Source organism: Lineus longissimus, chromosome 4 (genome assembly GCF_910592395.1).
Source record: "Lineus longissimus chromosome 4, tnLinLong1.2, whole genome shotgun sequence".
Taxonomy (NCBI): Eukaryota; Metazoa; Nemertea; class Pilidiophora; order Heteronemertea; family Lineidae; genus Lineus; species Lineus longissimus.
The window spans coordinates 14838093-14967246 of record NC_088311.1 but is presented as its reverse complement, the minus strand read 5'-3'; the positions used below and the strand labels follow the sequence as shown (position 1 = coordinate 14967246).

The window sequence follows — 129154 nt, the reverse complement described above, 5'->3', positions numbered from 1 at the left end:
CTCCAGGTTCCAACTAAATCAAAGCGCGATAGATACTTTATATTCTTTATTTCCTCTTGCTTCCTTTGCTCACCAGCACCAAGGCTAATCTCCCTCTCCACAGCAAGTACCCCTTGGTTCACCTGGTAGCAATACATAACAGAGCCTGGCATGAGATGGCACAGTATGTTCCTATTGGCTGCTACCAGTGATCCTAATTAGGCTCATACATATGCATATTTTTCAACCCCCCCCCCCCCCCAATATGATGGAAATTTTGCAAAAAATTTAAAACTCAAAAATATGCAAAGCAAAGGGTTTAATCACGAAAGCAAAATCAAAACTAACCTCACCAAAACTAATTATTTTCCCATACCTGAAATCTGCTAAAATAATTCCTTAACAGATGCACACTCAACCACACTCAAATAACAATGCTTATAATCGGATAAAGCTATAATCTCCTGCATCCTGTTATCAAGTTGTCTGGAAGAGACCCTGACAGATGTTATGTCGACAGGAATAACATAGTCATTTCAGACATCCAGGCCACCTGGAAACACAAGACTAAAGCTTATGTACTTATACCACCATCAAAGAGCTTTACAGTATCCAGTTATGATATATAAACATTTTAATCTAAAGCACACAACAACTTTGGTGGCAATCAACACATTAGATCAAACAACTTACCCAATCATCCATCTACTCATCAATCAAATCCATCAATCTACTAATCCTCTAGCATCCTCTAAATACACAAATGACATAAGCCATTACGAAATGTTCTTATGCTAAGTACGACACAAATAAAGCTTTGTAATCAAATTATTCCAACTCTGGTTTCAATCACTTTAGTTCTGCTTCCCATTTCAAACTCAAAAAGCATCTTTTTCTCACAATCCTCATTCAATACACTGACTTTCAAAAACAATCCATCACACATTCTTATTGTCTCGTTAACTAAGAAAAATCCGTCCTTGTAAAGTAAAGACGGTAGAGTTAAGTCCAGATTTGGCATTTGCTTCTCTCTGCAACTTAAAATATAACGTTGCCATCGGATGGTCAGATTGCGGGCGGGCATAAACTTGGCTCCGGTGAAAACAAAAAATACAGTGTTCCTATTCGCGTAACGGTTTCCATATTCGTTTCACATCGTCCCTTCAACCAAAGCATTGTCTTTTTTCATTTCGTTTCGTTATCATAACATCAATCCAGTTCAACTGTTGTATGATGCAAAATATACAGCAAATCAGGGCCGTAAAATAAAATGTCGCAGTCCCAATGCATCTTTCCTTCTTTCTTTTCTCCAACAATCCATAGGGAGTCTTGTGAAAATTGTGGCCATTTCATTTCATTCATTATCGGTATACAGCATGCTGTTTTTCTGTACAAAATCAAGTGTTAGGCTTGGCCGACACATCAAACACAAGATTTCTACCATAGCACACAATTCGATTGCTCTCTGACTCTGAGCATTCTAAAACAGATTCATCGGGGTTTACGCAAAATCGTGAAATTAAAGCTGAACTGCATGAACCAAAAACAGAAGCGTCCATGTTTTTAAAAAGACTTCCGCCCCCTAGAAATATGGTATTTTTTTGTGCTGGTCAAGCCAATTGAAGACTGGCTTTGTTATGGCTTGCACGAGTACGCACCGCTTCCTGGTGCGAAGTGGGCAATTAATTTGAAGTTAATGTTTAAGTTAAAATAGGATTTTATGACCTTTTTTACGCCTGAAATGTTGTTTTACTGCATCAAAATTGCTTTTTAAAAAAGCATTGTACCCCCTTTTCATTCAATCCTTGCGGAAAGACTGCCTATGGGTCTACACTTCACGTCCATGTTAGTCAATACGCAAAGTGAAAGAGGGTCTAGTAGTGAGAAATCCGAACCTCCGCATGGCCAGCAAACTACGCACCTGGCAAGTAGTATACCGGCTACTTGGGTTCGCAATTGACCTATTTAGTATGCTAATTAGCGGTCTAATTAGCTAATTAGGGGTATCCTTGAGTTCCAAGGACTTTGACCTTGAAGTGAGGGAAAGATAGGTCCATAACCTTGACTTAGAATGTGTCAGAACGTGATTTTGGGTTTTGTCCTTGAAATGAAGCATCCCTATACCCCTCAGTTTGACCTAATTACATGGTAATGACATGTGGCCTTGATGTCCAATGCCCTTGACTTAAAAAGGTTTGAAAATAAACGTGAGTTTGAGTGTAAGATTGATTTTTAGAGTTTGTCCTTGAAAAGCGAGGTTATTTTTGACCCGAACTGTGGTTTTTGTGTCATTTCAGGGGTGACACTGCGCCTCAGGCCTCGTAAACTTGGTAGTTAGCAGAAAGAAACTAACTCACTAAATGTCAAGCATGCAGCATGTGCTATATTTTGTCCAGACTTTTTAACATACTTCAAAGGAGTGATTCATACTACAGACAGGCGGCAGCACCGTACCGCCAGGAGAATAGGGGCCCTCTCAGAGGTACAATACATCACCCCCTCCCCAAGCGTATCAAAGCTCCTGCTATACTTAAACAAAAGATCTTACAGAATTAAACTTAACTAGGTCTATATATAAAGAAATATTAAAAGTATGTACGCTACAGTGCATGAAACAGGCATATATGTCGAAGGAGTTCTAACAAGACGAGTGTGAGGAAGTCGCTCAACCAACTGAGTCGCTCCTATCAAATTCGAAATAATGATAAACAGCATACTTAGACCTACCTGGATGATGAAGAGCACAGGTGAATACAAATGCAATCGTAAAGAAACAAAATTATCAAATTACCCGTGTACCCTGGTACAAAAGTCAAAATTTGGCCCATACATTTATATCAAAAATGCAGAAGATATAACCGGTAATATAACATACCGTAAATGCAAGTTAAAATGCCAGTTGAAAATACAGTTCAACGTTCAGATTCTACACAGTCGAAAAACAAAGTCCAATAAATTCACGGCCGGCAAAGCAATCCGGTCGACCCCGAAATGTGCTTGAATAAAGAGTCATTGCTCAAGAGGTCCATAATGAGCCTCGAAATATCCACACTCAGAATTGCACCATGGATAAAACCTGACACCGAACTGGCATGAAGAGAGGAAATACAGTTGTTAAGTACAAAACCAGAGGTACAAATATACAAAGTCTCTAATGGCATAAAGTGATGGCACAAAAAGGTGATAACATTTGACAGAAAGATCAAAAATTCTCCAAAAATATAAACCGAGTTAGGCCTACACTGTCCAACCACCCATGCCTTATCATAACACTATCCCGTACTAGTGAATGCACATTGACCTGCCACTAATAATATAAAGATTCAAAATGGATGAGGCTTCCGGATTACCTCAACCTGATTCACACACCATTCACACTCGCATGCAATCAAATGCGCAGTCAGTAAGCAAACACAAGCACAATGTTAAAAGCCAAACAGAGCACTCATAATTTGACCGCTATAGCTAGCTAATATTGGGCTCCAAGCATCAGCTAGCGTGCAGAATCCATCTCTAACTGGCCAGGGCAAAAGAGCTTTCAGCCTCCTGTCTATTTGCTATTCGCCAATTGTCCAGAGTTACACCATGGGCTAAACGAAGTTTGTCAGCGCGAGTGCGATATGTTCCACCTTCTCGATCCAACTGGATAGTGACAGTGAAATCCGAAGCTACCTCTTGCACCAAGTACGGTCCACGCCATGGTAGATGACGATCCCCTTTAAATGTCTTTCTGGGATTAAAGTACCAAACGAAGTCACCCAGTTTGATAGACTTATAGATAAAATCAGATGGCTCAAATTGTTTCTTTTGGACTCTTTGAGCTAACTTGAGATGGTTGCGAGCAAGAGCATAGGCTTTGTGAAAGCGTTCCTCCAACTGCCTGATGTAAGCTGGCACAGAGGCCTCGGACTCGGATGGTTTGGAGTACAGGAGATCCAGTGGAACTTTCATTTCCCTCGCCGTCAACATATAATGTGGCGTTTTTCCAGTGCTATTATGTACAGAGGATCTATAGGCCATTATAAATAAAGGCAGCATCGCAATCCATATACACATGTACTATAATGCATGCTTGATCTTTCTCACGCAATGTACATGATGTACTCACAGTCACGCACGGTGCATGCTACTGGCTACTGCCATGCACTCTCGCTGGATTTGCCGGTGCCGATTCCCGAGAGACACCTGATGTCCTCCAAAATCATGAAATAAAGTTTATAACTGTTGGTTCATGTCCTGCCAGGGTAAGCCAGATGTGTCATTTAAGGGGTGACACTGCGCCCCAGGCCTCGTAAACTTGGTAGTTAGCAGAAAGAAACTAACTCACTAAATGTCAAGCATGTAGCATGTGCTATATTTTGTCCAGACTTTTTAACATACTTCAAAGTAGTGATTCATACTACAGACAGGCGGCAGCACCGTACCGCCAGGGGAATAGGGGCCCTCTCAGAGGTACAATACAGTTTTGTCCTTGTGCTACATGAGCATGACCTTGAAGTGTGGCCATGACATGGGAATAGCCTCGCCCTTGAGATTTAGAGATGTGTGTCGAAGGTTATTTTCAAATAATAGTGGCCCTCGCAGTGAAATAAGGATTCTAGGGTCAATTCAGCCAGGGCCCGGTTTCTCAAAGAATCTTAAGTCTGTTTTGGTGACTTAAGTATGAGAATTTCTTAAGTTTTGTCTTAAGTTGATTCACAAAGAATCCTAACTCGCCTAGCCGACTTAAGTACCCAAAAAACTTAAGCCCAAGGCCCTGAAAAACGCCTCGTAGACCATCAAAACCCCTTGGAGAAGTACTCTGCCAAGCGGGTGAAAGACAGATTTCGTTTCCTGCCCGACACAATAATGGTCTTCGTTGAAGTATTCGGCCCAAAGTTGACGCGTCCGACCGACCGAAGCCATGCACTGCCTGTCATACTTCAAATTTGCGTGTGTCTCCGTTTCCTTGCTTGCGGGTCCTTCCAAATAATGGTCGGGGATGGAGATGGACTGTCGAAAAGTTCCGTGTGTCATATCGTGAGGGCCACCATGAATGAAATTATCAAATATATGAGTGAAATCATAAAATTTCCGAGGGGCGACGAAGCCACAGAAACTAAGAAGCGCTTCTTCGCAGTTGCAGGTATTGTAATATGTAAAGAGCAATCTCTAGTGAACTCACACAACTGTCCTTCTGACATATTGAGCCAGTACATTGGGGGATGAGTCCCCCAAACCCCCTCCCCCGTTCTCTGAAAGTGACAGGTTTTAGTCAGTACATTGGGGGGAAGGCCTCCCCAACCCCCCCCCCCATTTGACTCTAAAAATATAATTCCTTGGAGACGCTGAACAATAAGGCCCCATAAAGAAATAGTCCCCGCCCCGGTAGCTGTCTCATATCTGCTGAAAGAAGCAGCTCTTTGTGGTGAAAAAATAATTGAATGCATGTCATGACACCCAGGAGCTTTTTCTCATTTCTGAAACAGTTGCATGGTTGGAATGAATTTCCAAATCAGTCCGTCAAATCTCTATCCAAATGGAACTTTAAGACCACTCTATATTTGTGCAGTAGTGTTAAAACTGACTTTTTGAAGTAAAGTACGTAAATCGAGAAGAAGAGGACGTTTACTTCGTCTGCAATGAAATGTCACAACTGTCTCCGCCGACGTTGTTGTCCTGTATGTTCTAGCAGACGATTTTTAGATACACTTCAAGACAGTGGCGCCGGTGTGAATAAATCTACTTGCGTGATTGGTCAATGGCTCATGACGTCATGAAATAATTGCGTCAACAATGGGAATCATGGTAACTGTGGTTGCGGTGCGTCGTGAAAGCAGGATCGGCAAGCGCGGCCCGTATGGAATGCAACAAATTGTACCGGAACCGGAACTGTCATGGGTCTGCACAAATTTTTTCAGATTCGATGGACATGATGGATATATGAATTTTGTTTACACTTTATACATACACGTAACCATTACACTCACTACGTTGTGTGAGTTATCAGTTCCCATCCCATGTGCTCCTAGCCCACTACTATTTAAAGTGCTCCATACAGCAAAATGAATGACAAAAATCGATAGGTGAACATGCATATTAAGCAGATCAAACCTCTCCAATCAGCAAACGGTGAATGAAGAAATCGCTGTTGGTAACGGTGAATATTTTAACAGGTCAAGGACAGGTCAAACTTCATCAGCTGTTTTTTTTCATCACACACATGTGTCGTGTGTCATCATGGAAGCGAAACTGCGTGGTTCAATGCTGTTGTTTGTCTCTTGATAACCGGCTGTTAGATTGTTGGAAACTTTATAATCATGTGAAGGTATCTATGCGGCCATCTATTCTAATGAATACTCGCATCCGCGCCACTGTGACTGTGCAGTTGAGTCGATCGAGTGTAGACTGTAGTTAGTTGTCGACTGTCACTGTTCTTGTGTGCTTGTGTATCATGTATGTCCACCCATGACCATCATCCATGGCATGTACAGCCTACACTACTGCTGTATGGATTTTTGGTCAGTCAGGTCTGGCCTGTACTCGATATCATGAGTATGTAGTATGTTCTATAGTTTTCTTATACCAATATCATCCCTCCATGCATTGCATTGCATCCATAAAAATGCCCTCAACTCACTGAACAACAGAATGAACACTGAATGACTGATGGACCTAAATCGGAGAGGGAGCCGGAGGTGGATGTCGACCAGGGCGGGGCGCGGTCGGGGAATGATGAAGTTAGTTAATACAGGTCAGTTTGTGTGTTGCCTAATGGTTCTTCCACTTTGATTTTAGGTTTCCCTAACGTAATCGGTGCTTTGGACTGCACACAGATAAAGATACAAGCCCCATCTCAATTTGAGGATGTTTATAGTTCGCGCTTAAAATATGAATTGACTGACTCTAGTTAGAAAAGTAGTTAAGCTTATAGTGAATGGCTAGTGAATTGTTACCTTGATTCTTTATGTGTATAGGAATGAAACTGAATTCTTTTGCTGGATTTGGGTGTAACCCGTTTGTGTATACCGTCTTTTCATCGATGTAAGACCGGTTCATTAGGCTTTATGCATACGCCTACCCCGAGCACAGGGCACAATACCATTTCAATCATTGGTCGAAAGTTGAATGAAGTAGGTGTGTTACTAGTAGAAGGACAGATTGGCCTAACGAGACACATAGGATATGCAAAGCGCTCGCGTTTATTGTGGTTTGCGGTCTGAGTTTGCGGTTTCAGTGCGGTTTTGCGGTTTGGGTCTGTTTGATAGATCAACGTTAACCCTTTCTCACATAAAATGCGTTGGAGTGGGCATCACAGGCCTTTTGGGGGCTCTACCAGCATCGCTTCAAGACAGCGACGCTTCATGCATTCAGGTTTATTCAGATTGGCTTTCAGCCAATCTTTATTCATCTTTTTTTGCCTTTATTCATTGTTTTTATTTTTTATTTCTCATTTCTGTTTTTTCTAATTTTTTTATTCATTATTTTTTATTTTTATTCTGGTTCAGTTGCCGATTGTCTCTGTTGACCCGATTGCTAATACTGCCCTGCTATCTCAGGCTCAAACTCATCAGGCAGATTGAGGAATTCTACCCCCTGTTTGTCATCATCGTCGTCATCTGGAACTGGGTGTGGACCTGCGTCTATGTTCTGTGGGCGTAACGCTTTCTCAAATCCATGCTCGACGACCTCTGGGCTGATCGCTTCCAAGGCACGGCTGACGATGTTGACAACATCTCTGAGTCCAATTGGATCACACTGGCCTGCTTCGTTGGTGTTTTCGGTCTTCCATGACTTCCATGCTTGTCTGGCGTGACATTTGAATGATCTCATGACAGCCACATCCAGGGGTTGAGCCAAAGATGTGCATCCGGCCGGTACAAAGTTGAGTCTGCCCCCTTCTGCAGTGAGACGATTCCTGAAGTTCTCCGTTCGATGTACTCTGAACTGATCCACCAAAAGTATGAAATGTTCAGCATGGGCCTCATGGACGTATGGGATGAAGATTTCGTCAAGCCAATGGTGACTCGTCTCCTGTCTGACCCATCCCGTGGTGGACGATGTGACCAGAACGTTTTCGGGCAACTCGGCCTCTTCCAGAGCTCGAAGCGCGCGAACAAATCCTCTTCTCGGAAAGGTGATGTGGGCTCGCATCTTATCGCCATTCGCCGCCACGCAAAGTGTAACAGAACATCCCAGCTTTGCATTCTTCCTGGAGGTTCGTGCATCAACAGCCTTGCCGCCTTTCTCATTGAGGGTGTACATTAGGCGGAGGTCAAAAAGGAGGAAAGTCTGGTCCATGTTGAAAAACAGGCGCATTGGTATACCAACATTTTCGATGGTGTTGGTTATTTCATCGCGAAAGTTTCGAACCAGGACAACGGCGTTTTCTGGAATGGTGGTAGTGTTCTTCGTGACTTTTCGCAGGCTGATGTCCTTCCTCTTCATAAAACGTTCCACCCAGCCGTTGGATGCATGGAAATCATGCATTAGTGGTTTTGCTTCTGTGGCGAGTTGTCAGCGCTCTTCTGGGAGGGCATCCCACCAGGTGTGGAATAGTTGCACGGCCTTCTCCTGGACATCCTGGATCACAACAGGTAGACGTCTTCGCCGAACATCCCGGAACCAAATTTCTAGTTGGTCTTCGACCTCAGGCCAGTAACCAATCAACCTCTGCTTCACCTTTCGGTCTTTGCCCTGGTTCTGCTCCTCCTTCAATTCCAGGTCATGACGGTTCCACCTGCGAAACGTCTCAAAAGGTATGTTGTGGTGGTTGGCAAATTCTGTCATCGTTCGCACAGTGCCATTTCCAATGGCAATCTCAAAGTCTTGCAGGTATCGCAGCTTCTCCGACACAGAATAACTACGCTTTCTTTTAGGCAGTGGCTCATCCATATTTCTACAAGTTGTAGGCTAGGCAAGAAGAGGTTTCCATCAGTACCCAAACTTTATATACGCCTGAAACCGCACTGATTACTCAATAGTTTTTGCCCTTTTAAGCCTACGTGGTGTCCCAACTAAAATGCTAAGGTAATTCTCCAAACTATGGACCAGACATTGTTGTTCAAAGTTCCTTTCTTTCAATCATCCATTACACTTAGCAAACAAGCCTTGATATGCCTTTTTACGCTTTTTAAGGTACTCAAATTTTGAAATTAAACACCCCGTAAAAACCGGTGGAGTATTTTGTGGGACACCCCGTATTATTCCGCCGCGGCACTCGTCCATACAAATGACGCAACCCTATTAGGTCACCTGTGAAACATACAGCAGCCCCTCTAAAACCTAGGCCTGCCTTCCAAGTTGACAGTCTACTGATATTGGTCGTTACCATGCGTGTATTGTGATCCTCTACCACGTACCATCATAAGGTTGGTTTGGCCTGAATATTAGGAACCGGTGGTTTATCGATGAAAAGACAGTATGTTAGTTAGTTGGGTTTAGAATTTGTTAGTCTAGTTCCAGCTGTGCCATAGTGTAGAATGTTTTTTTGTGCAGTTGCAATATATATGATTTTATCTCGAAGAATATACATTCCTCTTATGTGAACCATCGTTAGTTATCAACTATTTCGAAAACGAGCCCATTCATGGTCTCTCCAACCGGGTACAGCGAATAGTGCAGAGTGCCGACTTTTGATACGTGGATAGTGCAAAACGAACGAACCTTGGATAGCATGAACCTTTGGATAGTTTGTGAATGAAACTTTGTGACTTGTGACTGAAACGACTCGACCCTTTGTGGTACTTGTGGAAACCCGATATAGATGGTGAATTCAGCCTTGTTCCAAACGAAACGATTCGAGCCTTGAAAAGGTACTAGTGGTATTTCGATTTGGGTTTTGAATGACTCTCAGTGAAATTCGACAAAATGGATAAACAGGCGAAAAAAAGAATGGCACTAGAGCAGCACGTGACCTTGATTTACGACCAAGTGAATGCTCTCTACTATTTAGACAAGGTGAATCCAAAGAGGGTCTCATTGAGAATATTAGAGAAGAAATCGGAAACACTAAAGACCTATGAGGATCGGTACGAAAAACTGTATGAGGAATTAGTTGAAGAAGCCAAGGAAAAGGACTAGGAGGTCATTTATAAGTCATACGGAGCGTTTCAAGATACGTGTTCCGAAATTACGAATATGATCGAGAAAATAAGGACTACTTTGTTTCCTCCTGACGTGAAATTGGTGCCCGAAACCGCAGATCCGACAGTGATGGCATTGGTTAAACAGCTGGTTGAGTCGCAAAAGGAGCTGGTTGAATCACAAAAGGAGAGCACACAAGAACTGGTTGAATCGCAAAGTAAGTTACTTGCAACATTCAAAGACATAGTAAGCAAACCAAAATCGGCTGATAATGGTGACAGTTGTGCTAGAGTGCCAAAACTGGACTTGAGAACTTTTAGTGGAGGTTACACTGAGTGGACAGAATTCTTTGACATTTTCGTCTGTGCGGTGCATGATCGTTAGAACTTGAAACCAGTGCAAAAACTGCAGTATCTGAAGTCTTGTCTCAAGGGCGAGGCTTTCAATTTGGTCAAGAGTTTGACCTTGAAGGATGAGAATTATGGAATCGCAATTGATCAGTTGAAAATGAGGTATGACAATGTGCGCAAAATCAGAGATGCTCATTTTCACAATTTATTCAATCTCTTTCCGATGCAATCGCAAAACGTACATGGTATTCGAAACTTATGCGCAAAACTCTACGAAAATGTTCAAGCGTTACGTAATCTGAAGGAGCCTACGGAATCGTGGGATTCGTGGTTGGTGTACGTGCTGAAAGTCAAGTTGGACCGGGAGACGAGGATGGAATGGGAACGGCATGTTTCGACGGCTAAAAATCCGAGATTCGAGGATATGGTAAAATTCTTGAACGAGTTTGCTAGGGCGATGGAATTGACGGAGCAGAAAGGAGCAAAGGGCAAACGGCCCTCATCAGATACGTGGCATTCGAATGGGAGTAGTCGGTCGCAGAATGTGATGCACTCGGCATCAAACCGGGATCAGTGCTTTCTCTGTTATGGTGACCATAGATTACCGCAATGTAACGAGTTTCTGGCATTATCTCAGGAGGAGCGCAAGAACAAAGTGCGCGATTTACGCTTGTGCCTGAATTGTTTCTCTCGAAAGCATTATATCGTAAATTGTCCGAAACCCGCAAGTTGTAGCCATTGTAATAGAAAACACCATCCAGTGTTACATTTCGGTAACCCTGAGGTGCAGAAAAGTGCGGCTTCCGGTTCCGGTACTTCTCATGTGTACGTTGCGAGTTCTGAGGACAGCAGTGAAACTCTCTACTACCAACAGCTTTGGTTCAGATTCGCGCTGCTAATGGTCAGTTACCATGCCGTGCCTTGATTGATTCAGGTTCGCAGATAAGTTTGGTTATTATTATTATTATTACTATTATTATTATTATTATTATTATTATTCCCCCCCCCCCCCCCCTAAAGTGGGGGCATTATGTTCTTAGGTGGTTTCCGGACGAGGCGGACGATTTCCGGCCGCCGCGTCGTCCGCCTCGTCCGCCGCACTGAATTCCAGACTATAACTCAAGAACCCCTTGCTCGGCTGACTTGAAATTTTTAGGGGGTGTAGGCCTAGTGTGTCAAAGGGTCCCTATTGTTTTTTGGCGCGTTCCAAAATCCAATATGGCTGCCAGCCGCCATCTTAGATTTTTGCATTCCGCTCGTTTACTAGAGAACCGGAGGTCCGACAGTCTTCAAACTTTTGTGGTGTGATGGTCTATGGTAGGGGAGGTTCCCTATCGATTTTGGGCCCGACCCGAAATCAAAGATGGCCGCCAGCCACCATCTTAGATTTTCGCATTCCGCTCGTTAACTGGAGAACCGGAGGTCCAACAGTCTTCAAACTTTTGTGGCGTGATAGTCTATGGTAGGGGAGGTTCCCTATCGATTTTGGGCCCGACCCGAAATCAAAGATGGCCGCCAGCCACCATCTTAGATTTTGGCATACCGCTCGTTAACTGGAGAACCAGAGGTCCAACAGTCTTCAAACTTTTGTGGTGTAATGGTCTATGGTAGTGGAGGTTTCCTATCGATTTTGGGCCAGACCCGAAATCAAAGATGGCCACCAGGTCCCCGACTTGGTGATTTGTATTCCGCCCCGTAAATTAAGAACCGAGTGAGTGACAGACCTGAAACTTATGTGGTGTTATTACCTAAAGTAGGGGAGGTTCCCTATCCATTTTGGGCCCGATCTGAAATCAAAGATGGCTGCCAGGCCCGACTTGGTTTTTCGCATTCCGACCTGTAACTCAAGAACCAAGTGAGTGACAGACCTGAAACTTATGTGGTGTGATGAGGTTGTGTAGGGGAGGTTCCCTGTTGATTTTGGGCCTGACCCAAAATTCAATATGGCTGCCAGCAGTCAACTTAGATTTTGGTATTCCGATTGTCAACTGAAGAACTAGAGGTTTGACACACTTCAAACTTTTGTGGTGTAATGGTCTTCAGTAGGGGAGTTATTCTATCGATTTCGGGCGCATTCCAGAATCCAAAATGGCCTCCAGCCGCCATCTTAGATTTTTGCTGAGATGAGATAAGATAAGAGATGAGATAAATAGCCACGCATGTCTAAACGCAATTCCTATTCATTGATATCCGAGCATTGGATATTCTGGGACTGACACCAGGAGAAGGGATAAATAGCCTGACAGTTGTTATTCATTAGCATGTAAGCAATGGATATTCTGTGACTGATTCTAGCAGATTGCACCAGCTACCAGCTAACTTCCTGAGTACCAGATATTCTGTCACTGATTCCAGGCGATCGCATAATTGATGCTGTTCCAGTAACAGGGACAACACCTTGCCCACTGATCTTCTGTGTAAATTGCTAGCAGGCAATCGCCTTGGAAACGGCAAAAACTTAAAAGATCAAGGAGATGACAACGGCGAAAATAGTATAGACCACGCTTCACCTCTGTAGTGAGTAAATGGGAAAACCAACCTCTGCTGTTCACGTGCATGTCTATTGTCAGACCAACTAGCCCAGTCAACAGCCATATTATTGTGGATGTTATTTGAGAGCCTCCACAAAATTTCATAAACAGCCACAGAGAAGATATTATCGTATTTATGCGCTTATAATCGCACTGCGCTTATATTCGAGGTGCGCTTATAGCCACAGTTTCATATTTATAGGCTAAATAACGCGCGCAATGAACATATTAACACACCGAACACACCAGAGCGGGGGCATACATTCGCAATTTGCCCCAATTGCGTTCTATATTTCTAGTTATTATTATTATCATTATTATTATCATTATACAATATTTATATAGCGCCCTATTCAGAAAACTGCTCTAGGGCGCTTTACAAAGATAAAAATATTAATAAAACATTGATTACATAATTAAAACATTTACATAAGATTAAAAACCATAATGTTCAACAAAAAGAAACGTCTTAAGGGAACGTTTAAAAATGGAGACGGTGCTGCTCATCTTAATCTCGAGCGGCAGTGCGTTCCACAGGACCGGGGCCACCTGTTTGAAGGACCGCGTGCCATAGGTTTTAGTCCTTGTTCTTGGTACCAACAGGAGGCACCGGTCCGTGGAACGAAACCGTCGCCCGGGCAGATGTCTTGAAATGAGGTTGGCCATGTACACCGGCGCTGTATTGTTTAGTGCTTTATACGTGTAGAGGAGTATCTTGTACTTGATTCTGCTCTCTACAGGCAACCAATGCAGTTGGTACAGCACCGGCGTAATGTGCTCTCTCTTTCTTGTGCCAGTGATCAAGCGAGCAGCTGCATTCTGAGTTCTTTGAAGTTTGGAAGCTTGATGCTTGGTTATCCCATGTAAAAGTCCATTTGCGTAATCCAATCTTGAGATGACTGTTGCTTGAACCAAGGATTTCAAAGCGTTTTGGTTAAGATAAGGTTTGATCCTGCCAATATTTCGCAAATGAAAATTGCATATTCTTGATACATGGTTCACATGGTTCTCCATGGATAGCGTCGAATCCATCAGTGCTCCAATGTTTCGCACCGAAGAAACAGGAATGATTGTACAGCCACCAATTCTCAGTGATAACTCGTGGCAGAAATGCTTGAGTTGATTTGGGTAAAATGCCATGAACTCAGTTTTCTCATCATTTTGCTGAAGACCATTGACTTTAAGCCATGGCTTTAAGTCACTAACACAGGTTTCTATCGACACTGTGGCCTCATTGATGTTAGCTGGATGGTTTTATGGCCAAGTAGTTCTGTGAGTCATCAGCGTATAGGTGATATGGTAAGTCATGACTTCTGAAAATGGAACCAATTGGTTTCGTGTACAAGCAGTATAACTTCGGGCCAAGTACAGACCCTTGAGGTACGCCATATCTAAGATTCATGTTCTCTGACACACTATCCCCTATCACAACAGACTGAGTCCTCTCCGAAAGATATGATCCTATCCAGGCAAGAGCTTTCCCATCGATACCAAATGAATGCTCAAGCCGCTCCAACAAAACTGAATGGTCAATTGTGTCGAAAGCGGCTGACATATCTAACATGAGAAGGAGCACAATCTCACCTTTATCCAAGGCATCAGCAATGTCCGATTGAACTTTAAGTAGAGCGGTTTCGGTGGAATGGAACACTTTATAGGCGGACTGGTTATGATCATAGAGATCATTAAACTGGAGATGCTCATCAAGTTGAGATGCAACTACCTTTTCCAAAATCTTTGAGACAAAGGGGAGATTTGAAACAGGCCTATAGTTCTTTAGCTCTTCCTTATCCAACCCTGCTTTTTTCAACAATGGGCGTATATGCGCGGTCTTTAACTGGTACATCCGCATTGTCCAAAGATGCATTTATCATGGAAGTAATAATGGGAGATAGTTCCGAAACACACTGTTTCATAAGCCAATTTGGGACTGGATCCAGATTACATGATTTGGTGGCAGACTTAAGAATGACAGTGCGAACATCCTCTTCAGATACTTGTCTGAAGGAGGACAAACAATTGCCCTGGACAGCACTGTCCCTGTCTAAGGCACCTAACGAAGTTGTTTGATCGTCCAACCCTACTCTGATACGCTCAATCTTTTCTAGGTAAAACCGATTGAAATCATTTGCAAGTGACTTGGCACAGTGATGGTTCGGGAGAATAACTTCCTTTGATTTGCCCATCAAGTGGTTTGTTAGTTTGAAAATTGCTTTTTTTATTCCTGCCACATTCTTCGATTTTGTTCGAATAGTATTCCTGTTTTGATGTTCGCAGGAGATCATTCACTATTACGTACTGCTGTCTGTATGCGTTGTGATCCACGGCCAGTTTGGTGCGCCGCCATTTTCTCTCGAGCTGACGGCGCCTATGCTTGGCCACCCTTAGTCCATCGTTATACCAGGCCGCGTGAGGACGTAAGGTGATGATCTTCGTCTGCGCCGGCGCATGCGTATCGATGAGATTGTTCAGCGTTTTGTTGTAAGCTTGGCTGATGGCACATGCTGAATGGTTCAGGTCGCTGATGTCCTTGGCAACAATGTCAGCCCTGAAAGCTGACACATCAATCGATTTGAGCTTACGAAAGGTCAAAGATTTCTGCATCGGAAGATAAGCGTTAAAGTTTGTAGTGAACACCACTGCAAAATGGCCTTTCAACGGTTTCCCTTGTGATGTGCAGAAACCTGGGTCGAACACGTCCGGCTTTGATCGAACTAACTGGCTTTCCTGTCGTGTTATCACAACGTCCAGTAGGTTACCAAGGTAACGGGTTGGGTCCTTGACATGCTGGACCAGGCCGACTGCCTCCAAAGTAGATTTGAATCGGTTGGCCTCTGCATTAGTAGGATCGTTCAGATGAAAATTCAAATTGCCCGTGATAAGAATCTCTTCCTGTATATCTGTATACCGATCCAGGAATGATACCCATTCCTCGAAGAACACTGGTGTCTTGAGTCCGTTGGTATTGGACGGTGGCGGTCGGTAAACCACAGTGACATAGAATGAAACATTGTCGGACTTTATCTTACAATCCATGAATTCGAAATGTGTAAATGCCGGAGACTTTGCAGATGAATCGACAACATTGACACTGAGAGCGGACTTGTAGACAAAGCGCAACTCCCCCATAGCCACCACGGGTTGATCTTGGCACATGGACGGCTGAAAAACCCGGCGGTGCGAGTTCCTGAAGGACAGCATCATCAATATCAGTACCGAGCCAGGTCTCTGTGATTGCTACGATCTCCAACGCATGTGTTGTAATAAAGTCTGACACAGAAAGTGCTTTGTTTTTGATTGAGCGGGGGTTTACAGTACACATTTTCATCAGGTCACGACATTCCGCTAACTTTCTCTTGACACTAGAAGGGTTAACAGTGGTATGTGAGCACCGAATATTGACCACATTTTGAGGATTAGCTCCTTGCGGTTTCCATTCACAATGTCCGTTCACGTGGTTCCCTCCTCTGGCCTTTCTCCTTGATTTGTGTCGTGTCGTAATCCAAGAAGAATTGCTGTCACGTAGTAAGTCGTAGACCTGCAATGTCCTGAATACACTCTTCGAAATTGACGACTGATCGTTAGTCACAGAAGCAATGTCAAAAAGCTCACTTGGGGAGGAACGCCTGACTGGTTTCTGACACATTGTTGGTGCAAAGGAGAAGTACTTAGTTGTTGGTAGTTGCATATGTCCATGCACATGCCTTGTGCATCGATGTACAGGGTCAATGGCTGCCCTTTTTTTTGAGCTAGCACTAGAAATGTGAAAGTTGTTGCTACCAAAAGCACACTTGAGAGCATGATATCCTAATGTTCTTAAACTGGGCAATATATCCTTATGAACAGAATGTGGTGTTTTAAATCCTGATGTCTAGCATGATTCCCACGTAAAAAGCTGTACTTTGTAGACACCAAGGAGCAGCTCATTCAGCGCATGCTTGATGTCATGATACCATATCACGTAGTAAGTCGGCCTTTGTGCAACGCGCTCGCTTGAAAAGGGTTAAAGCAAAATGTAAAGTTCTGGTGCGTGGTATTGGTGGTTGTACTGAAGGTGCTGTTTCGGACATTGTTGAGTGTGAATTGACACCAGCTGGTACCATCTCGGAGCGTGGCTTATGCCCAAGCCACACTATCAAATTATTTGGTCAAACTTTTTCATCAAACTTTTTGGTCAAATTTTTCCATTCTGCCCACTCATGCCACACGGTGGATTTATTTGGTCAACCTTTTCGAATATGGCACCCGTCCAGTCAAGACTTCTATTTGCTCTGGCAGCTGGTTCAGCTGTTGCTGCAATGGCTGCAGCTGTGGCATACCACAAGATGAAGCGTCGCCGTACTAAAAGAACTGTATGGGTCAGAAAATGGATCCAGAGGAGAAAAACAAGGGGATCGTATGCCATGCTAGTAGATGAGTTGCGACTAGAGGATCCAGGATCATACAAGAATTATTTGAGGATGGATGAGGAGACGTTTGAGCACCTAGTTCAACTGGTGACGCCTTACGTGGCAAGGGAAGACACCAACATGCGCGAGGCAATTACTCCAGCAGAACGTCTGGCGGTTACTCTAAGGTTCCTAGCCACTGGGGAAACTTTCCAGAGTCTTCAGTTTTCAACACGGCTGAGTCGCTCAACAATCGGTGCAATAATACCAGAAACGTGCTGTGCAATCTACGAAACCTTAAAGATGGATTATATCAAGGTACGTCCAAACTATCTCTTTCGAGATAATCAGATTTTCATTTGTCACATTTTCTGGAATTGAAATACAAACGAAGGAAATTGTAGGAAGATGATGTATTATTTTCTTATGTATGTTGTTGACTACAAGTGTACAACATTCTAATGATTCGAGAATGCTTCATACATTGCCTGACTTACAATATCACTTGTACCTGAACCTGTATTTTGGCCGAGTGGAACTGTGGAAAACCGGGGAGTGACCATTTCATTACGAAATTGACAGGAAGGTCGAACTGCATTCTCAACAGACAGTGGAAAGAAAGTTTCAGACGGAGGCTGTGCCTGATAGCTGCGATTTTTCACATTAACATAATTCCTCTTGGTGTTCAAATCAGCCTCCTGTCCGTCAAGCAAAGCTAAGCTGATCTTTCTTTTTACATTCTGTCGTACATCTGGAGATTCGATTGCACGAATCTCTGAGGCTACATACTTCCCAAACACATCATATACATCATTCGCTTCTGTTGGCGGAGGCCTATTTGATGCGAGTGCAGCATCTTTTAATTCCGCCAGAGTGTTGGTGGCCGTCTGAAACATTGACACTTCCGCTGAAACCGATTTTGATGATTTCCTTTTCGGATTCCATGAAGACACCTTAGCAGCGATCTTGGAGGTCGATGGTTGCGTATCTACATGTATCACTTTGTCCGATTCATCCTCGGATACTTCGTCGTCATCAGACAGATCCTGAAAAAACAAAGATATCATGTGGTCACTCATTCGTGAAATAAATGTCTATCTTTTCAGGTGCCGTCGAACGAACAAGAATGGCTCAAGGTTGCAGAGGAATTTGAAACAAAGTGGAACCTTCCCCACTGTTTGGGTGCAATGGACGGAAAACACGTTGTTTTCCGCCCACCATTGCGCTATGGCTCCTATTTCTACAACTATAAAGGCACCCATAGTATTGTTCTGTTTGCATTGGTTGATGCCGACTACAAGTTCTTGATGATTGATGCTGGAACCAGTAGTACAATAGTGGGGATTCTAACCCAGAGTCTAATCTCAGTCAAATTTATTCAGTCAAATCTCAGTATAAATTTATCTGAGTTAATTCCAGTCATTTCTCAGTCAAATTTAATTCCTAGTCTAATTTCAGTCAAGTAACTAATTTGTCCAAATTTCCTAATTTTTCTAAATTGTCTAATTTTTCTAAGTTTCCAAAATTTCCAAAAAATAAAAAAGTGAAAAACTTTTTATATAATAAATGAACACCTTTCCATCAAATGCTGAACTTGAAGCACGAGTGACAGATTATACAAAATTTAAAGATCTTCCAGAAAATACGTGGTATAAAATTAAATCATTTCGAACCATCACCACAAAGATAGGAGAATCAACCATCCTTGAACTAGTAGACGCAGAAGCGAAAGCATACACAGTCTGGGCCACGTCGATCATCAAACAAAAGTTAAATCTGAACCACAATTACATAAGATTCACAGGAGTGAAAGAAACCAAACAAGGGAAGAAATTCTATGGGTTCAACTTATTGGACTAAAATAAATTGTAAATAAAATGAAAGAAGAATGTATCAATTGGAGACATCTTCCTGATAATACTTGGTATAAAATTGAAAAGATAGAATATTCATCATCAGATAAATATGGGTTTTCAATCTTTTTAATTCCTAAATATTCAACTCTAATATATATTGTAAAATTGACAAAACGAATTAAGGATAAAATTCTCCAACTGGATGAAAAATTAGATTTGAATGATGTCTTCATTTTTAAAAAAGACAATGATATCTCTCAACATTGGGTTTAAAACTTATACTCATCCTATATCTAATACAAATTATTTTAGTGTAAATAAAATGGAAGAAGTATATGCTAAGTGGAAAAATATTCCTGATCATACCTGGTATAAAATTGATAGATTGGACCATTTATCAATCACAGATAAATATGATTTTTTACTATTTGTATATCCAAGAGATGATAAAAAAACATTGTATATTGTAAGATGTCCAAAACGAATCAAGGATAAACTTATAGATCTAGGTGATATAAGCTCTATTCTACACGATGATGTCTTCATTTTTAAAAAAGACAATGATATCTCTCAACATTGGATATTTTAAACAAATTATTTTAGTGTAAATAAATGAACAAATCGGTGAAAGCTCTTATAGGTGTCCTAATCTTGTCATTGACAGGAAATGTTATTTTAACAGGAATTAATTTTATACCTAGACATACTCCGATGATAAACATCACAGACTTGCCAATCAATGTCACGTGTCTAATGTCTCAAAAAAGAGTGTTAATTAAAAATCATATCTATGGTCATGTATGTTATAACCCATGGCTTGATATGTCTATCATAGACCTAAGGTATTATAAAGATGGCATTGTAAATCTGACTGATATAATTTTATAAGCTCTTAAGCTTATTAAATTACTCATCCGCATTACTTTTGTCTAACCTTGCTTTACAGCCCAAACTGATTATCTCAGATGAAGGTTAAGTCATTTCAGATTCTAAGATGAGCTCAAATTCACTCGCAGATATCGTACCATTGTCCAAATATCTGGACAGTAAATTATCAATGCCTCGTAAGCATGCTTTTTTCTCAGTTAAAATTGCTAAATGTTTTTTCTCCTTCTTCCTTAACTTAGGAACAACAATTTTTCCAACTAAGCCTAACACTGTACAAATCGCAGAAATTGGAATGCTAATGACATTACCAATCACAGATGCCGCTCCAATGGAGGCGACAGTGACACTAGTAATATACATACCAATTTCACAACCGTGTAAGATTTGACTCGCTTTTTTATAATGTTTATGACATTTTTTTCTTTTATCAATAGCTAGCTCTAATTCATTAATTTTTTCTTTAATTTTTTCAAGTCTAAATTGTTCAGCATCACAATCCATTTATTCTAATCGTAAATCAATGGAAACAGGTGTTAAAAAGTCAATAGTCTCATCATTCTGATCTTTAACCTGTAGTTCAATACTAGTATGATCGTGCTTTGCGATCTTTACTTTTTGAAGGGAGGTATATTCATGAATATCACCATAATATTTACCTTTGGGAACAAATGATGTAATAAGATCACTGCGTTGTCCATTTCTTAAATTTTTATGACCATCCACAATGGAACAAGAAATTCTGTACTCATGATAAGGCAAAAGTTTACAAGGTGTATTCCCAGTAATTTCTGAGCTGATGAAGGTAACTTCATCACGCGTCATGCCTAATATGTCACCTAGTTCTTGATGAACAATAACTCCAAAGGGTGGTTTCACTTTAATGGTTATTTTCCCTAATTCAGGACTATAGGTTAAGTCAAAGTCATCAGCATGTCCTTTTTCTTTCAATGCTTCCTTAATCGCTTTATTATAAGTCGCTGGTGTATAAAATCCATCAGGAATAACAATGATATCCTGTGCTGTATATTCATCATTAACCACTGTCGCTAAGCGTAGATGACTATTTCCTTTCTTCCTTGAAAAATTATAGTATGTCATAGGAATAATAGCTCTTTCAACCTGTTCAGTGTTATATAATTGAATACTACTTGGAAGTAAAACCCTTAATACATTATGAAATCTAACGTTCATTTATTTTAGTAGAAATTTTATGTGCTTTTTGTTTAATGGTGCCTATATTGGTTGATAATACTTGAATAATCACTAAAATAGTGACTGCGACCATAATAATCAGATGCTCTGCTAAAAATCCTACAACATTAGCGACTGCTTTCAAGAGAGTAGACACAATAGTGCCTAAAATGCCAGGCAAAGCGAGTAAAGCTTTCTTGCCTAAAGAAAGTAACCACTGTTTAAATTTGATCAAACCTTGTGTAATTTTACTAGGCTTAGAAGGAATACTGGGTCTTATAGGTTGGCTGGGTCTATTAGGTCTTCCAGGTGTATCAGGTTTAACTGACTTAGAAGGAACACTTGTTTTGAATAAAGAACCTATAGTGCTGCCAATGGCAGACAATGATATAATCACTGCAGTTACAATAGTAGCAAGTTTAAAGCCTTTCAATCTGAATAATGCTTCAAGTCTGTTTCTTAAAAAAAGTCTTGTATCATTGACTGTATCACGAAAATTGTTAGCTAATTGTCTAAAAGTAGGTCTTGACCGCTCTTTAAGTAAATTTAAATCATCAGATTCTGCTTCATCAGCCTCTCTTAAATTTTGTTCTTCATGATCAATCAAATTTTCCATTTCAATATCATCGCTTTGCCTCAATCTGGTTATCTTATCTTTTATCCTGTCACGTGCTTGCCTATATTTTTCTTTAATCGCTCTCCATTTACGTCTGAAGTAGTCAATGATTTCATCTAACTTAGAATTCTTTGTTTTTATAGGCTTGCCTGTTTCATCAAACACGTGTGTTTGAAGATTGTCTACATCTGCATTAAGATCAACATCAACAAACGTTGATTCACCTGTGTCAAGATTTGTTTCTTGTTCAATATCTTCAGGTGCATCCTCTGCAACATTTGATTCATTTTCAACAATAACGGGAGGTTTATCTGAATATATGTTTGATGATCGAGATCGACCATCTGGACCCAATCTTTCACCTAAATCACCATCTGGGTTCATGTCATCATCAACATATTTAGCATTGCTTAAAATAAATTCTTTTAATTTCACATCATTCTTAATATTTTCACTATAAAAAAAATCACCAGCTACATTTACAATAAAGAATATGTATCCTTTTTTACTTCTAATCACCCATTCTCTACCGGATCTTTCCAGGACTTTCTTTAGTAATTCTCGATCACGAGGTTTAAATCCATATTCCTTTACCATTTGGTCACTAATCCTTTCTTTTTCCATCTCTTCTTGTTCCTCTACTTGATTCCAGATGTTTTCTTTGTAAGTCAATGTCCTTCTACCTTTGTTTTCTTCTCTAACATTTTCACGTATTGGAGTTTCTCCCACATCATCTTTCATAAAAAATTTATGAAATTCTCCACTTCCTTTTCCACTTATAGAGCTCGCAGCATAAGGCTCATAATTATTTTTTAGATATTTTAATTCGATCCCCATTAACTAATTTATACCACATAATACCTCGGTCATCAATTATCATATTCTGTTTCACAGTGTCAATATTGACTTTTGGTTTTAATTTTAATTTATTTTTTTCCATATAGTCAATTAAAAATAAATCTTTTTTATCATAAACTATATCAACGTTTCCTAAATTTTCTTTTGGAACATCTTGTTTTCCAGGTCTTTCCTTTCTTCCTTGATCTTCCTCTCTTCGTTGCTCTTCCTTATTCTCTAGATAATCCTCTGCCTGTTGATTTTCCGTAAATCCATCCCATTCACCATCTTCACCCGGTTCATATCCTTGATTTTTAAAATCCATATCAAAGTCTTCACCACCTTCAGCCATTTATTTTAAATAAATTTTGATAAAACAGCTGATCCAATCACACTCCCTGCAATATAGGCTTGTTCATAATTTTTCTGAGAAGCACTAGGTTTATAGTTTAAAGTTGGCTTAGGATTCAAACTGTCATAATAGCGAATAGAATCTTTCATGTCCATCATGTCAGACTGTGCCTGATGTTTTTTCTGTCGTTGTTCAGCTAGGAAGTCCAGATGTTTAATTCTATTGTGAGACCACGTTGCTGATTCCTTTTGTAATTTTTCATTTGCTAAATCATGTCTTTTACGCTCCTCTGCAGCATTTTTTGCATCAAAGGCGTGAAACATGGCATTACCTCCAACAAAAGCAGTCGCATTAGCTACTGCTCCAAAAATCGTTGTTAAAATCATACCAGCCATTTATTTTTAAAAAATAATGTCAATATTTAACTATGCCAAAAATGGCATAGTTAAAATTAATCAAGAGCTACCAAATTGGTAGCTCTGTTGCCATTAAGGGGTCGCTCCCTTGCTAATTAGTAATATTCTTTGGCAGTCCTTGCTTTTCCAAATAGCCTTTGGTTATGATAGCAAGTGACACCGCTCCAGTGAGCTTTACTGCTTCCATCATATCAGGTTTACTAGGGTCGCCAATATTTGACTTGAGTAGCTTTTTAGCAGCCATGCCATAGCCCACAACAAGTGCGGCTAAAACTGCAGAATGGTAAATGGTGTTTCCAATATTTTTAGTGTCGATCACAGTGCTCATTTATTTATAGTAAAAATTTTTGAAAAATGATGTGCCATTTTTGACACATCATGATATTGACCAAGAAGAAAATTTTTTGAAAATTTATAAGCTTAAATCAGATTTTTGTTTAGGTTTAACATCATGTAATTTTTTTTCAATATTGACAGAAGGTGGTGACTTGGAATAGAACCAAACAAAACCTGCTAAAGTGATGCCACCTATCACTAGTAAAGGATAAGGTATAGAATAATGTTGCTTAATGTCATCCTCTGTTTTACTTTTTTTCTTCCCTTTATTCAATTGACCTAATTTTTTACCCCATTCAACTCTCTTAGGATTCTTTGGCTTTTCAGTTGTTGTAATGTCAGTTGTTGTGTCTTCACTCATTTATTTTATGAAAAATATTATGACTATTAGCGACTATTAAAGTGACTATTATTATGACTATTAAAGTGACTATTAGCGACTATTATTATGACTATTAGCGACTATTATTATGACTATTATTATGATTTAAAATGTGGTGATAGTTAATAAAAATTATGTTGTCATAAATAAAACATGTTTGTAACATTAAAACCAAATGTTAGATTTGACCACTTTGAAGAAATTTATGACAAAGTGGTTGATGTATTAGAAGATGCAAGACATTATCAACATGACATGTCATGTGTGCCCTATAATTTGCGAGAGCATCTTAAAATAGCTAGAAAATATGTCATGTTATATTGTAATCATTGGATATGTCAAGGTTGTTATTCAACCGATTGTACACTATTAGAGAATGAAGTCGTGTGTAATGATTGTGGTGATATAGACAATGCTTTTGTTGGGCCATATAATGAGACTCCATATTTGTGGACCAATTCTATTCAAAGATCCTATATATCTGGCTCACACTATGGTATGGAAAAAACGCATACCTACGTGATATCTAAATTTCAAAAATTTAAAGAATTTGCACAAGATGAACCATTGTTTAAGAAAGTGGACAATCATATCATTGCTAAAGATGTGAAAAGGTTAGAAGATCTATTTGAAAAGAATAAAGACAAGTTGAATAGAAAGTCCTTCTTTTTTAACAAACATATTTTGAGAAAATTAAATGAACACTATCTTTTAGCACCAGCAAGTATCACTATAAAGATGAGAAAAGAGTTGAAAAAAGTGGACAAGCAAGCAGCTGCAGCTGCGAGTGTCCTCACATCTTCTTTAGAAAAGGTGTATGACGATTTTAAAACATTACAATGGCCTTAGATTTTATACAGTCTAGACTCTATAAAATTTTTAGGCCTCCTTTGCTTCACTTTTTTCAATGGCAGTTTCTGCTGTATTGACTATTAGAGTACCTGCTGCTAAAAGTGTGGGGTTCATATAGTGACCCAGTTGTTTTTTAATTTCATGGTTGACGATGACATTGTCATTTAATTTTTCATGTAATTTTTTTTGGTCCAACTTTGGAAATACCATTTTTACCGCTTGAGTATAACCGAAGAGTAAGTTAGACACTAAATCATCAGCAATCTGAGTATTATATTTAATCTTATACTCATTATATAATTTTTCTAAATTTTTTTGTGAGGCTTTTTTAATCGTAGCCTCAGATGATTTTATGCCTAGTTTACTGAGTAAGCCTGATTGATAGTGTGACAGTAATTCACTTCGCATTGTGTCTACAGAATCTTCTTCCACACTAGTTTCCATTTATTTACAATAAAAAATAATCAAAAGGCATCGTTCTGCGCAGTATAAGCTTCTTTCCTGCATCAATCTGTGCCATTAAAATGTCTTTTTCGCTTTGTGGAATACAGCGATTTTCTTTAAAAATCTGATCCATAGAGAGTTGATCATTCATGGTGTGAATCACCATATGTTTACAATTTTCTCTAAAATCTTTTACAACTGCATTATATTTTTGAGTCAAAAGCCAAACAGAAATGCCATAATGTCTTCCTGAGAAAGCTAGTTCAGTCAATTTTGTACACTTATTCTTTGATTCCCAGAGGTTCGCACAATCATCAATGATAAATAATGTGTGATGATCTTGACTTTTTAAATTGTCAATCGCATCTTCTAAACAACTGTTTAAATCTGTCAGTACTAATTTTGGAGGATAAACAATGACACCTTTATCTTGTGTCATCCATGCTCTATCTTGGTAAGTTTTATTCATGTCAGTCGTAGGACAAAATAGCACAATATCATCAAATTTTTTACGAAATTCTTTTTCGAGTAAATCCAGTATAAAGTAGGTCTTGCCACAGTCAGTCATGCCTACGATTAACATATTGAATGGTGGATCACAATAAAATTCACTCATTTATTTTAGTGCACAATACCCTTTACGCGTTTATTCTCAAGCCCTACTAGTCCATCAGCGACAATATAGACAAGCATGTCATATTCTGTTTCAGTACTTCTGGTAATTTCAAGCTGTAAACCATGTTTAATATTGCTCATGGCAGTGCCAGATCCATGTAAATAGTTATCCTCTGTACTTCTTAGATAAATCCACAGAGCATATTTATGATTTTCATAGAATTTCTCAACATCCATCATGCAGTCTTCAGTTTGCTTAAGATCTTCTGACATATAAAGTCGTTTGACTTCATCAAATTGATTATAAGCTTTCATGCCTGACTTGTATATACAGTGAGAAATTCCTTCTGAAATAATGGTCACATTAGTGATCTCTGGATTTTGAAAACTTGTATTTTCGGCATCATACTCAGCGTAATTTTTCTGGAAAAATATCAAAATACCCTTTGTTGATGCACGATTGACATCTACATTGACATTCATGCGCTTATTCTTCCCAATGGAGTCTGTCCTCAAAAGATGCACGTCTTCATATCTAAATTTAGTATCAGCATAAATTGCTTCGATTTCCTCACTAAGTTCTGTGGAAAAGACTGTTTCATACTCAAGTTGAATATCTTTCACAGCATATGTTTTTGATGATGCAGTGCCTGTCACCACATATTTTGCATCATTGAATTTGATGTTATATTCAATGGATTCTAAAATAGCTGATGGGTAAAAAGGTAGATGATCATCAAACAGTTCTGACTCAATAGGAATACAATATCTGTCACCAAATGCTGTTTTAAGTGCATCTTTTCGTTGCTCCTTGTCAATACCTTGCTGAACACGATTTTTCCTCTGCTTGTCTGTCAACCAAAAGTCCTTGAACGTAGTATAGATGTAAGATTTGTCCACTTCACTCATTGTTTTTCCACCCAATTTAGTAGTAATTCTTTCTACAATATTTCGACCTACATTCGCCACAAATCCAGCTGCTGCAGCATTGGCTGCATTACTTGCTTTTGATGAAGTCGAAAGTTTAAATGTAAGTTTCAAACTTTTAGGAACAATCACTTGTCCTTTTTCAAGCTGAGGAATTTTCACATAAAGTGTTTCTCCAGGATTCACAGAATTAGGATTATTGGTAATGACTTCATAATTTCTTTTAGCTTTGAGCCCCTTGGCTACTTTGTTTGATCTATAAGGATCAAGATATTTACCAAACGATGTGTCCATTTATTTATAGTAAAATTTTTTAATTAAAATAAATGAGTAATTTATATTATAACTTTGATCAAATTCAAGATGTGGAAGACAAGTTCAATGCAGACATCCTCAAGGTTAAAGATAGATTTAATTTGTGGGATTATGAGATTGACAAAGTACTAGTTGAAATTAAAGAAGAGATCCTCAAGGTTAAAAACAGTTCGTGGGGTGCAGACGTTATAACAGCGAGTAAAGTCAACACTAAAGTGGATCAACTTGAGATATCAGTGAATGACAGTTTCACCAAATTAGAAACATGATGGGCTATCGTTGGAACTTATTTAGACTATATGGTCACTCGTAGAAGATGGAAAAATGTGCCAAAAGAGCTGAAAGAACTTCCTTCATTGCAAATTGAGTAAGCTGTTTATAGTGTGATTTTACATTATAAACATGTTACTTCTTTCTCAACCGTGAGTCAACACTGTTTTCTTGATCAAGTCCTTCTTTGTGTTTAATTGTTGACTCAATTTTAGCTTCTTTATCTGCTTTCTCAACCTCAGAAGAATCAGCTTCTTCATCAATTGTAGCTAGCACTTGCTGCAAAGCATCAAGTCTAATTCTTTCGTCATTATTTAAGATAGCATGAACACCTTCAATATGTTTGATAGTGTACGTTCTATTGCTCCAAATCTGTTTGTAACCCTTTGTAAATAGTGGTCTCTTCAATTTTTTTCTAACTAATTCTCCAATGTTAAACTTGTGTACAACAGGCATATATTTTTCTGCATTTAATTTAACTAATTCAGTAGCATGAAGGTTAGCTTCATTTGGACTATAATCTAAAATGCCAGAATGAGGTCTTTCATTGTATGCACTAATGTAATCTTGCAAAGGATCAACCCATTTGACTGTATTTTTCTCTGTGAAATCTTTGAAAACCATTTCTTTAATAGTTCTACTCAATCTATCAATTAAGCCTAATGCATGATGATCACCAATATCCACTGTTCCATGTCTAATGTTTAATTCTTTAAATAAATCTTGTAGTGGTTTGTTTAAAAATTCATTGCCTGAATCTGTAATAATAAGTGAAATACTAGAAGTATCATTATAAATTTTTTCAAAGCCATTTTTCACTTCAAACTTAGTTTTATTTTTTAATGCTTCAGCATAAGCTTTTCTTGTAAATGTATCAATAGCAAGTAAAATCCATTTATACCCTTTATTTTGTCTTGAATAATTACTCATGTCCAACAAATCCATGAACCAAAGAGCATTTTCACGATAAGCTATAATGTGACCTTGGATTTTATTGAACTGCTTTTTGTGAAGCTGATAGCTTTTCTGAGATTTTACAAATTGATCAATGTCATCAAATTTTATACTAGGATCCTTCTTTTTCATGATTTTATAAAATTTTAAAGCAGAAGGATATTTGTACCTTGCATATGCTTCTTGCACACTCTCACCGTTCATGGTGTGTTTATTTTAGAGAATAGTTTGAACTAAAAAACCTACAACAATTAATCCTATTGTAAAAGGTAGATGACTCGCTTCATTCATCTCATGTGATGTTTGCGGTTGTTCGTCCATCAAATTTGATGAATTAGTTTGCGGTTGTTCTGTCTTCAAATTTGAAGACAGAGTCACTTGTCGCTTTTTTCTGACATTGATATGTGAATTAATGCCAAATGTTGTATTGTCTGTAGCGGTTAACAGAGAGTTATTATAACCCTCAATGGTGCCAATATGTAATCGCATATGACTAGGCACAAGTTGTAATCCTAAGCCTACGGCAAAATCTAATCGTGAACCTGCTTTTTCTAAAGCATAGGCATACGCTTGTTTTGAGTGAATGAGTATACTCGCTGACTGAAATGTTTTGATAGAATCGACTAATGTTTGACCTTGAATCGCATCTTCCACTAAGATACTAAATTGTTTCTGTGTGTCCAATGAATCAAGAATATCCTGACGAATCATGGTTTGTGAACCTAAAATACAATACACATAGGTTCGAATGGATTCATTGATGCGACTCATGCCCGCTTTAGTCAATCCTTGACTGTCTAGGACGATAAAATTTGTCCAATCGTCTGAGTAAATGAACAATAAAGTGTCAATATAGAGTCTATGATGGTCTGCATAGACATATCCTTTTTTATCAGCATTAAATGGAAACTTACTAGGATCATTCAAATAATAGTTACCATTGTCCATGACAATATCCAAAACTTGTATTTTCCCTTTGTGAAAATAGTTGAAGTCAACAGAGCCAAATTCAAGTTTCAAATTTTCATAAGCTTGTTTATTGTAGGGATTTTTTAATGCATTAAAGTCAGGATTTGATGGCAAAGGAATTTTTAGCTGGTGTAATATCTTTCTGATGGTAAAATAGACATGGAATCTAAAAATACTTTGAACTAAAGGATCAGCATGATTAATATGATTATGCCAGCTTACACCTGAACCTGATGTCGCACACCATAATGCAAATTTAAATTGGTTTTCCCAGTTATCCATGGTCGCATGTTTAATATACTCTTTCACTTGTGCATAGGTAGTAAATTGTCTTGGAGTCATCTTATCCGGGAAAATATCAATGGTATTGAAGTAAAAAAATTCAGTGGGCGTGACATAGATTTTTTGATGGATGAAAGGACTCTTTTTCAACGCATTATTTTTATACTTGAGAGGATAGCTGACATTTGGGTTAAATTTAAGATAGTTAGGAAATGTCATTTATTTTAATTTATTTTTTCTGCTGTGCCAAAAATGGCACGGTAGTTTGCTAGGCCTCAAGACCTCAAGGGCTAACTAGACCTGTTGCCATTAAGAGAGCTACCAAATTGGTAGCTCTTGTTTAATGTTTAAAGCCTAGAGCTTTAGTGGAGATGCCATCTTCTAATATGGTGCGTTTATCATCATTTGCATTCAACGCTACTTTGGACACTTTCTCAGTATACAATTGATGATGTCTTGACCTAAACACATTCATGCTTTTTTCGATTGGTATTTTTTCCAATAGTACTTGTTTGTAATCCTCAAAGGAAATCTCATTTTTAACGACTTGTTTCTTCACACCTTTACACTTTTTGACTTGATTGTCTTTATCAGTTGTATAGGCATACAACTTAGACCTCAAAGCGATGAACTCAGTGATCACATGACCAGCTTCTTCGTCTTTGAACTTACCAATGACTTTCTTGTTCGTTTCATCAAACAGTGGATGGTCTTTTGGAAAATTAGAGAAGTCAAATAATTCAGCATCTTGTTTCATGTCTTTGTAGATATCATCAGTTTCTATATGATAAACTAGTGAGTCAGTATCAGTGTACAACAGTTGTGCTTTGTCACCCTTTTTCATCATATAATTATAGTGGAAATCATACATGTGTATTTTTGAGAGATCAAGAATCGCTTGTCACATAAAGATGGGTTTATTCAAACACACTTCTGATTTTTGAGATTCCACCATAACTAGATCTTCGCTGAAAATTTTATGATCTTTATAGTTGTTTGAATTGACTACTTTTCGAAGCTGAGGGACATTTGTAGTCAATTTTATTTTTTTTCTGTCTCTGACGGACTCCATTGTTTTTCCAAAGCATGAATTGTTCATCAGTTTGAAAAAATCCTTTTCAAAGTCATTTTTCGCTTTGGCTCGTTGACTTGTGTTTAAGTCAATGTACTCTTTCAAAAAGTATGATTCTGTATAAGAAATGCCTCTATGAATCTTAGTCAATGTTAAACCTTGGCTCAGATAGAATTTCAAAGCCTTGTGATGTACAATATATATTTTTTCTTGTTCCTAAGATTAGGAATCAACTTATCATTCACATGTTCAGGTGCTAATGGATAGGCATTGTGTAGGTCATGTAAATGCTGAGGATAGTCTAAGTCCACTTCTAAAGTACATGGCATGCTTTGCCATGCGACTAATTCTGATGAGGTCATCCATTTAAAGTTAGAATGTGGTAATTTTTCACTCATCGATAATCCATACAAATTATTCGCATCAACATAGGTGATGTAACTTATAGGTTTTTCTGAGTCAAAATCTTTCAAATATGGATTATTTGCTTTTGCATATCTGTGACTTGATTGACAAATTCCCCCTCTAATGCCACATTCAAAGAAGTTGTACATGTCAACATCTGTTAAAAGTTCAATGTTAACATCAGTCTTTTTCAACATGGCTTGCCAAGACAATCCTGAAGCCGAATAAGCCCAGACTGGATCTAAACTATAGATGGTCATGCAGGTCTGTCTGAAATTTTCTAAAATGTCTGCTAGTAAAAGAACATCTGTTTTGAGATAGAGATTGTGATAATCTCGAAAGGTTTTGCAGTCAAATGTTTTCCACACATGTTGAGCATGATTGTAGTCCTCAACTGAGATGTGTGTCGCATTCAATGTGGAGCTAAATGCTTCAATCGGAGGTAATTCTTTTTCATCAAATTTTTCATACGAGTCAACCCATTCATACGGATAGATGCCTTTTCTGGTGACTAAATCAAATTGGTCACCTTGGAAAAATTGTGCCAGGTTTTTCTTTTCAGAATTGGGTAGATTCTTAGCTAGGTTTGCTAGTGAAGACTGCATAAGCCTATAAGAATCAAGAAATCTGATGGATAGAGTCTTGTGCTCATCTACCTGTAACTCCTTGCTGAATGAAATATAGTTTTCACTATTTTTCGCGATGACATTCAGTCGCCCTTTCAGATTTTTCACAAATAAGTGAGCATCATAACCTGATAAATTGTGAAAGTACACTGGTATGAAATCAGGTGCTTGTAATTGAAGATTACACTTATTACAGGCTGCTCCTCTGTATTTTCCATTAAAATGGTTGTGATCACGAACTTTATAATTTTTTTCTGTGAACACCTTGTGACAGGCATAACATGTTTTAGCTGTCTTGTGCTTCACCTTTTGTTCTTGCGTTAAGGCTAACATAGCTTTAGGGTTGAAATGATTGTCATGAATGTCATACACAGCTTTTTCAATCTCTTCACAGAACCTTTCTCCGATATTTTCATTATCATCGTTGACACTAAATTCTACAAAGACATTGTCAGTCTGAATTTGATCCTTATCATAACATATGTAGAAACTGAATGAGTTAGGAATATGTTCTTGAATTTGAACAGTCTTTTCACCAAGATTTTGGTTGACTGTTTTCAACGATGATTCAAAGTCTGCGACAATCAAGACAGGATGTTTTTGTTCGAATTTTTTATTTTTAAATTCCAGGATCTTTTCATGCTCCTTAGGCATGCTCACTCTGACACATTCAAACTTCTTACAGTTGTCACTATGTTGATTGTATCTTTCATTGAGAAGGTTACTATTTGATGCTGATATAACTTTCATGCATCTGAAGCATATTTTAACTGCTTCTTTATGTTTAGAATGTGAAGCAGATGTGAAGCCTTGAGAAATTTTTAATCCAAGCATAATGGTAGTTAGCATTATCTTTCACATCTTCTATTTTTTCACCTTCTGGAACATCGTTACTATCTTTGTAGTGTAGAAGATTAATATACTTATCTTCTGCTAAAATTCTCTCAGATAGTCTCACTGGGGAAATGGGATAAACTACTGTTTCATTTCCAAAGCATACTTTTTGTCTAGGTATAAATGTAAATACATTGACTGCTAAGTCAGGATTATTCTTCTCAAATTTCTCAATATCCTTGATTTTGACTGGATATTCTAAATCTTTGAACATGGGGTCAAATTCAGATTTGTTATAATTTGACACTCGTTCTTGATGTTTATCTAAATTTAATAATGCAGCTTCAACTGAGTATCTGAAGCATTTTTGATCATCATTTTGGACATTAATCACTGCTTTTTTATGTTGAATCTTATCTGGTAAAGTAATATAGCTTGATCCTGACAGAGGTGTGTAATTGACTGTGTGTAATTCAATCTTGATGACTTCTAAAAATTTCCAACCTGACCCTTCATTAACTAAATTTTCAAGTTCTTTAAGGAAGTCTTCAATGATTTTGTTATAATCTAGTTCTTGGCCTACATAAAGTGTGTGTCTCGAACGCAGTTGAAATTCTTTTAATTCATTCTTCCTTTTCATTAAAATGGTAAGGACTAGATTAATTTTTAATCCTTCCTTATTTTCAGCTTTCAATTTATCTTGAAGAGATGATTTAATTTTATTGAGATAGTTCTCAATGTCAATATGAGGCAAGCCTTCCATTTGAAAATGATTCACAAAGCCTCTGAAAGCTGAGTCTACTTTTTTAAATGTTTTTAACTCTGTATGTTTTTCAATCAATTCCTGGATTATTTTTTTAGTCATAGAATTTTTAACATTAATATCAAGTTCCTTCGCCTGTTTGAAAAGATCTGATTTTAAAATACGTTTAATGGGTTCTTTGGTCAGAAGCTCTTTGGAAATTTTTATGACCTAATTCTTTGACTTTTTCTAAAAGTGGTTTTCTAATGGATATTTTTGGCTTCACAGGTCTTGGTTTAATGTTGGTCAGATTTTCTTTTTGGATTTTCTCTTCAATTATATTTTCTAGCTGCTCCTTTTTGAATTTTCTAGGATTTAACCCTAGTCGTTGAGCTAAAACTCTTTTTTCAAGCTGAGTGAGTTGTGACATTGGCTTGTCAATTTTCACTTCGATGTCGTTGAAACTGTTTGGGATTTGTTGAAGTTTTTCTAATAGCTTTTCTCTCGATAGACTTCCGTAATTCTTCAGTCTATTTCTGAAGGCTAGAATTTTTAGTTCATCTGAGGAAAGTCCCATATTTCTAATCGCTGTGGAGGGTTCCATTTATTTATGAAAAATTTTTTGATTAAACTCATGTTTAGGGGATTCCCCCCTTTTTTTTTAGTTTCAGTTTCAATAAGTTATTTTATAGTCAATAAACATGATTATAAGATGACTAATGAATGGAGTCCTTTACGGCGATTAGAAATATGAAATCAGATTTTTTTAGTGAATTTTAGATTTCTACATAATCACCACTTGGTCAAAATGTAGAATTCAGGGCTCACCACCGCCCATGATAATTATAGAATTATCATGGATGGAGTCTTCTTTTATTGTATAAAAAGTTTTTAGTTAAATTTCATCTTCTAGAAATTCAGAAGCTAGTGACACATTTTGATAATATAATTTGTAGACAATTTTCTTCCCTTTTTTCCTGTTTTCTTCTGTTGTAATAGGTCTCAAATTACGCCAGTTCCAACATAACATAAGCTCTTCATCAACAGTATGGTCAAAATGTGATTGTGGAATAATATGATCAATATGCCAATAATCACCATAGTTTTTCCAATTCATATTTTCATCAAATTGAAACTCAATCCACTTGTACAGACCATCTAGAGAACAGTCCATAGCTTTCTCAAGTTTAGATTGTTTATATTTATGATGAAGACATTGGGACAATATTGATGAAAGATTCCGTGATATTTTTAAAGATTCGTCATTTGACTTTTTTATTCTATAATAGTTTGTGTGATAATTGTTTGTACATGATTTACAACTATAACTTCTACCATATTTACATCGTTTCTCTTTTTGAAAATCATTCAATAATTTCTCTTGAGAACACTTTGTACACTTTCTAACAAGAGGTTCCATTTACCATAAAATAATTTTTGTTAAGTATAGGATGAGTATAACATTAGTCCTTTTTTTATTTTTTGAACATTATGACATTTTGGACAATTTTCATAATTTTGAACAAATTAGTTACTTTGACTGAAATTAGACTAGGAATTAATTTAGACTGATAAATGACTGGAATTAATTTATACTGAGATTAGACTTGGATAATTTAGACTGGGGATTGACCTCTGGGTTAGAATCCCCACTATTGTACTACTGGAACCAACGGTCGTGTCGGAGATGGAGGTGTTTTCAGGAAGAGCGATCTCAATAACGCTATGGCGGATGGGACTATACATTTTCCTGAGGCAAAACCCTTACACGATTGCGATGCCACCATGCCCTATTTTTTCGTAGCAGATGATGCTTTTCCTTTACAAACTGACATCATAAAGCCGTATCCATTTAGAAATCTTGATAAAGACAAACGTGTTTTCAACTACCGCCTGAGTCGGGCTAGGCGTGTGGTTGAAAATGCATTTGGGATATTAACAGATTTCGCGTGTTTCTTGCTCCTATTCTGCTATCCCCTGAGAAAGTGCAGATGATCATTCTGGCTGCTTGTGCACTGCACAACTTCCTGAGGGTCCATAATTCGGCCAAGTACTTCCCTCCCAGGGCAGTAGATAGGGAACAATTAAACCGCGGTGTTGTAGCTAAGGGGGATTGGAGATCAGTTAAGAAAGCTGAGGAGGCTTTCCAAGGTATTGAACATCAGTCTGGAAACCGTTATGCCAATGATGCACAATCACAAAGAGATGCTCTGCGCGGCTATGTGAATGGCATCGGACGAGTAGCATGGCAGGACAGATTTTGCAGCTAAGCCTGACAGTAGAAATACTTCGATGTGCAATGTACATGAATGTGTTGATATAAAATAAACATATTAACTGTCTATTCACCTTGTACATTTGATCGTCATGTTCATCGGCCATGGTAGATGTACTGCATCTCGGCTCTAGATGGTCCTTTAAGAACAGCATCTTCTGAAACCACCATACTTTTGGTTGATACATGTCGTTGGCCCCTGCTCCACTTTTGTTCTTCTTCTTCATCTTGTCGAATTCTCTGGACAAATGACTTCGAAGTCCATTCAGCTTCCTTTTAACTGCTTCAACTGTGCAACCTTCACATTTTGGGGAAAGTTTGTCCACGATACCTTGGTAGGCAGTTTCTTTCTTGACCCTATTATGGTACATGGGATTCTTTGTGTCGTAGAGTACAGGGCGGGCCCTGTACTCCTCGATCAAAATGTCTGTGAGTTCTTGTGTCCACATACCAGCAGTTTTTGGGCCTTATGTGCTGACGAGATACCCTTATCTGTTTATATAGTGAAGGAAATGCACAGTGTAGGTGACATAACCATTCAAAATAGGCCTCAACACCAAGAAATGACATATATGAGGACATAGCTATCCATAACAAAAGGCCTGGTCACTGGGTTCAAAGCGTTAATCGAACAATAACAATATTTCCCCGCGCCACACGGTAGGATTCTTGTATTATTTGGTCAAATCCTTGGATAAAAATAGGACGGGTTCTATCCAAAACAATTTTGGATTTGGAAATCTGGTTGGTCAAATTTGTGGATTTTCCCCGTGCCAGACGGTAAAACATTTTGGTCAAACTTTTTTGGTCAAATTATATTTTACCGTGTGGCTCGGGCATTAGTATTCCAACCTTTATGTTATGGACAAGATTACTGGTAATCTACCTCAACAAAGGGTTGTGGTTAGTGGTTAGTGGTTGGCCGGAGTTACAAGGCCTGACATTAGCTGACAAGCATTGTGGTACGCCTGGGCCTGTGGACATGCTTATTGGCGCCGATCTTTACCCGAATATTTTAATGGCTGAAATGTTGAAAAGTCCTGATGGTAATCTTGTGGCGCAAAATACTGTGTTTGGTTGGATAGTGACTGGCATTGTGGGGAGGGCTTGTAGTATGCCTCGGCAGAATATATGTCACTTTGTCACATCTGAATCGAACACTGATGATCTCTTGAGAAGGTTCTGGGAAGTTGAAACCATTTAACCGCGAAACGCGCTATCATTAGAGGAAAAGAAGTGCGAGTAGCATTTTGTAGAGACTTGTAAGCGTAATGATGATGGCAGATATGTTGTAGCACTCCCTTTCAAAGATGGACCTGAACTTGGACATAGTCGTGAAACGGCAGTATCGCGGCTGCTGCAGATGGAAAGGAAATTAGCGCGTACTCCGGAAAGACAAAAGCAATACGGGGACGTTGTCAATGAGTATTTTACAATGGGCCATGCAGAAAAAGTATCTGACAATGGGTGAGGTCACAATCCGTGTTAGAATCACACTAACACCTGATTTTAACACCTAACACCAGAGATAACACCAGTTGTGACCTGCTTTGTGTGATCTCTGGATCACACTTGATCTGGGTGTGATCTTTGGGATTAGGTGTCAGGTGTTGGTGTTAGGTGTTAAAATTGGCAAAGGTGTTACACCTCAAACCCAGCTTGGTGTTTAGGATCAGAAAATCTCTATTCATTTTCCTTTTGAGTTAACACTAACCCCTAGGGATCAAGCAAGATTGGAGGTCACAACACTTTACACCAACTGTCTTGTCTTCTGTTAATTCTGCAAAATGTTTCATTTCCCTGCATTTCAAGCAGAATTTCAGCAAAATCTCCCTGTGCAGAGAGGACCAAAGTTAAGAAGAATGCCTGCAGAAACTGAAGAACCCATAGAACAGCATGTTAGGCTCGCTGAGCAACAGATTCAGCTCCTTGCTACCGAGTTTCATGCATGGAGGCAGGGTGAGGGCAGACCAAGGGCATGTCCTGTATCTTCTTTAAAGAGAATTGAGACATTCCTACACATGATGGCATCTGGAGGCTTTTATCGGCAAATAGGATTTTCTGTAGGACTTGCCAAGAGCACCGTCATTGCCTACACGCATGAAGTGGCTAGGTTCCTATACTCTTCATCTCCAAACCACATATCTTTGCCCCAGGATCAGGAATTTGATGACTTGGCCCAGCAACTTAGGACTGTGGATGGTCGTGTTCTTCGCGTCATCATGTTTCTCGATGGTGAAATCGTTAAAATCCAGCGTCCGGATAGAGCTGGAGATGCGTACTTTTGTGGGAGGCATGGTAAATCATGTGACTCTTTGAATGTCCAGCTCGTTGTGGACAAACATGGATGTGTTAGACATGTGGTGAGTGGAATACCAGGGTCTACTCATGACAAGACTGCAATCGAATGGTCTCGGCAATTCATGGCATACCTGGACACCTTGCCAGAAGACGTTGCAATTCTAGGAGATCCAGCATATCGAAACGTTCATCCCAGGGTTGTTTGTACTTTTGTGGGGAATAATCTGCCACAGGAACAATTGCAGTTCAACTTGCAGTGCACCAGACTGAGGCAGATAGTAGAAAGGTCCATAGGGGCAACTGAATTGAAATGGCGAATCAGTCAACTTAAAGAAAACAGGTTTCCAGCAAAGTATGGACCGCTTTTTCCGTCTCAGTGCATGATTGGTATTTGCGTTCTGCACAATCGCTTCACCAATTTCCTTTAAGAGTCCTTGGCCGAAAGGACTTAAGCTGTTTTAATGAACAAACTGGACTCGTAGTTTAAACAAAATGTGCAAAAAATATATTTAAAGCCAAAATTTTACATCGTTTGATGTTTGTCACTTATTGCACCTTTGGTGTTGAGAATTAAAACTGATTAAAATTATCCTGTAGTTCCAATGATCTTAAAAATAACATCAGTAAGCAAAACCTGCTTGAAAAATTGCTTGTCGTTTGACAACTTTCAAAAAAATTACTTGTCAATTTGTGAAACACTTAACACTGCCCAGAAACTTGTGTGTGGCAATTTTTTAAAGTTGATTTTTTTAAAATAAATGAACAGAAAACTGACCTGAAACAATTGGACTCTTATTGAACTCACAGCCTAACCATGGAGGTATAAAATAAGTTCTTATTTATACCTCCATGGCCTAACCTAGTTGATGACAATGGTAACAGGGTGCTATGCTAACTACTGAGGTTCAGATTGATCATTGCTAGCCTCAGAAATCCTGAGCTTATTGACAGTGAAGAATGCAATTCGCATCATAGTCAGTTCTTCAGCAATTGTGTGTAGAACTGCATTCTGGTCTCTCAGCAAATTGAGATACTCTTTTTGACTGTCATTTTGAGCCATCTCACTGAGCTTGTCATCATTTTTCTTTGTTTTCTTGGCTGTGGGCAATTCTGGATTCTCAGTGGGTGGAACTGAATTAGAGAATGATGGAAATTCATCAACATCCATGAAAAGACTAGAAACGCTTGGGGTTGGTGAAACACTCCTGGTACTGCTATTAGCTACTGGTGAGATACTCCTGGCACTAGTGCTGCTACTAGGGAAACTTGGGGCATGGAGGGATGCAAGTGATCCTGAAGATGGGGTCTTTGACTTTGTGCTCTTCTTAGAGCCAGATCCAACCTGAGTAGCATCTCCAGGAAATGTTGATATCTCACCAGGTGTTACAACCATAAGAGGCCTAACACTCCCACCAACTGGGTTATATAACTGATAATATTCTTCATATTTGGCAAAGAGTTCAACTGAATTTCGCAGCTTTCTTTCTGGGTTAAAATCATCAGTCCCTTCCCCTGAAGTTGCCTGTTTCTTAATCACATCCCTATAATCCCTGCCAAGGTTCTTCATCAAATTCTCTATGGAAGATGCTTCATGTTCAACTTCAGCTCCTATCAGTGCATAGAACTCTGCCGCTTTTCCCTGTTTTTTCAATCTGAGATAAGTGTTTCTTTTGTCAATAATGTGCTGAAGTACTTCTATTATTTTGTTCGCTGTCCAGGTGATTCTTCTCGCTGCCATTTTTCTGAAAGTGGAGATAATGGATTAAATAATTTGACAGCTGAATTTGAATGCAAGTGGCACTGGGGGAAACGCCCTACCCCAATAATCATAGCCAAGACAAAAAAATGGGGCTGAAAATTGAGCAGAACATGGGACCTGGACCTAATGCTGAACAAAGAAAACCTATGTATGTAGATGCATAACTCAGTGACAGGCTTTACCAGCAAGGCCCGAGTCTAAGGGCTCTTGGCTCGGCTCTGATTTTTCCCTAAAGTCAGACCCCAGCGCCGGCATCTATTATCACTTATGCAGAACCCATGGTAAAAAAACTCTGTTGCTGTTTTGAAGGGCTGTTTTACCAAGCTTGTAAATCCTCAGTTGAAAGCAATGCCAGGGAAGGAAAGCAAGGACAGCTAACATGGGTTCCTTGAATCTTCGTAATGTTTCCTGGAATCCTACTCTATGTCTGGTCACTATGTGCCATCCAGGCTGAGTGAAATCTACCATTAGGCCCTGATTTCATTTAATTAGATTCATCAAAAGTGTTCAGTTTCGCAGGCTCTGAATAGGTCTTATGTGCTCTAGTACATGGTGTACACATAGCCCTGTGTAGAGAGAATTCCCTGTCATGATGAGTTGATTTTGGCCCATTTTTGAATTAATTCCAGCTTAAAAGATGACAGTTACTAATAAGTACCAACCTTTCTCTTTGATCCGTGTCTTGGGAGCCCCTTTCAGGCATGCACAGTGGGGTAAAATGTGGAATCGGCTCCAAAAGGCTGTTGAAGTGGGAAACAAAATGTCTGCCACTACTATACACCAAACACCTGACACCTAACACCAACACGGAACACTTCAGTCCTTGGTGTGAACTAACACTCGGTGTTAAGGGGTACAGATTAGGTGTGATACAAACACTAACACCCAACACCAGGTGTAAAACTGGTTGTGACCTCACCCAATGAATGTGAAAACAAAGCGTACCACTTGCCTCACAATTGTGTTATCAAAGACTCTAGCACTACAACAAAATTACGCGTTGTGTTTGATGCATCTGCAAAAACATCAACTGGTGTCTCACTGAATGACCGCTTGATGGTTGGGCCGAAAGTACAGGATTACCTATTTGATCCTCTAGTGAGATTCAGGAAACACCCAGTGGCGCTTTCAGCAGATGTTGCCAAGATGTACAGGCAATTTCGGTTAGCAGATTCTGATAAGGACTATCATCGTTTTGTGTGGCGAGACAACCGTACAGATGAAATCGGTGACTATCGAATGACTGTTGTGACTTTCGGAGTTGCATCGTCTCCACACCACGCACAGCGTGTGCTAAAGCAATTGGCGCATGATGAAAAGGACAATTACCCTCTTGCAGCACCTGTGCTTGAGAATGATCTCTATATGGATGATGTGGTTTCTGGGGCAGAGGATACAGCTGGTGACATCTGTTTGAAATGTCAACTTGATGGTATTACTGAATGTGCTTACCTTGAGCTTAGAAAATGGATCTGCAATGACCCTGCTGTGATTCAGTCTATACAGAAATCTAATGATGGTGTCTTGGATATGGACCTACATACACTGGACACTCCAGTGAGAAAAACACTTGGAGTTGTATGGGACTCTTTATCTGATTCATTTCTGTACCGAGTAGATTTCGGTGCTAGTGAAGACCAGAACCCTGATAACGTGACAAAGCGCAAGTTACTGTCAGAGACATGTAAGGTGTTTGATCCACTGGGATTATTGTCCCCCGGAGCCCTCGGAGGGGGATATGGAAATACCGCCCGTCCGTCTGCAGTGCCGCTCGCCGCTCGCCGCTCGCCGCTAGTGTTCCCTTCCGCTCTGTAACTTCTGAACGACAAAATATTTTGGATTGAAATTTGGTGTGCTGATAGAGGGCGGGCCAAAGGTGTGTCGCGATGTAAAATCGGCCGAGTTTGATTCTCGACTTGGCCACCAGGGGGCAAAAACCAAAAACACATAAAGTGTTAGAACTCGCTTGATATTCATCCGATCTTTACCAAATTTTTATGGTAGACTAAGCTAGCAAAGGTACACGATATATCACCCGAGTTTTTAGTTTCAGCCATTTTCTGGCCCATAGGGGGCGCTTTCTGAAAATCATGAAAATCCCCTTCCGCTCTGTAACTTCTGAACGACAAAATATTTTGGCTTGAAATTTGGTGTGCTGATAGAGGACAGGCCAAAGGTGTGTCGCGATGTAAAATCGGCCGAGTTTGATTCTCGACTTGGCCACCAGGGGGCCAAAACCAAAAACACATAAAGTGTTAGAACTCGCTTAATATTCATCCGATCTTTACCAAATTTTTATGGTAGAATAAGCTAACAAAGGTACACAGTATATCACATGAGTTTTTAGTTTCAACCATTTTTCTAGCCCATAGGGGGCGCTTTCTGAAAATCATGAAAATCCCCTTCCGCTCTGTAACTTCTGAACGACAAAATATTGGTGTTCGAAATTTTGTGTGCTGATAGAGGGCGGGCCAAAGGTGTGTCGCGTCGAAAAATCGGCCAAGTTTGATTCTCGACTTGGCCACCAGGGGGCCCAAACCAAAAACACATAAAGTGTTAGAACTCGCTTAATATTCGTCCGATTTTTACCAACTTTTTATGGTAGAATAAGCTGACAAAGGTACGCAATATATCACGCAAGTTTTTAGTTTCAACCATTTTTCTAGCCCATAGGGGGGGCTTTCTGAAAATCATGAAAATTCCTTTCCGCTCTGTAACTTCTGAACGACAAAGTATTTTTGTTTGAAATTTGGTGTGCTGATAGAGAGCGGGCCAAAGGTGTGTCGCGTCGAAAAATCGGCCGAGTTTGATTCTCGACTTGGCCACCAGGGGGCCAAAACCAAAAACACATAAAGTGTTAGAACTCGCTTAATATTCATCCGATCTTTACCAAATTTTTATGCTAGACTAAGCTAGCAAAGGTACACGATATATCACCCGAGTTTTTAGTTTCAGCCATTTTCTGGCCCATAGGGGGCGCTTTCTGAAAATCATGAAAATCCCCTTCCGCTCTGTAACTTCTGAACGACAAAATATTTTGGCTTGAAATTTGGTGTGCTGATAGAGGACAGGCCAAAGGTGTGTCGCGATGTAAAATCGGCCGAGTTTGATTTTCGACTTGGCCACCAGGGGGCCAAAACCAAAAACACATAAAGTGTTAGAACTCGCTTAATATTCATCCGATCTTTACCAAATTTTTATGGTAGAATAAGCTAACAAAGGTACACAGTATATCACGTGAGTTTTTAGTTTCAACCATTTTTCTAGCCCATAGGGGGCGCTTTCTGAAAATCATGAAAATCGCATTGTGCTCTATGATTTCAAGAACAAGAGATTCTGGTAACACATTTTCGACAGTGTCATTGAGTACCCATGCCCATATGGCGACGGGGGACATTTACGCTATGCTTGTTGGCACCTACAGTGATGTGCGCGAAAGCAATGTTTCAGAAACTGTGGTTGCTAGGCCTAAACTGGGATGATGTGTTGCCAGACACTGAGCTGCGCGCATGGTTACTTTGGAAATCGAACATGAAAATGTTGGACACTTCGAAGTGAATCGATGCATTGTGCCTAAGACTGGTATCAAGGTTGTGGAATATCAATTGCATGGATTAGGCGATGCCTCCGAACAAGGCTATGCGGGCGTCGTGTACTTGCGTACTCTTCAGATGGATGGTACTGTCTTAGTGACTCTAGTCTGTTCGAAAACGAAAGTAGCGCCAACGAAACAGATCTCGTTGCCGAGGTTTGAGCTATGTGCAGCATTGCTCATAGCTAGATTATTGCATAGGGTACAGACGGCGTTGAAATTGGCTCATGTGACACTTCATGCTTGGTCGGACTCGACTGTAACTTTAGATTGGATCCACGGGAATCCTACCAGATGGAAAACGTTTGTTGCCAATAGAGTCAGCGAAATTCAAAGTTTGATGAACCCGTCGCAATGGAGGTTCTGTCCTGGCTATGGGAACCAAAGCGATTGCGCGTCACGTGGTATACTCGCGTCTGAACTAGTCACTCACGATCTGTGGCGGCATGGTCCAGCTTGGTTGGCGGAATCCTCTGAAAATTGGCCGGAGTTGCATCGTGTCAGTGACAGCGTGGAAACCAAGCGTGAAATGAAATCGACAAGGATTGACATAGCTTTGGCGCATGTACATGTAATGGAATCAAGCGCGATGGCGAACTTTGACTTGTTTCCGTACTCAGTTCTGTACAAGCTTGTCCGCATTAGCTCGTGCTGCTTACGATGGCTACAGGCACGTGATCCTGGGAAACATGTGCTTAAGGGTCCGCTTACGTGTGCTGAATTAGACAGTGCTTTAAAGCTTTGGATTAAGCAGGCACAGAGTGATGAATTCAGTGAGGACATCGCGAGGCTGAAAGCTGGTGAAACTATGGTCTCAAAAAACTTACAGGCATTGTGCCCCTTCTTGAACAGTGAGAATGTTCTCTGCGTTGGAGGTAGACTTCAGGAATGTACGCTTAAATTCGCGACACCACATCCGATTCTATTACCAGCTAAGCATAAGCTGACAATGTTGATCATTGACGCTGAACATAAGCGCAACTTGCATGCTGGACCGCAGCTGCTGCTAGCTTCCTTGCGCCAAAGATACTGGATAATAGGTGCGCAAAACTTGGTGAGTAACTTTGTGCGTCAGTGCGTAGTATGTTGCAGACAACGCGCGAACGCAATTCATTAGAAAATGGGACCTCTTCCTGCTGAAAGACTGACGCCTGCGAGGGTATTCTCTGTGTGCGGTGTTGACTACGCTGGCCCCCTCTTGCTTAGGATTGGTAGAGGCCGAGGGTGCAAAACTGAGAAAGCATGGATTGCATTGTTTATATGCTTAGCGGTGAAAGCAGTGCATCTGGAACTAGTCTGTGGCCTAACTACAGAAGCGTTTCTGGCGGCCTTCCGTAGGTTCATTTCCCGCCGCGGGAAACCTGTGACAGTGTTTAGTGACAATGGCAGCAATGACAGCAATTTTCGCGGTGGATACCGAGAAATGCGCGACTTGAAGAAACTGTATGACTCTAGATCGCACAACGAGACCGTGGCAAAAGCTTTGGCTGAAGAAAATATAAGTTGGCAATTCTCTCCTCCACTTGGTAGTCACTTTGGTGGTCTCTGGGAGGCTGGAATTAAGAGCGTCAAGCATCACTGGAATCGTGTCATTGGAAATGCTCGTTTGACCTACGAGGAGATGTATACAGTTCTGTGTCAGATAGAGGCTTGTCTAAACTCACGACCTCTATGTCCACTGAGCACAGATCTCCAGGTCCTCACTCCGGGACATTTCCTCATCTCTGCTGAGAACCTTGCCGGAACCAGATCTCACTGATGTGCCAGTAAATAGACTAAGTAGGTGGCAACACTTGCAGAGTTGTTGCATTAACATTTCTGGAATAGGTGATCTCTAGAATATTTGAACGATTTGCAACGAAATAAATGGCCGCGGCCTCAGAAGAACTTGTCTGTTGGAGATCTAGTCACATTGCGTGAGCCGAGCTTGCCACCCATGAAATGGCTTATGGGTAGAATTGTCCAGGTTCATCCTGGCAAGGACGGACTTGTGCGTGTGGTTACCTTGAAAACCGCTGGTGGGCTACTTAGGCGCCATGTGGTGAAGTTGGCGCTGCTGTTGCCAGCTGAGAATTAGATGATGTGATATTGAATGTAACTGATCTAGTCATTCAAGGCTGGGGGCATGTTCGCGCCTAAATTGTGAATTGACTGACTCTAGTTAGAAAAGTAGTTAAGCTTATAGTGAATGGCTAGTGAATTGTTACCTTGATTCTTAATATGTATAGGAATGAAACTGAATTCTTTTGCTGGATTTGGGTGTAACCCGTTTGTGTACATGTTAGTTAGTTGGGTTTGTTAGTCTAGTTCCAGCTGTGCCATAGTGTAGAATGTTTTTTTGTGCAGTTGCAACGTATATGATTTTATCTCGAAGAATATACAGTCCTCTTATGTGAACCATCGTTAGTTATCAACTATTTCGAAAACGAGCCCTAACGTAATCGGTGCTTTGGACTGCACACAGATAAAGATACAAGCCCCATCTCAATTTGAGGATGTTTATGTCTGTCGCAAATCCATTCACAGCATCAATGTTCAGGTAAGCATGTATGAATAGAACACTTTCAAAAGTCAGTTGGTAGCCCTACTTAGTAACAAAATGTGCACATAATGTCGGTAGGCCTTCACCAAAGTACAACAAACATGCATTGCATTTATTACCAGATGACCAGCTGGCTGGCTTTCTGATTTAGTCATCTTGGAACGAGATCAGGTTCACTTTCAGAGCCTGGCTCATTGGAGGCCTGATCTAGTATAAGAGATTGCATGTCCATCTGAAATGTGAATATCCTGATTCCTGGCATAGTATGAATTAAAATCATTGCTAAGTATGAAACATTTTGAAAGTACAGTGTTTCTGCCAGAAAAAAATTCAAGAGGGGGAACCAAACCTCAATTTTGCAGAAATTCCTGGTCGAAAGGTCAAATTTTGGCTGTTTTTCGGACAATCTTGGCAGTTGTCCCCCCCCCCCCCCCCGGCAGAAACCCAGAAATAATATTTCAATTTCCACTTTTTTGGTATTGCAGATGATATGTGATGCTGATCGCATTGCCACAAATCGTGTAGCCAAATGGCCGGGAAGTGTTCACGACAGTAGAATATTCAAGGTGTCATCCATTGGCCGCGAACTTGCTTACCAAGGTAATTCAGACATGTGTGATACCCACTAAAAACAAGTAATTTGATAGATAGAAAAATAATTTAATTGGAACTTCATCAACATTTATAACTAACATACACGTAGTAGAAAAGAAATTATCAAATAGGCATACTACCAGATCAACAGTATCATGCTTATTTGAAAAAATATATAATATATAAACAAGAAACCCCATGTTATGCATAAAATGACAAAAAAAACATTGATATTCTCATATTCAATAAATTAGTATAGAATTCATTCATTTTGAAAACAATTATTACATTTACAATATTGTATTTACAATTTCAGCTCCACATGATGGATTCCTTTTGGGAGACAAAGGTTATGCACTTGAACCATACCTGATGACACCTTATCGGGATCCAACACCTGAAGAAGCCAGATATAATGCCGCCCAAGCACGAACCAGGACACGAGTTGAGCAGGCCTTTGGCATTTTAAAGAGGCGGTTCCATTGCTTGCACGATGAAATTCGGCTGGTCCCAGAACAGACCTGTAAAGTGATAGTCTGCTGTGTAATCCTCAACAACACTGCACTGAAGCGGCAGGATGTGATGGAGCCAATCTTGGAGAATCAATACAACCTTGATCCCATTGATGACGATACTGTTACTGGAAGGGTTGTAAGAGATCATTTGCGTGATACCTTCTTTCATTAAATTTGCAACAATTTCCTTCAGCAGTGTGGGGAATTGCGAATTGGTTCCCTCTGTCACTGACAGCGCCAAGCAGGTGACGTAGGTCAATACCGCCATTTTTATCATTAACATATGTATTGTCATTAGACCAGCTGATAGATTTCCTTATTCTGACGTGCCCGGAGAATCCACAAAACAATTCTTGACATAGGGGTTTTTCTGTCCATAAATAATCTGGCGCTGCGGGGGACACCAACATTTCTGGGTGTATGACAGAAGGATGACATAACAGGGATTAACAAAATGGTGGTAACTACCAACGTCACTTGTGTTTCCCAATGCATCGTGGGTAACGATTCGGGGAATTGATTATCCGGTGATTCTGAAATAGAACGCCGAGTCCCGAGTGCAATACGGATAAAATTTGATAATTTGATAATTCATTAACTACCGGTGTAATAGAACAGGATGCCCTATGCACAGGATGTCCTATGCACAGGATGCCCGATATGGCATCCTGTACTAGAAATTTTTGATATTGGATGCCCGATAGGGCAATTAAATTTACCTAAGTCATGATTTTCATTGCACCCCTAGGGCAGGCTAGTTCATGCCTCCTGTGAGAAAACTGAAATTATTTGCCCTAGGCAGAGACGCGGAAATGTGTTGAATAACTGTGCGGTATCAGTTTAAGCCTGTATGTAACCTTTAATTATTGAGTAATATGGGAACCTAGGCCTCAGGTTTGTAAACTGCTTTCACAATGAAAAAACGGGGTGGCTGCCAGTTCGCCTCGTTGGCGCAGTGTGCTAATGCGTTGGTTTATTCCCTTTCAGACTCTAGGTACCCAGGATCGAATCTCTGCCGTGTCTCTTCATCTCTAATGCGTATTTTCTCGTTGTTTCTTCATAATGTTATCTGCGTATAATAAGCATATTACGGTTATTACTATGCAAACTCATTAACTCATTGACACGTTTCTATTATGACTGGATTTTATTCACCAAAAAATATGATTATTCAATTTTATTTTGTTCTGAAGTCCTCAATGATAAATCAACACAATTCTTTTTATACTCATGCATCAGAATCTGAATATTGTACAAGTGGTTGGCCTTGGTCTTCTTGTCTGCCCGAGCAAGACGGCGTCGGTTTGGCATCAGCGGAGGCAGGCGGCAATGTTGGTTTAGAGTCGGGCCTGCAAATAATGATTGAAATGCAGTTATGCGATCATGATAGCGTGTACAACACCGCTTTCAATGAAGCACATGTTTACAGATATCGCCCAGGCCAATGTCGCTACGTATAACCTGAATTTAAATCAAGGTGATGATTCATTTACGTTTCTTGATAAAAAATTACATACGTATATTTTGAAGCACCAACGATTGAATTTATTTCACCCACCTGTTGTACTTCTTGAGTTTTATACCATTCACCATGTTCTTCAGTTCCTTGCTGGTGGTACAATTCTGCAAAGGATAATGGCTCTTTCAGGCTTGGCTTCTATAATCTTGTATGGCCCTGTCCATGGGTGGTCCATTTTTAGCTCAGCTGACTAAGTCAGCCGAGCTTGTCAAATAAGTTGTTCAGTGGCGTCCGTCTGTCCATCCATCCATCCATCCATCCATCCATCCATCCGTCCGTCCATCCGTTAAACCCATGGTGCACATTTTGTAACCGTAAGACCTAGAGACTTCAATTTTGCATTTCTGGATACTTCTGGTCAAACTCTACTTTCAAAACAAAATTTGTCGCCATTCGACCTACTTCCTGCGAGCGAGAGTGCATGAAGGAAACTGGCCTATATCGGCCTAAGAGCAGCAGAATTAGTCGAAATATGCTCTAATATTAAGATAAAATTCTTGAAAATCTATTTTATTGAGAAAAAGTTCAAAATTTTAACAGGAGAGGGAGCTACCTGCCTTTTAATTATTTCTGCCGATTCAAATTCCCGCCCGATGACGTCAGCCATCAATGAAGTCTCCTATTTGCCAGTTCTCAAAACATGACAGCTACACAACAAAAGCAGTAGCTCCAGGAATAAATCACTGTTCACTTCAGCTTCGTAATCGATTGTACCCCCACTTTATTGTGTTTTGTGTGGTGTTCCTATTCAATCAACGATGTAAGGCCTTATTATGTTGGTTTTAATTGAGAAGGTGCATTATAAGCGGCGTACGAAATACCGAAGCGGATACAAAATGGCGGCATGTTGTTTACGCCATGTGCAATAATCTTGGAGCTCAATGACACTCAAGTACCCAATTTTCTGCTTAAAAAGGAGTCTGGTAGGCGATATTATCACTAGTTCGTTTCAGTGGTAGTCATAAGGTCTTTAGGGACTACTTTCAGAAATTAGTTCTTGAAAATTTGACCACATTTTTGTGAAAACGATATCGGAAGTGCATGCTCTGTTCGCGATGACATCGCCGATGTATTTTTAAGTGGAGAATTCCCACAGTATGTGCAGTGAATCGGCATGATTCTGTTCGCCTATTAAGTTTTAGTTCTACGATTCTTTCCTGAGTAAAAAGTAGACATTCTAAGCAATCCAATAATGTCACTCCCATAAAAATTGATTGGAAATTGAGGGAGCTACGGCATTCTGTTCGGCAACTGGCAGCGCTGAAAAAATACATTGCATACTGTACAATACCAAATGGCACATTTTAAAAAGCGCTCATTGGACAACGTAGGGAATCACCAGAAATGACGTCATCGCTGGTCTAAATAGAAAACTACGGTGGCGCAGTAGACCACAAGAAAAGGTTTAGCATTAACTTCGTCATGCAAGCTTCAGCAACAAAACGATTTCTCATGAATTATTTATTTGATCATCATCAGCTTGTTTCCCCTGATAGATAAAAAAATGATTTACAATTTCCATCAAAGTTTTCTATTTTGTGTATAGTCACATGTTATTTAACTGGCAAGGAGCCAAGCAGTTTTGAATATTCGCGGGAAAATACTTCGTACTTGTAAACGAGGCTATGACAATGAGTATCCTCATTCATTGCATAAACTTCATGTTTCGGTAAATATTTTCATACGATGATTTCACAATTATGGTCAGGAATGAGGAATGAACAGTGGCATAATTATGTCAACCAAAAACATTGGTACCGTAGTGAACGCAAAAGAATATCAAATACCATGGAGCATGCCATTTTCATGCATAATGAACTAAACACCGGGAAGATATTAATGATATTAACTCAGCTGAGCGCCAGGCCCTTGGGCCACTTGTTCCTCCCTTTCTGTCATCTTCTTGTCATTTTGCAAATTTCAAGGAATAAAATTTGAATGCGAATTTTCCAGGGAACTGCATCCCATCTTAGAAATTGGGAGTTCTAATTGCTCTAAGATTTTACTTTCTAGCCAAAAATGTGGTGCCTCTAGCCAACCCTTAATTCTGAGACAAGACCACTAATGAATATTCATAGGTTGGAGGGTCGAGGCCTATCAATTAGACGAGTGCATGTTTTTAACTCTCAAGTACATATTTGGAGAGGTATTGAAAAAATATTTGTTGTGGCAAGTCTACAGATATAAAGAAATTATTTGATGAAAAAATTAATTTCGAATTTTGCTAATTGGGTAATAGGGGGCGTGTTTTGAGTTTTTTCTGCCAGTTGGCTGAAAAGAGTGGAAATATCAAAGTCTGTCTAATTTGTCGATTAAAAAAAAATTTCCGTGGTCAATCACCAATTTAAATCGCACCAGTTACTCGCAAGACTAACCCGTATATCATATCCGAATTTCAGTTTCACTACTTGACGCATTCTTTGATGCGTCGCGGTCAAACATTGACAATTTAACTGCTAAAAGGCTTAAAAAATCAATTGTGGTCTTGTCTCCATTTACACTACATTTTGGGTCAATTTAGTGAAAAATTTGAATGTGCTCAAATCACTCTAATTCATTTAGAATATTGTATTGCTGATGATTTAAGGTCAAAACAAGCTTAAATAATGAGAAAAAAACTTAATTTGACCCCAATATGAGCCAACCGAGCCCCGGTCTAAGTTCGGTTTCATTTTTACAAGTCTTGTTGTGTTGCCATTCATTTTGTAATTTCTTTGAAACTTCTTAGGCCTTGATTCTGAAAGTTGTTCCCTAAGCAGCAAAGATATTCCTAAATCACATCCTAAACTTTCAGCTCCATAGCTTGCTTATTCTGGCCAGGGCTGGTCTTTGAATTTGGTGCTGTTGGCTGCAAATCATGACTTTTTGTCGATTTTGTCCTCTTTCGTCGCTTTTGGCACAGTGTACCACTCTTGGAAATGTCTCTCATTTCTCCCAAAATGTCCAGATATGACTTTCCTTTGTTGGAGAGTTGTGGGATGTCATGTACATTGGTTTGAAAAAATTCTCAAAATGTTAACCCCTGAAATGTACCTTCATTGAGACAAGACCACTAATGAATATTCATAGGTTGGATGGTCAAGGCCTATCAATTAGACGAGTGCATGTTTTTTACTCTCAAGTACATATTTGGAGAGCTATTGAAAAAATATTTGTTGTGGCAAGTCTACAGATATAAAGAAATTATTTGATGAAAAAATTAATTTCGAATTTTGCTAATTGGGTAATAGGGGGCGTGTTTTGAGTTTTTTCTGCCAGTTGGCTGAAAAGAGTGGAAATATCAAAGTCTGTCTAATTTGTCGATTAAAAAAAAATTCAGTGGTCAATCACCAATTTAAATCGCACCAGTTACTCGCAAGACTAACCCGTATATCATATCCGAATTTCAGTTTCACTACTTGACGCATTCTTTGATGCGTCGCGGTCAAACATTGACAATTTAACTGCTAAAAGGCTTAAAAAATCAATTGTGGTCTTGTCTCTTCTTTTACAATCAGTATGACCTTTCTGTTCATCACTCTCGACAACCTCCTTCCAATTCCGTAAGTCCTTAGGTCCCTTATTATTGAACGAGTATAAGAGACATCGACCATCGGGGCCGAGTTTGTAGTTATTCCTGGCTTGGCGTCGAATATCGTTCTTTTGCCTGGCAGTGACATCTCTGGTGTATGTCTTGTTTTGCAAATACCTGCGCACCGCGTCAAATACGTGGCTCATGGTGAGCAAATGCGAACAGACAACGAACTCAGGCATTATATATTGGCCCTATTACGTCACTTGAAAGTGTAAAGCATGCTAGAATAGTCTATGGAATAGGTTTCATGGTCGATAGAATTACAAAATATGTGCATTCAGAATAAAAAGGATTAAACATAATGAATATTTAATTTTATCTTATTAAAGAAAAAAAGAAAGGAAGGGAAAACGAACCATAGAAATCATATTATCATGGTTTACGAGGAGCATACTTTAAAGCCTTCATTCATTTATTATTGACACATTCGCCAACAGCGGGACTCGAACATTGGTCAACCTGAAAGAATCTGGAAGGAAAGAAATTTATTAGTACATGCTTTTACGATCCAGGCCACTGCGACCGGACGGCATCGACCCTAATTATAGGCCCCAGATCCCGTCTGGGGACTATATTGATATCACTGGAATTCTCGAAACTGTTATTTTCTTCACCAATACATTTATTGCGGTAGTCCAGCAAAACGGCTAAATAAACCAGAAATCAATCACCCTTACACCACCAAACCCAATTCCATCTATGGACTATCGCAAAAGTATTAAAAAAATCCTGAGTATTTCGATACTTTTGAAGCATTTTTTGCTGAGATGTCGTCTGATCGTCTTCTCCCAACATGCCGAAGCTGCGATTCAATCTGGCATGCGCTGTGACATGCGCAGAGGCGAGACGCTGATACATTAGCATAAGCTCCCCCCGTCATAATGACGTCATTATTCTCAGGAGTTATTTCGGTATTCGCTATACGCTATACGCTATAGCGAATACCGAATAGCGTATATCGAATAGCGTATACCGAATACCGTATAGTTCTATGTGAACCCAGCCCAAGGCTGGGTAACATAGGGTAGCATGCGTGCGGTATTTGGTCTTTTGGCGCCGATCAGATGAACAGTTCAGACGAAGAAGATTTGGCTCTTCTCCTCTTAGCCGAGGATGAAGCTGACCAGGCACAAAGACCAAAGAAAGAAAGGCAGAATGGGTGCGGCAGCACTTTAAGATGAGACCTCTGTTGGGGGAGTACCACAGGACATTTAAAAACCTCATGGATCATCCAGATGTTAATTAAAAGAATCATTTAGTTGATTAGTAATAAAACATGTAATGAAGGCCTGTACTTAGAAATTGCAATAAAATGAGTAAAAATGAGTACTGTTGTTTCTAACTTATCCTATGGTATGCAATAAATCGTTTAATAATTGTGATAGATAACATTAAAATGCACTGCTCACTTCTGAACAGGGTGGTATACGCTGCACGAAAATCGAACGCGCACGATTCCCACTATACTATACTATACTATACGCAGGTATACAACCTTTTCGAATAGTGCCCTCTTATGTGACCCAGTATTGTGAAATTTCCTTGTTCGATTTCAGGTACCCGCGTGCCCTTGCAAAACGTGCACCGAATACCCGAATAGTATAGTTCTATGTGAACCCAGCCTTGGGGGCATGAAAACTTGATTGACCGCAGACTTGTTCCTTATGCAGTTTGGCCATTTTTAGCTTGATGTAATCAGTTTTAAGGCCAACAAAAGCTATCTGACAGTCAATCAACTTTTGTTGCTGCTGTGCTGCCAACTTCCCCTCTTGCATGACCTCGTGGGAAGGATTTTCAAGGTCTTCCTTAGATCTTTTCGGCTTTGGTGGCTTGACCGAGGCTTTAAGCAGATGGCAAGTTCTGCCTTGTTCATGTTCTTGTCAATGTTAGTGCTGGGGCAGCTTGCTGATCCTGCTACCCTCTTGCATGTGGACCTTGGTTCAAGAGGGGCACTTCCTAGGGCTGCTGAAGGCTTGGAGGACATACTAATTATAGTAGAGCTAGGTAGAACAGCTGCAATTCCTCCTGCAGAAGTCTCAGCATCAGCTGATTGTAATGGTAGTTGGAAGTCAAACACGACATTCTTGTGTTCATCTTGCGTCACTGCTCTACATGCTGAAAGTAGTTAAAGATGTCCAAATAATGGAGGTTGAGAATAACGACTTATCGCAGACACTTATCGTGTAAAACTGTAGAAAGAGGACAAAATTTGTGTACATATGCATCTGGATGTACGTATAAGTTTCCGTGATAAGTGACTGATCTAAACCCCCCTAATCTTATCAAATCAACCTAATACATGTACCTATCTCAGAGTCGAACCCACTAATAAGGCCATTGATGCTCGGATCACCTTCTCTCATGGTGTAGTAGACCTCTATTTCATCAGTTGGTGGTGGTCGACGTCCCCCACTACCAGTGGCTGGATGACGCATTTCGTCCATTTTTGCCCGTGCTGAAAATGAATGAAAACAACTTATTTATTTCAGCTATTCAATGTAATACAGTCCTGATCATTTTAATCATATCAACACTTCCTTCATTCCTAAGATATTTTGCAAACTAATAGATAAACTAAATGACCAATTACATAAATGCATGATTAGAAAACAAAATTTCTGACAATATGCTGAAAATTGCATTGAATGATGGCCGATATATAGGAAAAAACTTATGCAATCACTTTCCTACTAGGATATGAAAAAACAAAATTTCTGAATATATGCTGAAAACCACATTGAATCTGGTCCATCAGTTTGCGAAATATTATATACTAGTAGTACATACTATTAGTACATATCGATATTGATATGATCAGGACTGTACCGTTACGAAAACACAACATGTGTGAAAGTCATATTCACACATGTGAAACCGATTTTTACATATGTGAATGCTAATTTAACATGTGTGATTGCCTTTTACACGTTTTAAATATAATTTTAGACATGTGAAAATAGTTTAACATCTCCTTCAGACCCATCAAGGAAAAAAAACACGTGTGAATTAATTTCACATGTGTGAAGTCCTTTTTCAGACATGTAAAATATTTTAACACATGTTAATGTCAATTATTCACACATGTTAAAACAAATCACATGTGTCAATGGCAACATGACATGTGAAATGTATTTCACACATGTTAATCCAAAAATTCACACATGTTGATAAATTATTTACATGTGTGAATCTAAAAACTAAAAACTTCACACATGTTATAAATAAGACTAAAAATTCACACATGTTAATAAAAGATTTACATGTGTGATTTTCAAAGTCAACATCTGTGAAGTAAGGTCAATTTTTTTGTTCTGAATTCTTGTTTAATTTTGAAACCCTTCTCTTCAAAAAGACATATCTAAATGGCTGTAACTGAGAGTCCTGATTATCTTACTGCCGCAAAACATGCAGCATATCCTCACAGGGGATTTAAGTTAATGCAAGCAACGTTTATGCTCACCGATTCACACATGTGAATTTTAAAAATTTTCATTGCAATTTTAAAATTTAAATGTTTACATAACCAAACTGAATGAAAATTGATTTGTCTATCTTTGTTAGCTATTACCACTATAATTATAACAAAGTACACTATATTCCATCAAAATATAGATACTAGTACCAAAAAATTTTGGATTTGGTCCATGTGAAACCAATCCTATAATGTTCGATTGGACTTCCACTCGATTCCTCTGATGGAGTCTTCGTTCCTCTCATGGACGAATTGACTCTCAGAGAAATCAAAAAAAATATTAGACTCCTGTTGTAAAAGTGAAAAAATAAAATCACATGTGACCCTGAAATCACACATGTTATTTTGAAAATTAACATGTGTGAATTTTCAAATTTCACACATGTGAATCTGCCAATTTAACACTTCTTGCCATTGAAACATATTTTCACACATGTAAAATGTTCACATGTGTGAATTGAGACATGTTGTATTTTCGTAAGGGTATGCCTACATGCAGGCCTTGATAAGGATCCTATTATTGTCAAAATGTTTTCATGTGGTATTGATAGTTAGCATGGTTAGTAGGCCTTCACTTTTACCTTTCTCTTTACTGGTATTGGAACAGGGCCTTATCCGACTTTTTGCAAAATTTGGGTGCTTTCTACTGAAGTCTTAAAAGTAAATGGACACCAGTTTTTCTTGAATTTCTCAAAAACTAGGCTAAGCAGACACATTCACGTAACACCGATTGTAGCAAATGATCTTGGCTATTGAATAATGCTAACATTTTAAAAATCTGTTTAGTTTTGCCTTTGATAGGAGAAAGTTGGTAAACGTCTCTTTTTCACTACTTCTTTATTAGCAGGAATTCCCAAATAAAAATTACATCCTCATGTTCGACTCATGAAGGCCTTTCATAATATATCCAGTTTTTGAAATAAATCAGCCCTAGGACTACTATCCCTTGCACACCGGGCGTGGATATTGTTGGGTATTGTTGACAGCCAATTACAACCACTAGTGACCTGTGGTTTAGTGACATGGCCCTTGCGGTTCGTCTTCATCTTGGAGTTGTTTGCGATGTACAGGGTGACTCATTAGTGTTCCACTTGGGTATTTCTCGCCTTTTTCGCGACGTAATGGGTGTGCAATTGTGACGTCGCGTCAAGTGTTCATGCATCATGTTAAGGCATTATACACTTGTGGCATGACGTAACAATTACAGGATGACGTCGAAAAACGATGAATATCGTTAGGGCGTACTGTATAGATGACTCGAGCAAAAAAGGAAAGGAGTAGGTTTCTTGGTTTTTTTATTTAATCAACTTGTACCCACTTTAACCTGACTTTGTCCATGCACCTTTACATTCAGTCAATCAGACTGTACGCTGGCTTCACTATGTTCATTTTGGTTAGTCCATTTCGATTTCCATTTCGTTGTCTTCGACGTCCGTAAACTCAAGTCCTTCCTCCTCTTGATCTAGCTGCTGATGTGGACCTTCCTCAACAGGAGCAGCTCTGAATGCGAGTTCGAATCCTTTCTCGACAACTTGTGGAGGAACTTCGTCCCAGGCCTCACTGATTATGTTGAGTACGATACGAAGGCCAATTCGTTCACACTGTCCTTCGTCGTCTGTATTCTCTTTCTTCCATGACTTCCACTTCTTCCGCAGGTTACTCTTGAACGATTTCATAACCGTCAGATCTAGAGGCTGCGCAAGGGAGGTACAGCCCGCAGGGATGAAATCCAACATCTCCCCGATCTCTGTAACTGCCATGCCGAAGTTTTCTGTACGGTGGACACGATACAGGTCAAGGATGAGGAGAAAGAGTTCGGCATTCTCAGCAGTAGCGTATGGATAAAGCACTTCGTCTAGCCAATGCTGCGCCGTCTCCTCCTTCATCCAACCTGTGGCTGATGATGTAACAACGACGTTTGTCACTCTCCTAACGAGACGGGATTCCTAAAAAATCGGTTTTTCAGCTCCAAAAGAAACGGTGGCCGTGCCTAAAAGATCGGAAATTTTTCGCTCCTAACGAAACGGTGCCGCTCCAAAAGAAACGGTAAGTGGCGCAAAGTTCCAATCTGAATTTTTGCTATGACTTATTTTTGTGTCAAGGGTACAGAAGCAGTCCATCTGTATATCATCGTGGATTAATGGGATGTTCAAAATTAATATTTACACGATCAAAGATGCTCTTTACAGTCATAATTATAGTTATAATTTTTCACACAAATCTGCCGACAATATGTCTATTTTCTATGCAATGAATTCACGGATAGGCGCAATGATGTGGACTTGTAGTATCATTCCTTATGCAATGTCGGGATTCAGGAGTTTGAGATCCAATAATACTGTTTAGAGGGGCAGTTTCGAGAGAATATAGGAAACCTGCAGTGGGATACACTAAATGGTATTTAGGGCCTATCCTCGCGGCTCTTCATGGGAAAGGAATAGAAGGCGAAAATAATTTAAAGCATTGAGAACAAATGATCTGTTTTAATTTTCTAAAACTAAACGTTATATGAATGATTGTAAATGTATATGCGCGATTCAAAATGTTCGAGAAGCCAGTTATTGCATTGCATTTGGAGTATATGCCCGTATTATCACACACAATAATACATTATGGAAATTTACTTTGCGCCAAATAAATGAATAACACCTGATTTCTCTCCTTTGTAAAACGAATGACAAAAAGCCCCAATACTAATCAACAAAACGCTATATCGTCGGTATAAATGCACTCAAATGTTGATTTCAATTATGAATAAGTAGATAACCTGAACATTGTACGTTCACGCCATATTATAAGACGTGGTGGCGTTCCGACAGAATCAATGAAAATTCTTGTGTAAACCACCTAAGAAAACACCTAAGTTACCCTAAGAACATGAACAATACCCTGAGAGACAGGAGTGCAGCCTATGAAGAGTTCTTTTTCAAAATGAGTAAAATGCATTTGAAAATACATTACATTACGTAATACAAAACGCATTAAAAGATAACCGCATTATTGCCCACACACACATGATCAAGGTGTTTCGTTCAATAAGAAGGAAAACTTGCGGAGAAAATAGTCCATAACACGATAATATTTACTATGATGCCCATGATAGAAAAAAATTGAGCAGACACTTATCCCATTTTGGAAAAGCGTTCTTTATCTAATCCTGTCTAGTCTAGTCTGTCATTTTATAAGGCCAATCATAACATTGGAGTCATCCTAGTTTACTTATTGCATTTTTCCAAAGATCGTATTCATTTGCAGCACGAGAGTCAAGGAAAACAAACTCATTATCTTCTTCAAAGTGGGAATTCGGCCTATTATGTTTCATCCATAAACGAAGCAGAGCTGAATTTGAACGCTTGCTTAGGTCCGTAGAACTGAGGTTGTCTCGAAATGTATCAAAATTGTCTAACTGTTCTTCCGTTACAACGAAGTGACCAGAAACTTTTTTCAGCCTTACTCCCTCTTTCTCAAGCTCCATGGCCCACTGCCTAGAGATATTGTTAATCCCCAAAGCAATCTCCGTGTCACCGAGATCAAGTGTTGCAAGATATTCAGGATCCTCTTTCCTTGCCATGTTAATTAATGTATCATTTAGGTCAATCACACTTGTTACAGTAGTAGGCGAGCCTATATACTCCAAGGTACTATATACTCCAATCGCTTGAGTTATTTGGTTCTGTATGAGGTTTCACAAGTGAAATGGTTGGTGAGTCAGCCGGTGTATCAATGGGTTCTAAACTGACGTAATGAAGTTCTTGTAGATGGCCAATGACAATTGGTGGCTCTGTAGGCGATATAATTATCCCACTTGGATTTATTTCAATTATTGCGTCTCCGATGCTTGGTATAACTTGTATTCTTCGTTGTAACACCTCAGCTAATGCTAAGAGACAAACATGTTCCCCCCAGGTTCCTTCCTTTTGCATTTGACGCAAATACGCGTTCCAGTTATTGCCGGCAATAAACGAGGAAAGTGGCGTTCCGTCACTTGTCGTCGGATGGTGTCTTAAGTAGGCAACTGTTGTCTGCCGAAGACTGCCCGTATCAAAATCATTTACACCAATGCGTCTCAGTTGGTCTACAACTGCCGCAAACATACAGTCCCCATCCCCTTCAATAAAATTCCGTATTCCATACCCATTGAGTCTGGCATTCTCGAGGAGGTTCATGACTGCTTCGTCGTGTTCGCGGTTAGCCTTCTGCGACTCCTCTATAGCCGCTTGAAGCTGCACCATTTCAAGCATTAAAATGGTGTGATCAATGTCACCAGTCCTTTCCAAATAGCCTGCACAAGGAACGTGGGATGTTTCCCTTCGGTGCACTGCACAAGGATAAACAGATTTAACTTTCTGACAGCAAATCCGGTGCATATTGGAGGTGCATCGAGGTGATGGCTTCCGTTCACATTCATTGTCGCATGCACACACCTTCTTTAATTTCATGAACTTGGGGGGATTTTCGCGTATCTTTCGTTGTTTGCCCTCTTCGGTTTCCTTAGTAACTGATGTAAGCCTGTCCACCTTCACCCACTCGGTCACCATTTCTTCATCGTTGACTCTGTACGACACTTTGTATCTATATTGTTCTGGATTTGCCTCAATTATAGTTCCTTTGACGGCAACTGGGGCTTTTATGTTTCGGCCACCACGCGCTACACGTTTATCCTTTCCAATAAACCTGACAAAGACTTCCTCATCCACATCGTAAACAGACGGAGGGCGTTTTGATAACTTTTGGTTGATCATCCTTTGAGCTGCCCTGGCAGAATCCTTGCGGATTACTTTACGTCTCAATCCTGCAAATTTCAAGAACCCGTCAGTGCAATCTTCTTTCTCTTCTTCTGCCGTAGTATTTACTATGGAATCCTGAAAAAAGGTATTATATGATAATTAGTGGCGTATGTGAACATACAAATTTTCCACACAATGAAACATAGTTAGTCAAAATTTATATAATTGTAAGTAACCCGCAGCGTCAAATATCCTATTTCCTTTAATAAACTGTCTCAAACAAATATACTAATACAGGCCGGCCGATTGTATTAAGTATTGTGTTTTAACAACTCTTGCAGATATCTTATATCATTTACTTTCCACTGGTCCAATGATTTGTGTGGAACTATGCATGACAATGTCAAACAAGGAGTGCGGTGCGTTCTTTAAGATGCTTACATTCAATGTTTCCTCTTCACATTCAAAGTCACTAAGATTATCGTCATTCCCAACTTTTAGTAGACTACCAGGGTGGTTGGATTGTCTTGTAAAGAATGCCTCAAATGGTGATGTAGCTCCTGAAAGGATTAAATATGTTACTATTATATTCAAAATGCTAATCATCACTAATACAAAAACTGTAACTAAACAGACAGTGTGACATACATCGATCTTTGACACACCTCTGACCAAGACATGTCTCTGTATTAATTTTGTTTTGTTCAATGACATGGTGCCCGTTATTACCATGGACCTATATTACTTCTTGTGAATCACTGATAATATATATATGTTCAGTATTATATTTTCAATCTTAGGCTACTGCATTTGTATCAACGATACATGTTCGGTGAAGGCCAGCCATCATTTCGAGTAAACCATACGAATAATTCGTTATTGGAGGAGGTATGAAAGGATTCCCAGATGGGTGCGATGTAACACATTCGACACTGCATTACATCATATTGCACATAGTCGTTTTGCTTTTTCGAATAATCACGACACGTTAATTATGATATTTACCTCCAAGTGACTCATGAGGAGACTCGTTGTAAAGCCTAGCGTAATGCGGTGTTTTCTCTACCCAATTTGTCAAAGCGCCGATGTCTGTGTTTGTTAAGTCGTATCGCAGCTTATCCTTCCACGTAGAATGTGACCGCTCGATCTGCAATATTAGAAATCCAACGATAAATTAAGAAGTTGCATTCTGCTGTATATATGGCAAGCCAAAGCGGAATTTATTCAAGACTTTAGAATTACTATTCAAGAAGTTAAATATAAGTTCAAGAAGGAAATATATGTTCAAGACTAAAATATGTTCAACCTTGAATCAAATGTTTTCAACCTTGAATAAGAAATGTTCAACCTTGAATCAAATATGTTCAACCTTGAATAAAATATGTCCAACCTTGAACAAAATATATTCAACCTTGCATAAAATATGTCCAACCTTGAACAAAATATATTCAACCTTGAACAAAATATATTCAAGACTCACGTGACCATATTCAAGACTCACGTGACCATATTCAAGACGCACGTGACCACAAAATTGATGACGTAGAATCTGTGGTACTTCTGATGCGTTCTGTTTCACGACATGATTGATTGCCTGTATAGCCTAAACACTCAAACATGTCAAAAGACAACGAGAATCCGATACAGTGGTGTCGGCCTTAAGAATGAAAGGTGAGAGGCATTGCGCATTTTGAACCTATAATTTGCCTGATATGTCTTTGAAACATGTATCGACTCTGACATTCAGTCATTCGGCATCCATGTCATGATGTGTAGGATTACAGTACATGTCAGGTGTAGGCGGCTAGGTACGTGTGCAACCATGTGTAGGCCTACTGTGTATCCTATACGTACAAAATGTATACGTGTATGTTTTATGTAGTGTAGGGCCTATCATATCATGGACCTTTTAGTATAAAGGTCCATGATCATATCTACTTCTAGCCAGGCCTACTTTCATGGCCTACCATGCTCAATGCTTCTACATGTAGGCCTCCATGTCTACTTGCGCACACATCCCCCTCGGAAATTATACATCCACAGACGGTCATTCCAAGTACCCGAAGGTGAAGAAGAAGTATAACCAACCCAACATACCTCGCGCATGTGTGGTGTCAGGTAGGCCTACAGTCTACAACACCACGGTGTGGTGACGGTATGGGTATACCATGAATTTAGCAAATACCATTTCAATCAGGATAAGGCCTTATCTGTTGGCCTACAACTATCCCCGGCCCCTATGTATGTTCATATTCTCACTCCCAATACCGGTATACAAACGTATATCCACGGTATTTATAACAAGGTTAAATTCTTGCTTATCTGCTTATATAAATGATCATCTTCGGCCTATCAGTTTTAACCAAGCATGTTTTGAGCTAAATTGTACCAATTTGTTATTCTAAAATATTTCCTCTTTCAGTTCACAGAATGTTAACTTGATGAAGCCACTGTCCAGCCAACCATGCCAAGAGGAAATGCTGATCGCGCTTTGGGTCCGAGGCCAGTTTCTGACTTTTGGTTGGCACTTGTTCGATTCGTTGCTGAGGCCTATCCCCAATCCTCCACACACGACATCAATGTTGCAGAACAGTACCGTCGACAGCTTGAAGAACAGATCAGAACTACAAATGTTATTTTCTGGCGTGCATATGATCTCATGAATGAGGAACAGGATTTAGCCAAACAGGCCGATCTTGCCCAATTTACCAAACTTGTGTGTGCAGTACTGGCCCAGCTTTTAGCATTGAGGGAAAAATTTGAATTAAAGATTTATCATCTCATGAGTGAAATTGGCCCTAGAAACTGTAATTCAAATTTTTCCGTCGTCAGTGGGGCTCCATGTTTAAATGATGAAAACCAGTGTGGCAATCGGCCAAGTGGATGGCCCAGTATTCAAATCAACCCTGTGACTGTACAGTCTTTGAGGGATGCTGGGTTTAATTGGAGGTCAATTGCCAGTATGATTGGAGTGAGTGAGAGGACACTGAGGAATAGACGACAGAGCTATGAGTTTCTTGATTGTGATTTAGAATATTCTGAAATCACTAACAATGAACTGGATGAAATTGTGACTGCAATAATGAAAGTGACTACTGTTTGTGGGGAAACATTAATGATGGGTGCTCTTCGATCACGAGGTTAGTTAATGTTTCGTACAAAATTAGAATTTAGGTTGTTTTAAGAACTTATAGTTTCCTTCAGCTAATTTGCAACTGATTAAACTCTGGCCTAATGGTCCCATGGCCCTTAAGTGATTATACTTAGAATTACAATGGTTGATTGCACGCAAACTTTGCAAGATGAAATGATGCAATTTATTATAGTCTGTCACCATGTCAGAGTACTACATTGTACTTTTTGAGCACTTAACCTCCAGTCAAGGCCAATATTTAAAGAGATTCTTTGAATTGTTCAATTTAACAGGATACAAAATTCAGCGACAGCGAGTCAGGGATAGTCTTGCTCGAGTGGATCCTGTTGGTAGAGCACTTCGTCGAAGATGTGTGATTTACCGGAGACATTACAGTGTTCCACATCCTAATTACATATGGTAGGCTCTTTGTTTACTGAATCAATCCTATTGCCATGACTGAAAACTGAGTTGGGCCTACATGTACCGACCACAACATGAGAAATTTAATATACATACATTGCAGTATTTTTACAAACTGGTGCACTCTCGGATAATTGAAGTTGCCTTACATGTACATGTATACATTAAGCATTCAGTATTTGTCGAGTAATAATATCAATCAATACGAAAGGTTCACAAACACAGGTGAATAATGTAAGAACTAAGGTTTGGTATTATATTTGTAATTGTTACACTAGTCTTTTTTTTTCAGGCATATCGATGGCAATCACAAGCTGATTGATCCTTGGGGCTTTGTCATTCATGGGGGAATTGACGGCTTCTCGAGACTCTGCACGTATCTACGTTGTTCAAACACCAACCGCTCATCTGTTGTCTTGGAATGTTTTGCTGATGCAGTTCAAGCCTATGGCTGCCCGTCACGTGTACGTACAGATTATGGGACTGAAAATGTGCTTGTTGCACGCTACATGTTGAGTAACAAAGGACTCTACAGAGGGAGTGTGATAACCGGATTGTCCACTCATAACCAGCGCATCGAAAGGCTTTGGCGTGATGTTGGACAGAATGACAACTCATTCTTTATTGAACTATTTGACAATATGGAACATACAGGTTTGGCAGACAGGTACAACCCAGTACACATCTCCGCTTTAAGATACATTTTTGTGCCGCGCATAAACAGAGCCCTTGATGAATTCCGTAACCAATGGAATAATCATCCAGTTCGAACAGAGAAGCATAATACTCCCAACATGCTTTTCCTTAGGGGTATGATGGTTCATAATGATGCATTCGATTTGGACCTCATCAACACCGTGGACGAAGATGGTCCTGTGCCAGACATTCAAACTAACAACAATGTACAAGTTCCTGAACTGCCATTTGATTTATCCGAAGACACTGTGTTACAACTCCAGACCGAAGTTGATCCCCTTGCAGATGATGGCTACTTTGGTGCAAATTTGTTCTTGTCCGCTGTGGAGATTGTTAATCGTCAAATCAACAATCATGGTTGATTTGACAGTGTACATTGTTCTTTTTTAAGGCAATTGGACAGACATCATGTATTCTTGCCCAAAGAAGAAATAACAATAAAGATGCATTTGTGAAAAATATATATTCTTTGTTTTAACTTTAACTTGACTCACTGTGTCCAAATCAGAGTGAAGCCTCAGACTCAGCTCACCATGCGAATTGACTAACATGGAGGCATGAAGCAACAGAGAAGAAAGAACACCAAACTGAACATAATTTCACCAGCATTAAAAAAATATAATTTCAAAAAAAAAGGCAGCAGAAAGATCCTATCTAATCTCAGTTTTGCTATCTCCAATGTAGAGCGTCAAGGTATTTCCAAATAGTGTGTTCTTTAATTTCTTGTCTGCTGAAAAACAATGAAAATCACAAAGGGCACAAGAGAATCTTCAGTTTACCCCAAGGTTTGGACAGGGTTGCTGAAGCAAACAAGACGGAGGAACTGAAATGGTCCATGTTTGTTTCCTCTAAAAGTTCAGAATGCACCATATGATTTTGAAGACAAAGGCATTCAGTCATCCTTGATAGTAGGTCTGTCAAAGGTATCATTGGAACAACTCAGGCAAATCCAAATCCAGGGGAACAGGCAATTCCCAACACCATGTTTTCCTTGAAGGTACTATAATACGGGGTAGCAGGCAGCCGCAACAAGTTGGCGCACGTATTAGAGGTAGGGAAGTGCGTCAGGGTTTTTTTTGTTACCGGATCAACAGGAGCTTGATATGACAGTTCAATTGAAGGGATGGGCATGAAGCCCAATGGCGGCACTTGAGCTGCTCCGGTGCCGAATATTAAAATGTCTGAAAGGCTAATGCTAATCTTCTCCTCTTCTGCATCTCCCTCTGAAAAAAACACTTTCATTAGAGTGCTTCATAACAATGCAGTGTGTTGGGATACGTATTGACTGTGTTTGATTCTTCAGTCCATTCCACTGGTTCAAAATCCAGGGCCGTATGAATTCATTCATGTAGAAATTGCCAACAGTCATGCATTTGCAGTACATATTTTGCCATGAATCCAGACTTCAAATAATAACTACGGTAGGCTATAATACAGATTTCGTCTTATTTAGATACCGGTATTTGTGTCAAATCATAAAAGCATACAAGGTACATGTAGCCTAGAGTGACTTGTCACAGATATTTTAGGAGAATAAATACTGATCATACCTTGGACATCTTGGAGGAAGTCTCTCCACCATCCGTTTACTTTGAGATCAGTGTCGTATTTGTTTGAATCCTTTTCCGCGAGTTGGAATTTGAAAATATCCTCAACACTCTCAGCTGTTAAAAGTAGATAAGCATAACAAAATGATATAGTTACATCAACCATTCACAACACAATTAACTTAATAATCCTGTCTCTTCACAACCCTTCGAATAAGACGAAAAATATGTATAATTCCTTGTCGTCCTTACCTGTCAATGGGCTTGGCTGATGACAGAAAATGTCCTTAAACAATGTTGGGTGTTGTCGGACAGTGGCCAACAACCCCAAAGTCCTTAAGCCATCTTTGAAGCTGAAAAATATAGTATAATTTTTAATTTTCCTTTGGTATACCAAGTGATGAGACCATACCCCCTCTATTTAGGACAGTGGTCATTTGTATTCAATTTCACCTCTGTATTCAGGACACCTCTCTACGAAGGACAGCATTTGCCAGTCCCAAGGGTGTCCTTCATGGAGAGGTTCTACTGCAGTTGCTTAAAATGACATGTCACAACCCATATCATTGCCTCATCTGTCTAACTTACCATTCCAAGCACGACTGGACACGTCCCACAACATAGAAGGCAACAGCTGCTTTAGTGATTGTCTCCCTGTCATTAACACTCCTAATTGGGATTAGACAACCAGCCAAACTAAGGAAAGAAGAGGCTTCGGTGACTGCTTCTTGAAGTGTCTCAATATCTCTTGCTTCTCTTATCTGCAAAAATTGCCAATGTATTACTAGTAGATTGAGTCAAGATGAACAGGAAACCTTCAAATTTTTTATAAATGGTAACTCTTCAGAGATTGGGTTTTGCCATCATGCTATGACGAACTACATGTACTGTACATTTCAATTTTCTTAGGGGCTTGGAGCTAATTCTTTGTTGTCTTAAAATGTGTGGTAGTCGAGACATGTTGAGTCCCTAACTCCCAAATAATCTGGGCTTCAACTTGACAGCTGCACAGAATCCTGCTGCTGGACTAACCTTTTCGAGCTGTTTGCGTACTTCTAGGTCTGCCACATCCTCAATTGTTGGATCTTGTCGTCTGTCATGGTCATATGCGACACAGTCGTAGAGGGTTGGGCTAAAAAAGCCAGGGGGTGGGCCACCGTGTATGACTGAGACGGCAATCATCCGCCCAGCCAACTGGTAATCCCCGTCAGAGAGAGCTGGAAATAATATCAAGATTCATGTGGTAAGGTTAGGGTGATTCAATAAATAAAACAGACCGTGCTCGTCGCTGGACCTTAGCCTAAAAAGTTTGAGTTACAAAAATTTAACAGACAAAGATTTTTAGATGATCTTAAATCTAAAATGCACTGTGATGCCATGTTACACTGACCTGATACACTATCAGCTTAAGGGTAATCAGCATCTACACAGAGACATGTTTTCATCTTTGGTGGTTTTTGATAGCTAAGCTTGCAGGACACCTACATATATGTTGTGTTAGACTTACTCACCAGAGGCAGACAGAGCCAGCACTTTACGGTCTTGTGGTCCTTCAAAGACCTTATGACCTTGCAGACTGGCCATTAAGAGACGAAGGAATTCTCTTTTTGGTCCACCAATGTCGATAGCCCCCTCGCCTTTCTTGCCATCCGTAAAAACAACCGACATTCCATCGAAGGGGCTATACGACTTCCTTCGAAAGCCAATTTTTGCCCCATCAAACACGTCTCGTCTGTTGACGTTAAACTTTGATGTCTTGTCATCGTCTATTTGGCTCTGAAGTAGCACGAGTTCATCTCTAATTGTAGTAGTGTCATCAATTCTGAAATTAGAAGGTTTTCTTTTCATACCAGTATAATGCTGAATTGCATGGTTTGAAGTCACGTTATTTCTGCTAACCCCCAATCAGTAAATATAGGACATTATCAGAACATTCTATGGTCACAAAGATGGTAGAAGGGTACTCACTTGTTTCTATCTTCAAGAGAGGCTCTTATAGCCTGGTTTAGTTCATCATCCTCTCTATCTCCATCATCATCATCATCCTCTTGATGAACATTCAAGTCAACATACTGGCTATAGATGGCGAAAAGAAGGGTTTTATTTTGGAAAAAAGAAAGTGAAAAGTCAGATCATTTGACCAGGATTAACACAATTCTCATTGATGAAGCATGTGTCATATAACTGAATGCAGTCTGCAGAAAAAATCAGAACTAATTAAAGTTCCATCGATGATATCCACAAATTAATCCACTAGTAAATGTAACTACATGTATGCTGATTTAGTCACCCAAAATGCTTTCAAAAGATCTACTAACTTGCAGCTGCAATTCACGCATACAATTACATGTTTGCAAAAAAGTACCTACCTGTATGTTCCTCTATTAACTGAAGGGACATCTGTTGTACATGTAGGTCCTGTCAGTGGTATTCTCCTATCACTGAAAGATTAATTTCAATCAAATGAGCTGATGTCATTTATGCCTAAGGTCTTTCTGTAAGTGTATGTCCAAGGAACCATCCATCTGGGTAGGCCTACCGGTATTTGGCTTTTGTGAAGATGGAGAGGCATTCTAAATTGGCGACCTCCTCATCCAAGTTGTTCCATAGTTTCCAGAAAAGGTGGTAACATCATGCAGGATTACTGAGAAAGTTAACTGATTCTACATGCTGAGAGTTCTAAATTTGGTGACTGTATTCCCGACTGACCATAAACAGAAAGGCTGTGTTAACTTGACAATGAAAATGACCGTCTACCATGCCAGATGATCTGGTTTGCCTTAGGATTCAGTTCCACCTACCTTCGCTGGATATTAATCACCTGGGGAGAAACTGAGGAGGGCAAACTTCGTCCCAAATTTCCTCGGGCAACTATAGATGGTAACTGTTGATCCGGGAATGCCACTGGCAACTCCTCCTCATCATTGTCACTGACAAAGTCCTGAAAGTTGAATAGTACATGGACAGACTAATAAATCAATGTTTTGCTTTGCTTTTGAAGAAGCTCCAGGACTGAGAAAAAAACAATGAATACCAACTGTCTCCTTTGTTCATTCATGCAGATTGCATAATTTCAAAGGGCAAATGAACTTGCCAGTTAATACGGCTGCTAGTAGTGGCAAACATCTGAGTAATTACCAGCACAATTAATTATACGTACCTGGACATTCTGATAAAGGGTTGGGTCAAAGCCATCCTTTATTTGGCCGCTGGCCATTACATTGACCACCCCCTGTCCACACAGATTGAGGACTGTCTGTCCATCAAATTTCGTGCCTATTGGCATATTCGGCCGGAAAATTTTATTTCTCTCCGCCTTCACAAAGATGAATCTGAAATCATAAAACAAACAGTCAAACTCATATTGAAGGCTGCACAGATTCTGAATCTGTGGAGCTGTAACCATACCACAAATAATAGGTGAACTTACTTAGGTTTTGGAAATTTTTCAAGCTTGTCCCAGAACAAGGAGAGGATAAGATCCTCCACTTGCTGGGAGGTCATGTCCGTTGAAAAGACAACGCAATTGGCCACACGGCCAGCGTTGTATAGAACTTCCTTGTCTGTGGGCTTGGAAGTCATGCCAGAATCCAGTAGGACAACGTCCTTTGTTCTCTTTCGCACCGTCACTGAAATATGATAGACATCATTATTTTTTACTAATCATAGTTTATTGAACCACTGAAAGGCCTCATCCCGGGCCTTATAGCCTAGCGACTATATGGATGTAGGCCTTGGCCGACCTCCTCGATTTCACGAGACACTGCAATATCAAACCATTGCCGATGCTGAATTGCATTCTAGGCCTATCATCTCAGTTCTCACACAAATGGTTGGTATGTCTATAGGCCTCTTACCTCTTGAGCCCTTGTACATAGTCAGCGTACTATGAAAGCAGTGGGGTGCATGATAGGCCTAGCTGAACAACAGTAGGGCTAAACGCTTAAAAAACACTCACCTTTCACCTTCTTTTGGGCCAAAGCCGCGGCTGCACTTCCAGCAGCTGCTGCTGCTGTTCCGGGGACCCTTCTCTTCTTCCCACGAAACCCACCAGTAGGGGTGAACATCCTTGCCATCTCTTCGTTGACATTCTGATGGGTATGGGTTGATGATGGCAAGGCGGATGATGGAAAGGCTGATGGCAAGGCGGATGATGGCAAGGCGGATGAGGCACCGGGTTGGCCGAGCCCAAGGTTCACCCCTAGCAACCTGTCTGTGGTGGCCGCATTGTGTGGCCGCAACTGCTCTACAACAGGGTGGGCGACAACCTGCTGAATGAGCTCCCTCATTTCTGAGGGAGCACCCGTCGCCGAATTCCGCAGATCCCGCAGCAGATCCTCGAAATTACTGGCATGAGCCAGTAAATTGATTCTGTCCTTGTCCATAATCGATGTCAAATCAAATCAAATCAAATCATATGTCAAACACCTGTCAAACATGTGTCAAAACCTCGTGCGAACAATTCGAGCTCCGAAACGCAACACAAGTACCATGGGTTCGGGAAAGTCCAGACGCGGGTTCGGGAAAGTCCGTAAAGCATCAAAACATGAGCAACTACGTCATCAATTTTGTGGTCACGTGCGTCTTGAATATGGTCACGTGAGTCTTGAATATGGTCACGTGAGTCTTGAATATATTTTGTTCAAGGTTGAATATATTTTGTTCAAGGTTGGACATATTTTATGCAAGGTTGAATATATTTTGTTCAAGGTTGGACATATTTTATGCAAGGTTGAATATATTTTGTTCAAGGTTGGACATATTTTATTCAAGGTTGAACATATTTGATTCAAGGTTGAACATATCTTATTCAAGGTTGAAAACATTTGATTCAAGGTTGAACATATTTTAGTCTTGAACATATATTTCCTTCTTGAACTTATATTTAACTTCTTGAATAGTAATTCTAAAGTCTTGAATAAATTCCGCTTTGGCTTGCCATATGTATACAGTCATTGAGTTTTACATTCACAAAAGGTGTTGACTGAGTTTAAAGCAGCCCGTCGGCTAACAACATACTAATCCTAGCAAGTACAATTGCAAACACTGGACTAAACCAAAAGTAATGCACTGCACGAGCCGTATACCCATGAATTCCGGCTTAATACATTGTGATATTTTAATGATGTCTTTATGTAAACTGTGTATTTTGAATGAATGATGGTTAGCGTACAGCTTGGAGTAGTCAAGGTTATTACTCCAAGCGTACATCAAGTCCCGCTGAAACTGAACTGAAATGATTTGTTGGTTCCTTCTTGAAAAACGTGACCTACCTTTCCTTGTGATTGAGGATTGTACGCACTGCTGTGAATGATTTTCACGTTCAACAGCTTGCAGAGGGTGGTAACAACATTTTTGAATTCACCACCCCGGTCACTCTGAAAAATTCTGGGCGCACCGTATTCCATAAAGATGGGGAAAAGTTCGTTGGCCACATTGTCCGCAGATTTTGATTGAATTGGACGAATCCAAATAAAGCGGGAAAAAATGTCAATTACCGACATAACGTACTTAAATGTTTTATCATCGATTGTCACAGGGATCTTAGAAAATTCAACAAGGTCTATTTGACACCTTTCCATCGGCTGATGCGATTGGATCGACCGAAGAGGAGCTTCATTTTTGAAAGAGGGATTTCTCTCATACTGGTGTCCAAGCGAGCTTAAATGTTGGCGGGTAGGCCTAAGCTTCTCTCCCAGTCCAGCATACAAACAACCAATTTTCTTGGACAAGGTTTTTGCTCCGCCACCTTTATTATCCTTATAGAATCTATCAACAATGTCACGAACTTGCGATTCCCTTGGTACAATAAGACCCGTACTGGACTCCAGCAACAGCCATTCCTCCTTGCCAGTCATTGGATTATGATGAAGACGACACAAATTCTTTCCTGACTTAAAGCGTCTGTAAGCAGAGAGACTAACTTTAGAATTTAAAGTGTCAGACCATTTCACTTTTTTTTCATTCTTCAATAGAGCCATCAGTAAGTCATATATATCATCAAGTATAACGCTTGAGCCACGACATCTTTCATCTTTTTCATCCTGAAAAAAAGACAAAGTATCAGAAGACAAAACCTTTGAAATGCTGCATCAACATACAATTTTATTCAATAAGATAGGCCTAAGGAATGACTTCATAAACCAGAAGACCCGGGGTACCTTTTTGAAGTACGCCTGTTTCATTGAAATGGCTTTATATTGTCAGGATGTCTAAACGGGTACATTTTAATGAGACCCCATTCGTTCTGGAATGGGTTCGATCCGATCGGATCCGAATGCAGTTTTCTTGGGAAGCGTCTAAACGGCCCTATATATGCCTGAGAAGTAATACCTGGTAAAACTCAAGAGCGGCTCAAGAGATGCAGCAACTTAAGCCTACAACATACACTATCATGCAATGGAGCCCATATATGTAATTACATAGCCAAATCCTCTGTTAGTACTGCTTGTACACAATGTAACTGTATATAAGGCTACATTACAGGTGCCTTGGGCAAGAGATGACCAGCAGAGGTTCATGCCCATTTCGCCTTGTCTTTTTTCGCCTTTTCCCATTTTGCCTTTAAAAAATATACATTTCGCCTTCTCCTATTTCGCCTTTTCCAATTTTGCCTCTTCCCAATCCGCCTTATTCTATCTCGCCTTTGTCTTTTTTCGCCTTTTCATTTTTCGCCTTATGCTATTTTGCCTCTGTTTTATCTTGCCTTATCACAAGTTGCCTTATCCATTCTTGCCTTCGTCTCTGTTTGCCATTGTCTTAATCTGCCTTCTCCTATTTCACCTTGTCCTAATTTACCTTTGTCCAAATTCGCCTTCATCCTATCTCGCCTTTAGCCGCCCCGCCTTTGTATCATTTCGCCTTCTTCCCATTTCGCCTTCTTCCTACTTTGCAACAAACTTGGTGTCTTTACCCATGTTTGTTGAGTCAATCTTTCATATGAAAGTGTCTTCAACAGTGTTGAAGGGCTTCTAGGGTCCATTCGGGGGTACCCCTAACCAAAACCCGGTGGACATTGCCAAAATTACAAGTGTAGATAACTTCTCAGCCATTATAGTCATATTACATTACATACCATATTACAAAAGACTTTTGTCTCTTTTACCCATGTTTGTGGGGCCAGTCTTCATATAAGAGTGTTTCCACGAATTATGTTTTGGTACCCTACCCAAGGCTGTTGCTTAATTACCAATATTTTCAAATCTTCATAACTTCTGAACCATCTACATGTAAGCTTACATGTATCTCCAAAACCAACTTATTATCTTTACCCATGTTTGTCAAATCTTAGAGTTTTCCAAGTCTTTCATGGAAATATTTTGGCATAGTGTTTTGGCATTCTTTGATGAGTAAGACTTGTGACCTGGTACAATATAGGAGGGATGGGGGTGCTAAGTATTTTATTGATCTTTCAAAGTGTGAGTGCTTCTGAAGTTCTTTATTATGGACTATGGTCAATAGGCCTACTCAAATCCAGCAATCTGGAAGATGTATTCCTTTGATCATTGGGGAATTATGAGGCCTTCTCACAGAACGAGTTAGCTCTCAAGAACGTCCCACGCAGTGTTCCCTTTAGATGGTTTTGGTACGTTTGATGTTCTTCATTCACAGCAATTCTATAACTTAGCATGAGATAATACAAGTTCCAAAGTTTTTTTGAACAGAATCATTAAACTACTCAAAACACTGCCCCCCCCCCCCCCTGCGAATAATAGACCCTTTGCTTAACGAAGGCGGATTGATAAAAGGCGAGGTGAGATATGGCGAAACGGGAGAAGGCAAAATGGGAAGAAGGCGAATTGACACAAAGGTCAATCAAGAAAAGGTAAGATGAGATAAAGCAGGATGGAACCAAGGCAGAATAGGACAAAGGCAAAATAAGAAAAGGCAAACTAGGATGAGGCAAGATGAGAGGAAGGCGAGTTAGGAAGAAGGCCAATTGGAACAAAGGCGAGATAAGACGATGGCGAAATCGTAGAAGGCGAATTGAGAAAAGGCAAGTTAGGAGAAGGCTAAATGGGAGAAGGCAAAATTGGATAAGGCGAATAAGGTTAAGGCGAAATGGGTAGATACCCCAGCAGATTCTTTACTTGTGCGATGCATAAAAGTCTCGTCTTCTAGCCTATCACAGTCTTTTACTTACCTCGGAACTGTTGACCAATAAAGGCGCATTCAAAATTAGGCCTAAAGTAAGGCCAAAATAGAAATATCGAATCATAACTTTAAACATTAAACATTCGCGGAAAGTAAACACGTGCTTTGCAATCTATCTTGATTCCGAATGACGTCATCAATTGAATATGCGCATGCTCGCCGTTTCTTTTGGAGCGGCACCGTTTCGTTAGGAGCGAAAAATTACCGATCTTTTAGGCGCGGCCACCGTTTCTTTTGGAGCTGAAAAACCGATTTTTTAGGAATCCCGTCTTGTTAGGAGAGTGACAGACGTTGTCTGGCAATTTCCCTTCCTGTAGCGCAGCGAGTTGTCTAACGAAACCTCTCCGGGGAAATGTAACGTGTGCTGGGAGTTTTCCTCCCGTGGCAGTGATGGTGAGGATTACCGTACAGCCCAATTTGGTATTAGATCTTGGCGTGCGCACATTTACCGAATTGGCTCCTGTGTTGTTGGCTGTGTACATCGGACGAAACTCAAAAAGTGAAAACGTTTGGTCCATGTTGAACAGGAAGCGCATAGCAAGGTCAAACTGCTCGATAGTCTCCATCACGTTGTCACGGAATACTTGGATACGATTTGCAGCATCTGCGGGTATGGCTGTGCTGTTTTTGTTGACCTTTCGCAGGGAGATTCTCTTTCTGGCCATAAAACATTCAAACCATCCAGCAGATGCATGGAAGTCATGGTGTTGGGGTCTACTCTCGATGAGGTCTTGTCTCTGTTCTTCTGGAAGCTCATTCCACCAAGTCTCGAATGATGTCAGGGCCTTTTCCTGAATGTCTTTGACAGAGACTGGTAACTTTCTGTCGCGTAGTTGCCCAAACCACTGGTGCAATCTTTCCTCTACCACTGGCCAGCGCCCAACGTCTTTTTCGTGGACCGTTCGATCACTGCCACGCCCCTCGCGTGCTTGCCGTTGCAGTTCCGCCAAGTTCCATCGCTTCATCGTCTGTACTGGAATTCTGTGGAGGGTCGCAAATTCTGTCATGCTGGTCACGGTCCTGTTCAGTATAGCTTCCTCGAGGTCAGACAGGTACCGTATTTTCTTTGATACCGAGTATCTACGTCTTCTCTTCAGCAATGCATGTTCATCGTCCATTTTCACTTCGGTACGTCTTTGAGAATGGTCAGCTGCTAACCAGTCGCTTATAAAGGCCTGGGGCAGACGCAACCGACACGACAGGGCACGTGACACACTGTTTTATAAAAAATGCATTGCCCTGTCCCAAAAAAATTCCGCCAGGTATTTGTCATCTCTTTGCAGCGGGTTATTTTTATTGCTTGCGAATAGTAATCAACAGGCAAGGACATTCTTGATCCAAACACCACGCTCGAATGTAGAGAAAATGTCGACCAGCGATGTTTTATCATCATGCATACTTTATGAAAGGAACGCGTGGGTATTTTTTCGGGTTACCCTGTATGAAGTGAACATGGACCGATTGAATAACACCGATTGCATAAACCCAATCGCCAGACACGGTCTGGAACACTCGAGTAGTTTGAACGCCGCAATAGTGAGGCCTAGCGATTGGTCATCCACAGTGAATGAGCTTTGTGTACCTATTTCGGGGGCGGTACGTAGAATGCAAGCTTGAATATCTAGAAGGGGTGTTATTGAGAAGAAACTAGAGTATTTGTATGCATGTGTGAGTGTGTGCGTGAATAGGTAGAGGGGTGTTAGTAAAAAAGCCATTGCATGATATAATGAGGTGTTAATTAGGAAGGCAGTGCATTTATGATGATGACGCCGTATTAGACAGGTCAAGCACGCACACGCTCCGTTTATGCATGTGTCAACAATGATGAACCCAATGGAACAACGTTGTAAAGCGTCAATGTGGCCTTCTATTGTATTGGGAAGGTTCGCGCTGGAATGTGTTTTGTTTTTGGTGTTCATTATAGCTTACACGTCGAATACAAAAAATCAGGTTGACGACCTTGTACCGCTGTCTAGCATAAATGAAACGGTGTCGTACAAAGATGTCGTGGGTGGTCCCTTACCAAACTGTACAAAGGGCATACACTTAGGCAGTGATATATTTCTTCATGTTTGCCTCGCTCATAATAAACAGGTGGTAGATATTCGAAAATTCATAGATCAGAGACCTCAGTATATTGGTATAGGTCTAACGGTGGACAATTGGTACAATCTAATGGAAATAATGGCCAACATATCATCTTATTTGAACGTTTAATAACGCCTGGGGTCCAACGCGGTATTCAAGCAGTTGAAAAAAACCTCATGTGTGTGTGTGTTGTGGTGTCATTCAATGTCAGGCAGTCATCATGAATGGTCTACCTGTACCCGTCAAAGCATCGCTTAATTTTGTGCTGCATGAGCAGTTTACCGTACGTGGCAAAGAATCCGTGTCAAGTGTGTATATTTGTAGGCCAGAAAGTCTATGATGATTTGATGGATCAGAATGAAAATGTAAAAATGGTGTCTCTTGGCAATGTAATGATTAACAGTACGCTTTTCTGTCTAAATCGCACCATACCTGTAAAACGGAAATATGGACCGTTTGAGATGCTTGAGATTTTTAAAATGCAAAGAACAACGGTTCGGACAGCTGTTGAATGCATAGAATATTTTGCAAAATATCCTGACATTCACGGTCTATCTCGAGATGAAGGCTGGGAACAGCAGAAAATGGAAAATCTTTATTGCAAAGGTGTCCGCCAAGTTATGTGAGAAAATCCCATGAGTTTGCATTTACATCGTACAACCCTGAATTAGACAGTTGCGAGGGTGTCATCGTGGTGCCAGGGGTGGTGACATGTGTTGAAATGGCCGATGACTCACGTGTTACAGTTATTGAACGAGACACAATGCAAATTATTAAAATCGAAATAGCCCTGAGGCAGTGGTTCATTTTGCAAAGTTGTCGGTCTGCATATTACGCGAATGACACTAACTTTTACTTGGTATTTAAGGATGCTATGTATTAAAATATTATAGTACGCAATTATGCGATTCCAAAACGAACTTGTATATTGTGTAAAAAAAACAAAGCGTGTGTCAATAGAGAAAAGGCATGGCATCATTTTATTGAGATGGCATGGCGGCGTGAGGAGGACACCACATACAACCCCTCCAACAAATTCCCAATTTTTTGGAGTTTTTCTGATAGAAGTGACATTATGTCAGTGATTATTAAGTAAGTAAACACCCACCCAAGCAGTATAGGCTCCTTAGAAGAAGTGCACCCCAGAGAAAGAGGATAAAATGGGAATTGATATTACAGCATATCGGGAACGCATAGGTACATACACTATGCCACGTGCATGGAGGAGTGTGTCATTAGAAGTTCACGGAATCAAGTGTAGTCTAAGTCTAGCCGTAAGGCTTTGTTTATTCATGCTCCTTGCAATTTGCTGCTCGGTGGAAATCAACCCAGGCCCACCACCAATGCAACAGGAGGGCAGACCCGAGGCAAACCAATACCATGTAGGGCATGTACCAATGGACGCTCACATTCACCATACTATACCGCCATTAGGCCCTACAGTCAAGAAAGTGTATATTGTGGTGGTAGGAATATAGGTATTTTGAAGCTATTTTGACCAAAAGCCCTTACAGGTCTTTTGCCCCAAATTAGCCTACAACCCCCAAAGAACCAATCCACCACAATATACACTTTCTATCATTCATGAGATTCCCAGTGAAGCGTTGCAATGAAATGGTCAGTGAAATGGTGAGGGAATACTAGAGTTCAATGGGTTAATGTAATCATGACTTACTGTATTCCAACAGAAAGTACACGTCAATAGCTTTCCAAGGATACATCATTGCAAATATCCGTTAAAAACTAGCAGAGAAATGAACCCTTGAAGTTCGCACATCTTGACAGTCCCAGCGTATTCTAATAAATGCTGTAGGCCTACACGACAGCTGATACAGTGATTAATCATTGTTGCTTGAATCTATTGAAAATATTGTTGACAGAGTCTGCATGTACATGGTAACATATGTTATCAAACAATACTCACGTCCCAAAGTATTACAAAGGTCTATTGTTCGTTAATGCGTTTATCCGACAGAATTTCGAGAAATTATTTTAACGACGCAAAAATAATTTTCAGCGCTGAAAATATTTTTCGAAAATTCTGTCGGATAAACGCATTAAGACACAATAGGCCTTTTCATGTCTTTGACAAGCAAAAATAATTAATGACTGCAACATCTGATATGGCCATTGTACAACTGAATATCACTATGGTTTAAAGGCAAATGTTATTCTGATGAAATATCTTTCACCAGATTTAAGCGCTGTGTGACACATCATAAGTCTCTAATAATGGAAGGATCCAATTTTTCAAATCCTGGCACATCCCAGCAACAACAGTTTCAGCCGCAAATGCAGCAACAACAGTTTCAACAACATGTTCAGCCGCAAATGCAGCAACAATCACCAATGGAAACGTCCAATTCGCAAGTTCTGCCCGTGACCGATAGATCACAAACATTGGCACACTTTTATGAAAGTTTACTTTCGATTCGAAAGCTTCCAGGCAACTCAAACGACATTTTGAGGGATCTCAGGAAGGACAGAAATCGATTGCTAGACAAGATTAAAAAGAAAAAAGAATGTATGGAAAAACTCTCCTTTGAAATTCTCAAAGACCATCAGGAACTTCAATCGATTGAGAAAGAGATCGATTTGAGGAAATCAGAAATCATGAAGGAAGACTTTTAACACAGGTTAGTGCTTTTTCCAATCTTTTATTTGTAGATTCATGTATGCTCCGCAATTGTACAACCGTAACCACAGATGTAAGCCTCCTGGTATTATTCTTGCACAATGCTGTTATTGATTCCATGGAGACATGATGTTAACGTCACACTTCCTCCATCTGGTGAGATTGTGCGTAACTGAAATCTTCATTCATCTTGCAGACAACCACTGGTAGTCCCCAGTTGACGACGACTGTGTCCATTCACATGTACCCTGGTGTGCCCTGGTGACACTGATTTTGACAGACCACAGCCGTGATGGGAATGCCAATTACATTCAGGAGTGGACCCTACTGATTATCTTTGCGGATAACTCTCTTTAAACCAACATTTGAAAATATATTTCATGTAAATTGATAGGATGACATGAGGATATATTTCAAAATCTTTTAGTCTAGAATAAAACAGTCCTCTAGTAAAGAAGTGTGTTGTGTGTTGTTCAGTTCTTCATGAGCTAGGTGATGACGTCATGGGCGGGAATTTTTGAACTACCGGTAGTCAAAGATATATGTAATTCTGCTTAAAGGGATTAGATGCGGTGGTTTATCTGTGTAGTAAGGGGAATGATGTACCAGTTTGACACCATGTGGCGCCACCTGTAGTATTTCTATTTACTGTGGAACCAAGTGGTTTTTAGAGGTCTTAATTTTGCCTGGAAAATGTAACATAATTTTACTAGTAAATAAATAGAAAATGGCAACAGGATATTTATTAAATACCGAAAGGGCACATAAGATTCCACTTGGTTTGAAAGCTGAGAGGCAGCATCATATCATTACTTATAACCCATCATCTGCTAACCCCAAAGAAACACTGTATGTTAGAATACCGGCATTGCGAGAGAATACATTCTTTGTACCTAAATCTCTTTATCTGTCTGCTGATGTAACCATTTCTGGTGATTCTAAAAATAGTGTTGTAAATAATCTTGGTAGAAACCTGATTTCAAAGATGGTGGTTAAGTGGGGAACAGAGCAGATATTTGACCTTGATGAATACAGTCATTATTCTACATTTAAAGATCTGTGGTTTACAGAAGAAGAAAGAAATGATAGAGTTTTTCAGGGTATTTAGTCAAAAAATCTTAGAGAATTAAGATCAGGAGTCGCTGAAGCTGATGTCACTGGAGAAACAGCTAATGAAAAGACTTTAAAGAAAGTGTTTGACAAGAAGTACAAAATACCATTAGATTTTGAACTATTCCATCATCATGCTCCATTTTACAAGTTTCCAATTCAAGAAGATGTGATTATTGAAATAACTTTAGCACCAAAGGAGGAAATCATAGTCACCACAACCACAGCTAGCATGGGCTACAAACTTGAAAATATTTGTTTTGAATACGACACGGTTACTAATAAGATGATTGCTAGTCAATTGAGTAACAAGTACAATTCTGGATTCTCAATATTTTATGATTGGGTAGACCATTTTAAGACAGTCAATGTTACTGCTAATGAAACACTAATTAATGAGAACATCAACTTTCCAAGAATGTCTATTAAAGGATTATTGTTACTATTTGTGTCTGACTATGTAGATGGAGCTAGAGATTCAGAGAAGTTTGAAAACCCTAACATAAGTAAAGTGCAGATCACAATAGAGGGTGTTGCCAATCAGGTGTTCCCAGAAGGAATGAGAATGATGGATCAATGGGAGGAGATCAAGAAACATTTTATGTCTGAAGATTTGAAGAAAACTCATGACTGTAACATGACCATGGAGAAATACTATGGTGATTCTAATCACTATGGTTTATGGTTGGACCTGAGAACTTCTGAAGATAATCGTCTACACGGATCAGGAAAGAAGCTCCAGAACACAAAAGATGGTATTCAATTATCTATTACAAAGAAATCTGGAAAGGGACCATACAAAATGCACATATTCGTGGTTTCTGACGCCCAGGTAAACATCCAGAATTCTCAGATTGCTTCACTCCAGCACTGAGGTGCTGCAAGAACAAAGTTCGATCCAACACTGAGGTGTTGCAAGAACAAAAGTTCGCTCCAGCACTGAATACTAGATAAATGAGTTTTACTAGTGATTTTCTAAGTAATTAAATGGATACACCAGGAAAGAAAGATATCATAAATACACTGTATCAAAGTTTACTGTTGGCATCAACAACAATTGGTTACTCTATGTTACTGAAAAGGTTCTTGAGAATCAATATTGGTCCCCCAAGTCAGGCCAACCTAGAGGAAATTCTTAAACTGGGAGGAACTGTAGCTATTAGTAATGGAACATTAGAGTACCTTTACGATCAAGGAATCCTACCCAGAAATATTATGAAGTAAGAATAATTTACTTATTTGATAAAAGCTAAATTTGAAAACGAAAATTTGCTTAAGTAAATGGTTACTGTAATGAACATAGATTCAAGTGACTATCCAGATCAGAGTTCAAGTGATTTAACAGTCAATCTCAAGACTGAAATTCAGGATGCATGTAGCATCACTTTAACTTTTGCAGTAATACCTTGTACATTCTACAACATAAGTGCAGCCAGGGAGAATAACCGAATCAAAGTTAAGGGGTTTGATGTGGCAGAGATTACGCTACCAGATGGTCTCTATGACCTACAGAGCTTTTCAAAAGTATTTGCGGATAAGTTGAAAGAAAATAGTATGAGTAGAGGTGCTGTCAGATTTGACCTTGAAGAACCAACAGGTAAGGCCATCTTACACTTCCTAAAGAGAAAAAATGAGGCGCATTATCAGATCTATTTTCTTGGTAAAAGTAATGAATTATTTGGCATGAAATCAGAATGGCCTTACCCTTTAGACAATAAAAGTAAGGATGATGTTGTAAGCGAGAAACCCATCAATTTTAGACCAATTAACCATTTTGTTTTTCACTGTGACATAATCGAATCTTATAGTGTATTAAGTAATGGTGAAGCATCTGATGTGCTAACCACAAGACCAATAAAGGAAGCTAATTTTGGGGATTTAATAGCATACACATTTGAGAAACCAATAGCAATTCCCTGTAAACCAAGATTCAATAAGCTGAATATTCGCTTAACTGATGAAAAAGGTGACATCATCGATCTTAATGGTCATAATGTACAGTACCAATTGGTATTAACTCGAGCTATGCTCTCAGCGACACATCATTGAAATTAAAATTCGTTGAAATTAAATGGCTGGCATTGGCATGTTATTTGGATCTGCAATAATCAATGGATTAGCATTCACTGGATCCGGTTACCTTTTTAAAAAACTAGACAAAAACGGTTATGAGACTGAAGTGAAAAGACATGATTTGGCTCAGGAGCAATTACAGAAGGCCTCCACAGAATGGGATGAGCATAGGAAAAGTACCATTGACTTTGTTAATCTTGAATTAAAGAGAGAAAGAGACGCTTCTATTGATTTTAACAATAATGATTCAGCACTTACGTTTTACAATCATTTACATCCAGAAAGAACTATTGTACTACCTCAGCGACCACAATTAAGTGATTACTACCAACCTAGTGATGAAATGAAGAAATACGAGTACCTATGGATTATCCTAGGACTTAGTGGTTTAGGGTTAATAATTTATTATTTTACTAGGGTTAGAAAGACTAAGACAACTGATCGGACACAGTCCTGAGAGCATAGCTCGATGAGAAGCGGGACTAAGATTTTTGATGTGAAAGAGTAAATCCAAATGGATGTTGTAGTCTAATGATCAGTTTTGATCCTTTTTTCATCTTAAGTTCTTCTATGTAGTACTGTCTTTTCTGCTTAGGAATAACACTGTTTTCTTCTAAGGCATCTTTCATGGCTGATTCATCCTTATTAAAAAATAATACTAAAATTGTTATGTTCTCTCTGTAGTCCTTAACAACTGAATTGTACTTCTGAACTAGTAACCAAACAGTGAGATTGTAGTGCCTGCCGGAAAAGGCAAGATTACATAACTCGGACACCTTCTTTTTTGTGTCTCTCAAATTAGCACAGTCATCAATGAGGAATAATGTGTTAGAACCAGCAAAGGTCAGAGTAGCAAACTGAAGCACAAGGTCCAAATTACTGGCCACAGCTTCGGGATTAACTATGTAGACGTTCTTGTCTTGGTAAATCCATTTCCTTTCATATGTCTTATTGTTGAAATATGTTGGACAGAAAATGTCTATGTTCTGGAACTTGTGCCGATACTCCTTTTCTAAGAGGTCAAGGGCAAAATATGTCTTACCACAATTGGTAACACCAGAAATTAACATATTGTGTGGCTCGTAAATACATACTTCACTCATTTAAATGAATGTAAAGGATGACACACAGCAGTATCTAAGGGATTTGTACTACAACCCCGAGAGTCCCGTGGCTTACAGTTCTTTGAGTAAAATCTGGAAACAGGTCAAGGAAGATATGACTTCGTCACGAGAGCAGAGCACAACTTCGTTGTTAGGGACAAAGTCCCGCTCAGGAAAACTTATTAAACAAAAAGAAGTGGAAGAATTTCTAGAAACACTACCAACTCACCAACTACACAAACCGGCCATTAAGAAATTCACCTTCAGGAAGACAATGGTATCGTACATCGATCAACAATGGCAAGCAGATCTGGTTGACATGCAAAAATTTGAGAAACAAAATAAAGGCAACATATATATACGTATGTATTTTGAATGAATGATGGTTAGCGTACAGCTTGGAGTAGTCAAGGTTATTACTCCAAGCGTACATCAAGTCCCGCTGAAACTGAACTGAAATGATTTGTTGGTTCCTTCTTGAAAAACGTGACCTACCTTTCCTTGTGATTGAGGATTGTACGCACTGCTGTGAATGATTTTCACGTTCAACAGCTTGCAGAGGGTGGTAACAACATTTTTGAATTCACCACCCCGGTCACTCTGAAAAATTCTGGGCGCACCGTATTCCATAAAGATGGGGAAAAGTTCGTTGGCCACATTGTCCGCAGATTTTGATTGAATTGGACGAATCCAAATAAAGCGGGAAAAAATGTCAATTACCGACATAACGTACTTAAATGTTTTATCATCGATTGTCACAGGGATCTTAGAAAATTCAACAAGGTCTATTTGACACCTTTCCATCGGCTGATGCGATTGGATCGACCGAAGAGGAGCTTCATTTTTGAAAGAGGGATTTCTCTCATACTGGTGTCCAAGCGAGCTTAAATGTTGGCGGGTAGGCCTAAGCTTCTCTCCCAGTCCAGCATACAAACAACCAATTTTCTTGGACAAGGTTTTTGCTCCGCCACCTTTATTATCATTATAGAATCTATCAACAATGTCACGAACTTGCGATTCCCTTGGTACAATAAGACCCGTACTGGACTCCAGCAACAGCCATTCCTCCTTGCCAGTCATTGGATTATGATGAAGACGACACAAATTCTTTCCTGACTTAAAGCGTCTGTAAGCAGAGAGACTAACTTTAGAATTTAAAGTGTCAGACCATTTCACTTTTTTTTCATTCTTCAATAGAGCCATCAGTAAGTCATATATATCATCAAGTATAACGCTTGAGCCACGACATCTTTCATCTTTTTCATCCTGAAAAAAAGACAAAGTATCAGAAGACAAAACCTTTGAAATGCTGCATCAACATACAATTTTATTCAATAAGATAGGCCTAAGGAATGACTTCATAAACCAGAAGACCCGGGGTACCTTTTTGAAGTACGCCTGTTTCATTGAAATGGCTTTATATTGTCAGGATGTCTAAACGGGTACATTTTAATGAGACCCCATTCGTTCTGGAATGGGTTCGATCCGATCGGATCCGAATGCAGTTTTCTTGGGAAGCGTCTAAACGGCCCTATATATGCCTGAGAAGTAATACCTGGTAAAACTCAAGAGCGGCTCAAGAGATGCAGCAACTTAAGCCTACAACATACACTATCATGCAATGGAGCCCATATATGTAATTACATAGCCAAATCCTCTGTTAGTACTGCTTGTACACAATGTAACTGTATATAAGGCTACATTACAGGTGCCTTGGGCAAGAGATGACCAGCAGAGGTTCATGCCCATTTCGCCTTGTCTTTTTTCGCCTTTTCCCATTTTGCCTTTAAAAAATATACATTTCGCCTTCTCCTATTTCGCCTTTTCCAATTTTGCCTCTTCCCAATCCGCCTTATTCTATCTCGCCTTTGTCTTTTTTCGCCTTTTCATTTTTCGCCTTATGCTATTTTGCCTCTGTTTTATCTTGCCTTATCACAAGTTGCCTTATCCATTCTTGCCTTCGTCTCTGTTTGCCATTGTCTTAATCTGCCTTCTCCTATTTCACCTTGTCCTAATTTACCTTTGTCCAAATTCGCCTTCATCCTATCTCGCCTTTAGCCGCCCCGCCTTTGTATCATTTCGCCTTCTTCCCATTTCGCCTTCTTCCTACTTTGCAACAAACTTGGTGTCTTTACCCATGTTTGTTGAGTCAATCTTTCATATGAAAGTGTCTTCAACAGTGTTGAAGGGCTTCTAGGGTCCATTCGGGGGTACCCCTAACCAAAACCCGGTGGACATTGCCAAAATTACAAGTGTAGATAACTTCTCAGCCATTATAGTCATATTACATTACATACCATATTACAAAAGACTTTTGTCTCTTTTACCCATGTTTGTGGGGCCAGTCTTCATATAAGAGTGTTTCCACGAATTATGTTTTGGTACCCTACCCAAGGCTGTTGCTTAATTACCAATATTTTCAAATCTTCATAACTTCTGAACCATCTACATGTAAGCTTACATGTATCTCCAAAACCAACTTATTATCTTTACCCATGTTTGTCAAATCTTAGAGTTTTCCAAGTCTTTCATGGAAATATTTTGGCATAGTGTTTTGGCATTCTTTGATGAGTAAGACTTGTGACCTGGTACAATATAGGAGGGATGGGGGTGCTAAGTATTTTATTGATCTTTCAAAGTGTGAGTGCTTCTGAAGTTCTTTATTATGGACTATGGTCAATAGGCCTACTCAAATCCAGCAATCTGGAAGATGTATTCCTTTGATCATTGGGGAATTATGAGGCCTTCTCACAGAACGAGTTAGCTCTCAAGAACGTCCCACGCAGTGTTCCCTTTAGATGGTTTTGGTACGTTTGATGTTCTTCATTCACAGCAATTCTATAACTTAGCATGAGATAATACAAGTTCCAAAGTTTTTTTGAACAGAATCATTAAACTACTCAAAACACTGCCCCCCCCCCCCCCTGCGAATAATAGACCCTTTGCTTAACGAAGGCGGATTGATAAAAGGCGAGGTGAGATATGGCGAAACGGGAGAAGGCAAAATGGGAAGAAGGCGAATTGACACAAAGGTCAATCAAGAAAAGGTAAGATGAGATAAAGCAGGATGGAACCAAGGCAGAATAGGACAAAGGCAAAATAAGAAAAGGCAAACTAGGATGAGGCAAGATGAGAGGAAGGCGAGTTAGGAAGAAGGCCAATTGGAACAAAGGCGAGATAAGACGATGGCGAAATCGTAGAAGGCGAATTGAGAAAAGGCAAGTTAGGAGAAGGCTAAATGGGAGAAGGCAAAATTGGATAAGGCGAATAAGGTTAAGGCGAAATGGGTAGATACCCCAGCAGATTCTTTACTTGTGCGATGCATAAAAGTCTCGTCTTCTAGCCTATCACAGTCTTTTACTTACCTCGGAACTGTTGACCAATAAAGGCGCATTCAAAATTAGGCCTAAAGTAAGGCCAAAATAGAAATATCGAATCATAACTTTAAACATTAAACATTCGCGGAAAGTAAACACGTGCTTTGCAATCTATCTTGATTCCGAATGACGTCATCAATTGAATATGCGCATGCTCGCCGTTTCTTTTGGAGCGGCACCGTTTCGTTAGGAGCGAAAAATTACCGATCTTTTAGGCGCGGCCACCGTTTCTTTTGGAGCTGAAAAACCGATTTTTTAGGAATCCCGTCTTGTTAGGAGAGTGACAGACGTTGTCTGGCAATTTCCCTTCCTGTAGCGCAGCGAGTTGTCTAACGAAACCTCTCCGGGGAAATGTAACGTGTGCTGGGAGTTTTCCTCCCGTGGCAGTGATGGTGAGGATTACCGTACAGCCCAATTTGGTATTAGATCTTGGCGTGCGCACATTTACCGAATTGGCTCCTGTGTTGTTGGCTGTGTACATCGGACGAAACTCAAAAAGTGAAAACGTTTGGTCCATGTTGAACAGGAAGCGCATAGCAAGGTCAAACTGCTCGATAGTCTCCATCACGTTGTCACGGAATACTTGGATACGATTTGCAGCATCTGCGGGTATGGCTGTGCTGTTTTTGTTGACCTTTCGCAGGGAGATTCTCTTTCTGGCCATAAAACATTCAAACCATCCAGCAGATGCATGGAAGTCATGGTGTTGGGGTCTACTCTCGATGAGGTCTTGTCTCTGTTCTTCTGGAAGCTCATTCCACCAAGTCTCGAATGATGTCAGGGCCTTTTCCTGAATGTCTTTGACAGAGACTGGTAACTTTCTGTCGCGTAGTTGCCCAAACCACTGGTGCAATCTTTCCTCTACCACTGGCCAGCGCCCAACGTCTTTTTCGTGGACCGTTCGATCACTGCCACGCCCCTCGCGTGCTTGCCGTTGCAGTTCCGCCAAGTTCCATCGCTTCATCGTCTGTACTGGAATTCTGTGGAGGGTCGCAAATTCTGTCATGCTGGTCACGGTCCTGTTCAGTATAGCTTCCTCGAGGTCAGACAGGTACCGTATTTTCTTTGATACCGAGTATCTACGTCTTCTCTTCAGCAATGCATGTTCATCGTCCATTTTCACTTCGGTACGTCTTTGAGAATGGTCAGCTGCTAACCAGTCGCTTATAAAGGCCTGGGGCAGACGCAACCGACACGACAGGGCACGTGACACACTGTTTTATAAAAAATGCATTGCCCTGTCCCAAAAAAATTCCGCCAGGTATTTGTCATCTCTTTGCAGCGGGTTATTTTTATTGCTTGCGAATAGTAATCAACAGGCAAGGACATTCTTGATCCAAACACCACGCTCGAATGTAGAGAAAATGTCGACCAGCGATGTTTTATCATCATGCATACTTTATGAAAGGAACGCGTGGGTATTTTTTCGGGTTACCCTGTATGAAGTGAACATGGACCGATTGAATAACACCGATTGCATAAACCCAATCGCCAGACACGGTCTGGAACACTCGAGTAGTTTGAACGCCGCAATAGTGAGGCCTAGCGATTGGTCATCCACAGTGAATGAGCTTTGTGTACCTATTTCGGGGGCGGTACGTAGAATGCAAGCTTGAATATCTAGAAGGGGTGTTATTGAGAAGAAACTAGAGTATTTGTATGCATGTGTGAGTGTGTGCGTGAATAGGTAGAGGGGTGTTAGTAAAAAAGCCATTGCATGATATAATGAGGTGTTAATTAGGAAGGCAGTGCATTTATGATGATGACGCCGTATTAGACAGGTCAAGCACGCACACGCTCCGTTTATGCATGTGTCAACAATGATGAACCCAATGGAACAACGTTGTAAAGCGTCAATGTGGCCTTCTATTGTATTGGGAAGGTTCGCGCTGGAATGTGTTTTGTTTTTGGTGTTCATTATAGCTTACACGTCGAATACAAAAAATCAGGTTGACGACCTTGTACCGCTGTCTAGCATAAATGAAACGGTGTCGTACAAAGATGTCGTGGGTGGTCCCTTACCAAACTGTACAAAGGGCATACACTTAGGCAGTGATATATTTCTTCATGTTTGCCTCGCTCATAATAAACAGGTGGTAGATATTCGAAAATTCATAGATCAGAGACCTCAGTATATTGGTATAGGTCTAACGGTGGACAATTGGTACAATCTAATGGAAATAATGGCCAACATATCATCTTATTTGAACGTTTAATAACGCCTGGGGTCCAACGCGGTATTCAAGCAGTTGAAAAAAACCTCATGTGTGTGTGTGTTGTGGTGTCATTCAATGTCAGGCAGTCATCATGAATGGTCTACCTGTACCCGTCAAAGCATCGCTTAATTTTGTGCTGCATGAGCAGTTTACCGTACGTGGCAAAGAATCCGTGTCAAGTGTGTATATTTGTAGGCCAGAAAGTCTATGATGATTTGATGGATCAGAATGAAAATGTAAAAATGGTGTCTCTTGGCAATGTAATGATTAACAGTACGCTTTTCTGTCTAAATCGCACCATACCTGTAAAACGGAAATATGGACCGTTTGAGATGCTTGAGATTTTTAAAATGCAAAGAACAACGGTTCGGACAGCTGTTGAATGCATAGAATATTTTGCAAAATATCCTGACATTCACGGTCTATCTCGAGATGAAGGCTGGGAACAGCAGAAAATGGAAAATCTTTATTGCAAAGGTGTCCGCCAAGTTATGTGAGAAAATCCCATGAGTTTGCATTTACATCGTACAACCCTGAATTAGACAGTTGCGAGGGTGTCATCGTGGTGCCAGGGGTGGTGACATGTGTTGAAATGGCCGATGACTCACGTGTTACAGTTATTGAACGAGACACAATGCAAATTATTAAAATCGAAATAGCCCTGAGGCAGTGGTTCATTTTGCAAAGTTGTCGGTCTGCATATTACGCGAATGACACTAACTTTTACTTGGTATTTAAGGATGCTATGTATTAAAATATTATAGTACGCAATTATGCGATTCCAAAACGAACTTGTATATTGTGTAAAAAAAACAAAGCGTGTGTCAATAGAGAAAAGGCATGGCATCATTTTATTGAGATGGCATGGCGGCGTGAGGAGGACACCACATACAACCCCTCCAACAAATTCCCAATTTTTTGGAGTTTTTCTGATAGAAGTGACATTATGTCAGTGATTATTAAGTAAGTAAACACCCACCCAAGCAGTATAGGCTCCTTAGAAGAAGTGCACCCCAGAGAAAGAGGATAAAATGGGAATTGATATTACAGCATATCGGGAACGCATAGGTACATACACTATGCCACGTGCATGGAGGAGTGTGTCATTAGAAGTTCACGGAATCAAGTGTAGTCTAAGTCTAGCCGTAAGGCTTTGTTTATTCATGCTCCTTGCAATTTGCTGCTCGGTGGAAATCAACCCAGGCCCACCACCAATGCAACAGGAGGGCAGACCCGAGGCAAACCAATACCATGTAGGGCATGTACCAATGGACGCTCACATTCACCATACTATACCGCCATTAGGCCCTACAGTCAAGAAAGTGTATATTGTGGTGGTAGGAATATAGGTATTTTGAAGCTATTTTGACCAAAAGCCCTTACAGGTCTTTTGCCCCAAATTAGCCTACAACCCCCAAAGAACCAATCCACCACAATATACACTTTCTATCATTCATGAGATTCCCAGTGAAGCGTTGCAATGAAATGGTCAGTGAAATGGTGAGGGAATACTAGAGTTCAATGGGTTAATGTAATCATGACTTACTGTATTCCAACAGAAAGTACACGTCAATAGCTTTCCAAGGATACATCATTGCAAATATCCGTTAAAAACTAGCAGAGAAATGAACCCTTGAAGTTCGCACATCTTGACAGTCCCAGCGTATTCTAATAAATGCTGTAGGCCTACACGACAGCTGATACAGTGATTAATCATTGTTGCTTGAATCTATTGAAAATATTGTTGACAGAGTCTGCATGTACATGGTAACATATGTTATCAAACAATACTCACGTCCCAAAGTATTACAAAGGTCTATTGTTCGTTAATGCGTTTATCCGACAGAATTTCGAGAAATTATTTTAACGACGCAAAAATAATTTTCAGCGCTGAAAATATTTTTCGAAAATTCTGTCGGATAAACGCATTAAGACACAATAGGCCTTTTCATGTCTTTGACAAGCAAAAATAATTAATGACTGCAACATCTGATATGGCCATTGTACAACTGAATATCACTATGGTTTAAAGGCAAATGTTATTCTGATGAAATATCTTTCACCAGATTTAAGCGCTGTGTGACACATCATAAGTCTCTAATAATGGAAGGATCCAATTTTTCAAATCCTGGCACATCCCAGCAACAACAGTTTCAGCCGCAAATGCAGCAACAACAGTTTCAACAACATGTTCAGCCGCAAATGCAGCAACAATCACCAATGGAAACGTCCAATTCGCAAGTTCTGCCCGTGACCGATAGATCACAAACATTGGCACACTTTTATGAAAGTTTACTTTCGATTCGAAAGCTTCCAGGCAACTCAAACGACATTTTGAGGGATCTCAGGAAGGACAGAAATCGATTGCTAGACAAGATTAAAAAGAAAAAAGAATGTATGGAAAAACTCTCCTTTGAAATTCTCAAAGACCATCAGGAACTTCAATCGATTGAGAAAGAGATCGATTTGAGGAAATCAGAAATCATGAAGGAAGACTTTTAACACAGGTTAGTGCTTTTTCCAATCTTTTATTTGTAGATTCATGTATGCTCCGCAATTGTACAACCGTAACCACAGATGTAAGCCTCCTGGTATTATTCTTGCACAATGCTGTTATTGATTCCATGGAGACATGATGTTAACGTCACACTTCCTCCATCTGGTGAGATTGTGCGTAACTGAAATCTTCATTCATCTTGCAGACAACCACTGGTAGTCCCCAGTTGACGACGACTGTGTCCATTCACATGTACCCTGGTGTGCCCTGGTGACACTGATTTTGACAGACCACAGCCGTGATGGGAATGCCAATTACATTCAGGAGTGGACCCTACTGATTATCTTTGCGGATAACTCTCTTTAAACCAACATTTGAAAATATATTTCATGTAAATTGATAGGATGACATGAGGATATATTTCAAAATCTTTTAGTCTAGAATAAAACAGTCCTCTAGTAAAGAAGTGTGTTGTGTGTTGTTCAGTTCTTCATGAGCTAGGTGATGACGTCATGGGCGGGAATTTTTGAACTACCGGTAGTCAAAGATATATGTAATTCTGCTTAAAGGGATTAGATGCGGTGGTTTATCTGTGTAGTAAGGGGAATGATGTACCAGTTTGACACCATGTGGCGCCACCTGTAGTATTTCTATTTACTGTGGAACCAAGTGGTTTTTAGAGGTCTTAATTTTGCCTGGAAAATGTAACATAATTTTACTAGTAAATAAATAGAAAATGGCAACAGGATATTTATTAAATACCGAAAGGGCACATAAGATTCCACTTGGTTTGAAAGCTGAGAGGCAGCATCATATCATTACTTATAACCCATCATCTGCTAACCCCAAAGAAACACTGTATGTTAGAATACCGGCATTGCGAGAGAATACATTCTTTGTACCTAAATCTCTTTATCTGTCTGCTGATGTAACCATTTCTGGTGATTCTAAAAATAGTGTTGTAAATAATCTTGGTAGAAACCTGATTTCAAAGATGGTGGTTAAGTGGGGAACAGAGCAGATATTTGACCTTGATGAATACAGTCATTATTCTACATTTAAAGATCTGTGGTTTACAGAAGAAGAAAGAAATGATAGAGTTTTTCAGGGTATTTAGTCAAAAAATCTTAGAGAATTAAGATCAGGAGTCGCTGAAGCTGATGTCACTGGAGAAACAGCTAATGAAAAGACTTTAAAGAAAGTGTTTGACAAGAAGTACAAAATACCATTAGATTTTGAACTATTCCATCATCATGCTCCATTTTACAAGTTTCCAATTCAAGAAGATGTGATTATTGAAATAACTTTAGCACCAAAGGAGGAAATCATAGTCACCACAACCACAGCTAGCATGGGCTACAAACTTGAAAATATTTGTTTTGAATACGACACGGTTACTAATAAGATGATTGCTAGTCAATTGAGTAACAAGTACAATTCTGGATTCTCAATATTTTATGATTGGGTAGACCATTTTAAGACAGTCAATGTTACTGCTAATGAAACACTAATTAATGAGAACATCAACTTTCCAAGAATGTCTATTAAAGGATTATTGTTACTATTTGTGTCTGACTATGTAGATGGAGCTAGAGATTCAGAGAAGTTTGAAAACCCTAACATAAGTAAAGTGCAGATCACAATAGAGGGTGTTGCCAATCAGGTGTTCCCAGAAGGAATGAGAATGATGGATCAATGGGAGGAGATCAAGAAACATTTTATGTCTGAAGATTTGAAGAAAACTCATGACTGTAACATGACCATGGAGAAATACTATGGTGATTCTAATCACTATGGTTTATGGTTGGACCTGAGAACTTCTGAAGATAATCGTCTACACGGATCAGGAAAGAAGCTCCAGAACACAAAAGATGGTATTCAATTATCTATTACAAAGAAATCTGGAAAGGGACCATACAAAATGCACATATTCGTGGTTTCTGACGCCCAGGTAAACATCCAGAATTCTCAGATTGCTTCACTCCAGCACTGAGGTGCTGCAAGAACAAAGTTCGATCCAACACTGAGGTGTTGCAAGAACAAAAGTTCGCTCCAGCACTGAATACTAGATAAATGAGTTTTACTAGTGATTTTCTAAGTAATTAAATGGATACACCAGGAAAGAAAGATATCATAAATACACTGTATCAAAGTTTACTGTTGGCATCAACAACAATTGGTTACTCTATGTTACTGAAAAGGTTCTTGAGAATCAATATTGGTCCCCCAAGTCAGGCCAACCTAGAGGAAATTCTTAAACTGGGAGGAACTGTAGCTATTAGTAATGGAACATTAGAGTACCTTTACGATCAAGGAATCCTACCCAGAAATATTATGAAGTAAGAATAATTTACTTATTTGATAAAAGCTAAATTTGAAAACGAAAATTTGCTTAAGTAAATGGTTACTGTAATGAACATAGATTCAAGTGACTATCCAGATCAGAGTTCAAGTGATTTAACAGTCAATCTCAAGACTGAAATTCAGGATGCATGTAGCATCACTTTAACTTTTGCAGTAATACCTTGTACATTCTACAACATAAGTGCAGCCAGGGAGAATAACCGAATCAAAGTTAAGGGGTTTGATGTGGCAGAGATTACGCTACCAGATGGTCTCTATGACCTACAGAGCTTTTCAAAAGTATTTGCGGATAAGTTGAAAGAAAATAGTATGAGTAGAGGTGCTGTCAGATTTGACCTTGAAGAACCAACAGGTAAGGCCATCTTACACTTCCTAAAGAGAAAAAATGAGGCGCATTATCAGATCTATTTTCTTGGTAAAAGTAATGAATTATTTGGCATGAAATCAGAATGGCCTTACCCTTTAGACAATAAAAGTAAGGATGATGTTGTAAGCGAGAAACCCATCAATTTTAGACCAATTAACCATTTTGTTTTTCACTGTGACATAATCGAATCTTATAGTGTATTAAGTAATGGTGAAGCATCTGATGTGCTAACCACAAGACCAATAAAGGAAGCTAATTTTGGGGATTTAATAGCATACACATTTGAGAAACCAATAGCAATTCCCTGTAAACCAAGATTCAATAAGCTGAATATTCGCTTAACTGATGAAAAAGGTGACATCATCGATCTTAATGGTCATAATGTACAGTACCAATTGGTATTAACTCGAGCTATGCTCTCAGCGACACATCATTGAAATTAAAATTCGTTGAAATTAAATGGCTGGCATTGGCATGTTATTTGGATCTGCAATAATCAATGGATTAGCATTCACTGGATCCGGTTACCTTTTTAAAAAACTAGACAAAAACGGTTATGAGACTGAAGTGAAAAGACATGATTTGGCTCAGGAGCAATTACAGAAGGCCTCCACAGAATGGGATGAGCATAGGAAAAGTACCATTGACTTTGTTAATCTTGAATTAAAGAGAGAAAGAGACGCTTCTATTGATTTTAACAATAATGATTCAGCACTTACGTTTTACAATCATTTACATCCAGAAAGAACTATTGTACTACCTCAGCGACCACAATTAAGTGATTACTACCAACCTAGTGATGAAATGAAGAAATACGAGTACCTATGGATTATCCTAGGACTTAGTGGTTTAGGGTTAATAATTTATTATTTTACTAGGGTTAGAAAGACTAAGACAACTGATCGGACACAGTCCTGAGAGCATAGCTCGATGAGAAGCGGGACTAAGATTTTTGATGTGAAAGAGTAAATCCAAATGGATGTTGTAGTCTAATGATCAGTTTTGATCCTTTTTTCATCTTAAGTTCTTCTATGTAGTACTGTCTTTTCTGCTTAGGAATAACACTGTTTTCTTCTAAGGCATCTTTCATGGCTGATTCATCCTTATTAAAAAATAATACTAAAATTGTTATGTTCTCTCTGTAGTCCTTAACAACTGAATTGTACTTCTGAACTAGTAACCAAACAGTGAGATTGTAGTGCCTGCCGGAAAAGGCAAGATTACATAACTCGGACACCTTCTTTTTTGTGTCTCTCAAATTAGCACAGTCATCAATGAGGAATAATGTGTTAGAACCAGCAAAGGTCAGAGTAGCAAACTGAAGCACAAGGTCCAAATTACTGGCCACAGCTTCGGGATTAACTATGTAGACGTTCTTGTCTTGGTAAATCCATTTCCTTTCATATGTCTTATTGTTGAAATATGTTGGACAGAAAATGTCTATGTTCTGGAACTTGTGCCGATACTCCTTTTCTAAGAGGTCAAGGGCAAAATATGTCTTACCACAATTGGTAACACCAGAAATTAACATATTGTGTGGCTCGTAAATACATACTTCACTCATTTAAATGAATGTAAAGGATGACACACAGCAGTATCTAAGGGATTTGTACTACAACCCCGAGAGTCCCGTGGCTTACAGTTCTTTGAGTAAAATCTGGAAACAGGTCAAGGAAGATATGACTTCGTCACGAGAGCAGAGCACAACTTCGTTGTTAGGGACAAAGTCCCGCTCAGGAAAACTTATTAAACAAAAAGAAGTGGAAGAATTTCTAGAAACACTACCAACTCACCAACTACACAAACCGGCCATTAAGAAATTCACCTTCAGGAAGACAATGGTATCGTACATCGATCAACAATGGCAAGCAGATCTGGTTGACATGCAAAAATTTGAGAAACAAAATAAAGGCAACATATTCATTTTAACAGTCATAGATCTATTTAGTCGTTTTTCTTGGGTTCTAGCAGTTAAGAGTAAGAGGGGAGAAGAAATCAGAGATGCATTTAAAGTGATATTTGAGGAAGCAAAACCAACGAAAATCCAGTTTGATTACGGTAAAGAATTTTACAACAAACACTTCAAGGAACTCTTAACAGAAAATGACATAGAATGGTTCTCCACAAAATCTGATAAGAAGGCAGCAGTAGTAGAGAGATTCAATAGAACCCTTAAAGAAAAAATGTGGCGTTATTTCACCGCTAAGGAGACTGACAAGTGGATTGACGTTCTGGATGACCTGGTCAGCGGCTACAATAACACATTTCACTCATCAATAGGTATGAAACCTGTAGACGCCAGAAAGATGGAAAACGAAGGAACAGTGTGGTACAATCTTTACGGTCTTCACCTCAAAGAGACATTTGGTGATACAAAGTACAAAGTAGGTGACAGTGTAAGAATTTCAAAGTACAAGTCCATTTTCGGTAAAGGTTACATGCCCAACTACACTGAGGAGGTGTTCCAAATCAAACAGATCATCTTTACTCACCCTATCGTCTACCAGCTTGAGGATTACCACAAAGAAGAAATTCAAGGATATTTCTATGAAGAGGAATTGAGCTATGTTCCTAATCCTGACCAGCTAGAGTACAAGATCGAGAAAATCCTAAGGTACAAGACCAGTAAAGGCAAGAAATACGGATTAGTGAAGTGGAAGGGTTACAGTGATAAGTTCAATGAATGGTTACCAGTTTCTGATATCAAATCATTGAAATGAAATAAAGTCTCTAAAGTGACTTAAGTCACAAGAACAAGTTCGAAAAACGAAATTAAAAAAAAAAATGTCCTACTAAATAAAGAAAGAAATGGATGGAGCAATATTTGATAATCAAAATGGTATGATGAATCAAAATGGTATGATGAATCAGAATAATATGATGAATTATGATAATATGATGAATCAGAATATTCAGAAGTTTTTGTATTATTTGCATCAAAATAATATGTTAAATCAAAATATGATAAATCAGATTATGTTAAATCAAAATATGATAAATCAGTTTATCTTAAATCAAAACATGGAAAATCAAAACATGGAAAATCAAAATATGATAAATCAAAACATGGAAAATCAGAATAATATGATGAATCAAAACATGGAAAATCAACCTACAATTTATTGTGTTAAGTGCTGTGAAAAGAAACCTGAAATTAATTTTGAAAAGAACAGGCGTAATAAACTACTTGATAACTGTAAAGAATGTGGTTCAAGTAAAACCAAGAAATGTGGTAAATGTGGAGAAGTTAAATTACTAAGTGATGGTGAATTTGGTAAAGACGGAAATAGAGGTAACTGCAGATCATGTTTTAATTCATATTACAAAAAGGATTACCTTGACCAAAATGGTAATAGAGACAGACACAAAATTAGAGTTGGTCTAAACCGCATTTCTAAGGGAGAGTGTAATCGAGCTCTGCTCTCAGGACGAAGTCCGACTAGGACAAGGTCCAGAGAGCAAAGCTCGACCGGTAATTCATCATTCAATCTAGGATGTACAGACAGTTTCTTCTCACAGTGGTTAGAGTACCAGAGGAGTCTATCTACAATAGGACAAAGTCCCGAGAACAGAGTTCGAATAGAAGAAGAGTTGGATCATGTCTTACCAATCAAGGAATTCAAAGATAAACCTGAACTGTGCTTTGCTTGGTTTAACATTAGACCAATGGAAAAGACAGAAAACAGACAGAAGAGTGCTAAAGTAGACTACACACTATTTAAGGATCAATTGGATAGGTCAATGGATTTCATGGTAAAGATGAGAAGTGAAAACTGGTTTGTCTTTCGAGACCAGGATGTAATGCCAGATTGGAAAATAGTGATATCACAGCATTTCGGGGATTATCTTCGTGATGAAAATATGATTCTGCTTGATAGATTATCGAATTTAAATAATAACATGAGAATGAACCAGAACATTAACATATGTAGTCAGACAGAAATCATAAACGAGATGATTAAGTTGAATAATAGACTTGAAAGAAATTTACTCTTTGCAGTGAATTGATTTTATTTTACTTAATTAAATAAATAGAACTTGGGGTTACACAAAACGACCACGTAATTGGAAAGAAAGATTAGAACGATTTCATAGAGAATTAGAGGCAGAAGTAGAGTCAAAGTTGGAGCCTGGTCCCGAAAAACCTTTAAAACCTGCTGTGCCTGCTGGGACAGAAAAACCTGTTGGGTCAGAAAAACCTTTAAAATTTAATGTACAACAAAAACCTGTAGTGTCTGTAGGATCAACACTAAACACTAGAAATGACAGAACAACTGATTCTAGTTATTCCCACTAATTAAATGGATGGAGACAATAAGGTTTATCCAGATTTAAGTAATTTAAACTCTGAAAGTCAATTGAACTATGAAAGGTCTGAAAAGCATACAGAAAGTAACCCTCAGGCTTTCAGACTACAACAAATATGTGAGGTTAAGAGTTTCTTAGAAAGCGAGATTGAATTTAGAAGAAAGATATTTTCAAAGTACAAAAAAGCATTTAGCGTAATTACTGGCATTAGCCACTTCCTTAATTTAACTAGCGTAGCAGCCGGATCTGTTGGTGTTTCCGCTCTAGCTGGTGTCATCACGGCACCGATAGGCTTAGCTTTGGGTGGCGTAACAATAGGTAGTGCCATTATTTCATCAGCCTTAGGCTGGGAGAAAAAGAATATTCTAAGGAAAATTGAAAAGCATGAGAATATCAGAATGTTGGCAATTTCAAAACTGAACACAATCAATGATTTGGTTAGTAAAGCCTTAACCGATTCTCACATATCTACAGATGAGTTTACTTTGATTCTCAAGGAGAAGGAGAAATACATTTCGATGAAAAATGCCATTAGGAAAAAACAAAGGGAGGCAAGTTCAGCTGTTGATGTAGAGTCTTTAAAGAAGACTTTTTTAGAAGAAGGAAAAAAACTAGCACAGACAGAGATGCTAGAAAAACTAAAAGTTCAGTAAATCAAACAGGACCCGGACTACGTCCAGAGAACAAAGTTCGACTCGAGCTATGCTCTCAAGACGAAGTCGGACTAGGACAAAGTCCAGAGAACAAAGTTCGACTAAATAGTCCTAATCCTAATGTGGTGTATCACTATCACTATTATCATTACTTTGATGTTAGGGATGAATTTCACCAAGTAACACTACCATCAGCACCACCCTATTCATTAGTTTAATCGAGCTCTGCTCTCAGGTCAAAGCTCGACTAGGAGAAAGTCCGAATAATGATTTTTGCAACTCGAGCTATGCTCTCAGGACGTAGTCGGACTCAAGCGAAGTTTGAATCGCTGTTATCTATGTAGCCTTCATAATACATTCCAAATGGTAAGGTGCTTATTCCATCTTCAAGTATGAACCTCTTGTCATCAAAAGGACTGAGGCTTTTTTTGTCAACTTCTTCCAAATAGATTTGGTGTTTATCTGATCTTAAGTGTCTCATCTTGTGGTAAAATGACCTACTCTTTTCAAGACAATCAACATAGTCATCAAATGAGATATTTCTCCTTACTACATTCTTGGCAATACCCTTCAATTTCTTAGAATCGTAATCTTTTGTTCTGTAAGCGTACATCTTACTTCTCAGGGCAATGAATTCAGTCATCTCTACTCCTCCTAGCTCATCCTTAAAGTAGCCTGGTACCTTCTTCTTACTGGTGTCATAGAGTGTATGATCTTTTGGATAATTACTGAAGTCAAAATAGTGTTTAAACTCCTTTAAGTCTTTAGTTAAGTCATCAGTATTAATGTTAAGTACAAAGGAATCTGTATCTAGATACAGTAGTTCAATATTTTTCTCACCAAAGTACGGTTGAAGAACTTCATAATAGAATTCATACATTAATAATTTAGACAATTCAAGTACTGAAGCTCCTATGTAGATTGGTTTGTTGAATTTCATTGATGTTTTCCTCATGCTAATAGCAGCATTATGTTCGTCAAATACGCATATCGATGAAAACCTGGGATTGGCCATTACATTCCTGGCTCTCTCCCCGTCCGATACAAATTCAATTTCAACCCTGTTCCTTACATTCTCACAGGTCTTTCCGTAGAACGCATTATTCATGAGCTTAAAATAGTCTTTCTCAAAATCAGTCTTAGAATCCATACGTCTTTTAGTGTTAAAATCAATGTATGGTGCTAACCACTTTGATTGTTTAAAGCTTATCACTGAATGAACCCTCTTAAGTACCATTCCGTGCTTGAGGTAAAATTGTAGCATTCTGTAATGCACTATGTAATTAGTTTTATCCTTTTGTGTTAGTATTAGTTTCTCTACATTTGATCTTTTATCATCGCCCAGTAACTCTCTCTGGTAAGGACTTAATTCATCATCTTCAATAAAGAGAGATTCGGGACAGAATGGAAAGTTCCTTGACTTAAATTTAATATTTCCTGGATACTCCAAATCCACCTCTAAGAAATACCCTACCTCACTATCACTTGGAATTGCCATAATCTGCTCTTTACTGATAACATTCATGTTAAGTGGATCAATATCTATCATTTCAAAACTACCATAGGGTTGAGGTTCCATCATGGACCAGCCGTAGAGATTATTTGCGTCTACATAGAGTAGTTTGTGGTGTTCATCTGCCTTGACATGTCTTGTTCCCATAACACCCGAAATTCCACCTCGTATTGCTTTCTCAAAAGTAAGTAAGATGTTGGTATCAGTCAGTAGTTCTAGGTTTATTCCTGTGTACTTCAAACCAGCTTGCCAGGTTAGGCCTGGTGCCGAGTAACAGTGACATGGATCTATCTGAAAGTAGTTCAAATTGACATCCCTGAATTTCTCAAATAAATCAGCTAAAAGGATCACATCAGTTTTGAGGTAGAGGTCAATGAACTCACCGTGATTCCTGATCTTGAAATGATCCCATATTACCTTAGCCTCATCATAGGCAGAATCAGGTGCCATTTCATTTTTCAATTCGTCAAAAAACATAGACTTTTCTAGGTAAGTAACATTGTAGCTTTCATGTGATGTGTAAAAAGAGTAAGGTACTGAACCCTTCTTCCTCAATAGCTTAAAGTCAGTGGTATTTGGGAACAGCTGTCTGGTAATTTTAAAATCATCATCCAACATTGATTTGGTTATGTTGTCTAAACTGGACTGCAGGAATCTGTACGAGTCCAAAAACCTGAAACAACCGAACTGAAATGAGATGTATTCCTCTGATGTTTTGGCAAGTATTTTCAGTTTCTTGTACTTCGGTAGCTTATTCATTAATTCTTTAATAAATAAGTGAGAATCGTAATTACTGAGATTGTGAAAAAACACTGGAACAAACATAGCTTTCTTTTCATTCAAATTACACGAGTTGTGAGCAGCACCTCGATATCTACCACAGTAGTGATCATGATCCTTGACCTTGTCATATCCCAAAGGTTGATTACAATAGTAACAATGTGTTTCTAATTGATATTTATGCCAGTCTTCATCTGTCATTGTTAGAGGAAAGTTACAGTTCAATAAATTAGATAATTGTTCTTCCATCCTGATTAACCAATTACAGAACACATCTACAACATCAGCACCCCTGTGAGACACATACTGGCTACTGTAAAGGTGTGTGTAGTCTGAGTGAACATAAACACCAACAGCTGATGCATTTTGTTTAAAAAGTTTTTTAGTGGTAACAGTGGTATCTGTCTGAGTTGTGAGAGCAGAGCTCGAGTTATCATTGACTGTTGTGCTTATCGCTTCGAAATCAGCATAGATAACAAACGGAACTCTATTTTTGAATGAGTGTTTTTCAAATTTAATTTGTGACCATTTACTGTTAGGTGGAGGCAAAGTAATCTTACAGTAATCGTGTTCTCCACATTTCTTTTTATGTTTATCTAGTGTTGACTTCCTGTAAAAGTAATTCATGCATCTCCTGCAAAGATACACTCTATGAGCTAGTGTCCTGAAGAAAAGATTGATGTCTCTTATGTACATGAAATGGTCCTTGAAATAGAGCAGATCGATGAAATCATCATCATCATCATAATTCTTGGACAGGTAGAGAGGTTCTAGTTTTGCCTCACAGGTGCTTTTAGCCCATTCGTTCTCTAACTTGAACACATTAATTTTGAGATTATTATCACTCTCTATCTTAGGGATATCCTTTTGAATACATACAGGAAATGATTTGATTTTGATATCAGTAGTTTTCGAACTCTGTTCTCGTGACGAAGTCATTTCTAGCATATCGGTAGTGATATTGAATGTACTCTCGAGCTCTGCCCTCAGGACAAAGTCCGTCTCTGGATTTTCTTTTAGATATTTAGCGGCCAATAAAGACCAGAGAAAACATTTATTGTCATTTGATTCCACATTTATTACTGCTTTTGTTTTAAATGGTAATTTAGTGTAATGACCACCTTTACACCTCTTGTAAGAACAGATGGTCATGTTACAAGACTCTATTTTATTTAAAGTAAGTCCAGAACCTTGAAAGTACCTTTCCTCAATCTGTGTCTTAATGTAGTTTAACTGGTTGGTTATGGCATAAATTGCCTGGTTCCTTGAAATTATGCTTTCCATTGGAGACTGTATGGGGTGTGTCGAACTCTGTTCTCGGGACTTTGTCCGGGTTACACTTTCACCCTGACGATCAATGCTCTGCTCTTCGACCAAAGGTCGATCAAACTGAGCAAATACTGATATGCTAATTTTGTGATGGTAATCATTGAGTTGAAATAATACCTCCTCTAATTTATCTCTGTATTCATACACTTGTTTAGCTTCTCTGTCAATCTTCAAACTAATGGTGACTACAGGCTTGCCAAATTGTTTTACTATTTCTATTCCACTCACTTTCTTTATGCCATCTAGCTCATTTTCCTCAAATGCAAGTTTCTTATCCATAGTTTTAGGGATCAGTGATGGGGCTCGGGGTTGAGCAATAGGGACATAATCCGGATTTAATTTACTTAAGTGACCTTTGGTTCTCCTGTGAATAGCCATATTATTGTAGGATATGTACTTGTCACATGTAGTGCAAAGTATTTTCTGATTCTTATCAGTCATTCTATTTATTAGATTAAAATTTATTAAATTCAATAAATCTCTTGAATTAAATAGAAATGGACTTCATAATCAATGAACAAGAATGTAATGAAGCCAAATTTGAGTACTACTTAACAGACCAATTAGACATAAAATCCATTACTTTGAAATCGATAACCTTTTACAATTCATGGTGGACAGGTGATTTTCTACCGGAGGGAGTCAGGATTTTCTCATTTCTAGTCGAAATAACCAGAATTACAACACATGAGCCCTTAGATAAACAATTATGGTGTAGGACATTATTTGCTCCTGGACTTGAAACAGATACACTTGAAAAGGAAGTCATGAAAATTTGCGAACGGCATTTGGAAAATGATTCTACCACAACTAAAGACACCATTACTCAATACACATTTCCATACTCTCGACATTTTAGTTTAAGTGAGTTTTGTGAGGTATGGCAAAAATACATAAAAGAAATTGGAATAAGCCATGTGAAAATTTACTGTGATAACAATAATTACATAACCCTTGAACTTACAGAGGATAAAGAGTACCCTCTGAAAGTAGACAAGTTAGATAAAAATGAAAAAATCAAGATTGAGAGAAACACAGAAGGTTTTCAAATAAGCAAAACCATAAGAGAGGTGAAAGAAAAACAGCTCACAGTGGTGAATGAGTGGTTTGGCTTTAAGCAAACTAAATTCACCAAGAAAGGAAAATACTACTCCACAAGACCACTCAACTTTTACAGGAAATATCTATTCCTGCAAGCTAATTTGGTTGACAAAGCTAAGACCCTCTACAACAATAAACCATCTAACATTTTCTGCATCATACCTGTAGAAGATGGTGACCAAATAAAAATGCAGCGATACGAACCGAATTGTAAGAAAACGATAAATAAGTGTACTAATCACATAAAATTCGAAATCACTGATGAGAATGGTAAGCTAGTTAATTTCAGAGGAACAGAGGTTTCTTTAGAGTTAAGAATCGAGCTTTGCTCTCTGGCCTTTGTCCTAGACGGACTTCGTCCTGAGAGCTCTGCTCGACCACCTGATGAGATCATTCCATTAAAGGAATAGTACATTTCTTCTCTTTAACTACAGGTTTAACAAGAGGGTTAATTGATCCCTTCATGACTGCTTCATTCGGACTTTGTCCAGAGAACAAAGTTCGATTAGGACTTTGTCCTGAGAGCATAGCTCGATTCAAGCCTGATCGCTGCTCTTTACTTACTTTTTTAGGAAGTTTCTTAAACATAATGAATGCTGCTAAAATAACGGCACCTAAACCTAGTACATAGACATAAGTATTACTACTAGATTCACGCAGTGATACATCAGTATTTTGAGATTGTGGTTCTTCTTCCTCTAATTCTTCTTCCTCCTTTTCCACAACTCTGTTGTTTGGTGAGGAGTCCTGTACTTTAAATGTCGTCTTATCCTTTTTTTTCCTCTTAAATTCCTTAGATCTTCTACCCAGTTCTCTAGACCATGCTAATTGTTTCTCTGATCGAGGTTTCTTAGACACTGAAACTTTAGTCGAACTTTGTTCTCTTGACGTAGTCCTAGTCGGACTTTGTCCTGAGAGCATAGCTCGAGTAGTATCAGTTACAGTTTCAAGTTCCATTTATCTTGCTCAAATTAATTCGAACTATGTTCTCATAACCAGGTTAATTTAGTCTTCTTTGTCATCACTACCTGTGATATCTAGACTTTCATCTATTGGTTTGTCACATTCAGAGACAGTCATATTTGGTGTATTCATATTTGATGCAGTCATACTCGATGTATTCATAGATGATTCCTCATGACAATGACCTAAAGTAATAAGTGTTGTTGAAGCAAGTGCAGTTAATGGACCCATTCTCAAACTCAGCCATCCAAGCCATTTATCCAACTCGTTAGTTATCAAATAATCATTTCTAAGATCATGATAAAGATTATCTTCATCATCTATTGGTAATAACCACCTTGATAATTTAGTGTAAGCTTTAATTACTGTCTTACCCAAAGAATCATTAAGTCTGGCAGCCATCTTTGTTTCATACATTCTATGATGTTTTAAGATTTCTTTTTCAGTCATATTATCTAAGTCATTAAAAGTTATTTGTTTATTAAGGAAATCCTTGCTTTTACCAGTTGCAACTAGAATCTCTAAGTCTTGTTTGGCTTTAAGGCCACTATCAGTCAAATAGTTCAAATTTTGTTGATTGTTACTTGAACCTTGTTGATTGCTAGTTAATCCTAGTTGGTAACTAGAATTGACTATTCCCTGACTGGGATTAACTATTCCCTGACTAGGAGTAACTAAATTTGAACTATTCAACTGCTTGTTTGAAACTTGTTGATTTGTAGAGCAGTTCTGTTGAAAGTTAGTTCTGTTTTGTTGGTAACTACCAGTGTTCTGTTGGTTAGAAGCCCCAACTCGAGCTAAGCTCTCAGGACTCATAACACCAATCTGTTTCATCTGTTGTTCAATCACTGCAGATGTCTGACTATTCATTTGCTGATTATTCATTTAAAATTATGGAAAAATGACTGTTAAGTGCAAAATGCTGTTTTCACAACTTTATTGCATCTTAACACTAGCTCGAGCTATGCTCTCAGGACGAAGTCCGGCTCGAGCTATGCTCTCAGGACGAAGTCCGGCTCGAGCTATGCTCTCAGGACGAAGTCCGGCTGGTGTAAACTTAATACTACTGATGCAGTTAATGTCTCGACCTGCACTAGCACCCAATAAAACGTCAAACTGCTTGTCAATATCCTGGTCATATTCCTTCTCAACCTTGTAATTCTGGAAGAAAATACTTTGAGTGAAATCATACCATAATCTCTCCAAATCATTTACTCGCTCCTTGTTGGTTAAAAAAGGTGTAAATATTACATAATCAATTTTCAGCGTTTTAAAGGCTTGGTGTAAAAATACCTTGTAGTTAATGGTGACCTTCACACCACAGTAATGCAGAAATCTAAGGAAAGCATAGTACACTAGTCTAAGGTCAGTGATATTCTCATCGGTTAATTGCGGTTTACCAATTGCCCTGTTAATAAATTCAATGGCAAGAAACCAATCATATTCCCCACAGTGAAATTTAAAAAGCATGGCTTCACCATGTAACCCTTGGTTACATAACTTAGAGGGGAGAGTGTTAATACCCATTTTTAGGGCTGACTGAAGAGTACTTTCATATCTCTGCTTACTAAGACATTTTCTGTGACTTGAAAAGTAGCACTGTAAATACCCTTCCACAAAGTCCTTTAAATACTTAACTGCCGATTCGGACAGCCGACTCCATCCAAGTTTCCTTAGAATACTGTCAAAGTAACGTGTCTTGTTGTCAATATTGATCTCAAGAGTTTTAAAATCATCGTCGTAAGTAGTCGAATTGCAATTGGTGCAGAATTGATACTTCACAGTTTTAGCTGCGTACCTTGCTGAATTCAAGTTTTTTTGATACTCAAAAAGTGTCCACCTTTTACAATTACGGCAGAATTGAGCATTAGTGTTGGTACTGACGTCATATTCTTTCATTCTTGGCAGGACTACTTTGCCTGTCTCAGTCGAGCTTTGCTCTCGGGACTTTGTCCTAGTCGGACTTCGTCCTGAGAGCTCTGCTCGATCCATAACCCTAGGACGAATGTATCCTTTAAGATTCTCATTGTTCCACTCACTAGAATAATAGTCTTTTAATGAGATGTATTTATTCATATTTACATAATAATTATTTTTTAAACATTGTTTTGATAGAAGGTCACCTAAGACCTTTTACGTGATTTTACTGTTTTACGTGATTTTAAGGCTTTAACACCCCCAATTAAACCATAAATTATGGAACTAACAATAGCAATAACTGCTATGATCAGATGTTCAGCTAGAAAGCCAACAACTGCACCAATTGTTTTCAGGAGAAATGATACGATAGAACCGATGATTCCCGGTAAAGCCGCAGCTGATTTCTTGGCTAGTTCTTTTAGCCATTCAGCAAACTTCTTGAGACCTTCTTTTACTTTATCTGGTATTGATGGTTTTGGTCCTGGTTCTGGTGTAGGTCCTGGAGTTGGGTCTGGTCCTGGAGATGGTCCTGGTCCTGGAGTTGGTTTTACAGATTTAGTGGCACCACTTAAAGCACTACTGATACTAAGACCTAGAGTTGTAAATGTCATTACAACAGCTGTTATTATGGCGCTAATGGTTACACCATATGTCTTAAAAAGTAACTTTATTCTGTCCTTCAGAGGAATAGTTGAATCTGGTTTCTTTAGAACATCAACAATTAAACGTTTAATTCTTCTAGTTTGTGACTCCCTGTCATTGTCTAACCTCCATACCTTTGACTGTTCCTCATGCAATTTGTCATTTAGTTCATCTTTTTGCTTTTTCAACTCCACTTTATCTTTAGTATCTTCTTCTACAGACTTTACATAGTCTCTTGTTAAATTACGAAGTTTATTTTCTAATTCCTCTATTTGCATGTCCTTATCCCTCTTTACTGCAGCTAGATCATCACCAGCCTGTTTTAACCCTCTAAGTTCTCTCAAGGCATATTCAGTAAAACCCAGTGTTTTAAGTTCATCATCATTAGAATCTATCAGTTTATCTATTGGTTTGTTTGAACTGTTTACCTCATTAATTAATATGTCTGTTTGAGTGGATGCAGATTTAGGTTCCCTTACTGGTGGGTCAGGTGCAATCATACCTCTAATCATGTCAACAAATCTAGTACCAAACTTAGTCTTTAATGTGCCTTCAGCATAGAAGCTTCCATTATCCTTAGTTAAAGGAATTAACTTGGTAATAATGGTTTCATCCTTATTAGGATAGTCAAATAAATTTTTGTTTTCTAGTTTATCTTTAATCAAATCAACTTCATACTTTGTTTTCGGATCGTAATAAAGTTTGTTACCTTTGTAACTAATGTGTGGTGCAAGATTACTCAATTTTTTCTTGTCATAATTCCAGTTTGATCCTCCCAATGCTGTATCAAGTTTATCCTCTATTGTATCGTAACTTAACTCCTTTTCCATCAATTCAGGGACAATACCTCTTACTCTTTCTGGTGTAATGAATGAAGTTTCAGTAGTAAGATTTCCACCTCCTGTGTTGTATGTTGTGCCGTCATCTTGAAAAGTTCTATTGGTTTCAACTGTATTAGGATCATCCACATTACGAAAGCGATAATTATCTAACTCACCCATTTGGATATCTTCACCTCCTGTGTTGTATGTTGTGTCTGGCCTTTTTGGATAAAAGATAAACTTTCTCCAATTATCCCAGTCTTCATCAGTTCCTGATGATGATGATTGTGTATCGTAATCACTCATTTCATAATTTTCACCTCCTTCAGCCATAATTACTTATTTATCTAACCATAAAAACAATCAATGTACCAACAACTGAGTAAAGCATGAATTTAATTGTTTCATGAGTATCATCCACCTTCTCAACTTTGGTGTCAAGTTTAGTAGTAGTAGGAGTATTCTTTGAGGTTTCAGTTGTTTTTGGTGTATCAACATTACTCTTTGGTTTATGACTGGTCTCGAGCTTTGCTCTCAGGACGAAGTCCGTCTTGACAGTACCAACGCTACTCTTAACTCTTATTTTCTTAGAACTATTTCCTTCCATCAGTGGTGGTGGTAAGGTCTTTTTGTGGTTAATGTCATTCTTACCGGGTTTAGCATTTTTTGGTGCTATTAAAATGTTATTATTGTAGTTATCCAGCTTACCAATAACGAGTACCATATTTGATCCTATGACATACAATCCTGGTGCTATTACATAATCTAGTCTTGTATGAGTGTCACTCACTGCTTTTTGGTATCTTTGAATTGAAGTGGGAATATCAGGATGTTGATTAATCGAGTCCTTTAATAGTTTGTTAAATTCCTTCTGTGCATCCAATTCTGTACCCGGTACTCCAATTATTGTAGTTCTGGTCAACGCCTGAGCACCCAGAATACATTAAACATATGTTCTTATTGTATCATTTAACCTCTCTATTCCAGGATTAGAGAAACCATTTGATTTAAATATCATGAATTGTTGATAGGTTTGACATTCATTTTGTGTAATTACATCAAATACATTCTTGTGTCTCCTGACATGATCCTTGATGAAAATATCTGGATATTTGAAATTAGCCATTCCAGCATCCCAGTCTTTACTGAACATCGGTGGCATTCTATTTTCATGAACTTGCATGAGGAAGAAATTGATTTTAGAATCATTGATGTAATATCCGGGATCAGTTATGTTCGGGTTGTAATCCGGTACACTCCATGACCTCCAACTATGGCCTGTTATGTGTAGCACTATGCGATTCACTGATTCATTCAATATTTCAGTCAGAAATCGAATGAATAGTTTCTTTAGTGAAAAATAAATCAAATAAATTGTCAATCGAATCGAATGATAGGTTGTTTTATCAAAAATGTATTGGAAAGAGTTTAAAATATCAAGACCGAGATCAAACAATCTCATTCGATTCTTACAAATCACCTATTCAATATTAATCGCATAATTCGTCATATAGATTAAAGTACATTTCGATATAATCAAATAGTTCTTACAAAAAATTGAATGATAATTTGATTTTAAGAATGAATGTTCATTCGATTCCATATCAAATGAAAAGCAATATTCGATTTAAAAATCAAATGGTCTATTTGATTTAAATCGAATGACTATTCGATTTAAATCGAATGAGTATTCGATTTCTAAATCAAATGGTCTCATTCGATTCTGCTCCTATTCCATTCGATTCTAATTGGTTGCTAGTTTGTCACGTGACTATGATTGACCAATCAAAATCGAATAGAAATCTACACAAAATCGAATGACCTATTCGGTTTTAAATCGAATGGTCTTTTCGATTCTGCTTCTATTCCATTCGATTCTAATTGGTTGCTAGTTTGTCACGTGACTACGATTGACCAATCAAAATCGAATAGAAATCTACAAAAATCGAATGACATATTCAATTTTAAATCGAATGGTCTATTCGATTTTAAATCGAATGACCTATTCGATTTTAAATCGAATGACCTATTCGATTTAAATCGAATGAGTATTCGATTTCAAAATCGTATATACTTCTTATTTGATTCTGAAATTGAATATACTTTGATTAAATAGAAAGATTTGGTGTAATTAAAATCGAAAATGCTTCGTTTTTTGACCAGTTAATGCGATATATTTGAATCTGATTTTGATCTATTTCTTTCACCTTTTGATTTTTTCTAAGTTATATTCGATTATGAATTTATAGTGTTTGATTTGATATACAACAAGAACAGTATTTTTTGTTGATAAATGTTTGAAAAAAATCGAATGAATATGCAAAAAAATCAAATGATTGAGGGAAGAATCGAACAAAGTTGATTAAAATCGAATAGATAGGCACAAAAATCGAATTTTAATTGCAATGTTGCTCAAATCGAATTTTGCTACAAAAAACATGCCATATCCAACCACCGTTATTTTCAAACACCGAGAAATCGTACTCGTCTTTTAAACCAAATTCACTCAATAACCCTCCTAGTTTCCTACGGTTAATGTTATTGTTTGTCTCATTAAAATCACTTTCACCTGGAATTGGTATCTCTAGATTCTTCATGATCTTCAATATTTGATAGTAAACATGAAACCTGTAAATTGACCTTAACAATGGGTCACTGTGATTCAAGTGATCGTCTATTGAAATACCACAACCTGTTGTAGCAAACCAAACAGCCATGTTAAATTGGTTCTGGTAAAACGATAATGGATTCTTTTCCAGTCGCAGACAGTCTTTCTTATTTTTCAGGCTCAAAAACCCAGGTGTTATCTTAGTTTCTTGTAGTCTGAAGAAGTTATTAGTATTAACAGTTACTTCTAAATTAAAGAAGTCATAGGTGAATTTACTTTTATGTTGATTTGCTATTGGATAATACATTTAATTTACTTGAATTTTTTCCTTGAATTTTGGATAATGAAGACAGTAAAAAGGCCATTTATTTTAATGGAATAACCCATTGAACTCTAGTATTCCCTCACCATTTCACTGACCATTTCATTGCAACGCTTCACTGGGAATCTCATGAATGATAGAAAGTGTATATTGTGGTGGATTGGTTCTTTGGGGGTTGTAGGCTAATTTGGGGCAAAAGACCTGTAAGGGCTTTTGGTCAAAATAGCTTCAAAATACCTATATTCCTACCACCACAATATACACTTTCTCAGTCACGCCTGTAATCGACCCTCTAAACGACATTCAACAATCAATCAATATTCTTACGCAAAATGTCCAGGCTATGAGATACGACCTAATAGATTTCAAGACAACCATTGGTGCTCGCTTGGACTCCATCTGTGGGGAACAGGCCCGTGTCAATACCGAACTGGAGCATGTGAAAAATGAACTGCGAGATTCGAAAAAGACGAATGAAAGTTTAGTGAACAAAGTTGACGAGATAGAAGCACACAGTCGCCGGCAGAATATACGAATTTTTGGATTCGATCAAAATGACGACAATGAGGATCAATGCAAGGATCGAGTGATCTCATTTTGTAAGGACAAACTAGATGTCAATATTAACCCTGAGGATATAAACCGTGCTCACAAGGTGGGGAAAGCTACAAAAGGGAAACAGGCAGTGATTGTTCGATTCGCTAGATGGGAAACTAAACGGACAATTCTGCAGAATTGTAAAAAGTTGAAAAATTCCGATTACTCTGTGTCTGATGATCTCACCAAGAAGCAATATACATAGAAACAAGCGCAAATGGGGACTTTCAAACATTTACCCCAAACACTACAAGCCACCGACAAAGTATATTTCCGAGGATCTAAGCTTCATGTTAATGGGAAGCCGTACAACGCAACCAACCAAGCATAGCAAAGAAACCGAGATGGCGCTCTAAAAAGCAACTAAATATCTGTGTATATTTGGAATGTGAATGGGTTAACGTCTGGGGACAAATTCGAGGACGCATCCTTTCTAGATTACATCACGCAATTCGATATAATAGGCTTAGTGGAAACTTGGCTGGAGGATGACTCATGTGCTAACTTCAACCTTCCCGGGTATGTAAAAACTTACTCTGATAGACCCAAAACTTCTATACTAGGAAGACACTCTGGCGGCCTGCTCTTTTACGTTAAATCATGGCTTAAACCGATATGTGTTAATGTACAAATGAAATGTAAAGATAGTTTGTGCTGTAAACTGAACAATAGAAACATAGGAGCCCAAAATGATTTACTAATGATGCTTGTGTATAATATCCCAAGTGATTCAACCTATCGGATACAGACAAACAATTATGACATCTATGATGATATTCAAAGTTGTGTTACTGAACGCCCAGATTGCGTCCTTTTGATTTTTGGTGATTTCAATGGACGGACTGGAACATTAAGTGATGGCATGTGTAAAGCCGAACCAAATGACGTGTTTACAAACTTGATGTTTAATGACACAATTGACACCCCTTATAATAGAAATAGGGATAAGATTAAGAAGGTAAATGCATTCGGTCGAACCCTCTGTAATTTTTGTGCTGGTATTGGTGTAGGAATTGTGAATGGTAGAGTAGGCAAGGACAAAGACATTGGTGACTTCACCTTTATCGGCGCACAAGGGCAGAGTTCTGTTGATTACTTGCTGTGCAGCTGGGTGTATACAAAACCAAGACCTAAGACATAAGACCTAAGACCTAAGATCCCCGAAGTACAAAACTAAGACCCAGGTACAAAACTGAGATCCCCGAGGTACAAAACTAAGACCCGGGAGGCCAATTCCAAACTAAAATTTTGAAGAAAAATATCAGAGTCTTAGTTTTGTACATCAGGGGATCTTAGTTTTGTACGTACAAAACTAAGACCCCTCGAGGTACAAAACTAAGACCCATGATTTCTTTCCAAATTCTGCCCCTAACCCTAACCCTAACCCTAACCCTAACCCATAATTGATATTGTTTGGAAGAAAATTAATTAATTTTTGTAGTATATTATAAAACGGACAATTTTTGCGGCTGGTTACGGTATTTTCACGGATTTGTTTGAATAAACTTTATTTAGAATTCCTGTTTTGCAATTTTTATTTTTGCGGATTACAGACATTCGCAAAAAACGCAAAATTGAAAATACCACAAAAATTTCCCATTTTACAAGTCATAAATGAAATAGCTTAGTAGTGTGTTGAGGTAAGAAGGGAGTCTCTGTTGTGTATAATGTATTGTTATATGCAACATGTACATACGCATGGATGTTTGATACAACCCATGTTCATTTTGTTGTAAAAGCTGTGTTTGACGACTCTGTACACTTAAATGCCAAAGGAACATTTTCATTTTGCTTCTTGGTATATTTTCAGTTAAGTCTCCCACAAATATTTTGTACACAATTCTCAAAATATTCTGTTCGATTTATGTAAATTCATTAAATAATGGCCTATATTGCAATAACGTTGTTTGACTCGGTTAGTATGTAATTGATGGATAAGAAAACGTTAATATTTTACTCGTTCCAACTCTTCCGATGGCGGCGCTCCTCCGAATGACTCAAAGGAGTATTGCACCGGTTTCGCCACTTTTTGTGGAGCTGGATGGAGGCCGTATATGCTAGAGTATATGCTAGAGTGATGACCGGTCGTGCCTGCATAGTGCATATGGAGGTATTATTGAGATGGAGCAACTGCATGCATCTCAAAGGTGATATTACTACATCAAAATGAATTCGAAAGAGGGGCAGAATTTGGAAATAAATCATGGGTCTTAGTTTTGTACCTCGAGGGGTCTTAGTTTTGTACCTGGGTCTTAGTTTTGTACTTCGGGGGATCTTAGGTCTTAGGTCTTATATCTTAGGTCTTGGTTTTGTATACACCCTGTGCAGCTTTAGAAATTTCAGTAAACTGATCGATTTCGAGATTGGTCTAAGGTGTGAATCAGATCACTTACCGCTACAATTTAGATATGATTTGTCCAACACCGGGCGTGTTTCGAACCGGACAGCGAATGTGCAGCTGAAGGTGAACGAAAACAAGCGAGTGTTAATGTCAGTTAGATGGTGTGATCAAAATCGTCATATTTTTGAAAATAAATTGAATGTAATTGCGAGGGAACTAGATTTATGTGTTGAAAGAAATGATGATCTGAGTGTTAATACCTTTGAAAAGAGTGTAAACAGAATTCTACAAAAAATAGGTAAAGACATGTTCAGTGCACGTGGAGGAAATAAGAAAGTATTGAAAGCAAATTGGAAATCATGGTTTGACCGAGAGTGTCGAGAGAGTAAAACAAGGTTAACAAGGCTATTAAATCATTTGCGAAGAGTAAGACACCTTATAACCAAGCAGAGATATCACGAAGAGAAAAAAATATATAGGACATTGGTTAGAAAGAAAAGGAGAGCGTTCATGAAAACGAAAACGAGGAATTTAATGATGAAAAAAGGAAACCCAAGAGAGTTCTGGCGAGAGCTAAAAGGAAATAAAAGCCCACTTATACTACCGAATGTGAGAATGGAAGAATGGACAAGATATTTTAATGTGCTTTTGAACGTAGACACAACACATAATAAGAATGCGCAGTGGCTAGAGTATGTTTCAGAATATCTAACGTGGTGGAATAGAACAACAACTCTGGATGTAGAACCGATATAAAGCATCGAGGTAGAGCTTTGTATTAAGCGTCTCAAGGCGGATAAATCTGCAGGGATTGACGGCCTGCCCCCCCGAGTTATTCAAGTCTTACCCGGACCTGTGGAGAGAGTTTTTGAGAGTCATGTTTAATCGTATATTGCTAGATGGCCAGTACCCGGAAACATGGTCTAAGGCTGATATTTTAGAATGTTCCTTTACTTAAAAGGCTTCCTTTATGCCTATTGTTGTCTAGTTAAGGCTGCCTTACAGTATTTTAGAAATAACCTTCATTTCGAAGAAAAGGCTTCCTTTCTATCGCCACCTAAGCCTAAGGTCGGCCCGTATTTAGAATGCTCCTTAAAGTTGAGGACACCTTTATTTTTGGTTAGGAAGCCCTTAAATCCTAAGGATGGTCTGGGGCTTCCTTAAGAGCGTCCTCAGAGAGCTGTTTCGGTTATTTTGTTGGTGATTTCCGAAGGAGCAACATGGGCGATTACCTAAACCGTGTAGCAAACTTAGGGAGGCTGCAGGATATAAACAATATTGGTGATTTGCAAGGTCCAATGATTCGTCACGTCATTTACGTTGATCCAGATAGACGTAGGAATGACAGAGAATTTAAAAAACGTTACAGATTTACCAGAGAAGGCTTCGCCAACATTTTGGATATCCTGCAAGACGACATACCAGAGCCACCTGATAATCGTGGAAACCCGATCCCACCAAGTATTCAACTCAAAGCAGCATTGCGTTTTTATGCATGTGGTAGTTTCCAAATTGTAGCAGGGGACCTTGTGGATATTTCACAGGCTTCATTATCGAAAATCGTTGCCAAAGTTTCCTCAGCAATTGCCAGGAAACGTGCCCAAATCATACGGTTTCCATCTGGTCACGCAGCAACTACTATGCAGCAGAAATTCATGGATACTGCTGGTTTTCCGCATGTTGTTGGATGTGTGGATGGTGTGCACATTCAAATTCAAGCCCCACCCGTGGAAAATAAGGAGATATATCGATGCAGAAAAGCATTCATGTCGTTGAACGTCCAGGGCATAAGTGATGCGGACCTCCGCTTCTTAAACATTGTGGCAAGATGGCCTGGTTCAACTCACGATGCTAGGATTTTTGACAACAGTCTGATTTGCAATCGGTTTGAAAACAATGAAATACCCGGGCTGTTGCTTGGTGACAAGGGATACCCATGCCGACCCTTCCTGATGACACCATTTCGCAACCCGAATAACCCAGCTGAAAACCGCTACAATACCGCACATAAGAGAACTCGTTCAGTTGTCGAACGCTTGTTTGGGGTTTGGAAGAAGCGCTTTCCCTGCTTGAAATTTGGAATCCGGTGCAAATTGGAAACGGCTATGAAAGTTATCGTTGCTACATCTGTGCTCCATAATATAGCTAGAGACCTTGGGGAACCAGAAATTTCAGATGACGAAGATGAACCCGAAGAAGATGAACATGACAATGAGCTTTATATGAACGACAATGATGTGCTTGGCAATGCCATGAGACAGACTATAGTTGAACAGTATTTCCGTTACTAATTCATCTGTGAAGAAATATTGTAAAGAGAGTATCCCGATTGATTAGACGAATTAGAAGCTGGTTCCATCCTGTCATGCAAATGCTGTATGAATTCCTGTTGCATTTTAATCAATTCCATGCGCTCTGAGTGTTCTTCCTCATCGTATGCCATCTTTTGCTTTAGGCGTTTCACCTGCAGTTCATGCTCTATTTCCTGCATCTTAAGCGCTCTGTCAAACGAGGATGCCGTAGCAGATGCATCCTTCTCTGAAGCTTGATTTTCTGGAACGTTAGCTCGTTTACGTTGCGCTTTGCCTTTGACGACCTCCAATGTAGCTAGCTTTAGGTTCTTCGGCTTTGTAGCTGATGATGTGCACGGCTGTGGTTGATGTGGCTGTACATGTACAGGTGGGTTGGGAAAACTCGGCTGAACGTCTCCGAATGCAGACGCAGGATCCAATGATGGCAAGAAACTCATTTTGGCATCTGAAATTGTAAGGAATGTTATTACTATTCAGCATAGTATTGCATCTCTGACCTGGTTCCAGGTAGTCTGAGTAGTGGCTCAATAACTGAATACCATTAGAGATAAGGCACAATGGGGCCAGGTGAGAGGCGCTGTATTATATTGAATGGAGTATACTTTTGTCTACAATGTTAACTCATCATTATTTATCTGCCGAGGTATTTCCGACCAAAATAGTGGACTCCGTAATAATGTAGTGTGTTTGTATGTAGTTTTCTCCGACCAAATAGTGGACTTTGTAATGAAGTGTGTTAATAAAAAGTGAAATCAAAGTACCTTCTTTATGATATCCTGTATCGTCATCAATGTCGTTATCAAGTGGTTTCAGAACATCACTGCACATTGAAGACACAAGGTGGGACACATCATCAGCCGGTGCCTCTGGATCCGCTTCACCACCGCCTGTTAACCGACGATCTTTTTTTTCTTTGCTCACATCTTTCTTCGCCTTAGTTTTGAGATTGTCCCAAACCTTTTTCAGAGTTTTCCCATCTGTAGCTTCAATACCTTTCTACGAATTAAAACTCGTCACAATACGATCCCAGGCATCATTCTTTTGTTTCAGTATCTTGGATGTATTCTGCCTCAGTTCAATTACCTCCCTTTCCTTTTCAATAAGCTGCAGCAGCAAATGCTTCTCTAGTTCAGAAAATACTCTCCTCTTCCTAATTCCGTCACCAGCTTTTGCTACCTTTGCCTCCATAGCCTTCAAAGTATATGGGCCTAGTGCAAGTGCAAAGCACAGCAGATGAGGGTATTTTCATTTCAATTGCTCTACTCATTACATCATGAGCCATTGTGCTCCACTTGTTAAATCAGTTTAAGATTTAAAAAGTGTGTAAAAGAGCGGAACATTCTAGTCGAAGAGCAATCGGGCTTTAGACCAAAATATTCAACGGTTGATAACATGTTCATACTAAATGCCAGGATACAAGAAGCACTGAAAAGACGGAAAGGTAAACGTTATTGTCTATTTATAGATTTTTCGAAGTGCTTCGATCGAATTGACGGTATAAACTAATTAAATGTCGTGTCCCAGAGTATCTAGTAAATGCTCTGATGGTACTATACAGCAGTGTCCTGATACATGTCTTGGTAAATGGTGATGTTGGAGACGGTTTCACATGCAATACAGGTTTGAAACAAGGTTGTTTATTGTCACCTATATTATTTTAGCTGTTCACTAATGATATACTAAGTAGTATCACAACTAGGTATTGGTAAAATACGAACAGGTATCGCTTGGCTCGATATATTTATACTGATGTTCGCAGACGACATGGTATTAATGGCAAACACACCAGAAGAACTACAAGCCTTGATAGATTCCCTTCAGAAGTACACAGAAAAATGGGGTCTGATTGTAATCCTGCTTAAGACGAAGATCGTTGTTTTTCGTAATACAGAAGAACTACTAGTAAATGAGAAGTGGTATTTTAATGAAGAGGAGATCGAAATTGTTCCCATCTATAAATATATAGGTCTGTAGTTCCATTATAAAGGTAAATGGTTTTATCACATAGAACAGACTGCAAGTGCAGCTAACAGAAGTTTATTTGCCCTTCAAGACAAGTTAAAGAAATTCTACAATATCAATGTTAACGAAAGATTAAAATTTTTTGATACATGTGTTGCACCAGTTTATAAGTATGGAGCCGAGATTTGGGGCTTTGCAACAGCCAGATGTGTTGAAAAAGTTCAGACAGATTTCTTGAAAAAAATACTGTGTGTTAGAACGAGTACTCCAAATAATGCTGTACGAATTGAATGTGGACGCCTGCCGGTCCAGAAGGATTTAGAACTATCTATTGTCAAATACTGGTTAAAAATTTTTAATATGAATGAGGATCGCTACCCAAGAATATGTTATGATGGCTTACGTCAGACGCGTGGTAAAAACTTGTCAAAGAGTGTTAGTAATTTACTGTCTATGTATGGTTTTAGAGATGTATGGGAAAACCAGGGTGTAGCGAACGAGAAAGTGTTCTTGAGTGCCTTTAAACAGAGAGTGTATGATTGTTACCAACAATCATGGGAGATGGAAAGTCGAGGAATGAGTAAATTGAATTTGTTAGTAGAAACGAAAACTAGCTATGTTCTCTCAAATTATCTGAATGTTGTAAAAGACGAGAAACTTAGAATAGCTTTAACAAGGCTTAGTTGCTCTGCACATAAGTTATATATTGAGAGTGGTAGGTGGCATAAGCCAAGACCTATACCTAGAGAAGCAAGAATATAATAATTCTGCGACCTAAATGATCTCGAGGATGAATATCATGCTTGTCTGCTCTTAGGTGTCCTTTGTATAATAATCTAAGAACCAAATGGATCCCAAGATTCTATAGAACTAGACCCAGTATGTTTAAATTTATTGAATTACTTAATTCGGACAATAAGAAAGTTTGCAATAATCTGGGAAACTTTGTACCGGTATATCATTTGTTTAGAAGACGAGATAGCCTAAATTGATGGTGTATGTATCCTCACGCTGCCAAAATGATGTAAGACACTTATTACCTTGTACTCCTGTACTTTAGGCCGACAGGCCTTAGTGTAATAAATAAATAAATAAATAATGTGGAAAGGGTAAGTTTGTTTTATTTTGTTGTCAGACATGTCATATTATCAGGTGTGCAAGGAGTATAATACAGGGCTTTTTTCCAGCGAAAACCTGTAAAAATGGTCAATAAGTTATGTTATGCAGATGCAGTGTCCTGAAAAGACGCTAGCGTTGGTGAGTTGATTTTGATAGCCATTAACCACACAGGAAGATGCAATCATGAATTTCATAGTTGTTAACCCTATGTTGACTCTGTACATTTAATACAAACCTTCTTTTCACAATTTGATTCCGAAATCGAACAAAAATTGATCACCAAGCTCAGTGTGAACGCACCAAAGCTTTTGACTGAAGTGACAGGGCTCGAGACGTCGCATTGTGACGTCATGACGTCAGCAGACCCATCCTGACGTCGGAGCCGTGACGCGATCAGGCTGTGTCGGGAGTGACGTCGGCGTCGCCCGTGACGCGCATGACGCGAAGGTAAAATCACCGCGCGGGCAAGCTGAATAACGTTAGATAAAACCAATAAACGGCGTTATATCGGATGTTAGTTGGAAATTCAAAAATCGGGCTTCGTAAGGACACTTTCGGGACCCGTTGAATGCTACATGCAAAATCTGGGGTCGCTCAGCCATTCGGTATGGGAGATATGAGCGCACAAACAAACAAACAAACAAACACACAAACTTTTCTCGAATTTAGTAAGGATAACATGAAAATCGCACTCTTAGGTATGATTACTTTCCTTTCGATTTCTCTTTGATTCGTTTGTAATGTTCATTCGCAATACCGTATGTGTTTCATTGCCTCATGTTTGTATATTTGTTTTTGCAGAATGTGTTTTATAATAAATCATCAATCAAGAACGTTAAAGAACCTTTTTCTGTTAATCGTCATCGGATCTAAACCATGTAGTTTACCGTGTACTGTGTTTATACTGTGTTTATACATGTTATTCTACATGCGTTTTGACAGATGTCAGAGTCGACTTCGGAGTGTATTTTCATCAATCTATCAAGTTCCATTTATCTCATCCCTCAAAATTCATAATCTCTCGACATTTTTATATCGTTTCACGATTAAGTCGTGGTGTTAGACCACAATTGCCACATTTTATTCAAGTTTCATTTGGGATGACTTCTTTACAGGTTCCGTCGAACAGCCAACATGACGTCTCCCTGTTATTTTTCCTATTCTAGAAAATCACTCAGAACTGACTCTCACCTCTGTCAACTTTCATGTAGCTTGGTAAAAGTGATCTTGGGTGACACCTTTCGCAAATCGTACCTCTCTTGTGACATCTGCCTTTGACCCCGCAAGTCTAATGTGTGTGGGCAGCCCATTCCATAGGAGTGGCGCCGACTTGTAGAAGGATATGTCACCAAAACGTATGCACTTGGTGCGTGGCTCCTGTAAAAGGAAAGCGGCATCAGCCCTGAGGGAATAGGCTGACCCATATCGGCGTTGTACCATATCAGTCAGGTAAGCCGGTGACGCTCATGGACTGCCTTGTAGGTGAGCAAGAGTATCTTTAACTCAACCCTTGCCTTGAGAGGCAGCCAATGGAGCCGCATCAGAACCGGACTGATACGGTCAAACTTGGGAACCAAGCATGTAACCCTGGCTGCAGCATTTAGAACACGCTGCAACCTGCCATACTGCTGTTCCGTGATGCCGTAGAGGAGAGCATTGCAGTAGTCCAGGTGAGATGTAACAAACGCATGCACCAGGGTTTTGGTGGTGCCGACAGTCAGAAACCCGCGAATCTAACGAATCTTGTAGAGGCCAAAGAAAGCTCTGGAGCAGACTTTACTGACATGAGTTTCCATCGACTTGTGTTCGTCAAAAAAGACACCCAGATTTCTGACTGACGCACTGGTGCTGACTGTCGAGTTCCCCACCCTGACTCCGTCAATGCTCACCTTTCCAAGCTGCTGCCTGGAGCCAATCAACATGCATATACCCTTACTCTATCACGTGTGTATGATTTCTTTGCGACAACTTGTAAAATAATAATTTTTCAGTTTGAAATGTAAATGTTAGACATTTTTAGACGGAATTCTACGTCCTCAGAATCCAAATTTCGACGGTTCCTATTGGTCAATCGCTGTTGTGACGTCATGTTTTTGACGTCTAAAATGTATAAAAGGCGTCATTTCTGAACAGTTTGGCAGTTTCAATTTTGGACTCCACTTGTAAGGTTCAAATCCTAAAAATTTAAAGCGAGATCCTCGTAGTCTTGCCTGCGAGTAGGTCCATGCTATTAGGAATGTACATAATACATGGAATTTTAGTCTTAATTACGGAATTGGCACTCAATTCTAGCATTTCTTTTTCTATTCCTATGTGTTACTGTGCACTTGTCTGCCCCATGCTTCCCATTATGTCAGCGCGGGCAGACCCTAATGCACTTTAGACCACGGTCAAATATTTAAATCCATTCATAATTCATTTACATCTAAATTTCTACAAGTACTTCGTAATCAGACCACTTCTCGCTTCGCTTAGCCTGGATGGCTAATACGTTGATTTATTAAAGAACCGTCCTGTTTTAAGATTTAAGATACTCATCAGGAGTTTATCATAATATCACTATCTTTTAGTTTAACTGGAAACTGAACTTAAACGTCGCCTTCTCATCCGTTCTGCTGTCGTCGTCATCAAAATTATATATACTCTAGTCTCGGCTTTTTATGGTGGGTTCATTATCTACCGCCTACACTAGCCAGTAATGTGATGTGAGACCGCCTCCACCATATGAATGGCTGAACGTCTGTCATTCACATTTGGATCGTGTGACTGCTAGCATGGGACGCGGTCCTTGTGAAATTGATTGAGCCACAGGGAAAGTTATGGTTCATTACATCCAATCTTTTAATGTTCAATGTATGACCGAAATTGATACAGTTTGTAATATTGAAAGTTTTACTTCACACTGCTATTACGATAAATAAAATTAATGCTATAATGCAGGGTGTCGCAAAAGAAATGCGCGAATTTTACATTCTGAGTATGAACCATAAATTGCCTGGGTGTCTAAATTTTCTTTAAAATTGCAACGTTTGGTGCATTTTTCTCTAAACATAAGAAATGACTACAGTCTCAATTCAGAATTGAACTTTTCACATCGAGGTAAACAAGAAATGAGATAGATAGATAGATAGATCCGGGGGGATGATTGGGGAACCTGTTTACACGTTTCAACACAGGCCATCTTTTTCTAAACACGTCAAACGTCGCTAAGGACAAAAGCCAACCGCTACTTTTATGCACCAACGTGAACCTTATTACCCATAGATTGCTAAGATGTGCAGTACGTCACTCGGTAATGTACACAGTAAGCACATGCAGCGACGAAATGTTGCATAACGGCCACAATGGTTTTTCCTCTTGCCAATGTGACTGACGTCATGACGTAAGTCGACGTCATGGATCTGCTTTATAGATATTCAGGCTTCTGTCTGGGTCAAAATTAGTTGCCCACCATAAATCGGCTTCATGGCGCTTATTTACCCATCAAATACTTATCTAAAAACTTCCACAAAATCAAATTCAGATTTGGGAAACTTGCATTCAGTAGTATTTTTCTGCATTTCATTGCAGCAAAACATGGTAGTTCTGTTGAAATACCACTGAATGCAGGTTTAAAAATCAGAGATTATTTTGGGGAAGTTTTTAGAGATTTGTTGGGTAAATAAGTGCCACGAAGGTGATTTATGGTGGACAACTAATGTTCACACAGACAGTGCAAAGACACAGTCCGTGTTCTCTCGCATCCTGCAGAGCACTACGCCTGATCCACTTCATCATCTAGCATGGCCATGAACTCAATTCCATCTGCATGTTCTTCGTCAAGTTGTGGAAGTGGTCCAGCCTCGACCTGGCCTTGGCGTAAAGCTGCCTCCATTTTCGATAACCTGGGGACTCACGGCACCACAGGCATTGCTCACAAAATGTTGACAACGTCATTCAGCTGGATTCGGTCACACTGTCCTTCCGCATTCGTATTGCGCTTTTTCCACAATGTCCACTCTTTTCTGGCGTGGGATTTAAAGGATTTCATTACCGATACGTCTAGAGGTTGCACCAGAGATGTGCATCCTGCAGGTATGAAATTTAAAAGTCCTCCTAATTCTGTGACTCTCATACCGAAGTATTCCGTTTGATGTACTCGGTAACGGTCAACCAGCAGAAGGAACTGTTCTACTTCATGCCTCTCCAGGTAGGGCTCGAAGACATTCTCCATCCAGTGTCCTAAGGTCTCCTCCCTCACCCATCCATTCGCAGAGGAGGTCACGATGACGTTAGGTGGTAGATCTTGGCGTCCTTCCAGGAGGGCTAGCTGACGAACAAATCCACGACGGGGAAACGTGATGTGGGCTGTCGTCATGTTGCCGTCGGCTGTGACACAGAGAGTATTACAGTACAGCCAAGTTTCACATTGGATCTTGACGTCCGGACGTCTACTGAAGATGACCCCGTTTCATTACAAGTGTGCATTGGACGAAAGTCTAATAGCATGAAGGCTTCATCCATATTGAATATGAACATCATGGCGATCTCGAAATGTTCTATATTCCCGGTGACATCGTTCCTAAATTCCTCCACTCGATTTGCGGCGTCTTGAGGCAGGGTAGTTGAGTGTTTATCAACTTTGCGTAATGAAACATGTTTCCTGTCCTTGAAACCGTCCACCCATCCATCTGACGCACGGAAATCGTGGAGTGTGGGTCTAGTGCCAATAATTTCATCTCGCCGTGCATCAGCGAGGTTTCTCCACCAAGCTTGGAAAATGTCTAAACCTTTTTCCTTCAGGTCATGTACGGCGATGGGGAAGCGTAGCTCACGTTGCTGCCGGAACCATTCGTGCAGCTGCTCCTCGACTTCTGGCCAGGCACCCGTATTCTTTGGCTTCACTCTTCTGCTTTCACCCTGATGTTCTTGCTCCATTCGTTCTTAACTTGCTAAGTCCCACTTTCTAAAGGTGTGGATGGATATGTGATAGTGGTTAGCAAATTCTGTCATGTTAGCCACATTTCCATTCATTATGGCAGTTTCAAGTTGTCGCAGGTACCTGATCTTTTCCGAAACGGAGTAGCTTCGTCTTCTTTTTGGCATGGGTTCATCCATTGCGATTTCGCACGAATGGCAGCACGGACAGTACGGACACTTGGCCCAGTTTATAACGTCCCCGATTATACAACATAGGGCCTCGGCGTAGGCATGATGCCTGGGGAAGTTCAATCAGACATAGCCTCACAATACACGGTGTTGCAAGTATGAAAACGGTAACGGATGGTTCAACATTTTCACAAGCGTACAGAGATTAATCTTTTCTCTGACCCCCTCCCTCCTGAAGAAACGGGTACTCTGAAAAATGTGGATTTCTAACTCAACATTTTCCTAGTGTAATCTTTGTACTCGTGTGTTAATGTTGAAAATGTTGAACCATCCCTAAATTTTGTGTGATTACAATAAACCAATTACCAACTGATTTATTAAAAGTCACTCGTTTCCATAACAAACAACTCAAAAAACCACCCCGGACCCAATTTTGGAAATACCATTGACACTGGAACTTCGGAACTGCTCATAGGTCAGATCTATTTCATAGGAGCGATTCAACAAACTGCCCGAGTGTTTAGCATAACCGCGAAATCGACCATAGCACACTTCGGCATTGCTCCGCCATCTGATTGGCCATTTCATCACAAAAGCGGTGAGTAACCATGCTCTCCGTAGTTTGTGAAGGGGAATGGCCTGCATATTGCAAACCCACCATAAAAAGCCGAGACTAGAGTATATATATATATATATATCATATTTCATTTCCATGAATGATATCGATTGTGCGCATGAGCACCTATTAAACAAATCTCGGGATATTTTATACATTTGACTTCGTTGATATTATTACCTACAAGCTTTGTGGCGTGCCCTGACGGACTAACGTAAGGTCACGAGTCACGGATTTAGTCACTTGTCGTTACGAAGGGGATAGTTGGTGAACATCCTTATGGTACTGAGCTTGCATTTCATTATTTCGCGATCTCTTTGGCGCGACTCAGTCCATGCCAAGTTTCATCCTGCCACTCACCAAGAAGGGAGGACAACCCCAAGTTGAACTGGCGCGACTCTGTCCATGCCAAGTTTCACCCTGCCACCCACAATGAAGGGAGGACGACCCCAGGTTGAACTGGGCGTCTATGTCCATGCGAGTTTTACCTGCCATCGACCAAGAAGGAAGGACGATACCAAGTTGTACTGGCGCGACATAACCGTGTTCTCGCACGACTCTGTCCATGCAATGTTTCAACCACTAATCAACGGAGAAGAAAGGACGACTTCAAAACGTAATTACGGGATTCTACGTGCCACCCCGTCTCTATACAACAATGTCTATCAAACGGTCATCTCACGGTAGAGTATTCAGCCCGGTACCATGAGGATGCACCAATGAAAACTGGGGAACGCCTCTATTAGAACCCGGTATAATTCCCCCCCCCCCCCCCCAGAAATACCTATAAGTGACAAAGTCCCGAAGTCGGAAAATCGCTACAGCTGCCTGGCATTAACTCTTGTTTAATACTAGCATGGTTGTGGTGATCGAATAGCAAGCTTAAATGTTGAACCATCCCTAAATTTTGTGTGATTACAATAAACCAATTACCAACTGATTTATTAAAAGTCACTCGTTTCCATAACAAACAACTCAAAAAACCACCCCGGACCCAATTTTGGAAATACCATTGACACTGGAACTTCGGAACTGCTCATAGGTCAGATCTATTTCATAGGAGCGATTCAACAAACTGCCCGAGTGTTTAGCATAACCGCGAAATCGACCATAGCACACTTCGGCATTGCTCCGCCATCTGATTGGCCATTTCATCACAAAAGCGGTGAGTAACCATGCTCTCCGTAGTTTGTGAAGGGGAATGGCCTGCATATTGCAAACCCACCATAAAAAGCCGAGACTAGAGTATATATATATATATATATCATATTTCATTTCCATGAATGATATCGATTGTGCGCATGAGCACCTATTAAACAAATCTCGGGATATTTTATACATTTGACTTCGTTGATATTATTACCTACAAGCTTTGTGGCGTGCCCTGACGGACTAACGTAAGGTCACGAGTCACGGATTTAGTCACTTGTCGTTACGAAGGGGATAGTTGGTGAACATCCTTATGGTACTGAGCTTGCATTTCATTATTTCGCGATCTCTTTGGCGCGACTCAGTCCATGCCAAGTTTCATCCTGCCACTCACCAAGAAGGGAGGACAACCCCAAGTTGAACTGGCGCGACTCTGTCCATGCCAAGTTTCACCCTGCCACCCACAATGAAGGGAGGACGACCCCAGGTTGAACTGGGCGTCTATGTCCATGCGAGTTTTACCTGCCATCGACCAAGAAGGAAGGACGATACCAAGTTGTACTGGCGCGACATAACCGTGTTCTCGCACGACTCTGTCCATGCAATGTTTCAACCACTAATCAACGGAGAAGAAAGGACGACTTCAAAACGTAATTACGGGATTCTACGTGCCACCCCGTCTCTATACAACAATGTCTATCAAACGGTCATCTCACGGTAGAGTATTCAGCCCGGTACCATGAGGATGCACCAATGAAAACTGGGGAACGCCTCTATTAGAACCCGGTATAATTCCCCCCCCCCCCCCAGAAATACCTATAAGTGACAAAGTCCCGAAGTCGGAAAATCGCTACAGCTGCCTGGCATTAACTCTTGTTTAATACTAGCATGGTTGTGGTGATCGAATAGCAAGCTTAAATGTACTTCCAGATACATTTGACAGTTTATGCACCGGCCGGATATAAATAGTAGGAGCATTTGTGGCGGAAAGGGAACGGATGGCTGCTGGTGAAGGATTTACAATATGCACCAATGTTCTGTTCCTGCCAGCCGACATTACTTTAAAGGGAGTATCTCCTTATTTAGGATACAACCTGTATATCTCCCCTTTAAAGTCATGTGCCGAGAGAGACAAAAGAAACTTGATGCCAGTCCTTAGCTGTGAAGGCCACGTCACAGGAGGTTCTTGAAATGGAATTTCTGGAGATAAAAAATAGATATATTAGTAGTTCATCTATCTGAAAAGAATAATGTAATAGCAATAGTTTTACTAAATGAAAGACTCGACTAACGTTGATTAATACTCGATTTTATCTCTGCTCGTCACTTTCCACGTTCGAACCCGCTCGTCTCTCCGCTTCAACCCCGCTCTGTCGCTGACGTAACGACATTACGCGTCGTCGCGTCATCGACAGTACAGCGGGAAATACCGAGCGCAGGCGAGTGACGTAACACACGGGCGGGGATGGCCGGGTGACCGGGGCACTTTCGTAATGCTGGCGCCGCCGTGGCCAACCACGGAACCAAGACTGTGACCCAGTTCACCACACCATCCCCACCAAAAAATTGTTCAAATATCAAAAATTTTGAACAAAATAGTCCTCATAGCTACGCTCCAGAATTCCAACTGTATTACAATAAGAAATAAACTATACAATATATACACCACACAATCCATTACGCACGAACTACCGGATCTCAGCAATGTCCACTATAATAATATATGAATCACAAACGCGAGCTGTACAACTATCTTTCCAATGTACAATTCAGTAATATCCAACATGTCCAATATATTATTACAAGGGATAGCGTCCATCAAACAATCAGTCCGCTAGGAAGTCTGCTATATACAAAATGAATCAACGTAGCACCATCCAATCCAGGCTTAAAGGTCAAATGCTGAGCTATTTAACCTGTATTTGTGGTGAATTTTCATAATATGCTATCTTAAAAAACATAATAAACCGGAAGGAATTCAAAAAATAGTGATTTTTTGTGAAATAAGTGCTATTTGTTAAGTCCTCTGCGAGCTCGTTTTTGAAGGCGCTTTTGAAAAGACCGCCAGATGTGTAGTTACGCTATTCGCCGCTAGGTTCACATTGGTGACGTCACTAGTGCTGTCAAATCCACGATCATTGACCACTGCGCAAGTAAAAATGGCGGCTGCAAGCATGGCGAGCGAAGATTGCGCGGGAGATTTGTTTGATGACGATTTGGTTGTTGATGAAGGCAATGGTGTGATTCAACCCTACATGTACGAGCCAGTAGTGGAGAGTGCGAGAGACGATTCAGATTCTTGTTCTGAATCGGGCGAAGGTGATGATGGGGAGATGGAGGATGAGCGACTTGATCGCATAGGAAATATCAATTGGTGAGTTCCAAGTGCAGTGGCAGTGCACTGTGCATGCCATGTGTATAGGCGCGGCATCAGCGGGACATTATAGGGGGCCTATGCTGATATGAGCCATGTCATCATGTGCATGTATTCATGTACATCTCTACATAGGGCTCCATCGTTCACGGATCGAGTGTTGTCAGTAAACAATTGGCGTTTTTCACCTCGAATATGTCGAAACCACAACGTATCTTGAGTTGAGTGAGTTCATTCCACATGGTTATTTTATAGTAAGTAGGATCTCGGATCGGAATACTAAGCCTCAGGGTTTGGTAGTAGGCCTACTCGAATGGAGTGAACTCTAGGCCTAATAATTTGGATTATTACTATACTGAGACTCTTCCATTGCGGAGCATTACCACACCAAATAGTGAAATACTACACCCGCGCAAAGACAACAGTTTATTCTCACCGTAACAACTTAAGGCGAAAGCCTTCGACAATACTACATTAATTGATTGATTG

At 39.4% G+C, this 129154-nt stretch overlaps 8 protein-coding genes across 8 annotated transcripts; 5 read left to right on the top strand and 3 right to left on the bottom strand.

Moving 5' to 3' along the window:
• Window positions 1–17134: 17134 nt before the first annotated feature.
• Window positions 17135–27609, top strand: LOC135486765 (uncharacterized). Its single transcript, XM_064769863.1, has 3 exons — window positions 17135–17631; window positions 18420–18642; window positions 27389–27609. Exons 1-3 carry the CDS (start codon window positions 17164–17166, stop codon window positions 27607–27609), a joined length of 912 nt encoding a protein of 303 aa, XP_064625933.1. The 5' UTR covers window positions 17135–17163.
• Window positions 27610–31063: 3454 nt separating this feature from the next.
• On the bottom strand, window positions 31064–32572 carry LOC135486764 (uncharacterized). The gene has a single exon (XM_064769862.1). It carries the CDS (start codon window positions 32570–32572, stop codon window positions 31064–31066), a length of 1509 nt encoding a protein of 502 aa, XP_064625932.1.
• Window positions 32573–37740: 5168 nt separating this feature from the next.
• LOC135487296 (uncharacterized) lies at window positions 37741–38568 on the top strand. Its single transcript, XM_064770890.1, has one exon. The coding sequence runs from the start codon at window positions 37791–37793 to the stop codon at window positions 38496–38498; it is 708 nt and encodes a 235-aa protein (XP_064626960.1). The 5' UTR covers window positions 37741–37790; the 3' UTR covers window positions 38499–38568.
• A 5973-nt stretch (window positions 38569–44541) lies between these two features.
• LOC135486763 (uncharacterized) lies at window positions 44542–45180 on the top strand. Its single transcript, XM_064769861.1, has one exon. The coding sequence runs from the start codon at window positions 44542–44544 to the stop codon at window positions 45178–45180; it is 639 nt and encodes a 212-aa protein (XP_064625931.1).
• A 16545-nt stretch (window positions 45181–61725) lies between these two features.
• On the top strand, window positions 61726–65252 carry LOC135487276 (uncharacterized). The gene is made up of 4 exons (XM_064770818.1): window positions 61726–62035; window positions 62787–63504; window positions 63791–63917; window positions 64213–65252. The coding sequence occupies exons 2-4, from the start codon at window positions 62829–62831 to the stop codon at window positions 64976–64978; spliced, it is 1569 nt and encodes a 522-aa protein (XP_064626888.1). The 5' UTR covers window positions 61726–62035; window positions 62787–62828; the 3' UTR covers window positions 64979–65252.
• LOC135487277 (G2/M phase-specific E3 ubiquitin-protein ligase-like) lies at window positions 65252–67796 on the bottom strand. The gene is made up of 6 exons (XM_064770819.1): window positions 67675–67796; window positions 67196–67380; window positions 66752–66924; window positions 66416–66516; window positions 66167–66280; window positions 65252–65839 (listed from the first exon to the last, which is right to left on the bottom strand). Exons 1-6 carry the CDS (start codon window positions 67745–67747, stop codon window positions 65556–65558), a joined length of 930 nt encoding a protein of 309 aa, XP_064626889.1. The 5' UTR covers window positions 67748–67796; the 3' UTR covers window positions 65252–65555.
• On the bottom strand, window positions 67747–69676 carry LOC135486762 (uncharacterized). Its single transcript, XM_064769859.1, has 7 exons — window positions 69594–69676; window positions 69324–69495; window positions 68965–69104; window positions 68533–68604; window positions 68132–68239; window positions 67810–67985; window positions 67747–67766 (listed from the first exon to the last, which is right to left on the bottom strand). Exons 1-7 carry the CDS (start codon window positions 69665–69667, stop codon window positions 67747–67749), a joined length of 762 nt encoding a protein of 253 aa, XP_064625929.1. The 5' UTR covers window positions 69668–69676.
• Window positions 69677–115265: 45589 nt separating this feature from the next.
• Window positions 115266–116336, top strand: LOC135486761 (putative nuclease HARBI1). Its single transcript, XM_064769858.1, has one exon. It carries the CDS (start codon window positions 115266–115268, stop codon window positions 116334–116336), a length of 1071 nt encoding a protein of 356 aa, XP_064625928.1.
• The last annotated feature ends 12818 nt before the right edge of the window (window positions 116337–129154 follow it).

Coding starts and splice junctions, on each gene's coding strand:
- LOC135486765 (XM_064769863.1), top strand. CDS start 17,164: ATGGCACCCGTCCAGTCAAGACTTCTATTTGCTCTGGCAGCTGGTTCA. Junction 17,632..18,419: donor TAAAGATGGATTATATCAAG/GTACGTCCAAAC, acceptor CTATCTTTTCAG/GTGCCGTCGAACGAACAAGA. Junction 18,643..27,388: donor GATTGATGCTGGAACCAGTA/GTACAATAGTGG, acceptor ATCAAATTCAAG/ATGTGGAAGACAAGTTCAAT.
- LOC135486764 (XM_064769862.1), bottom strand. CDS start 32,572: ATGCCTAAGGAGCATGAAAAGATCCTGGAATTTAAAAATAAAAAATTC.
- LOC135487296 (XM_064770890.1), top strand. CDS start 37,791: ATGATGGCATCTGGAGGCTTTTATCGGCAAATAGGATTTTCTGTAGGA.
- LOC135486763 (XM_064769861.1), top strand. CDS start 44,542: ATGGGACCTCTTCCTGCTGAAAGACTGACGCCTGCGAGGGTATTCTCT.
- LOC135487276 (XM_064770818.1), top strand. CDS start 62,829: ATGCCAAGAGGAAATGCTGATCGCGCTTTGGGTCCGAGGCCAGTTTCT. Junction 63,505..63,790: donor GGGTGCTCTTCGATCACGAG/GTTAGTTAATGT, acceptor TCAATTTAACAG/GATACAAAATTCAGCGACAG. Junction 63,918..64,212: donor CCACATCCTAATTACATATG/GTAGGCTCTTTG, acceptor TTTTTTTTTCAG/GCATATCGATGGCAATCACA.
- LOC135487277 (XM_064770819.1), bottom strand. CDS start 67,747: ATGGCCAGTCTGCAAGGTCATAAGGTCTTTGAAGGACCACAAGACCGT. Junction 66,925..67,195: donor TACGCAAACAGCTCGAAAAG/GTTAGTCCAGCA, acceptor CAATTTTTGCAG/ATAAGAGAAGCAAGAGATAT. Junction 66,517..66,751: donor GTCCAGTCGTGCTTGGAATG/GTAAGTTAGACA, acceptor TATATTTTTCAG/CTTCAAAGATGGCTTAAGGA.
- LOC135486762 (XM_064769859.1), bottom strand. CDS start 69,667: ATGACCTCCCAGCAAGTGGAGGATCTTATCCTCTCCTTGTTCTGGGAC. Junction 68,240..68,532: donor GTTAATAGAGGAACATACAG/GTAGGTACTTTT, acceptor CGCCATCTATAG/CCAGTATGTTGACTTGAATG. Junction 67,986..68,131: donor TCTCTTGAAGATAGAAACAA/GTGAGTACCCTT, acceptor TTCTAATTTCAG/AATTGATGACACTACTACAA.
- LOC135486761 (XM_064769858.1), top strand. CDS start 115,266: ATGGGCGATTACCTAAACCGTGTAGCAAACTTAGGGAGGCTGCAGGAT.